General features: G+C 54.0%; 1 protein-coding gene across 1 annotated transcript; it reads left to right on the top strand.

Annotated features, from left to right (window-relative positions):
* The first annotated feature begins 9,253 nt into the window (after window positions 1-9,253).
* ZC3H3 (zinc finger CCCH-type containing 3) lies at window positions 9,254-113,506 on the top strand. The gene is made up of 12 exons (XM_064268151.1): window positions 9,254-9,358; window positions 12,061-13,345; window positions 14,544-14,737; window positions 40,199-40,352; window positions 76,651-76,838; window positions 83,565-83,607; window positions 83,675-83,836; window positions 83,912-83,981; window positions 85,758-85,889; window positions 109,467-109,645; window positions 110,048-110,448; window positions 112,051-113,506. The coding sequence occupies exons 1-12, from the start codon at window positions 9,271-9,273 to the stop codon at window positions 112,080-112,082; spliced, it is 2,928 nt and encodes a 975-aa protein (XP_064124221.1). The 5' UTR covers window positions 9,254-9,270; the 3' UTR covers window positions 112,083-113,506.
* The last annotated feature ends 9,119 nt before the right edge of the window (window positions 113,507-122,625 follow it).

Here is a 122,625-nt window from a genome sequence, read left to right as displayed (position 1 = left end):
CTTTATCTGTTTAGATTGAGAGATTGAAGCCCCTCCGTCTGGTTTTGGGGATAAGAGGTATATGGAGGATCGAACTGGAGATTCAGATATTCTTAGTAATGTGTTAGACCTCACTAAGATCATCCGTGTCACCCTTTTCCCTTTCTGGCTTGTCTGGTCTGAGCACTCTCTGTTTGTCTGTTCATCTTATGTGTGAATCTTATGTGTGACCGGGGCATCTCTGGGAGGTCGAGACTGCAAGATTATCTCAGTCACCTCTGTCTGAGTCTTATGTGTAATTTGTGTGTGAAGCATAGAAATTAATTGGTGAAAATTAGGGTTGAATTGGAACATACTTATAGAGACTCTTGAGAGTTTATTGATTGGGCTGAAGAAAGAGATGCATGGGGAGAGCAGATTTTCAGTCTAGACGGGGATTCAAATCAAAATACAGAGAACACACCAGGCAGAGTGTGAAGATAGGAAAAAAAAAGAGAGAAAAAGAAGTTCAATCCCAGGGGTTCACCCATTTCCAGGACCTTTAATAATTGGCTATAAGGTATTTAAACATGGGAGCCGGACCTAGCATCCCTAAAGATTCCTCTCTGGGATGCCTGCTTCAGAACTGGCCAAAGTTCAAACTAGATGAGCTAAAGAAAAAGAAGCTAATCTTCTGTAACATTGCTTGGCCCCAATACAAACTACAGAGTGGAGAACAATGGCCGAAGGATGGGTCACTCTCATATGACACCATTCCGCAACTTGATTTGTTTTTCAAGAGACAGAAAAAGTGGGGGGAAACTCCTATGTGCAGGCATTTATGTCTCTCTACCAAGACCCAGATTTAAGGAGAAAGTGTAGGGTGTGTGTGTTGGGGGGTTGGACAGCGGGACTAACTCCAAAAGATCCAGATCCTGACATACTAACTGACCCAGTGCTATGGCCTCCACCTAAGCCAATGGCCCCTCTTCAGGAGTTCAGGTGGAACGCAAACCTGATCCCTCACCCATGGGGTTAAGGTCTGGAGTGAAGTTGTATCCTCCCTTACCAACCTCACCACCCTCTCTTACTCCACACCCAGGCTCCACTGCTTCTCTAATTCTAGGTCAGGGTAAAATCCCCTCAGGACCTCAGATGCTTGGTTCTCCACATGTGGCTCCACAAGCCCTGACTTTTTCCTTAAGGCGAGTAGTGGATGGAGAGGGTAGGACAGCAAGAATACATATTCCCTTTTCAGTAGCAGATATTGTACAATGCAAGGAGAAGTTTGGATTTTTTCTGAAAACCCCGATAAGTTTAGAGGAGAGTTTGTAAAACTTAGTCTGACTTTTGATCTAACCTGGAAAGATGTGGTTGTAGTTCTAACAAATTTTTGTACACCAGATGAGAAGACTAGGATTTTGGCTAAGGCCAGAGAAGGTGCAGATGGCCTCATATTGGCTAACTCATGGCATGATATTCTCAGGGTAGGAGGGAAGGCTGTCTCTGATCAGGACCCAAAATGGAATTATGAGGATAGAATAGATCAGGGGAGGATGAGACATTTTATTACTTGCATTTCAGAACGGATGAAGAAATGCAGGTCTAAGCCTGTGAACTATGATAGAATAAGGAAAGTGATCCAAGAAAAAAGAAGAGAACCCAGCAGTGTTCCTCAACAGGTTGACTGAGGCCTTTAGGAAATACACTAACACTGACCCTGAGTCTGCTGAAAGAAGGCCCTTAGTGGCCATGTATTTTATAATTCAAGCCTCAGCAGGTAGAAGGAGGAAATTGCAGAAGTTAGAGGCAGGCCCACAGACCCTAACCTCATGACTAGTAGAAGAGGCATTTAAAGTGTTTAACAGTCGGGACAGTGCAGAGAAGGCAGAAAAGAAGGATGGAACGGAAGGCTCAATTGTTAGCTGCCATCATCCAACCCCCACCTCAAGGCAACCCCTGGGGAGCTCAACAACGACCCACATCTGGACCATCAAGAAGACCAAACCCTGCAGCTGGGCCTGAACCAGTGCACTAACAGCAAGAAGAAGGGCATTGGGTGAAGGAGTGTCCCAAATGTCCCAAAACAGGGCGTGCGGTTGACCACTACAGACTGAACCCTGGCGGTGATGCTGCCTGACTGACGGGACCTAGGGGACCACCTGGCTCCAGGACAACATCCTATGTTAACCATTTCCACTGCGGATCCTCAGGTTGCCATCGACATGAGAGATAGGAAAGTTGAATTCTTATTAGACGCTGGAGCTGCCTATTCTGTTCTGACCCACCATAGAAGGCCTCTCTCTACCCGTGACTGTGTAGTTATGGGGGTTGACAGGATGCCAAAGGTAAGGAACTTTACCTTTCCCCTCTGCTGTGCTGTGGGGTCTATCACTTTGCAACATTCCTTCCTGTATATCCTAGAATGCCCAACCCCTTTGTTGGGCTGTGACCTTTTGTCCCAGTTGGGAGCCACTGTCTCCCTCCAGCAGGCTCCAACCAACCAACCAACCAACCAACCAACCAACCAACCAACCAACCAAACAAACAAACAAACAAACCCTTTACCGTCAAGCCGATTCCTACTCATGGCAACCCTATAGGGCAGAGTAGAGCTGCCCTACAGAGTTTCCAAGGAGCACCTGGTGGATTCGAACTACCCACCTTTTGATTAGCAGCCGTAGCACTTAACCACTTCACCACCAGGATTTCCCCAGCAGGCTCAGGGAGGTCTAAATAATGAAGAAACTTTAGATATTAGTCTGCTAGCCACCTTAACCACATATTCCCCAGAGCAAAGGCTTCCACAGTCAATCCTAGCTCAGGTAAATCCAACAGTTTGGGACATTTCCAGCCCAGGATGTGCCAAGGATCTTTCCCTCATTGTCATTAAATTCAGGCCAGGAGTAGAGTACCGTGAAGACAGTACCCCCTGAGATCAGAAGTCCAAAAAGGAATTCTCCCGGTCCTGCAGAAACTCCTAAAACAAGGGCTTATATGTCCTTGCCAATCCCATTGCAATACCTCTATTTTACTGGCAAAGAAACCAAATGGAGGATACCGGTTCTGCCAAGATCTGCAAGCTGTGGATGAAGCAGTAGTCCTCATCCACCGAATAGTTCCAAATCCATACACCCTCCTGATGTTAGGGGCAGGGGATGCATAGTTCTTCATTGTTTTGTATTTAAAAGATTCTTTCTTCTGCATTCCTTACAGCCAGACTCCCAGTACTTATTTGCTTTTGAATGGAGAGATCCAAAATCCCAGGAGGCTACCCAGTATACACGGACAGTGCTTCCTCAAGGGCTTAGAGATAGCCCTAATTTGTTTGGAAATAGTTTAGCCTGAGATTCGAGTGAATTAACACTCCAAGATGGAGTCCTCCTCCAATATGTCGATGATCTCCTCATAGCTAGCAAAACCAAAGAAAGCTCAGATGCTAACTCAGTTACTGTCCTCAAATTCTTGGGTGAAAAAGGCTACAGAGTGTCACCCCAGAAGGACCAAGTATCACAACAGCAGGTTTAGTATCTGGGCTTCGTGCTAGTTCCAGGGGCCAGAGTGCCGAGCCCCAACAGAAAAAGAGTAATTGAGTCCCTTTCTACCCCCACCAACCGGAAACAGCTTAGAGGATTTTTAGGCATGGCTGGGTTCTGCCGGATATGGATACCAAACTTTGGCCTTATAGCCAGGCCCTTGTATGAGGCTCTAAAGGGAGAGGAGGAAGGGTCCCTGAAATTGAGGTCGGATCATCAATGGGCATTCCAGACCCTTAAAACTGAGTTGTGCCGAGCCCCTGCATTAGGGCTCCCTGATCTAGCCAAATCTTTCAAATTGTATCTCCATGAAAGATGAGGTCTTACACTGGGAGTCCTGACCCAACAGGTGGGCCCTGCAACTCGCCCTGTTGCCTACTTTTCAATGCAGCTAGAATCAGTTGCCCAAGGTGTCCCAGCTGCCTTAGGGCTATGGCAGCTACCGCCATATTGGTTAAAAAAAAAAAACAAACCTCTAAGCTTACATTAGGTCAACCCCTGGAAGTTCTTACCCCCCATCAAGGTCACACAGTACTAGAAATAGAAGGAAACCAATGGCTGTCCGGGCGTCAGATTACTCAATACCAGGCCATTTTGTTAGATACCCCTGAAGTCACTCTAAAAGTATGTCAGACTCTAAGCCGCACTTCCCTACTTCCCAACACCAAAACGTCGGAATTAGAACATAGCTGTGTAGAAACAATAGAGGAGGTCTATTCTAGTAGAGAAGACTTGCAAGAAACACCACTGGAAAACCTAGATGCAGAATGGTTCACTGATGGAAGTAGTCTTGTACAAGAAGAAAAATGGAACGCAGGGTATGCAATTGTTAGTACTTGTGAAGTCATAAAAATGAAGGGATTGCCACCTGGTACTTCAGCCCAAAAGGCAGAGGTTATAGCTCTGATTCGGGACTTACAGCTAGGACAAAATAAGGTCCTCAATCTGTATATAGATTCAAAGTATGGATTCCTTGTCCTCCATGCCCATGCAGCAATTTGGAGAGAAAGGGGGTTGTTGACAGCTCAAAATTCCCCTGTCAAACACAGGCAACTTATACTAGAACTATTGGAGGCACTACAGCTACCTAAGAGAGTGGCAGTAATACACTGTAAGGGACACCAAAAAGAAGATACTTGGATAGCCCAGAGAAACAGGAAGGCTGATCAAACAGCAAGGCAGGCAGCCATAACTATGACACCTGAACCAATGTTAGGGCTGTTTCCAAGCCAAGTTGTGACTGAGGGTCCAAAATAGGAGGTAGAGGAACAGAGCTGGGCAAAGGCCCAGGGCTACAAGACAAATTCTGAAGGATGGTTTGAAGATGAGGAAGGAAAAATATAAATCCCTACCTCAATGGTCTGGAAAGTTGTCAAGGGCCTACATGACTCCACCCACTATGGACAGGAAGCCCTAACTAATCTACTAAAAAGAGTAGCCAAGGGAAGAGGCCTAGAAAGAACAAACGAGTGGTAAAGGCCTGCGAAACTTGCCTACGTAACAATCCACTAAACCACTGCATTCCCCCTCCTTTGGCCTGACCAATCCAACACTGAGGCTCATACCCAGGAGAAGACTGGCAAATGGACTTCCCTGTAATGCCTCCTAAGCAAGGATATAAATATCTGCTTGTCTTCATAGATACGTTCACAAGGTGGGTTGAAGCCTTCCCCACCAGGTCAGAAAAAGCCACTGAGGTATGTAAGGCCCTCCTCAAAGAACTTATTCCCTGTTTCAGTCTGCCAAAATCGCTCCAAAGTGACAATGGCCCTACCTTTATAGCAAAGATTTTACCCGGGGCCTAGTATCATCTTTAAATATTAGATATAAATTACACACCGTTTGGCATCCTGAATCATCTGAAAAGGTAGAAAGAATGAACCAAATCCTTAAAAGGCACCTGGCAAAACTCTGCCAGGAAACTCAAGAGACCTGGCTACAGATGTTGCGTGTAGCCCTCTTAAGAATCAGAATGGCCCCCAAGAGTAAGTTAAAGCCCAGTCCTTTTGAAATGTTGTGTGGAAGGCCGTTCTCAAAGGCAGACCTTTTCTTTGATGCTGAGACAACCAATGCCCTGCAGTATGTTCTAAATCTAGGCCATGTGCAAGAAGCCCTCAGAGAATATGGAAACAAAATATTGCCTGCCCCCATTGGAGGTGACGACAACACCCTTAAACCTGGGGATTGGGTCTTGCTAAAATCCTGGAAGGAAGGGTCCCCGGCAGAACAACTTCAAGAAAAATGGGAAGGACCTCACCAGGTCATATTAGCTACTCTACTGGCTGTACAACTGAAGGGAATAAAACCATGGATTCATAACTCTCGGCTTAAACCTTATCTTCCTCAAGAAATCGGGGAGCCAGAAGAGGCCCTGCCTGAATATACCTGCAGCCCCATCGAAGACCTCTGGTTCTTGTTCAAAAGGACAGATAAGTAACCCTAAATGGCCAAGAAACTGATACTCTTCCTCCTGCTACTTCTCCTCTTGCACAGAGTAGTAGGACAGTGGGAAGACAACTCATTAGTCAGACTAGTCCGGGCATACAACTCAGGGTCAAACTTAACCAATTGTTGGATGTGTTCTCATGAACGACACTCCTCCACGACCAGCCACCCCTCTTTTGAGGTTTTTCCAGTTACAAATTTTTCTGACACTCCCAATGCCTATATCTCTACTACCCTACGTTACACACAGGTGCCAATCCTATTGGTAGAGAGGATATTTTCCAGCCATGCCTTATAATTCATGCCTTTGAATTGTGGTGTTGATGAAGAATATTGAATATACCATGGACTGCCAAAAGAATGAACAAATCTGTCTTAGAAGAAGTGCAGCCAGCATGCTCCTTAGAGGCAAGGATGGCGAGACTGCATCTTACACACTTCGGACATGTTGTCAGGAGGGATCTGTCCCTGGAGAAGGACATCATGCTTGGCAGAGTACAGGGTCAGCGGAAAAGAAGAAGACCCTCAATGAGGTGGATTGACACAGTGGCTGCAACAATGAGCTCAAGCATAACAACGATTGTAAGGATGGCTCAGGCCCGGGCAGTGTTTCGTTCTGTTGTGCATGGGGTCGCTGTGAGTCGGAACTGACTTGACGGCACCTAACAACAACAACAACTTATGGTTCAACCCAATGAACCTTTCCCTATCCTATGACCAAAACAATAGAACCTTTAAAACTAACTAGGCACCCCAAAATTCTAATTTTCCTTAATTACACTCATGAACAGAGTTGTGTTCTAACTGATGGATTGCAAGGTGACCCACACCAGTGGCTCCACACAAAGCTCCCTTTTAATATGGGCATCCGATTAAGCTGTTACCAACTCAACTCCACCACATTCCAAGTACTGTACTTTAATAGAACAAATTCTACCACTGACTACTCCACAAATGACCATCTATATTTTCCCTTCAACTACTTCCCAGGTCTGGCTCTTAACAACCCTTTAAGAGCCCTGGAATATGAAGACCTTTCAGTGCAAACCCAATTATTTATGCTGTAGTACACACTCAACATAACAGCTCCCTATTTTCTTGGATGCTTAATGCCAATACCTCTATAAACCTACAAAACACTGACCATAGCCCACTCCTATGCACCCCTAAGGGGTTCTGGTTTGTCTGCCTAGAAAAAAATAATTATACCTGGGCATCAGGATGCCTTGACCTGGCCATGGTGAATGCTAGCTGCTTCCTGGGCATTGTAACACCTAACAACAAAACAGTTACAATCTTCCAAGACTCTTAGACTCCAAATGAAGGTTCTTCAAGAGTTCTTACTTGAAGAAAAAGGGAGCCTATTAGCACTAGAGATCACTGCGTTAGTTGGAGCCCTCACCGGTCTCTCGGTAGGTGTTGTTTATAATAATGCCCAGGTCAAAAAGTGTCTAGGATCCTTCAAGAAGTCAGTACTGACTCCGGGCAGAGTCTGTTAGCACTGCAGAAGTCCCTGGATTTGCTAGCCAACATGGTCATGGACCACTGGATTGCCTTAGATTTCCTCCTGGCCGAACAAGGGGGCGTCTGCGCAGTTATAAACACTCCTGCTGTATGTATGTTAATACCTCCGGGGAGGTAGAGCTTCGGGCTCAGAGAATCCTCCAACATGCTGAATGGTTAAAGACAGCCCATACCCAAATGAGTAACAATATCTGGAACCAGATTAAGGGGTACCTGCCTTCCCTGACTTGGTTCCTTCCCCTTCCGGGACCTACAGTAACAATCTTCCTGTTGTTTTGTTTGGCCCGTGTTTGTTCAAACTACTGGTCAAATTGGTGACTTCCAGGCTTAAACAATTCCAAATAAAGCTCATGATGCTACAGGGATACCAGCCAGTGTCGGCTGTAGATAACTCTAGTTCCTATAAATCTCTAGAACAGGCAGAGAGAGATTTCTACTATATTAGGCAGAACAGCACCCATTTGCCAACATGAAGAAGTTACAGAAGAGACCTTCACCCATGTTTCTTTTAAGAATGAAGAGTATGAAATCTCTCAGGGGGGACTGAGATAGACACGGTTAACTGTGCCAGTGGCTGAAAAAAAGAGCTGTTAAAAGATTATTATCTAGAAATTATGTAAACAGGAACCACACCCTGTTGTGAGACAGATAGGGTTAACTGTGCTGGTGGAACAAAAGAGCTTTTAAAAGATTACCATCTAGAAGCTGGGTAAACAGGAACCCACCCTGTCAACATAAGATTGAAACAACCCATGAATTACTATCTCCTTCTTAGTGTTCTAGTCCCCTCCTCCTTTACAGGCTCTGCATGCGCAGAAGAACAAAGTATGACCTCTATTTAACCTTCCTTAGCCCAAGGAGGATGGTGAAGTAGTGCTGAAGATCAAGTGCGCTTGCGCTATATCCCATAATAAGTGATGCCAAGGGCTGCCAAGAGGACTCCATCTTCAATATCAGCGGGTTCCATCTTAGATTCCAGATGGAATTAACATACATTAACATACACCGCCATTCTGAGAAGTACCCGCCCCTTGAAAGAAGCCCACTAAATATTTATTACTCTATTGTCTCCACCAACCCGTATAAGCCCTAGCCTTGCTTCCATTTTCCAGTCAGTCTTTTGGAGAGGCTTAGATCCTCGCTGACTCCTTTTGCTTGACTCAAACAAAACAAAGCTTGCTGAAGATAAAGTTTGTCTTCCACATGTATTCTTACTCAGGAAAAGACAAGGAACCTTTGTGTCAGATTGGCAATTGGTAACACAGGGAGCTGGGATTTGAACCCAGGCAAATCAGTCTCTCTCTAACTTTGGGGTCTGACATTCACGGCCTCCGTGAGCTGTCATCTCCCTTCGAGGTCTCTTTCCCACGAGGTTTCCCCTAGGGGCCCTCCACGTGGAGACCGTAGGGAAGGGACGGCGAAGTGGGCTGCACTGGGCAGGGGGCTCAGGCCTCAGCTCCTCGCCCACGACCCCGAGGGGAAGAGAGCTGGCGGCGGAGAAGAGGGCTCCGGCGGCCCCTCCCGGCAGGGAGCGGCCGCGGTACTGTCTCGCCTCCTCGCCAGTCCTGACAAGGCGACCCCACTACAGCTGTCAGCTCGTGGGCGCTCACTGGTGACGCCACCTCCGCCCTCCTCGCTCTGCGCGTGCGCGGCCCCGCCCCCAGGAGGCCTGGCGGGGGAGTGGGTGGGGCGTTGCTCCCGCGGCCCCGGCGCAGCACGCAGTCTCCGCGCTTCCCGGCGGCTCGCGCTTTTCCGGCTCCTCCCTGTCGCGGCCCCGCCCGGTCCGCAGGGAAACGGTCGCGGAGCGATGACGTCGCGGGGGCCAGGCCGGGCGTCGCGGTCTCCGGAGATGGAGGAAAAGGAGCAATTACGGCGACAGATCCGCCTCCTGCAGGGTAGATGGGGCCGGGGGCTGGGGTCGCGCGGCCTGTCTTTGCCCTCCCCTCACGGCCAGCTCCCGTCCTCCTCCCCGAAGGGGTCGCTCGCCTGCCGCCCCCGAGGGAGCGCTGTCCGTGGTGGGGAGCAGGGCCGGGCAGCGGATGGGGACCCAGAGGAGCTTCGGGAGGGCTGGTCAGTCCCCTGCTCGGTCTTCGTTCGGCCCACAGCCCTCGCCCTTCTGGTGCTGCGGCGGTGAGGGGGGCGCGTCGCTCGGTAACCGGGGCGGGCCCGCTTCGCCCCCAGGGCGGCCACCGTCGCACCCCGACAGGGAGGCGCCTGTCTCATCTCTGGCCCAGCCCGCCCCGTGTGTGTGTGTGTGTGCGTTCGTTGTCCCCTGACAGCGTGTTTTGACATCCCTTCCCTGCATAGCCACACCCCCCGCTCCCGTATTCGTGTGTCAGGCCCAGACTCCCCAGGCCTCAGGGGCAACATTTTCCAATTTTTAGACCCAAGCTGGACTTTTTAAACCTTTTTTTCCTAATTGTGCTTTAAGTGGAAGTTTACAATTGAAGTCAATTTCTCATACAAAGACTTATACACACATTGTTGTGTGACCCTAGTTGCTCTCCCTACAATGTGACAGCACACTCTCCACCCTGCATTTCCCGTGTTCATCCAACCAGCTCCCGTCCCCCTGTGCCTTCCCATCTCACCTCCAGACAGGAGCTGCCCGCGTAGTCTCATGTGTCTACTTGAGCTAAGAAGCACACTCCTCACCAGTATCGTTTTATGTTTTATAGTCCAGCCTAATCTTTGTCTGAAGAGCTGGCTTCAGGAATGGTTTAGTTTTGAGCTAACAGTCTGGGGCCATGACCTTTGGGGTCCCTCCAGTCTCAGATCATTAAGTCTCTGGTCTTTTTACCAGAATTTGACGTCTGCGTCCCACTTTTTTCTTGTGCCACCAGGGATTCTCTGTTTGTTCCCTGTCAGGGCAGCCATTGGTGGTAGCTGGGCACCATCTAGTTCTTCTGAGCTCAAGCTGATGGAGTCTCTGGTTTATGTGGCCCTTTCTGTCTCTTGGGCTCATATTTTCCTTGTGTCCTTGGTGTTCTTCATTCTCCTTTGCTCCAGGTGGGTTGAGACCAATTGATGCATCTTAGATGGCCTCTTGCCAGCTTTTAACTAACAGAGTCTCCAGACACAACTCACCAAAGTGGGATCTAAACCTTTTTCAAAAATCCCTTTTTAAGGTTATTTCCACAAAGGCTGTTTCCACAAAGAGAAGACTTAGGGATTTGGAAAATGTGTTTGAGTCCAGGTGGGCTGGCACCCGCTTTGGCTTCTTGGGCTTCGTCATACCTGCCCTAAGGTGTCACCAGGTCTGGACGAGGGCTCTCTGTGGTAGGGGATGCTGATAACTGGGGGGCTGGACACTGACCTGTAGGTTGAGTTGTGATGCCCCAGGTTGTTCAGCTGGAGGACTTTTGGGGGTCCTTCTGCACTATGACAGCCATCCAGGGGTCATTTGGCTCCATGTAATCAGGTCTCTCCTCTCTCGCAGGGAGGACAGTGTGTGACATTTGGCAGCTGAATGGTCTATGCTCCTTGTACTTGATTTTGCTGGTGTCCAGTGCTGAGCACCCCGGGTGTCAGTTCTGTGACATTCATTGTGCTGTGTGCTGGGCAGTGGAGATTACTAAGACGCAGTCCTGCCCCCAGGGGGCTGCCTTCTTATTGCCTATGGCTGACTGTTTCCCTACTTGTCAAGCCATTACAGCATAAGGTCTTGTTGATCTCTTCATACTGAGTGACACTTCCTCTCAAAGAGTTGGGGACACAGTAGACTGGCAAATAGGGAATATCATACCATAGGGTTGCCACGAGTCAACGTCGACTCAGCAGCAGCTAATAACACCAGCATGATAGGGTGACCATTGAATGTGCCTTGGATGCCAGAAGAATAAGCCAGTCTTGGAAGACATACAGAGGAGCCCGGTGGTACAGTGGTTAAAGCACTTGGTTGGTAACCGAAAGGTTGGCAGTTTGAACCCAGCAGCTGCCCCTCAGGAGCGAGATGTGGCAATCAAAGATTACAGCCTTGGAAACCCTATAGGGTAGTTCTACTCTGTCCTATAGAGTGGCTATGAGTCGGAATCAGCTTGATGGTAGTGGGTTTTTTTTTCTTGTTGTTGTTTAGAAGAAATACAAACAATGCTCCTTAGAAGCAAGAATAGTGAGACTTTGACCCACTTATTTTGGGCGCTTTGGTGATCACGAAAGGCTAATTGCTGGAAAAGGACATCATGTTTGGCAAAGTAGAGGGTCAGTGAAAACAAGAAAACCTGCAGTGAGATGGATTGACACCACAGTCACAAAAATGGACTCAAACATACCAACGATCGTGAAGATGGTACAGGACCGGGCAAGATTTCGTTCTGTTATACGCAGGGTTACCATGAGTCGGAGCTGACTCAGCGACAACTAACAAGATACCATGAGAGAGTTGTTTCAGGATAAGCAGCCAGAAAAAGCACAGAAGCAGAACTGGTGGGGGAAGGGATCATGGGACTCGGGGCACAGTCAGTGCAGCCCCAGGGACCGGCACTGCCGCTCCTCAGAGTAAGATGATGCCTGTGGGGTGTCTGCCGGCCGATGTCCCCCTGGGCGGCTGTGATTATTGTGGATTTCACTTGATTGTGCTGTGATTCTGTTTTCTCAGGTCTGATTGATGACTACAAAACCCTTCATGGCAACGCCTCTGCCCCGTGCACCTCTGCTGCCTCCCGGTGGCAGCCGCCTGTGTACCCTAGCAGCAGGTCCTTCACTGCCCGCTACCCTCGTCCAAGCCGCAGGGGGTTTGCCCCCCACCACGGGCCTGCATGGCGTAAGAAGTACTCCCTGGTGAACCGGCCTCCAGGAGCCACGGACCTACCTGGTGACCAGGCTGCACAGCCTGCCCTGGGTGCTGGGACCAGCCCGGGGCCTGACCCACAGCCCTGTGTCCTTGAAAGGCAGGTCCAGCTCAGCCCAGATCAGAACATGGTCATCAAAATTAAACCACCACCAAAACCAGACTCAACCAGTGGCTTGGGGGCCCAGCGGCATCCTTTGGAGGAGTGTGAGGGCACTCCCTGGAGTGACCAGAGACCCCAGGAGGGCGAAGGAGAGCCCCCTGGTGGGAAGCTGCAGCCCTCAAGGCCAGGCAGAGTCAAGGATCTATGCAGTGGGGAGGACCCCCTGCTGGTCTGCCAGAAGGAGCCAGGCAAGCCGCGTGTGGTGAGGTCCGTAAGCAGTGTGAACGGGAGCCCCCCGGAGCCCCGGCGGACAGTCAGCGAGGGCACGATTGAAGTCAAGACCCGCATCCCGTCCACCCTGCCCCAGCGCAGTGGTGGGGCCCCAGGCCGGAAGGTGGGTTTGCACTCGGCAGCCAGCTGTGCCACGCAGCTCCTTGGAGACGGAAGAGTGGATGCTGGCCGTCCAGATCAGCCAGCCCTCTTGGGCTTGGCAGTGGTTCCAGCCCGAGCAACCCCAGGGCCTAGGCAGGCCCGGGAGGCCTCGAGACTTGTGTCCTGTCGAACCAGCAAGTTCCGGAAGAGCAACTACAAATGGGTGGCTGCCTCGACCAAGAGTCCCCGGGCCACCCGGAGGGCCCTCAGCCCCAGAGCAGCTGTGGAGAACACGTGCAAAGCCTCCGTCAGCGTGGCAGAGAGGGCGGGGAAGCCACAGCTCAGAGCCAACCTGGATGCCAAGCCTGGGGCCTCCCCGAGCAAGTACAAGTGGAAGGCCTGCAGCCCCTCAGGCTCCTCTTCCTCCTTCCACTGGCAACCAGAGGCTGGCCCTGGGGACCCTGCTGCCCCGCTCTCCCCAGTCCTGTCACAGTCACCCCCCGAGGACAGACTGGCGGCGGGGCCCAGTGGCTCGAAGCCACTCCTTGGGGAGACCCCACTCTTGGGGTACAAGGTGAAGAGCCGCACCAAGATCATCCGGCGGCGGGGTGGTGCCAGGTATGGGTCTGGGTGGGTGGGGCAGGGCAGGGTGGGCATGCAGGCCATTGGGCCCCTGGGTTGTGGAGCTTTGGGCAAGTGGCCTCACCTCTGGGAGGCTGCCTGCTCCTTGATGTGTAGAACTAATTGTAGGGCCCACCCCAGGGTTGTGGGAAGAGAAAGCGAAGGATGGCAGCTGTGCTTACTGAGTTCCTGCTGTGCGCTAGGCCTGAGCCTGGAGCTTTGCGTGCAGGCGTGTTCAACTTTTCCAGTAATGACAGGATGCAGGAGTTACTGTTGTCCCTTAACAATGAGAAAGATGGGGCTCAGAATGGTTCAGGGGCTTGCCTGGGGCCCTGGCAAGGCAGGGAAAGAGGTGGAGGCAGGTACCCCAGCCCTGGTGGGTGCTGGTGGGCCTCCACCCCCCTGTGGTGAGAGACCAGTGGGCTGCTGGAGGTAGCTTCCACAGGAAGGTCTCTAGGGCTGATGGGCATCACGTGGGGCCGGGCCAGGTGCCGGGGTGGGGAGATGCAGATACCCCAAGTCTGCCCAGAGTATGGCATGTCTGTGTTGGGGGTGGGCATGCCTCCTCAAGGGGTGGCAGCCGGGTGAGCTCACAGCTCAGGTGGGACCCTGGGAGAAGCCATCTGTTTCCCCCGCATCTGCACCTGGGGCACCAGGCCCCAGCTGGGCGGCGGGTACAGCTGTCTGTGTGCATCCTGGTTTGGGCCCTCATCCTCTGTGTACCCCCCAGGAGGAGGGCAGAGTCTTTGGATGGCCTTGGCCAGAGGAGGCGGAGTGGTGTGAAGCCCCCATGCCCACATGTTGGCCAGGCTCCGAGTCACCTTCCCAGCACCCTGTCCTAATGGATCTGTGATGGGCGCATGCCAGGCCTGTGGCCAGGAGTGCTGGCTCAGACTCAGGGCATCCTTTTGCCCACTGAGTCCTAGTGACACACCCCTGCTCTGAGTGGCCGGGGCCTGGCTGGGCCTTGGACAGAGACCTTCCTCTCATCAGAAATGCTGGCCCAAGCCTGGTTGCAGTGGGGAGGGGAGCCCTGTGAGTGTCACTGCTTGGCCTTGGCCTTCTTGGTTGCTGGCCAGGGAAGGACCTGCCTCCTGGGGCCATTTCCATGTTTGTTTGGACTTGGGTGAGTTCAGGTGGGTGGGGAGAGCCACTCGGGAGCCTGTTGAGAGCTTCCTGCTTGTTGTCTCTTCAGCCTGTCTGGGGACAAGAAGACCAGCCCACCTGCTACCACTGCAAAAAGCCACTTCAGCCTCCGGCGGAGACAGCCCCTGCGGGGGAAGGGCAGCCCTGTTTTGAAGAAGACCCCCAATAAGGGCCTGCTGCAGGTCACCAGGCACCGGCTGTGCCGCCTGCCACCAGGCCGGGCCCACCTCCCTACAAAGGAAGGTATGAGCTGGGAACGGGGATCTGGGAGGCCTTGGTCTGTGCACATGGGGGGCCAAAGTAGAGCCCTGGAGCTGAGCCATGTCACTCCCTGGGCCCTGTCTTGCTTCTGTTTTCCATTATGAGCCATGTCCGTGTCCATTTGTCTACCACGCACTGTCCACAGGCTGGCTGAGAGGGCCCAGCCTGGCAGGCCGTGGTGCTGTGCTCTGCTTTGGGGGGGTACTGCTGGGCTGGTGGGCGGCTTGCCCAGCGCACTTCTGGTGCAGACCACTTGGGGCCTGTGTGTCCCTAATGGTAGCAGGGCTGGGAAGGGGTGTGAGGGGGTGCTGCCCGGGTCCCGCCAGGCTCTGCCTCGTGTGAGGCCCCCCTGTGCTCAGTCCATCCGTGGCCAGCCTGGCACAGGCCCCAGGCCGTGGGCCATGTGCTTGGGGCTCTAGGGGAGGGGTGTGGAGCTAGGGCTGGGGCCAGGGATGGGAACAGCAACCTGTGACACCGAGCGGTTTGAGGGGACTGATGTGAGCGCAGGAGGTCTGCAGTGCCCTGTGGAGCAGCTGGCCATGTGGGAGCCTCAATCCTTGGGTAACAGGTTGTCGGGATCTGCCAAGCTGCCGCAGGTGGGATCTTGAGAAGGGATGTTTGGGTATAGCAGGCTCTGAGTGATGTATGGGCTGGACATGCAGGGTGGGTAGGCGCTCTGGGAACCAGCAAGGCTCTAGCGGTGGGAGGAGGTGTCCAGAGGAGCCAGTGCCTAAGCAGAGCTGAGCCCCTATGTGGGAACTGGTGGGTGGGGAATGTGGGGTCCCAGGCCCCTGCCCCAGAAGAGTGGATGGCAAGGGGAATATTGTGGGGGAAGGCTGGGGCCCAGCCCTGCTGTTCGGCCCCGCTGGTTTGTCCTGGGCCTGTGTGGCTCTCCAGCTGCCTGCTTCTCCCTCCCAGCGCCGGAGCTCTTGCCCGGGAGCTGGTTCTGGATGCAGGGCCAGGGGCCCCGGGGCTGCTGCAGGAGGTCGCCGTCCATCTGGTGAGTCTTTCCTCAACAGTGTTTGTTGGCAACGTAGGCCAGGTCTCAGGTCACACAGGGATGCACCCGGCAGAGCCCCTGGCCTCGTGCACCCTCTTTGTCTCCCCAGGGTGTTGGGTCAGCAGCCCCTCACCTGGTACTTGCTGGGTGGAGGAGCTTGTGGGGTGCCCCCAGTGGGCACAGCCGGACCACTCCACCTCTGTACCTGCTGTACTCTGCTGCTCTCCCAGTAGTGCAGCTGGGCTGACCTCGAGTCTAGCTGCGCCAAGCCCTGGTGAGCTGCTTCTGCCCCCACAGAGCTGAGAGTCCAGTGGGGCAGACAGGCCCAAGACAGGTGCCACCCCTTTACCCAGTCATGAGGCCCTCACCCAAGCCTGCAGGCCCAGAGGGCTTCCCAGAGGAGGGGCAGCTGGGGAGCCCATGTTGGTGTGTGGGAGGAGGGCCCCCTGGCCAGATTCCTGGCCTCCTTCCAGACGGGTTGAGAGGCAGGCAGTGCTAGGGGGGCCACTGCAAGAAGCTGGCCAGCAGCTGGGCAGCACAGCTGGGGCCCTTCTCTCTTGCTCCTGCAGGGAGGACCAGCTGCGCAGCCACTGGCGGGGACCTCTGGGGGCTCTGGGGCGATCAGGCCAGAGGGGGGCAGCAGGCAGTAGCTGGTTGTGTGCTCTTGCTCCCTGGCTGTGGTCGGCACGTGGCTGCCCTCATTCCCCTCCCTCATTCACTCATTCATCGTCACCCTCATTCATTCACTCTCTCCCTGGTTCTGCACACATGGCCGAGTCCCTGCTGCAGGTCAGCCTGCTGAGGCACCGGCCTTAGGTGGGCCCCATAGCCCCCAGGAAGTGCACAGGGCCTGGGTGATGCCTCCAAATGCCCCCGCTCGTGGGGCGGGGGCTGACAGGTACACTGGGGGGACCGGCATGGGCCCTTACTAGATTTGGGGATTGAGAGCCCCGTGGGTGGCACCTTGGGCTCCCAGGCAGAGTGGAGCCAGGAGAAGTGTGCCCCAGGCATGGGCAGTGGGCCACGGCTGCAGGAACCTCCAGTAGGAGGGCTGAGCTGGCAGCGTCCTGAGGCTGAGGCACTGGGCTAGCGTTCTTGAGGATGAAGCAGTGACAGGCTGGGGTCTGTTTTACGTAGAGGCCACCCCGGAGAGCGGAGGGCATGGATGGGCAGTGGCTGAGGGAAAAGCAGGTGTCCTGGAAGGGTGCTGGGCCTGACCTGCCTCCACCCAGAGCGAGAGCATAGGGGACATCAGGCCCTGGCCAGGGACACCCCTGTTGAGGGCAGGAGTTTGGCCCATAGATGGCTGGGCCCGCCTGGGGAGAGTCACCACTCTTGGCTTTGAGCTGGCACCATATGCGTGTGTGTGCCTGTGTGTGTGTGCGTGGTTTTGTGCATATGTGTGCATGTGTGCACGTGTATGCATGCTTGTGTGTGCCCATGTATATGTGTGTATGTGTGCATACATGTGTGTGCTCTTGCATGCCTGAAGGAGAAGACATAGTCCCTGTCTCTAGTGTTCACTCTACTCCAAAGGGAGCAATTAACCTGGTCATTACATACAGGTGTGATGGCCACAGTGTGAGCACTGCCATGGGGGGGTGGGACTTCCCACTCACTCACCTGCTCACCCACCCACCCATTATCCAACTGCCCATTCTCTCACCCGCCCACTTATTCACCTAACTATCTATCATCTATTCATCCCCCCACCCCCATCCACCTATCATCCACCTATCCATCCATCTACCCACCCATCCTTCTACCCACCCACCTATCATCCACTCACCTACCTGTTCACCCACCCACCTACCCCCCTATCATCCACAAACTTACCCATTCACCCACCTTCCTATGCACCTGTCATCTACTCATCCTCCCCCCAGACCCACCCACCTATCATCCACCCACCGATCCTTCCACCCACCTACCTAGCATCCACACACCACCTACCCATCCACCCATTCACCCACCCACCCAGCCACCTACCTACTCACCCTACACCCCCACCCATTGCTTCACTCAACAAATGCGTGCTAATCCCCTTTGTGATGGGAACGTGCCAGGTCCAGGGACACTGTGGTGAAAAGTCAGAGGCGGCACTGGTGTTGCCAAGGCACAGATAGGCAGCTGCTTTGGTGCCCGTCAGAAGGTGCGTCCAGGTGGGGGTGTGTGCTGAGGAAAGGAAATAGGACAACATACTGGAGTTGTAGGAGGGTCGGCATTAGCAGGTGGCCAGGGAGGGCTTCTCTGTGGAGGTGACACTCAAACCAGGAACTGCAGGAGGGAGAGGGGAAGACGGCATGGCTCCAGGGGGCATGCTGAGGGGCAGGGAACAGAAAGGGCCTGCATGGTGAGGTCAGGAGCGCAGGGTGGAGGGGACCAGGCAGGACCGAGGAAGGGCCCTGGGTTTGTGGCAGTGAGTCAGAGATGGAAGAAGCAGTGGACAGCCCCAGTGTCACACAGGCCTGGAGGGTGAGCGGATGAGCAGGTATGGGGTCCACGCTCAGAGTGGGTTGGGCTGTAAAGGTGCTCGGGCAGTGGCGTGGGTGCTGAACTTGTGTTCTTGTGTAGCCGCTGGGCAGGTGGCAGGCGGGCAGTGTGGCACAGGGACCGCCCCCGGGAGACTTCCCCCCAAGTCAGCATACGGTTTCCTGAGGCCCCCTGTTGTCTGGGACCCCCAGGGTGGCCGTGGGGATAGCTCCCAGGCCAGCCACCTAGCACACGCTCATTAAGGCTGCGAATGTTCCTGGTGAGTGAATGAGCCCCCCCAGCTCCTGCCTTACAGTGAGGCTGTGCTACTGCAAGGAGATGTAGACCCCCAGCGAGCGTAGTCACGGACAACAGGGCCACCTCGTGGACAGGGCGAGCGTGGTCACGGATAGCAGGGCCAGTGTGTGGACGGGGCGAGCAGGCTATCGGACAGTGGGGCAGGTCCACCGTGGGATCGGGTGAGCAGACTGAGGCTACCTTGCGGTTTCTCCTCCCCTGTGTCCTCACAGCAGGCGTTGAGCCTCAAGGCCAGCTTTCCTTATTGAGTGGTAGGTGGCCACTTCCCAGGTGCCTGCGGAAGAACCTGCCCCCCCACTGTTGGCTTCTGGCCAGGAGGCTGGGGAACAGGCTCTGGCACCTTCCCCAGCTCCCAGCCTCATGGTCCCCAGCTCTGACCCAGCCCTGTGGAGCTGCCTGGCGGCCAGAAGAGGGCGTGCGTGCCCCTCCCGTGCCCGAAGTCCACCTTTTTCTGGTAATTGATTGCCTAATTTCCTCTTGCTGTGAAAGAAAGCAGATATCAAGTAATTTGCAGCAATAACCTGCTAATGCCGGACCAGTATTGAAACTCCCCTGTTCGTTTCAAGTGGCGGATAAAACACTAACACATAATTATCCTTGCAAATTGGATTGTTTTAAATAACCAAAAGGCTACGGCCAGGAGAGCCGATCCCATTTCCCTTGAGTTACTATTGCAGTGTAATTGCTGCGTTCAATCAATTTCCCTGGCATTAGAAATTCCATCACAATCAACATTAAGCTTTATTCATTGTGATGGCTAAGAGCCGGGCCATTTCTCCTCCTTTTCTTAACTGGCAAAATTAATCAGGGAAGAGATTTTAAACATTTACCCGTGCGAAAGAGGTCAGCTCTGCCACTATATTGCTCCGCAGATAAGGGGGCTAATAAAAAGAAAATTGAATTACTAATGAGCACCAGGAACCTAGTATATAAAACCTGGCAATCGCCCAGTTCAGGAGAAGAGAGAATCAGTTTTCCTCGGACAAGGTGCCTCATTTTTTATTTTGGTGCATATCATCAGCAGTTTAATCTGAGAGCGCATAAACGGGGAAACAGGAATAATGAGCCTGAAGGTGTAAAGTGCCGCAGGATAGATGCTGTACACAATTTATGTGGCACAACAGATAATCGCTTTAATTGAATTCAAAACTGCACTGTTCAGCAGCCGCGTGGCCTCTCACCGCCCGCAGGGACTGCAGCTCGCGGAGACACCTCTTCTGCTTGCCCCTCTCCTCTTCCCCTGCCTGCCCTGCCCTCCCACCCACTGTGTCATCTCCTGGGCTGCCGGGTGGTCAGCCAGAGCTGGACTTTAGCTGGAGTAGGGGTGGGGCATGTGACCCTAGGCGTCACCACAGGTGGGGAGAGCCCGAATGTGTCTCCACCCTCCATTTCTGGCCTCTCTTTTCTCCTGTGGACGCCCTGTTGGCAGCTGGGGGAGTGGAGATGAGGCACCCAGAAAAGGGCTTCCTGGCCCAGGGGACCCAGGCACAGCTGCGTTTGCTGAGGGCTGTTCCAGCCTCAGCTGTGGCGGAACGTGGGCCCTGGCCCCCTGTGCGTCCTGCTCCGGGCTCACAGATGCTGGGAAGGCATTTGGGCAGAAAAGATGAAAACATTTATAGACCTCAGAAACCGATTTACCACCCATGTAATGATGGCAATTAGCTCCCAAGCCTGCAGAGTTTATGGTACATGGTAGACAGCTGTCCTGCCATCGGCCCTCACTTCAGGTGGACTCTCTTTTCTCTAGCTGCCACTAGGCTGCCCTGAAGTGCTAGCCTTGACTGGGCCACTGAGCTGGCTCCTGGGGAGCTGCCGGGCCTGTCTGCAGAAACCAACGTGCACCCAGGCCGGGCAGGGGCCAGCTCTCCTGTCACCCTGGCCCCTAAGCGTCCTCAGGCCTAAGGGGTTCTTGGTGGCAACAGGGCATGGATTCCTATCAGCTGGCTGGAGATGTCTGCTGCCATCTGCCAGGGGAAGCCACCCAGTAGGCAGTGCTGACATTGCCCTGAAACCCTGCTGGGGTCTGTGGACACTGGGCTGCAGAGAGGGGTGGAGTGGGAGGACTGTGGGGCTGGGGACCCCCTTCACTTCACATGCCCAGGACAATGGATGTGCTGCTGACAGCCCTGCCCTCATCTCCCTTCCTGCAGCACTCACCTCCACGTGCCTGGTACCAGGTGAGGGTCGGGCACAGGGCGCCACCTGAACCTGGCTCCCTGTGTGTGCTGGAGTGGCCGGGCTGGGCTTTTCTTGGTGAGCTGTAGGTGATGGGAAAAGGGTCTTCACCACGCGGCCCCCAGGCTCTGCCCCAGGTGGCGGTGGCAGCCGAGGCACTCCTTTGGCTGGTGTCACTGCACTGGGCCATGTCCAGCCCTCACTCTGCCTGAGCAAGGGCGTCTGCCAGAACCACACCTGTGCCGGCCGGCTTCAGTGCTCCTCCTCCGAGGTGCGAGGAGCCATGGGTGAGCACCGTCGCCCTTCACTGCTCAGGCACACTGAGCTCCCTCAGGGCGGGCGCCAACCTCTAGGAGCTCTGGCCGGGCACCTCCAGGTCCCTGGGTTAGGGTCCGTGGGCTGTGGCCTGCCTGGCTTGGTGGTCTGCACAGGACAGACCTCTAGAAGCTGGTCCTCGTGCGCCCCCTCCTGGCTCCTCAGGCAAGTGCACCTGGCCCGCTGTCGAGGCTGCTCCTTTGGCTTCGGTTCTGAAGGGCCTGTTTGGGGCCGCGCCCGAGGAGTCCTGTGTCCTGGCGCTTTCCTACGCCTGCAACGTGCCAGAGTAGGCCTTGCGGGGCAGACCGGGTGCTTTCTGCACCGCCCTCCTTGCAGCCCTGGGCATCAGGCATCGGGCACCCCTTGAGCCTCTGTCCCTCCCTGCCTCCCTGGACTCAGGGACGTGTACAGGGCTCCCTGAGTGGGTGGCAGCTTGTAGGGACTCGTGCTTCCCCTACAGGAAGGCCGCTGCCCCCCACTGCACCCCGAGCAGCTCCTCCGCGCAGCCATCCATGGAGCTTTTCAAGCGTTTGTCACATCCCACCCACTGTCGTCGAGTCGATTCGGGCTCACCACGTTCCCTAAAATCCTCCTGTGGGCTGTTGGTGCTCTTGGTCCTGGTGTTCCAGCTCTGGCTCCGTCCCTTTCTGATTGGGGCCGTCATGACGACCCCGCCTCCACTCCTGATGGCCCTGCCCCCTCTAGCAATCCCACCCTCTCTAGCAGCCCCGCCCCCCGACACCCGCCCTTTCTCTGATACACCCATCCCCTCTGACGTCCTGCCCCTCTGACGGCCCCGCCCTCTGGCCGGCGCACCGACCTGATCATGTGGGGTGCCGCCTCACCCCGAGCGCCTGGCCTGCAGGGGCAGGACTGTGTACCCGTTACCTCATCCCAGGCAAGGAAGACGGCTCGGTCTGCCAGAGAGGCTTGGGAGGCAGGCAGGGCTGCACTGGGGCTGAGTGGGTGGAGGGTCCCCCAGGGCCCCAACTACCATGTGGGGCCAGTGGTCCCAGGGGGACAGAGCCATGCTGGGCGAGGGTCCACCCGTGCAGTCTTTTCTCTCCGGTTCTGCCCCAAGCCTACTGAAAGCCACTTGTCACCTGCCCCTGCAGGGCTTGGCCCCAGAACCCCTGCTGCGCACCCCGTGGCTGACATCTCGGTGTGGGGGGGAGTGCTCACCTTGGCATTTGGGGATGGTCAGGAGCAGGGGGCTACCAGCAGAGAGAGCAGCCGGCTTGGAGATTGTGTTGGCCACTAGCCTCGGTGCCCTGGGTCCGGCGCCCTCCCAGGAGGCTGTCTAGGGGATTCAGATGCCCAGGGCGCGGTCGCCCGCTTGCCAGCATGCAGCGGCCTGTCAGCCTTTACGACAGCAAACACCGTGAAAGGCCAGGAGAGTCGTTAAATCTGGAGTCCTGCTTTCATCAGGGAAAAGAAAATGCTGAATTAGGCACGAGAAAGGCAGCCGTGGCTCCTGTGATTCTGGCATAAATTACTGGGCGCGGAGGCCTTGATTTCACGCTCCTCACGGTCGTGCCAGTTAGTTATTCTGTGGGAGTTGGCGTGGGATACCCGGGTGTGGCCACGTGTGCGCTGGCATCTCTCCTGCCGGGGTTCCGTCCTCCCAGTGAGCCAACACCCCACAGCGCTGCAAAGCCAGTGACCAGGCAGCAGAGCACACGGCCCCAGAGCGGTCCCCTGCCCTCATGTGTCTTTCTTGCCCCAGAGCCTGGTTGGCCTGGGAATCCTAGTGGACAGTCACCGCTTATGGGATGAAACTGCTGTGACCTTTCTGCCTGTGGCTGCCGCCAGGGTGGGCTCTCAAACTGCCTGCCAGTTTCCCAGGCGGAGCACGCAGGACACGTGGCTGCTTGCACTATCCAGGAGGCATCCCATGACTCCAGGCCTGTCCTCTCCTGGCATCTTTTTCTGGGACGTGCTCCGGAGAAGGTTCTCTGTGAGGGGTGACCTGCCTTGTACAGGCCCAAGCTGACAGCTGTGTCTCTGCCCTGGACCCCGGGATCACAGGGGCAGCCTTGGGGAGGAGAGGGAGGACTTTGGGGAGCAGCTGCTGTCCAGGTGCTGCACATGGAGTGGCCCATTCTCCGGGGGACACTGAGGTTGGGGAGCACGAGGAGCTGGTCCTGTGTCTCCACGGGGACGGGTGGACAGCCTTGGAGTCAAGCTCACTGCCTTCCCTCCCTCTGCCCCACCAGGGTCCACACATGCTGTCCTTGGGCCCCACCGCCTTCCTAGCAGTTGTTGACTGGCCCAAGGAGCTGGCCGGAGCCTGTGGCCCTTGCTGTTTGTCCCTGAGGCCCTACTGCCTCAGCCACCCCTCTGGCTCCGGTGGACCCTTCGTCTACCCTTTGCTGTTCTCCACGGTGCTATGGCAGGACAGTCTCCTTAGCCTGCCTGTGCTGTGGGAGCCGGCCCTGGCCCCGCTTCACTCTTCTTCCTGCGCTCGGCCTTCCCCGCCCAGTGTTGGCCAGCGGCTTAGCATCACTTGTGGAGCTCATGCTGGGCTTGACAGCCAAAGTGAGGACAGGGCTGGCATGCGCTGGGTGGGCCTGCAGCCCGTTGGGGTGCAGATGGAGTGGGGAGGCAGGCCTGGAGGGGCAGCCTGCCCCCATTGCCCCGCTTACCTGGTTCCATGAGGCACTCTGCATGAGATCGCCCCAGGCCCAGAGGAGCTGCCCATGCCTACTCCTTGAAGATAGCAGCACGTGGCCAGCTCAGTGCTGGGGCCAGCATTCACCCTGGGTGCCTGTGGCCTGTGGCCTTGTTCAGCTTAGCCCCCTCCTCCTCTGTAAGATGGGCAGGTGACAGGCTCCACAAGGAGGGGAAGGATGCAGCTGGCGGGTGAGGACCCAGGTGAGGACTGGCAGGAGCTGCATGTTGCCGCCTTGCCCCCACCGGGTCTCTGGGAGCCTCATCCTCCTCTGCAGGGCCGGGTTCTGTGCTGCCCTCCTGTGGCACTCGGGGTGGCACCAGTGACCCTGTGTGGGGCACAGCTGACACCTGTGTGTCTCCCAGCGGAGCACTTTGCATGCTGGAGCGGGGCTGGACTCTGGGGGCACTTCCCTGCTGCTGTGCCCATGTACTGAGCAAGTGTGGTCCCTGAGGGGAAGTGGTCCCGAGGGGTCGCGTGGTGGGATATGGTGTTGGCCAGGGCAGGCTTTCTGGTGGGAGGCCGGGTAGACTGGGGCAGAACCTGTGGAGACTCTCTTGGTCTGGGATATGGGATGGAAGATGCCCTGGTATGGAGGGACAGCGGGGCTCTGGGAGCGGTCAGGCAAGAACAGCCATCAGCGCAGGAGGGTGGCCACCTTACCGGCCTCTGTGGCCCAAGGAGCCCTCAGCCTAGCCCCTCCCTGCCCCTCTGCTCGGCATCTGGAACTGAGGGCTCGGAAAACGAGGGGCAGCCGGCCGGGCCTGCAGAGGCAGAGCGCAGGGTCCCCAGAGACCAGCATCTCATGGAGATGGACGGTGGCGTGTCTTCTTCAGTGCTCCCCTTGTCAACCCTGGTTTGCTCCTTCTCTTTTAGAGGGTGGAGGGCTTGTTGTCTGGATCTGGCTCAGGCTGCCGCTCCCCCCACCACCTTGGCAGCCCACCCAGCTGTGTGTCCCCTAGCATCGGGGCTGTGGTTGAAGCTGGGCTGTGTCTGGGGGCCAGGGGCAGTCAGGCTGTGACGGGCAGAGTGTCCCACCCCTCTGCACAGGGCCCTCGGGGCTGCCGTGGGGTCAGCATTCTTTGGGCATATGTATGTTCTTGACTTTGGGCCCCAGACAGTGCCAGACAGGTGGCCAGGGAGCAAGAGGCCAAGAGAGGGGGGCTCTTGCTGAGGTCAGAGTGCCCAGGCAGGCCAATCAGCCTAGACTTCAGAGAAGGGGCCAGACCAGATGGTCGGTGATTGGTTTTCAGTCCTGAGGGGCTGAAGTTCCTTAGGTGCCCGCTGGGGGTGAGCGCTTGGCCAGAGCTGAGCAGAGTGACGTGGCTGTGCCATGGTGCTCCAGGCTGTTGATGGGGGCAGTTTCTGACGGTCCCCAAGGAAGCAGCTTCAGTGAGTGGGACTAACTGTCCTCTGAGAGGGAGGTGAGGGGACAGCCATGGACAGGAGCCTAGCTGGGACTCCCAGGTGGGCTGGGCTGTGGGGTAGATGCTGCCCTTGGACTGGGGAGATGGGCCAGTGAGCAGTCTGGGTCTCTGCCTAGTGCTGGGTGGGCTTGCTGCGTGGTGATGGCAGCCCCGGGACCCCAGGAGGAGAGCCTTGTACTTCCAGGAATAGCCTCAGGGCAGTGGGCATTGGTGTCCAGACCCAGGGGAGGGAGTCGGGGCGGGGTTCTCCCAGACTCTGGATAAGAGCTGGCTGCTTGAGGACTGTCCCGGGGGTGGGGGGTGAGTGCAGGCCTGGAGGTCTCTGGCCGAGCAGGCCCCCAGGGGCAGCAAGGAAGAGGGGCGGCCACCCCAGAACCTGTCCCATGTCCTCCTCAAGCTTTATGTGCACCCAGGCTCCAGAAAGCAGACTGGAGCCTAGCCAGGGGTCCCGCAGGGCAGGAGGACCTGAGAAGGCCTAGCTGTGGCCATCCATATCGCTGCCCCCGCCCCCATTGTAAGGTTGGGGCTCAGGGCCTAGCTGTGGGCGTCCACATCACTGCCCCCCGTTGTAAGTCTGGGGCTCAGGGCCTAGCTGTGGGCGTCCACATTGCTGCCCCCCGTTGTAAGGTTGGGGCTCAGGGCCTCGCTGTGGGCGTCCACATCGCTGCCTCCCATTGTAAGTTTGGGGCTCAGGGCCTAGCTGTATGGTGTCCACATCGCTGCCCCCTGTTGTAAGGTTGGGGCTCAGGGCCTAGCTCTGGGTGTCCACATCGCTGCCCCGCGTTGTAAGGTTGGGGTCAGGGCCTAGCTGTGGGCATCCACATCGCTGCCTCCCCGTCGTAAGGTTGGGGCTTGGGGCCTAGAGATGATGGGATTCGCAAAGGAATCAGCTAGATTGGGGGCATAAGTGAGGAGGCACCTACCTGTGACTGGCTCCATGTCTGTCCCCCTCAGGGCCCTCACTGAAGCTTTCTCTGCCCCCAGGCTTTCCTTGACACCCACCCTCACTGTGCCCCTAGTCCACTCGGGGCTGAACTGCAGGGCCCTCTGCCTAGAGGTCCTGCCGCATGGAGGTTTGTGCCAAGAACCCTGCGGAGCCCCCTCGAGGGGGCTGGAACCCAGTGCCTGGTCCCCCTGCTGAGCCCTTCCCCCGGTCTGTGTGCCCCGTTCCTGTCTGCATCACCACCCAAGCTTTGTGCTTCTTTGGCTCGACGGGTCCATGCCCCATGGAGCTGTGACAGGATCTGGCAACTTTCCTCTAATTGCCCTCCTTGCTCGGCAGTGGAGCTATCAAACGTGCGGCTTGAATGAGGCGCGTGGCATGGCATCCCCCAGAGTGACTGGGCCCTGCGGGGACGTCGTAGCCGTGCGGGAAGGGAAACCCAGCCATGGTTGTGCTGAGGCCTCTCTGAGCCAAGGGGCCTCTGTCAGACGGCCGTGTTGCCTCGGTGGCTAGGAAGGGAGGGGTCCCCGTGCCAGCCCTCCTGTGGCTGGGGAAAGGACTGCCTGTCCCTGTGCTGGGCACCAGGCCTCTGTCCCTCGGGCCAGGGGTCGGGGAGGTGCATGATGGTCCTGGCGCCACCGGTGCCACCAGTGTCTCTGCTGTGCACCTCAGCTACCTCACCAAGAAGATGGAGGACAAGCTGTGAGCACTTTGTGACGGGGTTGTTATGAAGGTGAGTGAGCTGTGTTAGCCAAGGTGCCCAGGGTGGCCCGTCCCTGCAGTGGTCCTCCAGGGATGCTGGCCGCATTCCCCTATCCATCGTCACCCCATCCCCACTGTGGTCCTCCTGACATCGGCCCCCTCCATCGTCACCCCATTCCTACCATGGTCTTCTATGACATTGGCCCCCTCCTGCCTCCCTCCTCACCCTGACCCTGCTGTGGTCCTCCGTGGATGCTTGGCCCCTCTTCCCTGTCATCGCCCGTCCCTGCCTGGGCCATACCTGATTTGTCACTCCCGTCTCTGCACTGTGTCCTCATGCTGCTCCCCTCCAGTGCCCTGTGGGCAGGGTGGGGGGGCCTATGCCATTTTACTTCCCCAAGCCCCACCCTGGGCCCCGCCCTGCACTTTCCCAGCCCCCTGTAGGTTCCTGTGTGGGCCTTCCACCCCTGCTCCCTTTGTGGGAAGGGTCTCCTGGGAGGAGCCCAGGTAGCCAAGCAGTTGGATCCTTGTTGAGAACCTTCTGGGTGGGTCGGCACTGTGGCCCTGTGGCCAGCAGCCAGTTAGAGTGGAGTGGCTGGCGCTGCCAGTCCATCTGCCAGCCACCTGCCACTTCCCCACCCAGGGCCTGTCCCCAGGTCCCCCGAACACTGCCACAACTGCTCTGTCCCTCCCCCAGGCCAGCTGCCCTACCCTTCCTTGAAGCACTAACCTCGTTCCTTCATGGGCAGGGGCCTGGGGCTGTCTATCCATTAGGAGTCAGTGGTGCACGTGGGGGTGACCAAGTGGAGAGAGAGCTGGCGGCTTGTAGAGTTCCCTGCTCCTCCTGTAACTGTGGGCCATTATTGTCCAGGGAGGCCTAGCATGGCTGGCTTCATGTTACCTGGAGGGTGGGCCTGCCCTGGTCACTCCAAGTGGCCTTCTCTCTCACCTGTGACGTGTCAGGGAGCTGGCATGTAGGTGAGGGGAACAGGCAGTGGACAGGGCGAGATGGAGGGGTTGTCTGAGCTCGGGTACCGGCATGGCACAGGACCTGCTCCAGAATAGTTACACACAGGCAGGAGGGGGCAGCTGACCCAGCCAGGGGAGACAGGTCAGGTGTGAGAGATCTCCCTGAGGTGCTGCCACAGCCAGGCCACTAGAGGGCACCCTGAGGGCCCCTGGAGCTCTGACCGGAAGCCCAGGGTCAGCGTGCTCAGGCAGGGCCAGAGCTTCGAATTGGTTCTTCCTGGTTCAGTCATGCCCCAGGAAGCGACACCAAAACAGACCTGAATCTTTAAAATTTGGGTGAACCAGAACCATAACCAGAATGGGAAAAGTTATGGGTCGAAGCCCTGATAGAAATTTAATCTGCTTGTTAGAAAACAAGGGCAGCGTAGGTGTTGCCTAGCAACCAAATTTCTTGCCCATAGCATTTTGTGCAGAGTTGGAAACAGTGGTGCCCTGCTCAAAGATGGTGGCCAACCACGCAGCTTTGAACGTGTGTCGCCTTCCTCAGTCCTGCCAATAATTCGGTCTCCTGCGTCAGGCTCCTGAAAGGCTCACTATGCCTCTCCTAAGTCTCCCAGTCCAGGGCTTTGACCTGTAACTTTTCATGTTCTAGTTATCATTCCAGATCACCCAATTTTTTTAATTTTTGAGTCTCTTCTGGTTTCACTTCTTTGGCCATGACTGAACTGGTTCAAATTGGTTTGAAGCCCTGCTCAGGGCCATCTTGGAACCGCTGCCAAGGGACCTCCTCTTCGCAGGGCCGTGCCCAGTGCTTGGAGTGGTCTCCGTGCGATGTGAGCTTGCCACGTATTTGTTGAGCGAGTGGAGTGCTGTTACTTGGTGGTGGCGTCCAGCTGCCCCTTGCCCCACGTCAGGGCAGGCAGCAGCCCCAAGCGGCCTTTCTTGGGCTGCAGTGTAGGCCTTCCCTGCCTCCCGGGGTTTCCAGTTGCTGTAAAAACTGTCCTTAAGTTTTCAAATGCTAAATTGTAGTAATCCCATGAAACACTGTTATCTTTATATATATATATATATATATATATATAGTAATTGCAAAAATGTAGATAACGAAATATTTGCCAGCTCAACGTTTTTCACATGTATTTTTTCATTTTTAATGTCCTGGTCGCTTGGTTCTGGTGAAGAAGTCCATGGACAGAAGCTAAGAGGGAGCAGAGTCTGTGGAGCCACCCCACGGGACAAGCATTCAGGACCCTCGGGTGTGGCTCCAGCCTGGAGACAGGAGTGTGGCTCTTAAGGCAGGCAGACCCTCTGTGAGCACGGACACGCTGTCCCCGGCCCCAGCCCCCTGCGTCACCAGCACATCCTGCACCCTCCTGCACAGGAAGCCCAGCAGCAAGCCTCAGCAATGTGGGCGCCTCGGGCCCCTCTTCAGCTGAGTGGCGGCTCTGGCACGGCCCCCAGCCCTGGGCTTCTGCCTGTCTTCAGTCCTCTGCCCGAACCCCCTTGTGGAGAGGGTGAGGAGGGTCAGGCTCAACACCTGGCTCTGCAGGTATGGGCCTCGGCGCTGTGCGGGGTGCAGGCACCAGGCAGGGAGCAGAGCCACCCTGTGTGTGTCGTGCTCCCACACCTAGCCTTCTCCCGCCCTGCCAGCCTCTCCTGTCCATCCATCCCTGTTGCTGTTGCTGCCTGAGAGGGCAGGGGTGCCACCACCAGGGGCGGGCTGCTGGCCGTGCTCACCTGTCCTGGGCTGGGAGGGTCCTGTGGGCCTGACCAAGCCTTTGGGGACATGCTAGTGGAGGCCCTGTCCTCTCAGGAGCCCAGTGGAGCACAGTGGTCCAGAGGCCCTGTCCCCAGGTGCATCCCCCCACCTCGCTTTGCGCTGGAGGTGGGAAGGCGCCTACCCTCCCTAATCCCTTTCCTGCTTTTAGGCAGGAGGAGCGGTGGTTAAAAGTGGTGGGGAAGACCCGCCTCCCATAATCTACAGCACCTGTCAGGGAGCACACCCCCATGTCATGCAGACGGGTTAGGTGTCAGCGCGGATCGATGGTTGGTGTGCAGTAATTACGAGGACTTGCGGCGCGCCTTGCTCGAGTGAGTCTGAGGAGAGGAGGGTCTCAATCTCTCCTCTAACAGGGCTGTGATGGGCCGCAGCGGCGGCAGCTGCGTGTCTCGACTGACAGTGCTGTCATTAAGCACCAGGTAGTGGGATGTGGGGGACTTGGGGCCTGCAGGGGGAAGGCGCTGACAGCGTGATTTGTCATTGCTGCGCCTGGACCCTCACACTGCAGCGCACGACTGCTCGGCAACTTGCTGGCCTGTCGGCTGCAGCTGGGATTGGATGATCGGTGAACGTTTGTCAGAGACAGGCCCCTCTCCCCACTTGGCGTCGCCAAGCAGGCCAGTGACCGTCAGTGCACCAGGCGTGGGGCGAGGGTGGGAAACTGTCAGTGGGTGGTACCCGTGCCACCTTGGGGACATTGAGGGGTTGCTTCCCTGTCCCACCGGCCCACATATGCATGGGAGACCTTGGTCAGCCTATACACCCTCCCTCGGGGTCTGGTGGTTTGGATACTACCTGGTCTCCGCGTAGAGGGCTGTGTGTGTGCATGTTTGTGCCTAAGTGTGTGCGCATGCAGGTGTGCAGTGTGTGCGCACATGTGCGTGCATGTGTGAATGCACGTGTGTATGCCCGTGTGTGCAAGCGTACATGTATGTGCACATGTGCCCACACCCTACAGCTGACTTGTTTTGGACACCAGCCTCCCGTGTTGTTTCTGAGTGGGAGAAGGAGGGGCATCCCTGTGGCCACCTGTGGGGTAACCTAACCTCCTTCCACTCCAGCAGGGCCCTGCACACGCATATCTGCTGATGCGGGCAGTGGGGGACAGCAGGAGGAACCCTCCGCTGCTCATCCTCCCAAGGGGCTGTCCTAGGCGGAGAGCTGGGGACTCCAGGCGCCTGGGGGAGCTGTGTGGTGAGGGCAGCTCCTGGTCTCTGGCTGCCTGCTTGCCACCCCTCTGGTCATGGCAGCCACGGCCCCGAGCCGTCGACGCAGGCGGGCCTCTGCCTCTGAGGTGCTGGAAGCGATCAAGAGGAGGAAAAGGGAAGTGATTTATGAGGCTCATATGAATTCAGACGTTGTGACTCCAGTCATCCCGCCTCTGAAGCTTGTTAGAGCGCGTGCCCTGGCAGCTCCTGCTGCTCAAGGTGTTCGTCAGGGCCCCCCCATCTCACTGCTATCCTGGCCCTGGGGCTTTGTTATGATAATGCGGGCCCAGTCAGAGGGTCCTTGCCAGGGCAGCGGGCGAGGTGGTGGGGCAGTGGTCCCGGCCAGGGAGGGCCGCCTGGGGTTACCCTGGGCTGCAGCACCGTTGGCACGTGCAGATTGGGTCTGCAGCCTGTCTCCCAGCACCCTTCACGGGTGGAGCGATGCACTCACTGCCTCCTGTAACTGCCATCCAGGCCGACGTCCTCCCTGTACACCCGTCCTGGGACCCCAGCCTGTCCCATCTCACCCTGCTCCACTCGTGCCCTGTCTCCCTGTCTGATTAGGGGCCGGTGTCCCTGCAGCTTGGCTGTGCATCTGATGCTAGGGACTCTGTCATGGAAGGAGGGCTCAGTGGCCCTCGATTGCTGTGACAAGGTTGTACCACTGGACCCTTCCCCTCCAGTGGGAGCTGAAGGTAGGGGGCTGGCCTGTGTAAGTGGGCTGGGTGGCAGGCCAGCCTCTTGTAGGGGTGGTGCCATGAGCCCAGCATCTTCTACATTGTCTGGAATAGCAGAAGGGCAGGCAGACCCTTGGTGCGCCCGGTGTCCGGGGACGTGAGCATGTTGGCACCTGGTGGGCAGGGGCCCTGGGTGGCACGTGCCTTGTCCCATGGCAACAGAGACTGCATCAGGCCCTACAAATAGGGAGGGTGGCCAGGAGGCCCGAGACATTAAACGGTGATCTGCAAAAGGGGCTTTGGTGGGAGCAGGTAGGCAGGTGCCTGGCTAGAGCCCAGGTAGGGGGGCTGGCTCCCGTGGGCGAGTTCAGGTGATTTTCTGCCGCCACGGAGACGCTGTAGATCCTTGGGATCTGCCCATCAGGGAGGCCCCAGCCACTGTCTCGTAGCCGCTGGCCAGCCCTCCAGAGCACTTCATGCCAATAGTGAGAGAGTAGACCTAAACCCAAAGATGTCACTGATTTCACTAAATGTAAGCGAGCTAGATGCCTTCATTAACAGAGATTGTCAGGCTGAAGAGAAAAACTGAACTGGAGTATGTGGTGCTTTCAAACAGAAGGATACGGGAGGGTTGAAAGTAAAAGTCTGCAAGGGCTACACTGTGCGAACACTACCCACGCTGAGAACAGGCCAAGTGGATTAAGGCAAGAAGAGGCAGAGAAGACATCGTGGTCATGAGGGGCTCTGTCTCCCAGGAGGAGAGGGACGTCCATGCTCCTGGTAGCATGGCCCTGTGTGGTAGAATGCCCTGGAGCCAGCTGCCGGGCTTGAATCCTGGCTCCTGGCTCAAGGGCTGTGTGATCTTGGGCAAGTTACTCATTCTCTCTGAGCCCGTTTTCTCACCTGTATGCTGGGGATGCTAATATAGCTCGCCTCTGGGGTGAAGAGGGGTTACACGGGGTGTGTGTGCAGCAGGTGCCTGGCATGGCAGCTGCAGTTGTTGTCCTGGCGGGGCCCTGGGAGGCACGTGTGAGGGCCAGCCCCAGAGCTTGTCAGCAGAGCGGTGCTTGTTAGGTCTTCGTTCTCTGATCCCTCAGGGCTCCACTCACTCAGAGACAGGCCTGATGGGGGAGGGGTCCTCTCTGTGGTGCAGCCTGAGTTGGAGGCTGGAGGCTGTGGTTGGGGACCGGTCTGGGCGCCCAGAGGGGGTCAGCAGTGAGCAGGGTGGGCGGCGGTGCAGTGAGTGCCTGGGCTACGGCTCTGAGTGGGCTCTCCCGCAGGTGGGTGGTGTGTCTGGGACGGGGGCTTGAAGGGGCTGCAGGGGTTGGAGGAAGGGGGCGAGGACTCGGGCTGGGTGGTGGGCTTATGGCCCCTGGGCAGCAGTTGGTTCCAGTGCCCCTAGCATAAGATGAGGCAGTATTGCGGTGGAACACGCCATGGTTGACTCGGCAGCCTGGAGAGCCCGTGCATATCCTGGGCTCTGTTCCATCACAGGGAAGTCCTGACCCCAAGGACTTTCCAGATGGCCACTGAGGTCCGCCATCTCCTCCGAGCCTGAAGCCCTTCTCTTCCAAAGGGCAACCCTGGCTTCTCTGCCTGGGACCTGCGTGGTGGGCGCCCGGGTGGGCTGAGCTGGGCTGAGCTTGTGGGCAGGTGTGAGCTCAGGCTCTTGGTAGTGGCCTTGGGGTGGTCACCCTGGTCAGGGCCTGAGTCAGGCCAGCTGGGCTGAGCACACCTCGCCCTGGGCAGCCCTTCAGCCTGGGAGCAGTACTGGTTGCACCACCTTTAGTGAGAGACAGCTGACACTGTCTGCTCAAGGCCACAGCAGTGGGCAGACAGCCTGCCCCCGGCCCTGGAGCTGCTCAGGTGCGCATCAGGGTTCAAAACGCAAGAGCAGCTCGAGCTCTTAAAGCCTGCCCGGAAACGCACACTGCACATCCGCTTGTGCGTCTGGCCGTTTTTCTGAGTGTGATTTAGCCATTGCCCGCTGTGGCCCCGTGTGAGCCGGCCAGGGCAGGGTGGTGGCAGACCCCCGGGCTTGTGTGGGGCCTCCAGCACAGTGGTGTCCATACGCCTACCTCAAGCCTGCCAGCCTCCCTTAGGTGGCCTGCTGCAGCCTCCCAGGCAAGCCCTCAGGAAGGGCAGGTGTCTGGGTGGACACTGGGTTGTGACCCCTGGTCCCCTCCCCACACAGCAGCGAGGTGCCTCAGGGCCAACCTGCACCCTGCCTCGCTCTCTCGCCGCCCCTCCACAGCGGTAAGGGCCCAGAGCCTCCGTGCTGACCCACACCCCACCCTTCTCTCCCACCTGCTCCCTAGCACCCTTGTCTGAGGACTGCGCTGGTGCCCTGGCACCTGCCATTCATGGATTCACAGAGCTGGACTTGGCCTGTCCTGCCAGCTAAGTGCCTCTGTGGCTGGTTCCGGCTTTCCCACTGGGACGTGGCCTGGTGGCTCTGTGAGAAGGGCCCATGCACCTCGTGTGGTGTCCCCTCCGGCCTGCGTAGGCCAGGAGGGACTGTCAGTGTCGAGGACACATCACTAAGCCTGGCAGAGGCCCCTGCACCCCTCTGCTCCTTTCTGCTGGGCCCTGCGTGCCCCTGGACAGAGGTACCGGCATCCCTGAGGCCTGGGATGCAGTTGAACTCTGTCTGGGGACCGCTGGCTTCTCTGCCCTTGTTGTAGGTCAGGCCCTCCTACGGAGCTAAGCCTGCTTCCCTCTGCACCCTGGGCCCAGACAAACTGCAGGACGGGGCCGGGGCAGGACTGTGAAGGGACCTTCCATGCCATTTCTGAAGCAGCCTTCTTGCGCTTCCGGCAGTTCTTTGCACAAAGTAGCAATTCCAGTTTCATCTTCTCATTACTCATTAACCAATTGTGAAATGAGCAACTCGTTTTCTCCCTAGTTATTTCCCTTTGAAGTTCCATAAAAACCTGAACTCCTTCTCAACTCGCTGTCTGCTGTGGAGCCGGGCGAGCACACGCGTGACCTCTGCTTGACTCATGCTGCCGTCTGTGGTGGGATTGTGGGCCCAGGTGGGTGGTGAGCCCCTCAGGCTGGCCTGTGGGGGGGCCATCTCCCACCAGCCACCGGAGTCTGCCAGCCCTGCGGTTGGCCGGCCCCGAGAGGGCCTGCTACTGGAGCCATCCCTGGAGCTCCTGCCTGGGCACGTTGGGCAGTGAGGTGCTGGGTCAGGGCTGGTACACTAGACTGCTGGTTCGCTTTCATCCAGCCCAAGCTGCGGGGCTTACATCGTGAACCTATGGGGCACACTTGTGTGTGGCACAGACAGGAAGGCTTCCTGGAGACTTTGTGACTGTTGTGCCACCAGGCTACCCACCGCAGCTGCCTGCTGAGTGTGTGCCGGGCAGGCCAGCCGAGCGGAAGGGGCTGAGGTGGGAACACCCAGGAGAACCGGGCCCGACCCAGCACCGTGCTGTGGGCAGGAGGCGAGCTGGCCTGATGGATGGGGCTCATATCCATTCACATATGATGCCAGCAGTTTTTTGTAGTTTGTCTTCCGTTGCGGCAGTAAAGTTTTTAATTAGGAAAGCTAATGAGATCGATTAGTCATTAGCAGTGACCTCGGGATGGCGGGGTGCGGCTGTGTGTGTGGGCCTGATAACGGGGACGCAGGGGCATCGTTTGCAATAAAGGCACGAGGGCTTGATGTGAGTGAAATGTGCCACGGGGAGTACGTCCCACGGAGGGAGAATCACAGCCGAGGAGGCTGTAATAAAGGGAATTAAACGAGCGTCCTATCTAAATAACAGGATTATCTACACAAAACCCCTCAGCCGGCAGGAGTGAAGGGGGTGCGCTGTGGTGGGGTGGCCTGGGCTGGCCGCAGGTCATGCGGGGGCAAGGGCTTGGCACCTGCCTGTGGCTCTGGGAGCAACTCCCCCGGGAGCCGATGGCACCTGTGTAGGCCTGTTTGCAGCTCAGGTGGCTGGCTGCACGTAGGAGGCCCCGGGGCTTAGCTGGGCCTGGCAGCCGCCGTTGCCGGCTACTCTGTAACCCTTGTCGTCTGCCACCCTGACTCCAGGCCGCTGGGTGCCAGGACATGGTCCTGGAGGACGCTCCTCACCCATCCTGTTTAACACATTCACCGTGCCCAGCACTCGGGCACTTGACGCAGGCGTCCGGACAAGTCCCCGTCCACAGGCCTGAGCTCAGTGGTTACTGCGAAAGGCGGGCGTGTGGGTGCTGTGGGCCCTGTGGACAGCGTGGGAGTGTGCCGGCCCCACACTCAGTCACGGGACTGCCGGTCTCACAGGGAGCCTGGATTATCACCACCTGAGGCCTGTGTTGACTTAGACCTGGTAGTTGGGTTGTCGTCAGGTGCCGTAGAGTCCGGTCTGACTCATAGCAACCCCACGTACTACAGAACGAAACACTGGCCAGCCCCACGCTAGCCTCACCACCGTCGCTACGTTCGAGCCCAGTGTTGCAGCTACTGTGTCAGCCCGTCTCATTGAAGGTCTTCCTCCTCTTTGCGGACCCTCTGCCTGACTGACGATGAAGTCCTTCTCCAGAGCCTGGTCCCTCCTGCCAACATGTCCAAAGTTCGTGAGGTGAAGTCTCGCCATCCTCACTTCTAAGGAGCATTCTGGCTGCACTTCTTCCAGGACAGATGTGGTGTTCTCCTAGCAGTCTATGGGATATTCAGTATTCTCTACCAACACCATGATTCAAAGGCGTCAGTTCTTCGGTTTTCCTTATTCTTTGTCTAGCTTTCGCCTGCATATGAGACGATTGAAGATATCATGGCTTGCATCAGGTACACTTTAGTCCTCAAAGTGATGTCTTTGCTTTAAAGAGGTTTTTTGCAGCAGATTTGCCCACTGCGCTACGTTGTTTGATTTGTTGACTGCTGCCTCCATGGGTGTTGATCATGGAACCAAGTCAAATGAAATCCTTGACAGCTTCAGTATTTTTTCCATTTACCATGATGTTGTTTATTGGTCCAGTTGTGAGGATTTTTGTTTTGTTTATGTTGAGGTGTAATCCGGACTGAAGGCTGTGGTCTTTGATCTTCATCAGTAAGTGCTTCACGTCCTCTTTGCTTCCAGCAAACAAGGTTGTGTCATCTGCAGATTGCAGGTTGTTAATGAGTCTTCCTTCAATCTTGATGCCATGTTCTTCTTTATATAGTCTAGTTTCTCGAATTATTGGGTACTGATAAGTAAAACACAGTAAGTTAATGAAAAAATATGGCTTCACAATGGGCCCGCATGGCATGGTAATGTGTTGTAAATACTGATGCCTGTTAACATGCAGGTACGTGCGTCAGGCCCAGAGGCACTCGCTGCTCCTGCTCTGGGTTCATTGTGGGCCCAGCCCTGGCACGAGCTTTGCTGTGACTTTCTGGAATGCAGTGACCGTCCTGTGGGCAGTGGGGGCCTGGCAGGTGGTGGCTTTGGGCCCGCAGAGGGCAGGAGAAGGGATATTGGCATCAGGTGAGGGCAGCGGGCCCAGTCAGACACCACTGTGGGCCCGGTGAGCTGAGGTGGGTGAGGCTGGGCCACGTGGCCCTTGTCTGCACCCTGAGTGGCTGGCTGCTACCCACGGGGCAGTCTGGAGCCCAGACACCTCATGGGTCTGGGGATGTGCGTCACCCCTGCCCCTGGGTCAGCCATGTGGGGGAGGGGAGGCCAGTGCATCCGAGGGGCTGAGCTCAGGCCGTGGCTGCTGGAAGCTGGGGGCAGACTCGGGTGTGGTCAACAAGGGGCTTCAGACCAGAGGCGGGGAAACCCCATGGCCTCTGAGCACTGGAGAGACCGGCCCTCGCCTGAGCCCATCCTGGTGACCCCCCAGTGCGCCACACAGCCCCTGGGCCCGCACGGGGCGTACCGAAGAGCTGTGGGGGTGAGCGCGTCCAGGGGCCGCGCTGGCAGAGGCTGGTGGCCCCGCTGTGAGGCCAGTGTGGGTTTACTGGTAACTTAAAGAATTTCCACGTTCTTCGGTTCTTTGTTGGGAACAAGCACTTGATGCCTTATAACCATCTCTCTTTGCTCGTAAGACCTTGAGAACTCATCGTGATAAATGCTCACTGGCGCCCTGTGCCTGGCTCCCCTGTCCCAGTGTCAGGCATCTGGTCCTCAGTGGGGGGGGTCTCACTAGGGGCTGCACTCAGCTTTGCTGAGCTCTGTTTTCGCCCGGACGGGCTCACCCAGGCCACTGCCCGTGAGGCTCAGAGAGGCGGGAGGCCCCCCTGGGATGTAGCGCGGCCCGACGGAGCCAGGGGACAGGGCTGGCGTCTGGAGCCCCACCATGATCTCGGCTCTGATGTCGGGACAAAGCCCTTATCTGCATCCGCACCCTGACCAGCCGTCGCCTGCACCGTGCACTCCAGGGCCCTGTGGCATGGGCAGGCACATTGCTGGGCCTGTGGGAGCTCCTAGGGGGCTCTTGGTGAGTGCTTGAGTGGGCTCCAAGCCAGACTCCATGCTGGCGGGGTCTGGCTCCCTCAGCTGCCTTTGTCTGTGGCTGGGTGGGAGCCCTGGGTGGGGCGGGGCAGCAACACTGGGCCTAGCCCTGAACCCTGGTGGGGTTCCTCAGGGGCATTTGGACACGCGGTGGGGTGACGGCTCTGGGTCCTGGGCCTGCCTCTCCGGCTCCCTGGCAGGTGGGGGAGCCTGGAGGAAGTGTTGGCCAGTCTGGCCTGGAGGAGGCATCCAGGGCAGTGGGCAGGTAGGCCCAAGAGGCTTCATGGCCAGGAGTTAATGCACACCAACCTCAGCCTTGTGGCCCAGGCAGCTCCTCAGGGCAGCCTGCAGCACAAGAGGCTCCCAGGTTGGGCAGTGAGCTCTCCCGCTGCAGCCTTGCTGTGGGTGTCTTGCTGGTCAGCCCAGCTTCCCTGGGGGCCAGGGCAGCTGGTTTATGGCCTTGAAAGACAATTTCCAGCCACGAGCCAAGGAATAGCTCCAGAGCTGGCAAGGGCAGGGAGTGTCTGCATCTGGGTGGTTGTGAGGTGCTGGGGGACCGTGGTAGTCTGCTCAGCTGGGTGTGGCGTGCTGGGGGCCCGTGGTAGCCTGCTCAGGTGGTTGTGAGGTGCTGGGGGCCCGTGGTAGTCTGCTCAGGTGGGCGTGAGGTGCTGGGGGCCCGTGGTAGCCTGCTCAGGTGGGCGTGAGGTGCTGGGGGCCTGTGGTAGACTGCTCAGGTGTGTGTGAGGTGCTGGGGGCCTGTGGTAGTCTGCTCAGCTGGGTGTGAGGTGCTGGGGGCCCGTGGTAGCCTGTTCAGGTGGTTGTGAGGTGCTGGGGGCCCGTGGTAGCTTGCTCAGCTGAGCATGACGTGCTGAGGGCCCCTGGTACGCCTGATCAGGGCAGGGCCTTGCCTGGCGAGGGTAGCTGTGTTTCAGGCAGTCCTGGGTCAGCAGACAGGGCCATAGTGAGGGTCGCACCCCTTCCAGCTATCCACCTGGGCCATCCTGAGCCCACGGCCCTCAGCTGAGTGGCAGCTGGTTCTGTCTGGGCCACAGATGGCCCTCAACCTGGGCCTGCATCCCCACTTGCCTCTGCCCGATCAGGCTGCTTGCCCAGGACTAAAACCACCTGGCCACTCAGTGTTTCCCGTCAGCCTGTGATTTAGGAGGTCCTGGTGGGGGTGGACAGAGAGGAGGGTCTTCTATGCCTTGTTCCCGCCTACCCTGAGTGCCTGGGGCCTCACCTCCCCTCTGCTGTTGTCCCCTCTGGCAGGTTAGACCGGATCCTGTGCAGGATTCTGGGGTCCCAGAGGAGCCATGGGTCTGCCCAGGGCCAAGGCACGCAGGAGCCGAGGGCCCGGAGGGGCTGCAGGCTGAGGCCTCCCAGTTTGGGGTCCTGTATGTGAGGTGTACTCAGGACCCTGAGAGCTTCCTGACCCGGGCGCCTCTCCAGGGTCAGCGATTCGAGGCAGTGCCCATCCATGAGCGTTAGCTTTAATTATCTGGGCAGTTAGAGCTGTGTGTGATGAAAGCTGGGCAATTAGACGTGTTCCTCGAAGCTGCGGAGAAATTTCCGCTCTCAAGTGAAGGAGCTCGGGCAAAACGGATCTCTGCTAATTGTGTGAAACACTCAGCAAGGAAGAGCTGCTGTGTATATCACCCTGCAAGGCATTATGAAAACAGAAATGATTAAATACGTAAATCTACTGGGCAGGGCCATGCCAGGGGCCGGAAGGGACAGGTAGGGGCGTAGGTCAGGAGCGCTAGCCAATGGGGCAAGTGGGGGCGTGGGCCAGGACCGGCCAGCTGGGTTCACTTGGCATCTGTAGTCCCCAAGTGGAGTGGCCAAGCAGTCTCCCTGCTCCTTCCTGCACAGCTGAGCAGGTGAGGGCCGAGCACAGAGCCCCACTCCTGACATCACTGGCGTCCAGGGCCACGTCTCCTGAACTAGTTTCTGAAGCTTGATGCCAGGGCCAGGATCTGAGTGGGTCCCTGTGCTGGTTGGGCCCTCTGGGTGCCCTGCCTTTGATCTTGGGCTCTGGATGCCCCTCCGCCATGGACCCTGGGCTCTGGGTGTCCCCCCATCACTGCCTCTGGATGCACACCCCGCTCTGATCCTTGTCTGTGTGCCCCGCCAGCTGACTTGGGGCTCTGGGTGCTCTCCCTGCTGACTCAGGCTCTGGGTGCCCCTCCCCCGCTGACTCAGGCTTTGGGTGCCCCCCCGCTGACTCTGGGCTCTGGATGTCCCCCCATGGACCCAGGGTACCCCCCCACTGACTCAGACCCTGGTTGCCGCCTCCCCGCCCCGCTGACTCAGGCTCTGGGTGTCCCCCAGCTGACCTTGGACTCGATCTCTTTGCAGCGTGCAGCCTGTACACCCTGCGCTCGCCCCCCCCCAGCAAAGTGATCAAGACACGCTACCGCATCATCAAGAAGAGCCCGGCCTCCCCCCTCAGCACCCCACCCATCCACCTGGCTCTGCCCACCTGGCGCACCCGGCGGCTCTCACTGCCCAGGTAAGGGGACACTGACGGCAACTTGGGTAGGAGGGGGGCCTGTCTGGGTGGCTGATGGCTGAGGGGAGGAACCTGAGGGCCAGGTGGGCTGAACACACCACAGGGGCCATGCCTGCGCCACAGCTCATTAGCTAGGAAATTGCTTGATTTTTCTGTTTGTTTAGCAATTTGTGCCCCAGAGACTGCCAGCCTGTGCGCCCTGCACGCCCACGCATGCGTGCACACACACGTGCACAACATACTTAACGCACATGCTGCCATGTGCGCACATGTACACACACGTACACACACACTGATTCACACGCACACACATACCCTCACCCTGCACACCCCACAGGGTATCAGCCAGGCTCATAGCTGGTTTGGCCCACACACTGCCCAGACAGTCCAGACCTGCACCCAAGCTTGTGGGGCGTTGGCGTCCTGGCAGCAGCTTCAGTGAGACCAAGCTCCGGGGCCCCGTCATAGGCTCCGTACCTCAGGGCTCCGCAAAGACTCAGTGGCACAGAGACTGGGGCAGTGTGACCCCGGTGCCCTGTGAGAGCTGGTCCACAGGCAGGGCAGTCAGGGCCCGGGGTTGGGGGCAGCCCTCCCAGCCTCTGGGATTCTGCCACCCTCCACTGTGCTGCCGGGCGGGGTGCCTGTTGCTGCCAGACCTGCTGTTTGGAGGTTTATGTGGCCTGTGGTGGCCCAGGAGTTGGCCGGGTCCTGTGGCAGAGGCGGCCTGAGAGATGTGGGCAGGCAGTGCCTGGCACGCAGCACCTCCATCCTCACCACTGGGCTGTGTCCTGCCACGGACTTCTCTGGAGGCAAGAGCTGGAAGTATATTTTAAATTAATTTTACTGCACTTTTTGTAATATTTTTGTTTTAAATAGATTTATAAGCATCTTGGGGGCTATTTCTACAAATTTATGAAGATAATTCTCACTCTCTCAATAAGGTTAAATTTACAGCTGCTATTTCCGTATTAATCCACGTTGCTAAGTGGATCTAATTTTCTTCCGTTCTTCTATCTGGTGAGCATGGCCTTTCCTAATGCAATTTCCCCCTCACTAAATCACTGTGATCGGGAGTCGTGATCGAGCTAAATTAACTTAAATTAATTTACTTACTAAGAGCCCCAGATCGCCGGGAATGAGGTTCAGATTTACGGATTCTTCCCTTCTGCCTCCCCTCCTCTTTCGGCACTTGGCCCCTCTGCAGCCCTGCCTGGGCCAGTGCTCCCCAAGGTGGGGGACGGGCCACAGGTGCAGGCTGCCCATGGTGGGTGAAGGGGTGAGGAGCAGAAACGAGATGCCAGGCCCAGTGGTCCCAGAAGTCTCAGTGGCTCCATGCAGTGCTGCTCTGTCAGGCATGGCAGGCACCATCAGGCACCTCTCCAGAGCCTCCTGCTGAAAGGCTTCATCCTGGGCCTCCTCTCTCCTGACCTCCCACCCTGTCCTGTCTGCCCCTGTCAGGTGCAGGGGATGTGCCCTGGGCTCGAAGGCTCCATTCCTGACCCTTGGTGGCTCTCTCTGCTGGTTGTCGGGAGTGGGGAGAGGGCAATGGGGGCAGGGGCAGTGGGAAAGCCCTGAGCACCCCTTCCTTGGTGGGCGAGGGCCTGAGGGCCCTGGAGGAGAGGCCTCTGCCCAAGGTCACCTAGGCCTGCCCTGCCTTCTCAGCAGAGTGGCTGCTCGCTGGCTGCCTGGTCCTGCAGTTCTCACACTTGGGCTTGTGGCTGAGGCAGCAGAAAGGGCCGTCTCTGGAGTCAGGGCTGATCTGGTGCCTGCCCACCTGCCTGCTATGGTTGGCATCCATCCGAGTGGGGATGCTGCCTGTGTGGTCCCCAGGCCTGTGGGTGGGGCTGGCTGGGACAACGGGCTTCGACTTGCAGTGATCTCTGACCTGCCTGGGCTGCAGTTTCTGCCTCTGTCCCTGGGCAGAGGGAGGGTGGGCAGGGGTGGTGCTGGGGGGTGCAGAGCTGTCCAGCCAGGCAGGCCTGGGCCCTGGCACAGCTATTGAAGGCTGGGCATGGGGTGAGGGACTCTCCTTGGGTGCTGTGTGTCTGCCTTTCTGGAAGGAGATTGTGACCTTCACCTGGAGGGGCCACCCTAGAGAGGCTGGCTGTGGCCCCAGCAGTCTGAAGCCTTTGTGGGGGCCAGGTGAGCAGCTCAGGGGCAAACACTCAGCCGGGGGGTGGGGGGTGGGGGAGATGCCTGCACTGCAGAGAGAGGCACTGTAGGTGTGCTGCCACCCTGGAGGGAGAGCTGGTGGACTTAGAGGGGGCTGGTCCAGACAGTGCGTGACCCCAGGCAGGCCTCTCCCCTGGAACCTTGCTTCCTTGATTGCAGAATGGGGAAAGCAGCTCCCTCCCAGGGGCATACGGCTAGACCGAACCTGCTCCAACTCAGAGCACCTTCACTGAGCACCTGCGCTGCGCCAGGCTAGTCCCAGACACAGCCCCGCTGGAGGAGGACAGGTGGACATGGGAACAGATGCATGTGGTAGGGAGGATGAGGAAGGAGCCGGCCCAGGTCTGGGTTTTTATAGAGTGTCCTAGCAGGGCTCGGAGGGTGTCTGGGCCAGGCCGCAGTGTGGTGGGTACCAGGCTGTGTGACTGATGTCACAGGAGCCACCCCAGAGCAGAGGCTGGAAGGATTTAGGGAGTGAGGGGGAGCACCTGTGAGCATGTGTGTGAGGGATGTGAACGCGTGTAAGCATGTGAGCATGAGAATATGTATGAGTACCTGTGAATATATGAGCATGTGTGAGCGCATGTGGGCATGTGAGTAAGCATGTATGTGAGCACATGTGGATGTGCGTGTATACGTGTGAGCATGTGTGTACAGGCATGTGTAAGCATGTGAGCGTGTAAGCATTGGGAGTGTGTGTGGGTGGGTGTGTGTAAACACGTATGTGAGCACGTGTGAACATATGCAAGCAGATGTGAATGCATGTAAGCATGTGTGAAGGTGTGATCGTGTATGTGTGAGCACATGTGAGCATGTGTGAGTGTGAGCATTGAGAACATGTGAGCGTGTGTGACCATTGTGAACATGTGTGAGCATATGTGAATGCATGTGGGCATGTGTGGACCTATGAGCGTGTGTGAGTGAGCGTGTGTATGAACATGCAAGCAGGTGTGAATGCATTGAGCACATGTGAACATGTGTGTGAGGATGTGTGAACACGTGATCATGTGTATGTGTGAGCACTGTGAAAGAACATGTGAACACACGAGCATGTGTGAACATTTGTGAACACACATGAGTATGTGTGTGAGCATATGTGAACATGGTGTGAACACGTGAGCATATGCGTGAGCATGTGAAGACATATGAGTGTGTATGTGAGCAGGTATGAATGTAAGCATGTGTGAGCATTGTGAACACATGTGAGCATGTGTGAATGCATGTGTAATCATGTGTGAATGCATGTGAGGATGTGTGAACACGTGAGCATGTGAGCACGTGTTAGCATGTGAGTGTATGTATGAGCGTGTAAGCATGTGTGTGAGCATTGTGAACACATGTGAGCATGTGTGTGTGTGAGCATTGTGAATGCATGTGAGCAAATCTGTGTGTGAGCATGTGTGAGTATGGGTGTGTGGGTGTGAGCATATGGAGATGCCACTCCTGCAGCTTCTGAGCCTTGAGAGGTTTGATTTATTCTTGCCTGATAGAAGTTTTCTCTCAGGCGGATCAGCCCTGGCCTGGCATGTGGACACACGCAGACAGTTGGGCCATCTGTGTTCATATTTATGGGGCATGGCAGGAGGCAGAGACATGGACCCCAGAGACTTTTGTGAGGAGCACCAGCTGGAAGTAAATCATGGAGCTGCCGGGTGTTGTTGCTGGTTGGCATTTCCCTGTCTGGCCACACAGGTGGCTCAGAGGCAGCTGGCAGCCACATCTCAGATGTGTGGGTGCTGTCAGTGTGTCCTCGGGAGCCATCCCCTGCTGGAACGTCTCTCCCAACAGACGCCGGGGCCCTGGGGAGTTGTGGGCTCTGGAGAGGTCCACGCTGGTACCGTCAGACCCAGCGAGTGATGGTCTACTGGCATCACCTGTGCCCCCCTCCTTTTGGCTTGTGGAGACCGGGTTGGGTGGTGGACGGGCAGGGAGATGCCGGAATCTGGGCCTCAGTGCTGAGGCAGCGCTGATGGCCCCTTGGTTGCAGTGCCTGGCCCAGGGCTGCGGTCTGAGCTCGGGGCCCAGCCCCGCCTCCACCAAGGCCCTCCCCTTGTGGGCTCCCTGCAGCCCTGCCTTTGGACGACCTCACACCCTCCTGCCTGGGGAGGGCCGTTCCCACCAGGGTCCCCGCAGAGTGTGCCTGGGGCTGGGGTGTCATTCAGCAAGGGTTTAATCTTTCTGTTGTTCTGAGATTTGTGGATTTGCCTGTTTTCTCGCCTGGCTTCCAGCAAGTTCGTTAATCCGGACTGAGGCTGAAACGTGACTTATACCCCTAAACTGCCTGTCACTTTTTTCCTCTTTCTGAATTCATTTGACCGAAAGTGCGGAATAAACAGAAGCTGTGTGCTTAAGCAGATGGATGGGCCTCTTCTCCTGACGACAAATGGGCCGTCACCGAGCCTGACGCTTGCCGGCCGTTTTTGTTTTACTTTATTTTTGTGTCTGTGTGGTAAATCTTCAGTAACCTCTGTGCACGTGTCGCGGTTCAGCCGCGATCTGAAGACTGAAGTGCGTCTCCAAAGTGACATTTCATTAAAGAGGCGCTCAGCACGAGGACAGAGGTGCCCCAGCCTGGGAGCCACGGGGTCTCCTGATGAGTGGGGGCGCCTGCTCGCCCGTGCTCCAGCTCAGGGAGTGTCCTGTTCTTCCCAGCCCTTCCCTGAGCGTGGCCTCAACAGGCGTCCACAGATGCATGGGAGCAGTAGCCTCCGGAGAGGCCCCAGTGGTGGGTGTGAAGGAGCTCGCAGATGAGCCCTCAGGTGAGACCAGGCAGGGGAAAGCGGGCTTGGCCCAGGCCGGGCCTCCGCTGAGGGGCTGGCTGACAGGTGGGCTAGTGCTGACCATGGGCTGGGTAGCTGGGCGTGGCAGTTCCTGGACTTCCTTGGTGCAGCCCATACAGCGCCTTGCTGGGGCGGATGCTGGCTTGAGACGTGTGTGCAGCCTAGCTGGCTGCCGGCCTCGCGGGCCCTGCTGACTGCAGCACAGTTTCTGCCAGCCAGGCCTCGGCTGCAGATGTTGCCGGCAGGTCTGCGAGGTCACAGCTGCTGGAGCGGGGTGTAGCCTGGCCCCAGGCAGACCTGCCCTGCGCCCGAGGCCAGGAGACCTCATCGGATGTCAGCACATCTAGGCCCCGGCACTGTGGTGGGTGAGAGGAGGGCCACTGAGTAGTTCCTGGGCTCACTCACGTTTCTTCTTCTAATTGGTTTCTTATATTTAAATTTGGGGGTGGCTTTTAAAGTGATGTACTTTTGCACTTATAGGAAAGTTGTCAAATGGCACATGTCCCTCACCCCGACTTGTTGCATTTGCTCTGTGACCACCTGCTCGGTGCTCTCACGTCCCCTCTCCATATTGATGGGACCATTTGTGAGGAAATTGGGGGCCCCCGCCTCGTCCCCTAAATACTCTTGTGCGTTTCCCAGGAAGGAGGACCTTGTGCTTCATAGCTGCGGGGGGAGTCTCAGGCCAGCCCAGCCACACTAGGCTGTGTCACTGCCTGCGGCGGGTGCCCACAGCCTGTCCCTGCCAGGGAGCGAGTGCTGGGTGGTCCTGGTCTCTGCCATTGGGAGCAACTCTTCGACCTTTCTGGTCCTTTAGGACTCAGCATTGGTGGAGAGCCCTGCCACCAGGTGCCTGTCCTTGTGGCATGCTCCAGGGTGCATGGGGTGCCAGGTCCTTCACAGCGATGTCAGCTCTGCTCAGTGGTCACCAAGAATCCCCAATCTGGTCACCCACAGGCTGCTGGTTTTCCTTTTGTAGCAGTCATGTGTGAGAGGGGCTCTGAGGCAGCGTGGATACCTACTCCCCAGTTCTAGATCCTTGCGATCTCCCTGCCCTGTCATCCCCCCATGCCCACCATCAGTGCCCACTGCTGGGAGTCCACACCCCTCCACTACAGCAGCATGCATCGAGGCTTGTCTTGCTTGGGAGGCTGGAGCCTGGGGTTGTTGTTCACTGTGCTCCTCAGTGTGTCTAGACTTGGCCATGGAAGTCCCCTCAAGCTGACTCCTGCGTACCAGCCACACTCCAGGCTCACTGTGGACATCCCGGCCTGGCCCCCGCCATTTCTCTAGAGGGCCCTGGTTTCTTTAGTGCGACGGGCCGTAACCATTCTCATCGCTGCACAGGATAGTCTCCAACAGGGTCACCTGGCCCCAAACGCTAGTGGTGCTGAGGTGACGAGCCCGCTCCAGGCCCTGGGGTGTCGTTGCTTCCGGCCTCTCAGGGCATAAAAGGGAACTCTGTGTGCATGCGTGCACATGCACATGGGCAGACACACACACCCCCACATACGTATATTCACACACATGCTTACACACACATTTACACAATACATTCTTACACACACAGGCATCTGCTTTCATTACCATATTAGTCTGTCTCTGTCGCAAACCACACACTCATACTGCGTGCCTGAATCTCCTTGGGCTGCCATGACAGGAATACCACAGAGTGGCTTTAAAGAACAGGGATTTATTGTCTCGTAGTCTGGAAGCTAGAAGTCCAGATCAGGGTCTCAGCCATGTTGATTCCTTCTGAGGCCTCTCTCCTAGTTTCTGGTGTCTGAGGGATCCTGGACATTCCTTGGCTTGTAGATGACCATCACGTGATGTCTGTCTTCCCCTGTATGTCTCTGTGTCTAGTTCCCTCTTTTCGTAACTCAGAAGAGATTAGGTTTAGGACTCCCGCAACTCTGGTATGACCTCATTAGCATAACAGAAGAAAACCCTATTTCCAAACAAGGTCATAGGTACAGGGGCCAGCACCGCAGCACATATTTTGGGGGTCACAGTTCAGGCCTCAGTGCTGACAGGTGCAGCTCCTGTCTAGCACAGGTAGGCCCCGGCCCCTCCTTTCCATGTCTGTGCCCCTACCCAGCAGGGGACACCTGGCCAGTTGTCCTCAGCACAGTGCTCATCTGCAAGAGCCAGAATACAAGCTTCTGAATTCACCCAACATCGCTGCAAAGCTGGAAGACTCACGTCCGATGTGTGTGTGGAATGCGCAAGTCCTATGTACAGTTCGAAAACCCTGGTGGCGTAGTGGTTAAGTGCTATGGCTGGTAGACAAAAGGTCAGCAGTTTGAATCTTCCAGGCGCTCCTTGGGAACTCTACGGGGCAGTTCTGCTCTGTTCTATAGGGTCACTATGAGTCACAATCAACTCAGCGGCAATGGGTTTTTTATGGGTTTATATACAGTCCTGCAAGCTTTGGTGGATGTGCCCATGTGTGATGGTTAAGGTTGTGTCAGCTTGGCTGGGCCATGATTCTCAGTGATTTGGCAGTTATGTAATGATATAGTCGCCCTTCCATGATGTGATCTGATGTGATCAGCCAATCAGTTGTAAGGGCAGTTTCCTCGGGGGCATGGCCTCCATCCTATATATATATATATATGTATATACATATGTACGTATATACGTATGTGGTCGTTCTGGCAAAGCTTGCTTGCTTTCTCTCGATCCTGCACCTAGCTTGTCATCATCTGACCTCCAATTCATGGGACTTGAGCCAGCTGCCTGCTGTATTGCCTGCTAATCATGGGACTTCTTAGCTTCCCCAGCCTGTGAGTCAGCAGCCTGCCGTCTGACCTGCTGATCTTAGGTTCATCAGTCCCTGCAGCTACGTGAGTCAGGAGAAGCCTCCATCCTGACATCTGACCCATGGACATGGGACCTGCTAGTCTCTACAGCTGTGTGAGCCATTTCCTTGATATAACCCCTCCTCCCCCATATTTTTTTTTTCCCCCATATATATATATATGCTTCGCTAGTTCTCTGGAGAACCTAGCCTAAGATATTTGGCCCCAAGAGTGGTTCTAGGGAAACAAAAGGATGAATTCTCTAAATTTGTTCTTAAGTGTGACTAGTCTTAAAAGCACTGATGACTCTGTCTCCAGTAGTGAAGAGGGTGCTCCTGATCCATGGTGTAAGCTAGCAGTGTTAACATGTAACATACCACCAGTAGATCAAGTATTGGTGAGAAGCAAGGCTCTAGGTGATTATATGTTTGACACTTTTTTACAATTTTGTCAGAATGTAAAGTGTAGGGAAGCTGATTGGTTGGTCCTCCATTCACTAGACAAAGTGGTGAAAGAAAGACATGAATTGAGGCTTCAGAGTCACAGCTCAAGTGCTGCATAAAAGACCTGAAAGTTGCTATTGTGCTCTGAGAGAAAGCCTCATTTCTTATGTGATTTTTCCTCAAATATGTTGGTGCCAAGTGCATTATCTTCAATCTCACTAATTCTGATTTCCATTGCCTCAATTCTGCTCTTATGACTTTCTATTGAATTGTCTAATTCTGAAATTTTATGGTTAATCTTCTGGATTTCTGTTTGATGTCTGTCTGTGGAAACCCTGGTGGCATAGTGGTTAAGTGCTATGGCTGCTAACCAAAGGGTTGGCAGTTCAAATTCACCAGGCGCTCCTTGGAAACTCTATGGGGCAGTTACTATTCTGTTCTATAGGGTCACTATGAGTCGGGATTGACTCGACGGCACTGGGCTGGGTCTCTCTATGGATTCTTGCAGCGTAGTAAATTTGTCATTATGCTCTTGTCTAATCTGCTTAAGTTCCTCTAATACTTTGTGTGCTGCTTGGCTTGTTCTGTGTTTTGTCTGATCTCCTTCCTGATCTTTTGAACTACGCTGGGAATGACAACTCGAAGAGGAATGGTGTTGCATTCATTGTCAAAAAGAACGTTTCAAGATCTATCCTGAAGTACACTGCTGTCAGTGATAGGATAATATCCATACGCCTACAAGAAAGACCAGTTAATATGACTATTATTCAAATTTATGCACCAACCACTAGGGCCAAAGATGAAGAAATAGAAGATTTTTATCAGCTGCTGCAGTCTGAAATTGATCGAACATGCAATCAAGATGCATTGATAATTACTGGTGATTGGAATGCAAAAGTTGGAAACAAAGAAGGACCAGTAGTTTGAAAATAAGGCCTTGGTGATAGAAACAATGCCGGAGATGGAATGATAGAATTTTGCAAGACCAACGACTTCTTCACTGTAAATACCTTCTTTCACCGACATAAACAGCGACTGTGTACATGGACCTCGCCAGATGGAACACACAGAAATCAAATTGACTGCATCTGTGGAAAGAGATGATGGAAAAGCTCAACATCATCAGTCAGAACAAGGCCAGGGGCCGACTGTGGAACAGACCATCAATTGCTCATATGCAAGTTCAAGCTGAAACTGAAGAAAATCAGAGCAAGTCCACGAAACCCAAAATATGACCTTGAGTATATCCCACCTGAATTTAGAGACCGTCTCAAAAATAGATTTGATGCATTGAACACTAGTGACTGCAGACCAGATGAGTTGTGGAATGACATCAAGGACATCATCCATGAAGAAAACAAGAGGTCATTGAAAAGACAGGAAAGAAAGAAAAGACCAGGACGTCTGTCAGAGGAGACTCTGAAACTTGCTCTTGAGCGTCGAGCGGCTAAAGCAAAAGGAAGAATTGATGAAGTAAAAGAACTGAACAGAAGATTCCAAAGGGCTTCTTGAGAAGACAAAGTAAAGTATTATAATGACATGTGCAAAGAGCTGGAGATGGAAAACCAAAAGGGAAGAACACGCTCGGCATTTCTCAAGCTGAAAGAACTGAAGAAAAAATTCAAGCCTCGAGTTGCAATAGTGAAGGATTCCATGGGGAAAATATTAAACGACGCAGGAAGCATCAAAAGAAGATGGAAGGAATACACAGAGTCATTATACCAAAAGGAATTAGTCAATATTCAACCATTTCAAGAGGTGGCATATGATCAGGAACCAATGATATTGAAGGAAGAAGTCCAAGCTGCTCCGAAGGCATTGGTGAAAAAACAAGGCTCCAGGAACTGATGGAATATCAATTGAGATGTTTCAACAAACACATGCAGTGCTGGAGGTGCTCACTCGTCTATGCCAAGAAATGTGGAAGACAGCTTTCTGGTCAACTGACTGGAAGAGATCCATATTTATGCCGATTCCCAAGAAAGGTGATCTAACTGAATGTGGAAATTACAGAACAATATCATTAATATCACACACAAGCAAAATTTTGCTGAAGATTATTCAAAAGCAGCTGGAGCCGTATATTGACAGGGAACTGCCAGAAATTCAGGCTGGTTTCAGAAGAGGACATGGAACCAGGGATATCACTGCTGATGTCAGATGGATCCTGGCTGAAAGCAGAGAGTACCAGAAGGATGTTCACCTGTGTTTTATTGACTATGCAAAGGCATTCGACTGTGTGGATCATAAACTGTGGATAACACTTTGAAGAATGGGAATTCCAGAACACTTAATTGTGCTCATGAGGAACCTTTACATAGATCAAGAGGCAGTTGTTCGGACAGAACAAGGGGATACTGATTGGTTTAAAGTCAGGAAAGGTGTACCATCAGGATTGTATTCTTTCACCATACCTATTCAATCTGTATGCTGAACAAATAATCTGAGAAGCTGGACTATATGAAGAAGAACGGGGCATCAGGATTGGAGGAAGACTCGTTAACAACCTGCGTTATGCAGATGACACAACCTTGCTTGCTGAAAGTGAAGAGGACTTGAAGCACTTACTAATGAAGATCAAAGACCACAGCCTTCACTATGGATTACGCCTCAACATAAAGAAAACAAAAATCCTCACAACTGGACCAATGAGCAGCATCATGATAAACGGAGAAAAGACTGAAGTTGTCAAGGATTTCATTGTACTTGGATCCACAATCAACAGCCATGGAAGCAGCAGTCAAGAAATCAAAAGACGTATTGCATTGGGTAAATCTGCTGCAAAGGACCTCTTCAAAGTGTTGAAGAGCAAAGATGTCACCCTGAAGACTAAGGTGTGCCTGACCCAAGCCATGGTATTTTCAATCCCATCATATGCGTGTGAAAGCTGGACAATGAATCAGGAAGACCGAAGAAGAAATGACGCCTTCGAATTGTGGTGTTGGTGAAGAATATTGAATATACCATGGACTGCCGAAAGAACGAACAAATCTGTCTTGAAAGAAGTGTGGCCAGAATGCTCCTTAGAGGCAAGGATGGCAAGACTGCGTGCGTCTTTCATACTTTGGACATGTTGTCAGGAGGGATCAGTCCCTGGAGAAGGACATCATGCTTGGCAGAGTACAGGGTCAGTGGAAAAGAGGAAGACCCTCAACGAGGTGGACTGACACAGTGGCTGCAACAATGGGCTCAAGCATAACAACGATTGTAAGAATGGCTCAGGCCTGGGCAGTGTTTCGTTCTGTTTTGCATAGGGTCGCTATGAGTCGGAACGAACTCAACAGCACCTAACAACAACAACAATTCCGGAAAGTTCTCTTCATCTGGAAGATTTCTTGATACTTTATTTTGGGAGCTTGCTGAAGCCATTGTCGTCTGCCTCTTTATCTGATTTGACATTGACTCTTGTCTCTGAGCCATCAGTAAGTTATTGTATTTATTTATTTTATGTTTCCTTACTGTGTCCTAGCTTCTTGTTTGTTTTGGTATGCCCAAATAGGCTGCTCAAGTGAGCTAATTTGATTATTAGCACCTTAGAAGCTCTAACAACCTATCATCAGGTGGTTAGAGCTGTTCCTAGCTATGTGAGCCCAGGAGTCCGTTCACTTTTCTTGTATGGATTCAGCTCAGGTGTCCAGATAGTCAGTCAGCGAGTGTGTGGTGCAGGCTCTCACCTACAGTCCTAAACAAGCAGAGGAGATTGGTGTAGGCACGGGTATCTGGGTGCAGTAGGGGGTCACTTGCTGAGCAAGGCAGGGGGCTGTCTGTGAGGCTGTCTGTGAGGAAAGCATGTCCCTGTTCCCTAGAGTGTGTAGGTGGATGGGTTTTGCAGCTGGACTATGGGCAGTGTTGGCTGTAAGGACTGGGAGGCACTACTTATTCTTGGACCCCTGTTTTGGGTGGCTAGGTGTCATGGGTAGAGACACCAGTCATCAGGCCCCTGATGTGGGTTAAAAAAAAAAAAAAAAAAGGTAAGGACCCTGCTTAATAGGCAGAGTAGTGTCAAATGACACAAACTTGCCCCTCCACCATGTAGCTGAAACAGTTGAATTTAGGCTTCAGGTACATACCCTGTTGTACTATGCTAATGAGGGCCTAGGCTGTTGAAATGGGCCCACACAGGTCTATGAAGGGGTGAAAGACATGCAAAGTTTGTGGACCCCTTTTTATGCCTGTGCCTAGGCAAAGGAGCTGTTTCTGCCCTGAGTTCCTGGCTTAGGGGAACGGGCAGATTATTTTTTCCCTGTTTGTTAGTTTGTTCCCTCTCCAAGTCCAGGAGAATGGCTCAGGGGGAGTGCAGGGTCCTTCTACCAGCCCAGGGGATGCAGTTAGCTGGGACACGGTTCAGAGCGGGAAGGGAGCAGGTAAGTGGGTGAGAGGTTTTTCTCTCGGGAAGTTAAACATAGGTACTTATTGTTTGCCGATTGTGGGCCAGTTCTGGCTTTTTCTGGAGGGTTGAACAGACTCTCCACTGTTAAGCGATGTGAAAAACGCATCCCGAATGCCTCTGCTTACCTCACCGTGCTCGTGGCAGTAGCGGAATCGGCCTGCAGGGTGCCAGTTCCCTCCAGGTCAGGTCTAATAACTCCTTGCTGCTTCTGAGCCGTTTCTCCTTCCCCCTGCCACTCAGTCCGATTCCTCAACTTTGCCTTTGATGTTCAGGGCTCCTAGATTATCATATATAATCAGTTCACTTGTTTTTTTGGGTCTTTGTTGTAAGAGGGACCACAGGAAACGTCTGACTACTCTGCCTTCTTGGCCCCACCTCTTGAAAGCCTCATTTCTTGTAGTAACAGAGCTGATATTGCTGAAAACCAAACCCAGAGTTTTATTGTAAAAGTGACTGAATTACAATGCCAGTTGAATTCCCAACTTCAAATAGTGTCTGAAGTTAAAGTGAGGGCATTGTTTGGGAAGAAATGAGATCCTGAAACTTGGGGCAGGGACATATGGGCAGATAATCAGGAAACTAGGGACACTGAGTCCCTAAATTCCATTAAATCACTCCTGCCAGCAGAACCAGTCTTCTGACTGCCATCTAAAGAGATCTCACTGCATCTGTGTCTGCTGAGCCACCCTCCCTGGTAAAACCATTATCTCTTCCACCCCAGTCTGGCGAGATTAACCCAGCTGTGTCCGAAGAGCTGCTAAGCAAAAGGTCAGCAGTTTGAATCCACCAGGTGCTCCTTGGAAACCATATGGGGCAGTTCTCCTCTGTCCTGTGGGTCGCTATGAGTCAGAATTGACTTGACAGAAATGGGTTTGGTTTTTTTGGTGTCTAATAGGGTCGCTAGGAGTCAGAATTGGCTCAATGGCAGTGGGTTTGATTTTGGGTTTTTTTTGGAAGGGTCTTTGTGATACTGCCTGGGGTGGTGCCTTGGGCGTTGCCTGGAGCATGGCCTGAGGTAGATGCCTTACAGGACATTGCTGAATATTCCCAGGACCCATTCCCACCATCTGGTTTTGCTTCTAGACCTATAAGCAGACTTGTGTCCCAGCAAGCCCCAAAAGGTAAAGTATAAAGTGTGACCCAGGAGGAGATATGCTATACTCCAAAAGAACTGCTTGACTTTCCTAATACATACAAACAGAATCCTGGGGAATATGTGTGGGAATGGCTACTAAGGGTGTGGGATAATGGTGCAAGGAACATAAAGATGGATCAGTCTTGGTTTATTGATATGGGCCCAATATGCACAGATCCTTCATGCAGTGTTTCAGCTCGAGAGGTTAGGAAAGGACCTAATAGTTTATTTGGCTGGGTCACTGAAGCATGGATTACACGGTGGCCTACACTAAATCAAGTTGAAGTACCAGACCTGCCTTGGTGTACTGTAGAAGAAGGTATCCACAGGCTTAGGGAAGAGTGGATTTATCAGGTTAGACCCATAGACCCATACATGGAGTGCCCGGAGGACACACCTTTAGCACAACTGTGAGGAACAAATTTGTGAAGGGAGCCCCAGCATCCTCGAAGACTGCTGTGATTGCTATTTTATGTAAGCCAAATTTGATAGTGGGAACTGTCCTAACTGAATTAAGACACCTAACTACAGTGGGGCTGATTGGAGCCCATAGTGGTAGGGGCCAAGTGGTGGCACTCAGTTGCCAAAGACAAGGCAGGCATGGTTACCATAATGGACGGTAGAGCCAAAGCAGTAATCAGAGTAGTCGGACTCATATGGACTTAACGGCATTGGCTACTTTGTCATGGTGTCCCTAGGAGTGAAATAGAGGGGAAATAGACTAAATAGTTACTTTATCTGTACAAATTGGTGAATTCTAGGTCAAATGAACAGCAGTCTAACTTGAATTGCTAGAATAGAGAGTCACAGTCCCTCAATCAGTTCCCAGACTTGAGCCAGTTTATAGACCCACAACCCCTTGAATGAAGGGGAGGCCGGGTCCCCTTGAGGAGGAACCCTACTTTACTGCCAAAAATTTATACTGTTATTCTTTCTCCCAGCCTTCTGCAAAGGGATCTACATTCTTTTATAAAAATGACTGTTCACTGGGGAAAAGGAAATAGTGAGACTTTTTAGGGGATTACTGCATACTGGCTCTGAACTAACACTAATACCAGGAGACACAAAATGTCATTGTTGCCCACCAGTCAGAGTAGGGGCATATGGAGGTCAGGTTATTAATGGAGTCTTAGCTCAGGTTCAGCTCACAGTGGGTCCAGTGGGTTTCCAAACCCATCTTGCAATGATTTCCCCAGTTCTAGAATACATAATTGGAATAAATATATTCAGCAACTGGCAGAACCCCTGCGTTGGATTCCCAACAAGTGGGGCAAGGGCATTTATGGTAGGAAAAGCCAAGTGGAAGCCATTAGAACTGCCCCTACCTAGGAAAATAGTAAACCAAAAGCAATACCACATTCCTGGAGGGACTGCAGAGATTACTGCCACCATCTAGGACTTGAAGGAAGCAGGGCTGGTGATTCCCACCACATCCCCATTCAGCTCGCCAATTTGGCCTGTGCAGAAAACAGATGGACCTTGGAGAATGACGGTGGATTGTTGTAAACTTCACCAGGTGGTGACTCCAACTGCAGCTGCTGTACCAGGTGTGGCTTCATTGCTTGAGCGAGTTAATCCATGTCCTGGTACCTGGTGTGCAGCTGTCGCCCTGGCCAGCGCCCTTTTCTTGATTCTGGTTTCAAAGGACCACCAGAAGCAGTTTGCCTTCAGCTGGCCTTCACAGTCTGTTTCGGCCATCTAGTGCTGCTATAACAGAAATACCACAAGTGGATGGCTTTCACAAAGGGAAATTTATTCTCTCACAGTCTAACAGGTTACAAGTCCAAATTCAGGGTGTCAGCTCCAGGTTGGCTTTCTACCCCTGTCGGCTCTGGAGGAAGGTCCTTGTCATCAATCTTCCCCGGTCAAGGAGCTTCTCAGGCTCAGGGACCCCAGGTCCAGAGGATGTGCTCTGCTCCTGGTGCTGCTTTCTGGGTAGCGAGGAGCTCGTCAGGCGCAGGGACCCTGGGTCCACAGGACACACTCTGCTCCCGGTGCTGCTTTCTTGTTGGTATGAGGTTCCCAACTCTCTGCTTGCTTCTCTTTCCTTTTATCTCTTTAGAGATAAAAGGTGGTGCAGGCCACATGCCAAGGAAACTCCCTTTACATTGGCTCAGGGATGTGACCTGGTAAGGGTGTTACAATCCCACCCTAATCTTCTCTAACATAAAATTACAATTCTACCCTAATCCTCTCTAACATAAAATTACAATCACAAAATAGAGGACAGCCACACAGTATGGGGAATCATGGCCCAGCCAAATTGATACATAAATTTTTTGGGGGACATAATTCAGTCCATGACACACCCCTGCCTCAGCGGTATATCAACTCTCAAGCCCTATGTCATAATTTAGTCCGCTGAGACCTCGATTGCCTTTCTCTTCCATAAGACATCGCACTGGTCCATTATGTTTATGACGTGCTGATTGGACCTAGTAGGAAGTATCAGTAACCCTGGACTTATTGGTAAAACATTTATTTGCATGCTAGAGGGTGGGAAATTAACCTGGCAAAAATTCAGGTTTCTTTCACCTCAGTGAAATCTCTGGGAGTATGGTGGTGTGGGACATGTTAAGATATCCCTTCTAACGTGAAGGATAAGTTATTACATCCGGCCCCTCCTCCAGCTAAAAAGGAGGCAGAATGCTGGGCCTCTTTGGATTTTGGAGGCAACATATTCCTCATTTGGGTGTGCTACTCCAGCCTATTTATCAAGTATCTTGAAAAGCTGCTGGTTTTGAGTGGGGCCCAGAACAAGAGAAGGCTCTGCAACAGGTTCAGGCTGCCGCGCAAGCTGCTCTGCCACTTGGGCCACATGATTCAGTGGATCATATTCAGCTCGAAGGGGCAGTGGCAGATAGAGATGCTGTTTGGAGTTGTTGGCAGACCCCTATTAATGAATCACAGTGCAGACCCTTAGGATTTTGGAGCAAAGCCCTGCCATCCCCTGCAGATAACTACTGTCCTTTTGAGAAAGAGCTTTTGGCTAGTTACTGGGCCTTTGGAGAAACTAAACACCCAACCATAGGCCACCAAGTCACCATGTGGCCTGAGCTGCCCATAATGAACTGGGTGTCGTCTGACCCACAGTCATAAAGCTGGATGTGCACAGCATCACTCCATCATTAAATGGAAGTGGTATATACGAGATCGGGCTCGAGCAGGACCTGAAAGCATAAGTAAGTTGCGTGAGGAAGTGGCCTAAATGCCCATGGTCTCCACTCCTGTCATATTACCTGCCCTCTCCCAGTCTGCACCTTTGGCCTCATGGGGAGTTCCTTGTGATTAATCGACTGAGGAAGAGAATACTCATGCCTGGTTTACAGATGGTTGTGTATGAAATGCAGGCACCACTCGAAAGTGGATAGTGGCAGCACTACAGCCCTTTCTGGGACCTCCCTGAAGGCCAGTGGTGAAGGGAAATCCTCCCTAGGGACAGAACTTCAAGCAGAGCACCTGGTTATTCACTTTGCCTTGGTTGGAAGGAGAAATGGTCAGATGTGCGATTGTATACTGATTCATGGGCTGTGGCCAATGGTTTGCCTGGATGGTCAGGGACTTGGAAGGAATTTGATTGGAAAATCGGAGACGAGGTATGAGGAAGAGGTATGTGGATAGATCTCTCTGAATGGGCCAGAGAAGTAAACATATTTGTGTCTCATGTGAATGGTTACCAAAGAGTGACCTAGGCAGAGGAGGATTTTAACAATCACATGGATAGGGTGACGTGTTCTGTGGAAACCAATCATCCACTTTGCCCGGCCTCTCCCGTCATTGCCCAATGTTTATGAACAAAGTGGCCATGGTGGCAGGGATGGAGGTTATACATGGGCTCAGCAACATGGACTTAAACACTCACCAAGGCTGGCTACAGCTACTGCTGATTGCCGAGCCTACCAGAGACCAACACTGAGTCTCTGATATGGTACCATTCCTCAAGGCTGTCAGTCAGCAACCTGGTGGCAGGCTGATTACATTGGACCGCTTCCATCATGGAAGGCCGGTGGCAGGCTGATTACATTGGACCGCTTCCATCATGGAAGGCCGGTGGCAGGCTGATTACATTGGACCGCTTCCATCATGGAAGGCCGGTGTTTCATTCTTGCTGTGATAGACACTTTCTCTGGATGTAGATTCGCTTTCCTTGCGCGCAACATCTCTGCCAAAATTACCATCTGTGGACTCACAGAATGCCTTATCCACCGTCATGGTATCCCACACAGCATTGCCTCGGATCAGGGGACTCACTTCACAGCAAATGAAGTGTGGCAGTGGCCAGTCCTCATGGAACTCACTGGTCTTACTGTGTTTCCCATCATCCTGAAGAAGCTGGCTTGATAGAATGGGCTTCTAAAGACACAATTGTGGTGCCAGCTAAGTGGCAACACTTTGCAGGGTTGGGGCATTGCTCTCCAGGAGGCTGTATGTGCTCTAAAGCGGTGTCCCATATATGGTGCTGTTTCTCCCAAAGCCAGATGTTATGGATTGAATTGTGTCTCCCCAAAAATGTGTGTATCAATTTGGCTGGGTGGTGATTCGCGATACTGTGTGATTTTCCTATATGTTGTAAATCCTGCCTCTATGATGTTAATGATGGAGGATGGGTGGCAGTTGTGTTAGTGAGGCAGGACTCAATCTACAAGATTAAATTGTGTCTTGAGGCAATCTCTTGAGATATAAAAGAGCAGAGAGATGGGGAACCTCATACTTCCAAGAAAGCAGTACCAGAGCAGAGGGCGTCTTTTGGACCTGAAGTTCCTGTGCAGAGAAGCTCCTAGTCCTGGGGAAGACTGATGAGAAGGCCAGCGGAGAGAAAAAGACTTCCCATGGAGCTGACACCTGAGTTTGGACTTTTAGCCTACTTTACTGTGAGAAAATAAACTTTTCTTTGTTAAAGCCATCTGTGGTATGTCTGTTACAGCAGCAATAGATAACTCAGACACCAGGATTCATGGCTCCAGGAATCAAAGGGTGGAAGTGGGAGTGGCACCACTCACCATTACCCCCAGTGACCCACTCGCGTAATTTTTGCTTCCTGTCCCCATGATGCCATGCGCTGCAGCTGTAGAGGTCTTGGTTCCAAAGGGAGGAATGCTCGCACCTGGAGACACAGCACTGATTCCATTGAACTGGAACTTAAGAATGCTACCCTGCCACTTTGGGCTCCTCATGCCTCTGGACCTGTGGTTGACCCTGACTACCAAGGGGAAGTCGGACTGATGTTGCATGGTGGGGGTAAAGAAGAGTATGCCTGGAATGCAGGAGATCCCTTAGGGCGTCTCTTAGTACAACCATGCCCTGTGATGAAAGTCAATGGAAAACTACAGCAACCCGATTCTGAGATGACTCCTAATGGCCCAGACGCTCCAGAAATGAAGATTTGGGTCACCTCCCCCGTACAGAGAACCGTGACCAGCTGAGGTGGCTGTACCTGTGTGACCCACAACCCTGGCAGGAGGGCAACAGCCTGTACCTCCTCTCCTGCGGCAGCTGCCCTTCTGGATTTCCCTTGTATCAATTTTGCTGGTTCTGGGCCTCTGCACGAGTGGTATCCCACATGTGGGTTTTGTCCCCGCGTCACACCCTGCTCCCCCTGTGGGCGCGTGTGTGTGTGACAGGGCACTGCTGTGCACTGGCCCTCCTCCTGTTCTCAGTCCCCCTGTGGGGATTCTGGCTGAGCCCATGTTGGCAATTTTGAGCCCTCTTTGCAGACCTGTGCTTGTGAGTCTACGGTGAGCACCTGGGGTGGCATTGCTGGGACACGGGGGGCGGTGCCAGCCTTGTGTCCCAGCCAGGCCCCTCCCACATGTATGCCCTTTCTGTCCCCGAGACACTGGTGTCGCCGGCTTGGATTTCAGCTTCTCTTGGGTGTGTGATGGCGCCCGGTGCCGTCTCAGCGGGCATGTCCCTGAGGACATGTTGTCTGTACGTGCAGGCCTTTCTCGTCTTCCCTTCGGCAGCTCTCATTGGCCGTCTGTCCTTGTCCTCTTGGGAGAGATGGGGGGTATATCCAGGGCCGAGGACTGTGCCCTCCCTGCCCTGCTATACCAGCCTCACTGGCTTGGAGGTGGGCTGTTCCTGTCTGGGCATCAGGGGTGGCGGTGCAGGGGGCTGTCAGCCTCCAGGTGGGCTGTGCCCTGGTGGCTGTGGTGCCCCATGGCCCTGTCTCTGTGCCTGTCACCCCTCTCCAGCACCCTCTGGGGGCACACTCATGTCTGGCTGACACTGGGTCTGGTTGCCGTCAGTGCTCCTGTCCCTCCAGGAGCCCAGCAGATCCAGAGGTGGCCAGGCGGTATCTGCTGGCGCCTTGTCCTCCGCCTGAGTGCACGCCTTCCTTTGCGGCCCAGGCCCAGGGAACTGGAAAGAGAGTGCCATTCTTCTGCCTGCACACCCTGGTGGAGCCAGAGCCGTCCACTGAGGAAGGTCCACTGAGGACCGCCCCACCCCCACGAGGGCCCTGTTTCTCTCTCCATGCTGGTGGCCGGGGTTGCAGCCTCTGGAGCTGGGGCACCCACCCAGTTGGCGTGGCCCTCCTAACTCTAGTTCAGCCCCTAAACCCATTAGCTGGGCCTGAGCAGGAGGTGGTGGCAGGAGGCTCCAGGAGACCAAGTAGGATGAGTGCCTGTGTGTATGTGTGTGTCAGCCTGTGTATGCGTGTGTATATGTGTGCACGTCTGTGTATGTGTGTAGGTATGTGTGTATGTGATCTGTAGATGAGTGTATACGTGTGCATGCATGTATGTATATGCGGCTGTATATGTACATGCATGTGCATCTGTGTACATGCATGTACGTGCTTGCGTGCATGTGTTGTGTGTTTTGTGCATATGTGTGATCTGCAGTGGGTTGTGCACTGGAGTCCACCTGGGCACTGTCCCCTGAAGCTCAGCCTGTGTCTCTGCTGTCCTGTCCCACAAAACTCCTCAAAGCCTCTGGTGCCCCTTTTCTCCGCCTGGGGCAGCCGGGCTGCAGGCTGCGGTGGGAGGTGGGCCTCTGAGGTGCATCGTGAGCGTCGATGGCTCTGAGCAGGGGCGCGGTGGCCCAGGTTGACTCTCCAAGAAGACTACGGCTGCTGTGTGGGAGGGGCGAGGTGGTGGCAGCAGGCGCAGCAGCAGCCGCATGTGGGCTCAGGTTGAAGTGGGCAGGCAGGCGGGCAGCTGGTGCCAGTCAGGTGCCGTCCCCGGGCAGGACACGCAGAGCACTGGCTGGGGGAGCCGAGGAAGGCAGGGCACACCTTGCCGCCTGCTGGGGCAGGGACACCCAGGGCTGGCCTGTGGGGCATCTACGGGGCGTTGCTGCTGCAGCCCTTGGTTACATTTTGGTTCTTTGGTAATGACTCAAAACAAGAAGTGCTGGCTGGGCGGGTGAGGGTGCCACAGGGCTCTGACTCCAGACAGGGACTGAGGATCCAGGGCAGCCTGAGAGGCTGGAAGTGAGCTGCTCTCCCAGGCCTGTGCACATACCCCTCTGTGCCCCCACTTTAAGACTGGCCTATGGGGGGAGCACGGGGACCTCTGGGGAACCAAGACTGCAGGCACTATTACCCCAGCCCCAGGGCAGAGGAGGAGGCCTGCCTGGGGGCCACGCATGTGTCTCTGCTGGTGCGCCCACATGGTGGGACCGGGACTGGTCCGGGTGCCTACACCTAGGCTTCTAGGCTGCAAAGGGCCCCGCGTAGCCCTGGGCTGCTGCAGGAGTGGTGATCAGCGGGCAGGGGCCAGCAGGATCCCCTGGCCTGGCTCTAGCCTGGGAGCTGGAGGGCACCGCAGGAGTGACGCCCTTGCCTACCAGCGCCTGGCCGCCCGCTCCCACCATCTCCCCAGCGCATTGCTGAACCAGGTCTCCACGGCAGGTTTTTTAGAATTTTATTTTATGAGAACAGTCGGTTACGGCTCCCCAAGTGCTGTAAAAGTTAATGTGATGGCCTCTCTGCGCCTGTGCTCATTTTTATAATTTTTTATTTTATGAAACAGGACAGGGAGCTTAGTGACTTATTACTATTCATTTCGTTTCAATGCAGTAAATATTGATTCAGTTGGGGGTTTTCAATTTAAACCACTCGGCGATTATATAAAATATTACTGGCCTCTGAAATTATGCTTACCGATCCCTTCGGCTGCTCATTAAGGAAGGAGTGCGGTTCTGAGATCCCTTTGCCTTCATCATTCTAATGGATGGCTGAGACGCGTTTTTGCACAGAAGGTGCTACGGAAGCTGCTGGCAGGGCTGACAGCATGGGTGCAGCTCTTGATTTGGAAGTCAGTTCAAAGCGCTTACAGATTTATTTCCTTCTGCGTTTGTCTGAGGCAGGCAGGCCTCTCAGCGCCATGTTCCACAGCAGTGCCGGTGTCAGCTGCTGCTGCTTCCGCCGGCCGGGCCCTTCGGGGCCGGAGGTCCTGCCCGGATGGGCTGGTGGCCTGGGCCCTCTGGGCAGGATGTAGCCTTGGCCCTCCCAGCCCCACCCTCGATGGTTTTGGGAGATTGAGGGGAGAAGAACTGCCCTGCCAGGCCATCAGCTGGCCCTGATGGGCACGGAGCTATAGCCACTGCTGCTGAGGGTTGCTCCTCATCTTCCTCTGGGACCTCCTCCAGAAGGGGCCGGGCTTTTTGCTTGAGTTCTTAGAATCCTGCCCTTCAGTGACCTGGGGCAGAGGCTGGCGGGGTCAGCAGTGACCTCTTGCCTAAGGTCACAAAGCAGGCTGGCAGAGTGGGCCCGGGATGTGGACCCCTGGGTGCGGGGACCAAGGCAGGCTCACCTTCTCCTTGCTGCTTTCTGTGTGAGCAGTGCATGTGAACCGTGTGTGTGAGCTGTATATGTACGGGCCATGTATGTGAGCTGTGTGTGAGAGGTGTGCGTGTGAGGTGTGTGTGAGCTGTGTGTGTGGGCCGTGTGTGTGTGAGCCTTGTACATGTGAGCTGTGTGCGAGCCTTGTGCGTGTGAGATGTGTGTGTGTGAGCCTTGTACATGTGAGCTGTGTGTGAGCCTTGTGCGTGTGAGCTGTATGTGTGGGCCGTGTGTGAGCCTTGTGTGTGTGAGCCGTGTGTGTGGGCTGTGTGTGTGAGTTGTGTGTATGTGGGCCGTGTGTGTGGGTCATGTGAGCTGTGTGTGTGGGCCGTGTGTGTGAGCCTTGTACATGTGAGCTATGTGTGAGCCTTGTGCGTGTGAGCCGTGTGTGTGGGCTGTGTGAGCCGTGTGTGTGGGCTGTGTGTGTGAGTTGTGTGTGGGGGCTGTGTGTGTGTGAGCTGTGTGTATGTGGGCCATGTGTGTGGGTCGTGTGAGCTGTGTGTGTGGGCCGTGTGTGTGTGAGCTGTCTGTAGGGGCTGTGTGTGGGCTACATGTGTGTGAGCTGTGCGTGTGAGCTGTGTGTGTGAGAGCTGTGTGTATGGGCCATTTGTGTGTGAGCTGTGTGGGGGCTGTGCGTGTGGGCCGTGTGTGTGTGAGCTGTGTGTGGGGTCCGTGTGTGTGTGGGCCGTGTGTGTGTGAGCTGTGTGTGTGAGTCGCGTGTGGGGGTTGCTTGTGTGTGAGCTGTGTGTAGAGGCCGTGTGTGTGGGCCGTGTGTGTGTGAGCTGTGTGCGTGAGTCGCGTGTGGGGGTTGCTTGTGTGTGAGCTGTGTGTAGAGGCCGTGTGTGTGGGCCGTGTGTGTGTGAGCTGTGTGAGCTGTGTATGAGCTGTGTGTGTGGACCATTTGTGTGGGCCGTGTGTGTGTGAGCCATGTGTAGGGGCCGTGTGTTTGGGCCGTGTGTGTGTGAGCTGTGTGTCGGGGCTGTGTGTGGGGGCCGTGTGTGTGTGAGCTGTGTGTAGGGGCCGCTTGTGGGGCCGCGTGTGTGCTGACCGCGTATGCAGGCCGTGTATAGGGGCCGTGTGTGGGGCCGCATGTATGTTGACCGCATATGCAGACCGTGTACAGGGGCCATGTGTGGGGCCGCATGTGTGCTGACCGCATATGCAGGCCGTGTATAGGGGCCGTGTGTGGGGCCGCGTGTGTGCAGACCGCATATGCAGGCGGTGCGTGCACTTTGCCAGTCTCCAGGTAGTGTCAGTGGCAGGTTGGGGTCCTGCACGCCCCTGAGCAGGAGCTTTCCTACCACTCTGTCGCTGCCCACCTCCGTGCGTCAGTGCCTGGCACCAGCCCTGGGATGGTCCTGCCCAGTGCTGGGGAGACAGTGGCCTGCGTGAACAGGCTGGCTCAGCCCTGGTGGTCAGTGCCGGAGGGTGCAGGAGGAGGAGCATCTGCCCAGTGTGCCCTGCTGATGTCCCTTTTCTGCTCTGGATGCCTTTACATCCAGAGGCCGCCACCTTCTAGAGCGGGATGTGGGTGGAGAGGGGCCGCCCCATGGCTCAGCTCTGCCCCTGGTTTCCTCTTCTCAGTGTCCCTCGGCAGAATGGCCTGCGTGCCCCTCTACCCCCACGTCATTGTGGAGGTGCACGCACCCACCCCTCAGGTGTTAGCGGAGCCTGACCATGCCCAGGTGTGCCGTAGGTTCAGGGCTACGGCAAGATGCAAACGGGATGTCACAGGGAGCCAGGTGCAGAGTGCTGTGAGGAGCCTGCAGGGTAGGGGGTGCAGGGGCACAGATGGGGGTAGGGCTTCCGGGGAGTGACATGGAAATAGAACCTAGAGAGGTGAGGGGACAAGAGTGTGACCGCGGAGAGCAGGGAGCGTGGGCGGCCACGAGGGCCTGCTGGGTAGGGGCCTCGTCCCCGCTGCCTGCCCACGTGTCTCATGTCCACATGTGTTGTGTCCGTGTCCTGGCCCAATGGCCATCCTCCCTCCCTCCAGCCTCTCCTCTCCCTCCTGCCTTTCCCCGTCTTCCCTGCCCAGCCCTTCCTCGGCCTGTGTACCGTCTTCCTCTGTCTCCCCCTCCTCCGTGGGGTCTCTGTTCCTCTATGCGGGGTGCTCTGTCCTCGTTGGCTCTGCTGGCCGGTGCCCTGGTGGTGAGGAGCATGCTGAGTGGACGCTGGGGTGGGAGGTGCGGGCTCAGAGGGAGTGGCGGTGTCGGGCAGCGCTTCAGCCATGGTCCTGAGGGTGAAGGAGCATGGGAGCTGCACATCCTGGGCGACTCAGGACAGGACAGGCCAGGCGACCTCTTACCTCTGCTATGACTCAGGACCACATCCCACCTCCTCTGCTGCAACGCTGTGGCAGGGTGGCCCGCCTCCGCCCTCATGCAGCCTCCCCACTGGCCCTACCCCCCAACCTCTGCCCTCATGCAGCTCCCTCACCAGCTCTGTCCCCCTGCCTCTGCCCTCATGCAGAGCCCCCCCGCCAGCTTCGTCCCCCCTCCTCTGCCCCAGGCAGCATCCCCACCAGCTCTGCCCCCCGCCTCCACCCTCATGCAGCGCCTCCGCCGCCAGCTTTGTCCCCCTCTTCTGCCCCAGGCAGCATCCCCCTTCCTGCGCCAGCTCCTGCCCACTGCCCTGCGCCTGCGCGTGGAGCCTGAGCCCTGGCCTCTCCGTCCTTGGGACAGGATGGTGGCAGAGGGATGGGGTCACCCTGCAGTGTCGGTGTGGCCCCACACATGGGATGAGCACTGTGGGCTGCCCAGCTTCTGGTTGCCTTTGGGGGCACGGGGGAGCAAATCATGCAGGGCCTGTCCCCGTCGTGGTGGTGCCCTGAGGGACAGGACTTGCCTGACCCTGGTAGGACGCTGCCTTGCTGCTGAAGCCACAAAACCACAGGCCACGGGGTGACTCCCTGCAGCCCGCTCCCTGCAGCCCGCTAGCGCCATCACGGAGGGGACCACGGCTCCGCTGTGCGGGTGTTTCCTGGCTGATTCGGAGTCTAGACGCTGCTTCGTGAGGACTTCAGGGCTCAGGAAGGACACTCTTCCGTGGGTGGGGGAGGGAGCCACCATGGGGCTGTGTGTGGGGGCTGCAGGGCGGCCCTGGCAGCCCTGGAATGAGGCTCAGAGGAAGCTGAAGTACAGTGCGGACAGGAAAAACAACCCCTCCCTGCGTCTCCGGCATTTTTACCACCACTTTGACGTGGGCAGCAAAGCACCATTCAAGCCCTCCCACATATCAAGCCCTCCTGTCCTGCCGGTCTCACCCCAAAACCCAATGGGCATTTGCATGTGGGGATCTAAGGCAACCTCTCTGGTGTTTGTCGGTGCTCGGGCCACAGGGCGGTCAGTGGTCATCAGTGGTCAGTCTGTGTAGCTGCACGGGGCGGGAGGGAGGAGGCGGGAAGGGTGCGGTGCCTGGGAGGCAGTGGACCCAAGAAGTCCTGCCCCACTCCCCACTGTGCCTGAGCTGCCTGGGCCTGGGACTTTGGGCGAGCCCTCTCCAGGCCCTACAGGGTGTAGGCCCTGGGTGGGAGGGGCTGGGCCCTTTCCTGCCCTCCTTCCAAGGACCAGGGAGCTGAGCAGAAATGTGCTCAGGCCTGTGGGCCGGTTTTGTTCCCAGCGTTAGTTCCTGGGGGAGGGATGCAATCGCAGAGATTCGTGTGTGGTTGGGACAGCGCCGGTAACCCGTGCCCTTCCTGCAGACCTGGTTCAGTGCACCCCAACTCCCCTCGCCCAGGACATAAGGGCACAACCAGGCACAGGACTGCCGCCCTGTTTGATTTTCCTTCTGACTTTCCTCGAAGTCAGCAAGGTCTCCCGCGGCCCGCCCACTCCCCAGGGCCCGAGCAGTGTAATTTGCGGTGAGATGTCTGTTCAGATTGCCTCCACTCCCCAAGTCAGCACTTAATTGGCAAGGCGCTTGATTTAACAGCGTGGGAGCCTACACCGGAAGAATGGCTGGGATAAATCACCGCCCGACGCCAGAAAATAGATATCATCTCAACATTAACTACATTAATGGTAGCAGGAGCCGAATTAAGAAAGCCATAAAGTATCGGCAGGGGAGCGTGAATTAGCGCTGTGGCCCATCCCCTTGGTGTGCTCCCAGACCGGCGGAGGCGGGGTGGAGAGCGGGGCGGGCAGGGTGGGCACCCCCAATAGGGTGGCCACGCCCACCGGCTCCTTGTCCACCTTCCTGGGTCGCTAGAGACTGGGGGTTGGGGCGGCCCGCGCCCACATCAGAGCCTCACCTTGTTTGGGGGGCGGTGCGGCGCCTCCGCGGGTGAGGCGCACGAAAGCGCATCCTGGTCCCAGCCAAGCTGAGGTCGCCCCCAGTGTCCTGGCCAGGGCTGGTTCCTTTTTCAAGCAGCCTTGGTTCTATTGTTCTGAGCTGTAACAGGTGAAAGTGCCACAGCGTCAGCGTCCCGTACGTGGGCTTGTCTGTGGCACCCCCTCCGCCACGGTGTTCTGTGCTGGAAGGCCCCTGGTGCTCCCTCCAGCCGTCTCCACCCCAGGGGTCCCCACTCTCGGTTTACCCATGTTGCTGTTGACAGACTCATGGAGCTGCCCTGGGCTTGCTGGACATGCCCTGAGTGACGTGGAGCAGCTGTGTCAGCGGGCAGAGGGGCGTGTCATCCTGTGGGCAGCACCCAGCAGGCTTCCAGAGTGGCTGTGCTGCCCGTGCTCCTGGACTGGGTGGGATCCCCGGTCTAGTCCAGTGCACTGGTAGTGGTGTGGCGGCACCCCGTTGTGCTGTCGTTAATCAGTGTCCACTGAGTGACCCCTGGGATGTGCACTTTTGTCAGGGACCCCTTGCAGTCTTTTACCCATGTTTGGTTGCCGGTCTTTTTCTTACCGATTGCTGGGGTTCTTTACATATTCTGGTTACATTCCTTTGTCAGATGTTTTCTAGCAATCTGCGCCTTCCTTTTTAAAAAATCATACAACACGACATTTGCCAATTCAACATTTTTTATATATACAATTCAGTGACGCCAGTTACATTCATCACGTTGTGAAACCATTACCAGTGTCTATGGCCATGCTTTCCATCACCAAAAACAGAAACTCGATGCTTTCTAAATGACCCTTTTTCTGCCTCCCTCCTGCCCGTAGTAACCACTAATAAACCTTGGTCTGTATGTGTTTGCTTATTCTAGATATTTCGTATAAGTGGACCATATAGTATTTGTGCTTTTGTGACTGACTGATTTCACTCAGGATAATGTCTTCAAGGGCCATCCATGTGATAGCATGTGTCAGGACTTCTTTTCTCTTTATGGCTGAGCCGTGTTCTATTGTGTGTATGTACCACCTGTTCCTCCATTCATCTGTTGGTGGACACTTGTGTGGTTATTGTGACTAGTGCTGCAATGAACATTGGTGTACAGGTCTCTGTTGGAGTCCCTGCTTTACAGTCTCTTGGGTAAGGAAGGGGAAGAGTTGGGAAACTCTGTGCTCAGCTGTTTGAGGACCTGCTAGACTGTTGTCCACGGTGCTGTGGCAGAATGCTTTCCCACGGCAGTACCCAAGGATGCTGGTGTCTCCACGTGCTGCTGTCTTCTGTTCCTTGCCTTTCAGCCACGTCTGATCTGCCCATCTTTTCTTTCGTGGTGAGCGCTCATGGTGTCCTGTTTAAGAGATGCTTGCCTCTCCCAAGATCTGGTCTTCCTCAGACTGTTTTAGCCTTTCCGTGTCACCCGTGAGTGTCTGTCTGTGGTCTGAGGGGGGGACCACAGTCCCTGTGTCTCTGTGCGGAGGTGCGTGTGCTGACAGTCCTTGCCTGCAGAGCGTTGGTGCCTTCATCCTCCTTCAGGTGACTGGGTTTGTGTGGACCATTTCCAGATGCTCCACCCGGTACCGCTGGCCTGTTCCTTCATCTTCTTGGTTATTCTGAATATTCTTCCACATGAAAACGTGGGTCAGGCTCTCAGCCTCCCCCAACCAACCTCACCATTGGGCCACTGAGGCCCGCTGTGGCCTCCAGACCTGGGCTCTGCCCCCCTACTGCCCGGTAGTCCCCCCACCTCCAGGGGCTGAGCCCCATGCTCCTGGGGCCACTAGGGGTCCCAGTAGCCCCTCCACCTCCAGGGGCTGAGCCCCAGCGCCTGGAGCCACTAGGGGTCCTGGTAGTCCCCTCACCCCCAGGGGCTGAGCCCCACGCTTCTGGAGCCACTAGGGCCCAGGATGCCTGTTTTCTGTGGGAACATAGAAAACACAGATAGCTTCAGCTGAAATGGATTTTTAAAAGTGTCATCTTATGGAGAATTTTACTTTCCATCTTGTTGTTTATTAGGCTCTTAAAGGGAAAGCTTGTAATGCGTCCATCGACCGAAATACCAATGGGATAGATGTTCGCGCATAAAATAGCCCACTCCGTGGGAGGGCAGGAGCCTGTTTGGAGAAGAGGCAGGACAATTTGTATCGCCCAGTGCTCCTGGCTGTCGGCAAGATGCTGTGAGCCTTTTTATTCACTGCAGGAGTGAGTTCTGTCCGGGAAGGGGCAGTGCCCTTGCCATCAAGTTCCTGCTGAGCCTCTGGGGAGGGGGGTGTCGGTCTGAGGGGCTTGGACAAGCTTCCTCCCCCAAGCCACCAAGCCACTCCCTCAGGCCTCTCCCTCAGCACCCAGCCCGTACCCAGCTCCTTGCCTGCCAGGCTCAGCCTCTCACAGCCCCTGGCTGGGGTTGTCTCTGTCCTTGCTGCAGCTGCCAGGGCCATGCTGCTCCCCGCCCCGGCCCGCCCCCCCCCGCCCACCATATGCAGGTGATGCCTTGAGGCCAGAGGCCGCAGGTCCACTGCCCATGGTCGCACAGCTCTCTTCCTGCTTGGGACCTTCAGACCTTCAGTGTTGAGGCCTCAGCCCTGACCCAGGCCTGTAAGGTGGGCCGCTGCCCGCCCACCCGCCTGCCTGCCCATCCCCACCTGCCCCTGACCACCTTGGCCTAGGAGGCAGGAGGAGCAGGCCGTCGGCCAGGAGGCACTGCACGCCAGTCACTGTGTGTGGGGGAAGGCTGAGGAGCTGGCCGAGTGGACACCTGGCCACCAAGTCTCCTCCCCCGGGTGGTCACAGGACCTCAGGCTGGTCGTGGACAGCTGCAGCCAGGACAGCGCACAGAGTACACGTGCCCTTCTCAGCCCCCCAGTGGCCTGCCACACCCGTTTCCTCAGATGGGCTCTGCATGAGCAATAGAAGGCAGGAAGCTCGGCCAGGGCCATAGGAGCAGGGTGGGGACACGCACTTGTGGGCCACGGCCCGCCCTCCAGGCCAGGGTCAAGGGGCAGGTGGGGGAGACCTCTCACTCTTCCTGGCTGCAGCTCCTGGGCTTAGGCAGGTGATGGGGGGTGCTTACTGACCAGCTGCGCAGTCCTGTGCCCAGCACATCGGTTCACTGGGCCTCAGTTCGTGCTTGTGGACCCAAAAGTTTCTCCTGGAGGTGTTTGCGGCTCCCCTCGGGCTGGGGACTTGGCAGGGCTGTGCCAGCCTGTGCCAAGGAGGTACCCTGAAGCCCCAAAGCCCTGGCCGAACCGTACAGGATGTGTGTCTGGGAGGGGAGAAGTCTCCGCTCTGGGGACTGGTCAGACTTCTCACTTAGCAGGGTGGCCTGGGCCCTGCAGGCAGAGCGGGGCACAGGGCTGCACTGGGCTGGAGGCTGGCAGGGTGGGTGTTGCCGAGAAACCTCTGGGCAGCTTGACTGAATCCAGTGAGCAATGGAGAATGGCTGGGCATGGATTGTGTACACATGCATGCCCACGCATGTACACACGCCTGCATGCACACGTATCTCAACACACGTACACGTACCACACACAAGCTCATAAACATGCACCTGCAAACACCCCACACGTGTACCTGTACGCACACACACCCCCACATGTGTACCTGTGTGCACACACATGTGCACAGACCACACACACGTGCTTATGCATGGGAATGCACACACATGGATCTGCACGTACACACACGCCTGCGCTCCTCCTGAGCTGAGCTGCTGGCTCGGGCTGCGAGCTCAGCGGCCCGTCAGCGTTTCCGGTGGAAAGCCCCACTTAAGCAGTTTTGAGGGCCGCTGTCACGGTGAGGCGGCTTGGCGCCTGACCTACTTGGGGATTCGCTGTGCTGAGCCGCCTCCCTCGGGCCCGGGCCTCTTCTGCTGACTACGCACTCCCTGCCTGGGCTCTGAGCTCTGCAAAATCTGCTCCATTTCCTGAAAAATGCTTCCCCGGTTATTTCTACTGTTCCCGCTGGCCTGACCATCTCCTGCCTGGGTTCCACTGGCTGGGTGGCCTGTTTGGGGTGCAGAGTGCCTGCCCCACACACTGCCCCTGCCCTGCCAGCTGTGTTTAGAGGCCACATCTGTGTCTTCCCATGCCTTCCACCTTCAGAACCAGCCAGGCACCAAGCTGTCGGAGTCGGTGCTAGGACCCACTCAGACCCGCTCCCTCCCTCTGGCCTTGGCCTCGCCCTGTCCCACCTCTACCTGTCCACTCAGGTGATGCCCTCTTCCCCTCCACCCAATTGATGTGGCAGCCTCTGCCTGTCCCCCAGCCCCTTCCTATCCCTGCCCCTGCCCCTGGCTCTCCCTGCCGGTGTGGCGTATAGCTGTGTTCTCACACCCCCAGCTCACGCTCCTCCGTCAGGCATTGGCTTAGGAACAGCTAGCAGGACAGACCTGGCCCTGCTTCTCCCTCTGGACTCAAGCTTTTCCCACCCTGTGTGACCCTCAGACCTTCTGCCGACCCTGTCCTGCTGCCTGTGTCCCTGCCCCCACACTCCCCTGCCCCACACTCCCCTGCCTGTCCCTCAGGCCTCCTGCTGACCCTGCACCTGCCCCACACTCCCCTGCCTGTCCCTCAGGCCTTTCACTGACCCTGCGTCTGCCCCATGCTCCCTGCCTGCCCCCTCTGGCTCTCTCTGCTCTGTCACCTGAGCCAGGGTGAAACGGCCCCACCTCCTAGATCTCTTGGGGCCAGGCGCTCCTAGGGGTGACACTGTGCTGAGCCAACGCCAAGAGGGAGAGCTTGGGCACTCAGAGCAAGCTGTTGGGGTCCAGGAGGACTTCCCCCAGGACGTGACATATGAGCTTGTCTCGGGCAACTGGGGTGGCAGGCAGGGGGACCAGCACGTGTCAAGGCTTCCAGGAGCTGGGAGATGCCAGCGTGGCTGGAGCTGCAGCCAGAGGAGGGTGGCTCTGGGCCTCGACCTGGTCATCATTGTAGGAGCTGAGGGGACTGCTGTGGGATGTCAAGTGGGGGTGGGAAGACTCAATCAAAGCTGGTTTACAAACAAACCCACTGGCAGGGCAGTGTGGGTGTGGGCTCCAGCCTGGGGAGACCAGGCATGCCCTGGAGGGCTGCACAGGGAGGACAGGACCATCAGGGACCTGGGTCTGGCCTGCAAAGCTGGTGGGTGCAGGAGTACCTGGGCTCTGTGGGGGGGCAGTGTCATCTGGGGGGGCTGAGCGTGCAGATGTCCCTTCGGTGGGGTAGACGTTGCCCAGAGCCCCTAGGGAGAGAGTGGAGCGTGGGCAGAGGAAGGAGGCCTGCACGGGACCCCAGGGTGGGGGCAGCCGTAGGCCGGGGGAGACGAGGCCTGGCCTGCGGTGCTGGATATGGAGCTGGGCGGGGGGCCGGGCGGTGAGGGGGGCAGTGTGTGTCGATGGCTTCCTGGGCCTTGGCTGGGAAGGGGGGGGGGCGGTAAGGATGGTTTCCGGTTTTTAATGGATGAGACTCTGGTGCTGGTGTTGCCAGTGTTGATGCTGTCACCTGGAGAGGTGCAAGCGTGCACTGCGTGTGTGCGTGGTACGTGCACATGTGTGCATGTGGTATGTGTGCATGTGCAGGGTATGCGTGTGCGTGTGCAATATATGTGCATGCGTGCATGACGTGTGCACGTGAGTGTGTGTACAGTCAGTGTATTGCGTGTGTGCACGTGTTCATGGTGTATGTGTATGCGCCTGTATGTGCGTGTGTGGTATACCTGTGCGCACGCACACATGGGAGTCTGTTTGCCTGTCATGTGTGCTCATGCACACCTAGGACTCAGGAATGAGTGGAACCCCGGAGGCCTTGGGGAGGCCTTGGCAGCAGTGATGTAGGCTGAGAAGCCCCCTGACAGGCAGACCTGGCGGGACACCCAGGTGTAGCGTGTTGGGGCTCTCAGGACAGGCAGAGCGTGGGGCCCAGGGGCACCTCTTTACTCCTGGCTCTGGCCAGGCTGTGGTGGACTGGGGTACTCTTGACCCCTGCCAATGGGCACCTTCTGGATAAAGCCCCCTGATGGCTGAGGAAACCCAGAAAGGCCTTGGGGAAGGTCTCTATTCCCTGGGCCTTCAACTCAACCTCCTGACCTCGTGAGGAAGCGGTCCAAGTGCATGTCCCTGCCTGGCACCTGGCCTCAGCTCCTTCCCCTGCTGTGTCTCACCTGCTGGGTGCAGCTGGGAGGCCGGCAGGCCGGGCAATCAGGCCGGGCAGTCGTCTCCACCAAGTGTGCGGGTGTGCCTGAGGGTGGGTGACAGGTGGCTTGTTTTTTCCTTTAAACATACTTCGTGGTTGTTGTGTCTTTCTGCGCTACCACTCCTGTTCATTTAAAGTGTCGTCGCCCCCGCCCCGTCCTTGGTGCCCCCACAGGGCCGAGGGGAGGACCAGCCCTCACCCTGTGTAGTCAAGGTTAGGGTGATAAATCCTGGTGCATTGTCACTTCTATTCGGAGTAAATTGGCTGGCCGCTTTCGGGCTGAAGGAGAGATAATTTGCTGTAGTATTTCAAATGGATTAGAAATGGATTTGAAGGGAGAGTTCATGCCTCCCATTACAAAGGCGAGAAAGAAGACCGTCTTCAGGCGCTGCTCCCGCCCTGGCCTTCATTATCCACGCTTAATACCTTTCCTATTTTCCAGCGTTAATGAAATTTCCCAGCGGCGTGGGCCTGCGGCCGGGTGGGAGAAGTCTTTAGATCTGAGACCCCATTGTAGAAAAGGAATTACAGGTCCGTGCCGGGAGGGCAGGCCTGCTCTCTGGGTCCTTGGCCCAGCTATTATCTCATTCATTTCATCCTCTCTTCTCAATACAGTTCGTTTCCAAAGGCCATCCTTTCTATTAGTTGACAATTTACTGGAGTACTGTGACACCCGAGGCTGTGGGAATCTACAAGGCATCTGGGGAGGGCGGCCCCTATGGATTGGTGTCCTCCTGGCCAAAGGTGGAGCGGTGGAGGGGACGGGATGGAGAAGCGGAGGGGACGGAGCAGAGGAGCAGAGGAGGGGATAGGGCAGTGGAGGGGACGGAGCAGCGGAGGGGACAGAGGCGTCGTATAGTACCTGCAGTCTTCCTCTGACCCCAGTCTTAATCTGCTCGACTGCATGTGGGTCTGGCCACCCCCACCCCCAGGTTCTCGGGCACGCCCACGTCCGCCTAGTGCTCCAGGCTCCTGGGTGTGCTGAGCAGTGGGTGGCACTCACCCCGCCCCCAGTGCGTGTGCCTGGCCATCGTTTGCCCCAGTGGACTTGTAGTAGCTGACTGCCGTCCAAGTCCAGGGGGGCAGTTCAGAAGGTATAAGTGTCCCAGGGTGACTCAGACAACAGACATTCATTATCTCAGTCTTGGAGCCCGGAAGTCCAGAACCAAGGTATCGGCAGGGTTGGTTCCTTCTGGAAGCCAAAGGGGAGGATCCTTCCCTGTCTCCCAGCTTCTGGTGTTACCAGCATTCCTGGGCTTGTGGCTGCATCCTCTTATCTCTGCCTGGGTTGTCATATGGCCTTCTCCCTGTGTGTCTGTCCAAATGCCCCTCTTATGAGCACACCAGTCCTTGGGTTTAGGGCTCACCCTACTCCAGTGTGGCTTTCTCCTAACTTGGTTACATCTGCAAAGACTCTGGTTTCCAACCAGGCCACATTCATAGGTTTGGGAGTCAGGACTTCAGCACATCTTTCTGGGGACACAGGTCAGCCCACAGCAGAAAAGGGAATGGGACACAGTTATTGCAAGTATTTGTCAATAAGCATAAGCATGCAAGAATAACTGAGGCCGGCTCTGGAGAGACGTGTTCCCTGAGATGTGCCTCGCAGCCTTCAGAGCAGCCCGTGAAGAGGAGGGGTTCACGGTGTGCCCCTGCAGCCTGGGGCCAGACAGAGGGGGTGGGGTGGGCAGGTGGGTGGGGGCAGTGGGGGCAGGGCTCATGGGTAGATGGGGTGGCTGGGCAGGAGGAGCCACTGGACCTTCCTGCCCAGGGTGGGCCCTTCACAGACCCAGGCTGAGGGTGCTGGGCCAAGGGGGCGGCCTTCAGAGTTCCTTGCCCTCTCGGACCACATGGGCTAGTGGCTTGGTGCCAGGTGTCACAGCATCTCAGCCTTTGTCACCAGGGACCTGTTGGCCTCAGATTGGTGAGCTGTGAGTCCACTGTCCTGGGCTAGTGCACGGTGTGGTGACATGCTCAGGCTGAGCCTGTGTCTCCGGGCAGTACAGTCTGGACTGCCAGGCCTGACAGCTCTTCGGAAAGGGGCTAGGGACACACTACTGCCCTCCTGGGCAGGAAGACCCAGCCGGCCTCACCCGCCCCTCCTCACGCCCTGGCATTGCCAGGCAGGGCAGCTAGAGCTGGGGTCCCTCAGGACTGTGAATACTCCTTCCCCACCCAGCCCTCTTGCCCAGAGCGGTGGGCTGGGAGCACTGGAGCCCACGGGACCCCCTAGCCGTGGTGAGGCCCTTGGCAGGCTCATTCCTCCCAAGTTAAGTGTCTGCACTTGAATTTTAATTAAGGGAAACTGGGTTAAGTGCCTCTGAGGCTTTCTGATGGCCTCTGCTTCTCAGCTTTGCCCCCGCCGTGCCTCCCACATCCTCTCGCTTGTGGGCCCTTGGAGGCTTGGCCAGCTCGCAGACGGACAGACCAAGCCCTGAAGGGCCATGACCCCCTGCCCCGTTCCTGACACCCACTGCAGGTGGCCACTGCTGCCCGATGCCCACCCTCCTCACACTGCGTCCCTCCATACACAGGTGTGCTGCCCCTGTGGGCAGAGTTGGGGGTCTGTGTGCCCCCTGGAGGGAAACTCATGTTCTGGCCTCGTGCTCTTTGGAGCTGGACTTGTGGTGGGCTGCAGGGCCCTGGGGGTCTCAGTGTGTGAGCACAGGGACCTGGAGGAGGTTGCCAGGATAGGTGCAGACCCATTCGCCTGCCTGATATTCAGTGGCTCAGCTCAGATACCATGGGACGGTGCACGTACCGTTCTGCTAGGGTGCACCCCACGGGGCCGCAGGACCCGGGCCTCCTCTTGGGGATAAGGTCACCTTCAGCAAAGTGTGGGGACCGTCTCTAGGGTCCTCTGTGGGTGACGACCCTCCTGAGTGCCCCACCCTTGGGCTTCGCTGAGGGCGTGGGGGTTTCCCTGGAGTGTGGGCTCCTTGGCAGGGCCAGTGAGGGTATCGGGAGGAGGGTCCTAGCCCAGCTCCCTGACCCTGGGCTTTTTGCCAACGTACAGTACCCCTGCAGCCCCCCTCAGCCCTGCAGCATTTGCCCAGGGACCCTTACCCAGCAGTGCCCCCCCCAGGTGGTCAGGGTAGTGCCGCCCACCAGCCCAGGGTGATGTCCCTCCCAGGGTGTGTGCGTGGCTCTTTAGGCGGTCACAAGCACCCAGCCTGGCAGGCAGTCAAGGGGCACCTCCTAGGACCACAAAACTGTCAGGCAGGTGGTGCCAATGGTGGCGGGGCATGTCTGTCGGGGGCTGTGGTGCATCTGCTCCCGGGCCTGGGCCTCTGGTGCTGACAGCCACCAAGTCTGACGGGCCTTCCCCATCTCTGCAGGTCCCTGGTGTTGAATCGCCTCCGTCCAGCCACCACTGGATCTGGGAAAGCCCTGCCGAGTGCCCCCCGGTGGCGGAACAAGGGTTACCGCTGCATCGGAGGGGTCCTCTACAGGGTGTCAGCCAACAAGCTCTCCAGGACCTCGGGCCGGCCCAGTGATGGGGGCAGCAGGCTGCTCCCCCGCACAGGTGAGGGTTCAGGGCTGGGTAGGGGGACGTGGGGTGGGGGGTATGGGGTAGGGCGGGGGACAGAGTTCTGGGTGGGGATGTTAGGGATGCCTGGCAGGGCAGGAACACTGAGCAGTGTAGGGGCACAGGGCTTGGGGTGGGCACGCTAGGTGGGGCAGGAGGCATGCCAGGTGGGGTGGGGGGAGCCTGGGCGGGTTGAGGGTCAGGTCACAGAGCTTGGGGGGGTGCCAGGTAGGGTGGGGGGCAGTGGTGGGAGGGTCATGCCCTCAGCAGGGCACTGTGGCCCTGCAGGTGTCTGTGTGGGCGCTCCTGCTTCCTCTGGGCCCAACTCCCTAAAAGGGAGTTGGTTGTGGTTCAGTCGTGTGGGGATAAAGTCCAAGGCTGGGGGGCCTGGCGCTGTAGTGAGCCATCCTAGGGGTTTTCCCAGATGGGCCTCATCCCAGCCAAGGGTTAGTTTTACTCCTGACCACACATGTGGCACCGGTGGCCAACGCTGTGAGATGGGGGCTGGTTGGCCGGGCCGCGTTGGGTGCACGTTCTCCTCTGCTGGCCCTGGGGAGGCCTGCAGGGCTGGGGGGCTCAGGCAGCCTGGAGGGCCCCCCTCCTGCCGACGGGGCCTCGACTCTCTGTGGCCGTGTGCAAGTGCGTGTCTTTTGGACAAAGGCAACAAGCGAGTATGGTAACCAGGCCCAGCTCATGAACACCTGGGCCCGCATCCGGTAATTGCGTTGGCAACGCCTCACCAACTGTGTCTGGAGGTGGCTGCGTGTGCTCCAGCAGCTCAGGAGACAGGCTTAGGAGGAGGGGATTCTTCAGACTCGGTTATTGTACAAATTAACTAGAAAAATATCTTGGTTTCAGTCCAATTTTACCCTCCTCCTTGTCCATCACAAAAACAAAGGTGCGATCCCGGCAGTGTGCTGGGTGGCAAAGGCCCCAGGGCTCCAGGGAGCTCCTGGGGGAGGAGGGGCTGTGAGGCTGGTGCCCGCCCCGGCCTGACCCCTCTCGGGATCCAGGCCATCTTTCCCAGGCAGGCACAGCTCCAGGGAGAGGGCGGCAGGCCGGCCTTCACTGCACAGCCACACCCCACCAGGGTGGTCTTCGGAATCAGGGTGGTCAGTGTGGGTGGTGGGGAGGTCGCTGTGCACTGGGTTAGAGCACGGGGCTGGCATCCCATGTAGCATGGGGGATTTGGACTTGGAGTGGGGCCGTGACGACTGGTGCTGAGCTGACTGAGAGTCAGGGAAAGCCGGTGATGTGTGCAGAGTAACGCTCTTGGGCCAGAATGACACTGAGGCACCAGCAAGGGGTGCAGGTGAAGGGGCAATGCTGGGCCGAGGGCTTGGACCACAGGGGGCAGCAGCGCTGGGCCCAAATGCCAGGCAGAGGCACTCTGACAGGCCCTTGAGGCTGAGTGTGGCCCCTCCCTGGGCACAGAGGTGTGGGGTGCTGAGCACCTGCAGGAAGAACAAGCCTGGGCTCCACAGGATGGGCCATTCTCATCCAAGGCCTGGTCGTTGGAGAGTCAGACCTAGCGCTATCTGCTCGTGCATCTCTCAGCTCTGCTGTGTGATGTAACTCCCCAGAACTTAGAGACTCAGACCAATAACTGCTGATTGTTTTTCCAGGTGGGGAGGTGACTTGGTTGGGCCTGACCCCATAGAATGGCCTTTCACTTGTCTGGCATTGGGCATGGCATCAGCTGGGCTCTGCACAGGCGAGAGGGGGTGGGCCCCAGCGAGCATATGTGAACCCACCAGCCGGGCCAGAGTTGGGGGAATGGGGCTGTGGAGGGGCCAGCTGTATAAACAGTCCTCTACAGGGTCGTCTGGGTGCCCGGCAGTGCCCACAGGTAATAAAAAACCCAACTGTGTCAGGTGGCGATGGGCTGCCCCACATCTGTCCCTGCTTGGGCAGCAGGACCCCTCGAGGGAGGGTCACCAGGAGAGTAGTGGGACACAGGGGTCACTCCAGGCAGGTGGGTGGTCGGGGGGTGCTTTCCGAGGGGCACATCTGCGTGGAGGTGGAAGGAATTAAAGGAACAGGGCCAGGGTAGGTTTGGAGGAATAGCATTCCAGATGGGCGGCAGCTGTGCGAAGGCCCTGGGGCAGAGCAGCAGACTGGGTGTGCGTGGGGACTGGCACTCTGGGGTTCAGCAAGGAGGGAGAGTGCACGAGAAGATGAGGTTTGGAGTGCCGATTGCATGGGCCTCAGGCTCCGGTAAGAACGGTGAATTTTTATACACACCACGACGGCCGTGTTCACAGCCCCCAGTTGTTACAAAGCTGTGCTCACAGACGTTGCAGCTGAGCATCCAGGATGACAGCCGTCAAGTCAGCGCCCAGCTCGGCGGCACCGCCGGCCAGTGTATCAGCCTGGCGGCGAGGTTCTGCTGCAGGGACAGCCTTGGGTGTAAGGAGCGGAGGCCTGTGGCAGGCTCTCCTCTGGCTGCAGATCGGAGCTCACCTGGCCGCAGGGGCCCGGCTACTCAGCCAGCACTGCATTGGCCAGAGCAGGTCACAAGGCCACACGCCTTGGGGGGCCACCAAGTTCAGTGATGCCCTCACCGCTGCCGTGCCCCTCACCTACTCTTGTGGGAGGCAGCCTGGCTTCTCGTGTCCCTGTCAGGAGGCCCCGACTTCATCCGAAACCGAAGCCGTTGGGCCAAGCCCCTCAAGGGATTCAGTGCCCAAGTGAGGCCAGATGTGGGGCCTCCACCCAAAATGGGTGTAAGTGCAGATGGTGGCGCCAGGGCGGTGGGCTGATCCTGTGAGGAAGGGGGATCCTGGGAGGAGCCGCTGAGGCTGAAGGGATGCTACCTCCTTAGAGCTGCCCCAGGGGCCACATGGCTGTGCTTGCAGCCTCTGGACATCGAGACAGCCTGAGTCTGAGCCTAGGCTAGCTGGCTGCCCCTGGGCGATGGTGATCGGAGCCCCAGGGGGAGCACACTGGGGGCTCTGGAGGGAGCCATGAGGGTAAGGGGGCGCCTCGGGGCCCAGGTGCAGGCCTGGCTGCAGCTGCCCCAGCCCAGCACCCTGCGGCCCGCCCTTCCCAGCATGCTGCCACACTCCTCACTACCCGGTTCCCAAGTGCTGAGCTCTGCAGAACCCTCCGCTACACACGTACACACATGACAAAAGGCTTGGCTGGCAGCAGAGCCGGTGACGTCACCAAGGCTGTCATGGTGTGAACAGGCTATCCCGGTCCACACCCACTGTCTCCCGCCTCTGCCTGTCCCCCTCGAGTTCTCCTGACGTGTCCCGGCCCTGACGAGGCCTCTGGCCTGCCACTAAGCCAGCTGGCTGCACAGGGACAGGCTTTGCCTCCTGGGTGTGGGGGGGGGACTTGGATGGCTTTCCTGCCCCCCCGACCCCATTGTGTGGGCCAGCCCTGATCACCGTTAGGACAGTAGATGGTTCCGCCGGTAGGGCCTTCTGCTGACCAGTGGATCCCACTTCTATGAATGATAATTAAAGAAATAAATTTCTTAGTCTGCTGTCAGCAAAACTTGGACGTCAGAAGGAAAGTGCCGGCCTTCTTGGAGGGGCGGCCTGACTCCTTCACCTGCCTTTCTAGGACAGCCTCCCTGCCTGGCTTGATGCCTGGGGCAGCCTGGTCCTTGGCCTCCCTAGGGCTCCTGGAACCAAGGCCCCCTGTCCACCAGGCTGACACCAGGACCCTCCCTGGAGCTCTGGCGTGGACCCCTCTGGGCCTGTGTGCGGCACCAGGTGCCTGTGGTCCTCCAGTGGAACACTGGCCCCACGTCATCTGTGAGCCCCTGAACGCCACCTCTGGCCCAGACCTGGTTCCCACATATGCTTGGCGACGCAGGGCAGTGGGAGTCCCCAGCGAGGCGTGGGTCTGTCCTCAGCTGTGGGGTGCTGCCAGGGCCACACAGGATGGTCCCCTGAGCCCTACCCTGCTGTGCTTCCTCCCAGGCTCCAACCTGCTGTCTCTCTCCCACCCTGCAGCTCCCTGCCACCCTGCAGCTCTCCCTCCCCCACCCTGAAGCCCCCACCCTGCAGCTCCCCCCGACCCTGCAGCTCCCCCGCACCCTGCAGCTCCCCCGCACCCTGCAGCTCCCTCCCACCCTGCAGCTCTCCCTCCACCACCCTGCAGCTCCGCGCTATCCTGCAACTCTCCCTCCGCCATCCCGCTGCTCTACCCCCCAGGCCCCACCCTGCTACTCCCCACTCAACAGACTCACTGTCAGATCTCCACAGCAGGGAACCAAGGGCCATCCTGACCAGAGGGCCCCAAGAAAAAGCCATGCCTGGGACCTCAGGTCAAGGACCAGCTGTCCCCAAGGGGCGGGGGCCAGGCAGAGGGGCGACCTGGGATCCCCATGGTTGGTGGTCGTCTGGCAGCACATGAGGTGGTTGCTCCCAGCAGGCTCTGGCCAGAGGGCCCGGTTCTGCTGGCCCTGGTCGGCCTCCTGCCCCAGCTTGTACTCGCACCGGCCAGCGCTGTCTGCTGAGTCCCCAGCCTGCCCTCGCGCCTGGACGCTCCCCAGCAAGGAAGCCAGCTCTTCCTTCCCAGCTGGGGGTGGGGCCATCTATTTTGAGGCTCCTGGGGTGAGAGTTCTCTAGAAGGCTCAGCACCTTCTGCTCTCCAGGCCGCCCAGGTCAGGAGTGACAGGTGTTAGCACCTCTCTTGGCTGCCTTTTTTCAAGCCAGCTATTTTATATGTGTTTTTAACACTGCGAAGCCTTTGAAAAGCTGTGTCCCGTTCCTGTCAAAACTCCCGCTGAGCTGAACAGAGCGCAGACGTTTTTTTAAGAATAGAGAGTGGGGAGGGCCGCTGTCTCCGGGCCCCCCAGTGCTGCAGTCCGACAGGCAGGCAGGCAGGCAGGCAGGCAGGCAGGCAGGTGGCGCGTGGCCCCCGGGCTGGAGCAGATGGCACTGTGGTGTCCCTGCACCCGGTGACAGCCTGGTGACAACCCAGGAAAGCCGTGCCATTGACAGGCTCTCAGATTGCACCCGGTCATCGCCCACATGCAGGCTGGTGGGGTAGCGGGTTCTGGTGCCACCTAGAGCCATTGGACGGGTGTCCCCAGCCCGGAACAGGGGACTCAACCACAGCCAGGTGTGCCTGCTTCTGCTGTCACCCCCCCCCCCCACACCAGGAGCCTATGACCAGCTCCCCCTACCCCTGCTGCAGAGCCCCACTCTGCTCCGGAGGTGGTTGACCCTCAGCCCTGGGGGGATGGAGCTCAAAGTAGCTCCAGGTGGGGTGGTGGTCAGTCTCCCCCACCAGCTTGCCCAGAGGGCCCCTCCCCACAGGGTCCCCCACCATCCCCAAGGCTGTGAGGACGCGTGTAGACACCACCCACGCCCTGTCACAGGGGAGGGCTGCAGAAGGGTCCAGGGCCTCAGGGCTCAGAGTTGGGCTGAGTGCGTGGGGAGCCCTGGAGCCTCCAAGTGTGCAGGTGGTGGACCCCCGGGCTGGCTAGTGTGAGGGGAGAGCCCTCTGGCGTGACTGTCACACGTCACTCTGTGTAGTGGGCTGGGCTTCAGGGAGTGGGTGGAGCCAGACTAGGCCCCTTGGCTCTGAGGTACCAGCACCTTTGATTTGGGCATGGAGGGAGGGGGCGCTGAAAGGAGCTAAGGAAATGCCAGGGGGGCGGCAGTGAGAGCCCCTGAGGCTGCCTGCTGGGACAGACCCTCCCCGCCTCTCTAAGCGGAGCTGCAGGAGGTGGGGGGCTTTGGTACAGTGTCCACCAGGCTCAGTGCTGGATGGGGCACAGCTCGAGGCAGAGGAGCAGGACCAGCCACTCAGATGGTTCTCACCGCCGGGTCCGTTTCAGCAGTTGCCCGCAGGAAATCTGGTCTGGTTTGTGACTGGTAATGCGAGTCTTTGAGGAAAGGGGAGCCTGTCCCCCCCCACCCACTTGGCCCTTGGGGCCCTCACCGCAGCCTGCCCAGCGGCCACCCAGAGCCCTGGAGGCGTCTGCACCCTCCTGTACCTGCCCTGCTCACCCCTCACCCACCGAGCGCTCCTTTAGACAAGCTGGGAAGGTGGAACCTCGGGGTGTGGGCTCTGCGGGGCTGAGTAGGGTGGCCCCTGCTTTAGGCTCTGCTGCTCTCATGCTTCTCAGTGGAACAGGCGTCCTTTTGTTTTTGGGTTTTTTACAACCTTTAAAAACGTAAAAGCCGCTCCAGGCTCCCTTACCAGCTGGCCGTGACCTCGGTGGCTGCCTGGCAGGTGGCTCTGCTGCAGGAACTGACCTCTCAGTCTGAGTGTCTGGGCCTCCACTGTGCTCCGGGAGGGGAGCTCAGGGCCGAGGGGGGGCAGCTGCATGTTTGCACAGTTGGCCCCCCGGGGGGCCAGGAAGATCAGGGACCTGCAGAGTGCATGGGCTCGTCACTGCTCAGCCTCAGGGATAGCCATCCTGCCACCCTGCCACATGGCAGCCTGACCACAAGGATGGGACCCAGGGGAACAGGACTGCCATGAGGCCGAGCCCACTGGGGCCCTGAGAGTGGCCTGAGGGCCAGGCCTAGGAGGGCCGCCTGCCCCCACAGTGCTCATCATGCCTCTCCCGTGGGCGTGGTGGTGCCAGCCCAGCCGTTCTTCCTCAAGACAGCTCAGGGTGGCTTCCTGGAGGAGGCAGCCTGCCTGAGATGAGTGTGGGGTCCCTCTCGAAAGCCTTAGCCAAGTGGGGCTGAGGAGGCAGGGCAGTGACCTGGCTGTAGGCTTGGTGTGACCGGGCCCTTCCCTCCACAGGCCGCCTGGACCCAGCCAGCAGCTGCAGCCGCTCCCTGGCCAGGTATGCACCTGGGGCTGGGTTGGGGGTGCCCTACCGCCCGGGCTCACACGCCGGTCCCTCTCCGCAGCCGGGCCGTGCAGCGCAGCCTGGCCATCATCCGCCAGGCGAGGCAGAAGAGGCAAGGGCGGAGGGACGAGTACTGCATGTACTACAACCGCTTTGGCCGCTGCAACCGCGGTGAGCGCTGCCCCTACATCCACGACCCTGAGAAGGTGGCCGTGTGCACCAGGTACCTGCCCCCCCGCCCCACTCCTGTCCTCCCCTGCCCCCCCCCCCCGCCCCCTGCTCACCTTCCCGCCCGCAGGTTCCTCCGGGGCACCTGTAAGAAGACAGATGGGACCTGCCCCTTCTCCCACCACGTCTCCAAGGACAAGGTCAGTGCCACCTTCCGGGCCCTATACCTTTCTCTTCTCCCTGCCCCACCCCCGTTGCCATGCTCACCCTGCACCTGAGACACAGCTCCAGGGGGCCCAGGGCTGAGGCCTTACCTGCCTCTTCATGTTAGGGTCAGCAGCTCCCCTGAAACTGCTGGAGGTGGGAGGGAAGATCTGGAGAGCTGTGCTGTGGAGCTGGGGTGCTCTGTGAGGGGGCCCTGAGGACCTTGGGAGTGGGCAAGGTAGGTGGGGAGGGGGTCTGTGGTTCAGGTGCCCCCATGGTTCCACCCCTGGACCAGCCCTGAGAGGAGGAAGGTCCCTCTGCAGGCAAGGACCCAGGGACCTCTGGGCTCAGGTGGGTGCTGGCTGGGGAGACGCAGGAGCCAGGGAGGCAGCCTGGCCATCTGATGACCCTCGGCCCCCATCACCCGGCACCCAAGGCTTGTGGTGGCCGCAGCACCCGGGGCAGGTAGGGGTTCAGGGACAGCAGCTGAGGGGCCACTGGAGGGGCAGAGCAAGGCTCCCCGAGCAGAGGCGGCTGCTGCTACCAACAGCTTTTCCTCTTGAGGGACTTGAAAAGAATCAGCGTTTTCCTCCCTAATGGAGCTCCGAAGCTCTGCTGTGAGCAGTTTGGAGGTTCACGTCGGGTTTCGGCTTCATTAGCTGCCGGCTCTGAGCCTGCACACTGAGCTATCTGCGGCCGCCGCACCAGCGCCCTGAATTAATGTTATTGTTATTTGTGTGGACGTGGTGGGGTGCAAACAAGGTTAATTGAAATGAGAACGCAGTTTCCTCTTGATAATGGCCCCGATCTGACAGCTAGGAGGGGTTTCGTTTGGTGTAAGAGTTGGCTTTATTATCCCTTTTTATTAGAGCTAATTTGGGCTCTATATCAAAAACTGCATTAAGGGAGTCGTCGGCAGCCGCTCCACCGCCAGCCCCGGAGAGCCCCCAGCCCCTCTTCCCCTCTGCGGCTGCAGTTAAGAGACAATTAAAAACACAGGCGTCCACGGGAAATCACCCTTTGTCTCTTTGCTTTCCCCCTCCCGCCCCCCTGGCCTTGCCCCTGCCCGTTCCTTACCCCAGAAAAGTGGCTTTTTAAAACCTCTGTGTGCCATCTCCTGGCAGGGACCAGGGTCTCGGGCCACTGCCCAGCACCTCCCTGTTGGGGCCCTGGGGGCCTCGAGCAGCCCACAGCACCTGGAGTTCATTCTGAATCACAGCAGGTGCTGAGCGGGGCTCGAGCCTGGAGGGGCTTGGTGCAGAGGCCCTCCTTACCGCTGGGATTGATGGGGTGGGGGTACCACAGCAGGGTCAGGGTCCTGGGGGTGCAGGGGTCTGACAGAGGCGGGACACTGATGCCCCACAGAGGGGAAGGAACCTGGTAGAGGCTGTGGGTGGGAGAGGTGGGCCGGGCAGCAGCAGGGCACTCCCCCTCCACTGCCTGGCCTGTCGGGTGGGGCCCTGGGGGAGCCTGGGTCAATTGCTGAGCAGGCTGCCCGGCCTTTCGGTGCCCCGCTGTGTGTTGGCAGAGGGTGGGGCGAGGGGCCCCTGTGGGGACTCTGGGGCCCCCTCTGGGCTCACCAGCCACCAGCTGCACCAGCTGCCTGAGGCCTGATTTTCCATCTGTGAAATGGGGCGAGTGCCTAGTTCCAGGGTTGGAGGTGGGGTGCAGGCAGGCACTTGTGGGATGTGTCAGGTCTGGGCCTTACCCTCCCATGTGGGCGTCTGGCCCTCACCCCTTTGCCCCCATGTCGGGGTCTGGCCCCCCCACAGATGCCCGTGTGCTCCTACTTCCTGAAGGGAATCTGCAGCAACAGCGACTGTCCCTACAGCCACGTCTACGTGTCCCGAAAGGCAGAGGTCTGCAAGGACTTCCTCAAAGGTTACTGCCCGCTGGGTGCCAAGGTGAGGGGCGGTGAAGGGGCACGGGGTCCGGTGGCATCCGGGGCCCAGGCCCCCAGCCTGGCGATTTCCCCTGGCCTGTTGTGTTTCCTACACACTCCCGGCCCCCGACCTGCACTCTGAGGGTCACCCGGTCACAGAGAGGTCATGCTTCGGGGAATGGTGGTAGACGGGCTTTGAACTTGGTCTTCAGCCACTCCCATTGGGCAGACAGACAGAGTGTGAGGCCTGGAGGGAAAGTTTCACGGGAAGGGTCACATGGGGGGCGCAGGAGGGGGACCCCCAGGAGGGGAGCCACTGGGGAGGCCGAGAGGAGGGGACGTGAAGAGCCCTTGTTGACAACAGTGTGGCTGGGGAGGCTTGGGACAGGGCATAGAGAGGGTGACGAGTGCCCAGGGGTGCCTTTAAGTTGTGGGTCCCCAGTTCCAAGATGGATAGACGCTGATCGTGATGATGCGTTTCCAGAAATGCCTTCCCCTGTCTTGTGTAGCTGGCTCAGTCAGGTGTCTTTCATGTTTGTGGTGCCCTGGAATCTCACTCTGCACCTCGGCGGGCGCTCCTTTGGACTTCTGCCTGGGGGCAGGTGCCCCCTTCTGCTCCTCTCTCACCCCCTATGCCTCTGACTGGGGTGGAGGTGAGAGGAGGCAGGTGGCCACTGTTTGGGGGAGGTGTGCACTGTAGGGAGGGCTAAGGGGCTGCCAGGGTGCAGGTGGACTTGGGGTAGAGCCTTGAGGCCCACGCCCTTCCCCAGGAGCGTTGGCACGGCCACGTAAGGGGCCTGCAAGGGGCCATGGACAAGGCAGCCTCTGGGAGTTGCGAGCTGGCCAGCCCTGGCTCCCTCCCAGGGACTCTGATCTGCCTCGAGGAGGCAGTGGCCATGCTGTGATTGCACCCGCAGTTGTCACCTTCCCTGCCAGCCGGGAAGGCCTGTTGTGAGCAATTCCTGACAGCTTAGCTGGCTCCTTCCCCTTCTTAATTACCAGTTCTGTGGCTGCATGCGAGGTTCCGGCCCACCGAAGCCACTCCCTCCCCCCCCACCCCCAGTTGTCAGGCAGGGGTTCCCCGGGCCACAGCGTCCCCAGCTGCGTGGCCCAGATGGACGGACACCACTTTCCTCCCTGAGTTCTCCCGACTCCAGGCTGGAGGAAGCACCAGGGCTCCCCTGTACCTGGGCGGCGGGGGGACGGCAAGGGGTCCCAGGGCCTGGGGTGGGACAAGGCAGGCAGAGACTGCTGGGGTCCTGCTGGCTGACCCAGCCCGGGAGGCCCTTGCTCACCACCTGGGGTCTGTGGCAGGGCCAGGTCCCTGTCCCTTAGACCCCCTCCCTGCCTTGAGGACTCAAATACTAGAGGGCAAGGCTGGGGGCCTTGTCAAGCCCCTGCTGTGTATGTGGCAGGCCTGGGCTGGCCAGGAGCCCCAAGAAGTTCAGGGAATCCTGCACCTCAGGACTAAGCCCCCACTGCCGGTGGAAAAGGAGAGGGTTGGGCCCTGAGCCAGGGCCTCTTCTGTGGAGGGCCAGTTTCCCCCTCCAGAGCTCTTTTCTAACCGACGTGGGACCTGGGACCCCACCTCCTGAGCCCAGACTGCACAGAAGCTACCCCCCCCCGCCCCCGCACAGCCCTCCGCATGCACGCTTTCCCCGATCCTACCCTCTAGCTGTGAGGTGGCCCCACCAGCTGCCTCCAGGGGACCCTGAGGCCAGTCTGGCCCAGCCATCACGCACCTGCTCCCTGGAGGCGGCTCTTCCTGCCAAAAGGTCAGGGGCTGGGCCACCAGGGACCCTGGCGGGTGACCTTGGAGAACACCATTGCTGTGGCTGCTGGAAGCAGGCTGGGCCCTCCCACTGGGCCTCCCTTAAGTGGGCGGGGCTGATGGGAGGCCTCCCAAACCCTGACCCAGGTGAGGGGGACCTAGGACTCCCACGGAGGCCCCAGACAATTATTGTAAAATATTACAATATAAATGAAAATATCCAGGCGGTGTTTGGGCCCTGATTCTATTAGTGGAAGTGCTTACTGTGTCCCTTTCAGCGTGTCAGCGTGGCGTCCTCCCCCGCATGATGGATAGCAGCTTGTAATTATATGTGGGGAAAGCGCTGAGCACACCCGATCCTGCCTGGGCCTGCGAGGGTTAACTGTATTCTCTAAATAAGATAAAAAGTGCTGAGTCGTCACCTTGCTTCTGAAGTAGAAGTCCTCAAATGGGCCCCAGAGATTTTATAATATTCCACTGAATCAAGTGAAATTGTTAACCCTGCTCCATAAAGTGGGGCCCTGTTAAAGAGCCCGGCCCTGTTCTGTGAATAATTTAGGCCGGAGTGAATCTGCCCTCCCCTCTGGGGGGCCTTCTGGCCCTCTTGTTCCACCCCACCTACTGCCCAGGACTGGCCCTTGGGTGCTGCGAACGCTGCGGAGGCTGCCTGGGGGTTTCTTGGAATTCCTGGGCAGCCAGCTGTCTTGATGTTAATCTAAAAGGAACAGGGGGGTCAGGGTGAGCGGGAAAGACCCCATTGAGGTATCTCCAGTTGTCCTTGTGTCCTCTACACGTGAGGACCCAGCCCAGGGTGGCCAATCCCCCCCTCCCGGAACACGGGGACCCAGCCCAGGGTGACCAGCCCCCTCTAGAACACAGGGACTGGGCCCAGTGTGGCCAGTCCCCCCCAGAACACAGGGACCTGGCCCACGGTAGCCAGTCCCCCTGCAACCCCTGCAGCACATGGAGACCTGCTGTATGTCTGCACCGACACCTCTGACCATTGGTGTCCCCATTTCCTCGACACGCACATGGCCAGTCTGTGGCCTGTGGCCTGTGGGCTGGGCTGCCTCATGTGCTTCCTGCCCACCTGCGGCTCTGGCTGACGGAGTGAGAGCCGTGAGGCTCAGTTTCCACTCCCAGATGCATGCTGTCACTAGGGAGTCCCTTTGTGCTTTGTTGCTCTGCCCCAACCACATCTGACTCCACCTCGGAGTCCCTGTGTTCCCTAGGCATTGCCTTCATGGCTTTGGAGTTCCAGGTGCCATTTCCCTGCTGTCACCGCTGCTGGCTTTGCCTGCGGGTCCTTCATGGTGGAATTGCTTCCCCTCTTCATGGGACAGAGTCCTCTGCTTCTCACCCTGTGGAGTGTGTGCTTTGAGCATCTTGTTCAGGAGTCTTTCCCACTCTAGGCCACAGATGCTCTCCTGTGCCTTCTCTGCCAGCCTGGGGGCTCTACATGTCACTGTTGGTCCCCGGCCATGGTAAGACCAGCTTGGCCTGCCGGGACCCTGCACAAGTTACTTCATCTCTGGGCCTCAGTTTCCTTTTAACGTAAAATTGGAGTCATGGTGGAGCCCACCTCGCAGGTGGCTGTGGTGATTCACAGGACTGGTAGAAGTCAGCTAAAGCCCTTTGAACAGGCACAGAGCTGTGCGTTAGCTGTTTGTGTGTGGTGTGAGGTAGGGCCTCACTTAATTTTTCTCATTACTGAACCGTTTTCCCCCAAACTACGTATTAAACCAGCCATTCTTCTCCACCGACTTGTTTTGCAACTTAAAAATAAAAGCTTTCTTGGGGTTCACTTTGCACATCATACATCTCGCCACAGTTAGTGGGTTTAGTAAACCTGGAGTCATGCAGCCATCACCACTATAGGGTTTCAAAGTGCTTCCATCACCCCAAAACTCTCCTCAGGCCTCCTTGCAGTCAGTCCTCATCCCTGCCCTCAGCCCCCAGCAACCACTGGTCTGCTTTCTGTGTCTATTGACTTGTCTTTTCTGGACATTTCATGTAAATTAAATCATACAATATGTAGTCTTCTGTGTGTGGCTTGTCTCACTTTGCGTGACGTTCCGGAGGTTCATCCATGTTGTGGCGTGTGTCTGTGCTTCACTCTTTTTATGGCTGAACGATATCCCATTGTATGGATGGACCACACTTTGTTTACCTATCATCTGCCAGTTCAGGCCGGTTTCAGAAGAGGACGTGGAACCAGGGATGTCACTGCTGATGTCAGATGGATCCTGGCTGAAAGCAGAGAATACCAGAAGGATGTTTACCTGTGTTTTATTGACTGTGCAAAGGCATTTGACTGTGTGGATCATAACACACTAGGGATAACACCGGGAAGAATGGGAATTCCGGAACACTTAATTGTGCTCATGAGGAACCTTTACATAGATCAAGAGGCAGTTGTTCAGACAGAACAAGGGGGTGCTGATTGGTTTAAGGTCAGGAAAGGTGTGCGTCAGGGTTGTATCCTTTCACCATACCTATTCAGTCTGTATGCTGAGCAAATAATACAAGAAGCTCGACTATATGAAGAAGAACAGGGCACCAGGATTGGAGGAAGACTGATTAACAACCTGCGTTACGCAGATGACACAACTTTGCTTGCTGAAAGTGAGGAGGACTTGAAGCACTTACTGATGAAGATCAAAGACCACAGCCTTCAGTATGGATTACACCTCAACATAAAGAAAACAAAAATCCTCACAACTGGACCAATGAGCAACATCGTGATAAATGGCGAAAAGACTGAAGTTGTCAAGGATTTCATTTTACTTGGATCCACAATCAACAACCATGGAAGCAGCAGTCAAGAAATCAAAAGATGCATTGCACTGGGCAAATCTGCCGCAAAGGACCTCTTCAAAGTGTTGAAGAACAAAGATGTCACCTTGAAGACTAAGGTGCGCCTGACCCAAGCCATGGTATTTTCAATCACATCATATGCATGTGAAAGCTGGACAATGAATAAGGAAGACCGAAGAAGAATTGATGCCTTTAAATTGTGGTGTTGGCGAAGAATGTTAAGTATCCCATGGACTGCCAGAAGAACGAACAAATCTGTCTTGGAAGAAGTACAGCCAGAATGCTCCTTAGAAGCGGGGATGGAGAGACTGCATCTTACATACTTTGGACATGTTGTCCGGAGGGATCAGTCCCTGGAGAAGGACATCATGCTTGGCAGAGTACAGGGTCAGCAGAAAAGAGGAAGCCCCTCAACGAAGTGGATTGACACAGTGGCTGCAACAATGGGCTCGAGCATAACGAGGATTGTAAGGATGATGCAGAACCGGGCAGTGTTTTGTTCTGTTGTGCATAGGGTCACGATGAGTCGGAACCGACTCGACGGCACATAACAACAATGACAGTGTCATCTACTGATGGACACTTGGGTATTTCCAGCTTTTGGTTATTGTGAGTAATGCTGCTGTTGACGTTTATGTACAAGTGGACTAGGTTTTCATTTCTCTTGGGCAGATACCTCGGAGTGGAATTGGGGATCATGTGGCAACTCTGTATTTAGCCATCTGAAAAGATGTCAAATTGACGTTCTCACCAGCAATGAATGAGGATTTCATTTTGTCCTCATTCTCATCAGCACTCATTATCATCTGCCTTTTTGACAGTAGCCTTTGTAGTGGGTGTGAAGTGGTCTTTCTGATTTTATTTTGCATTTCTCTAATGGCTAAAATGTTGAGCATCTTATGTGCTTATTGACTATTTCTGTGTTTTCTTTTGTACAAAGTCTATTCAAATCTCTTGTCCATTTTAAAATTGGAATATTTGTCTTCTTATTGAGTTATAAGAGTTCTTTATATATTCTAAATATGAGCCATTTATCAGATATAAGTTTTGCAAGAAATTGTCTTTTTATTTTTTTTAGTAGTGTATTTTGAAGTGGAGAAGTTTTTAATCATAACTGTCTCGGTTATCTGGTGCTGCTATAACAGAAATACCACAAGTGAATGGCTTTAACAACAGGAATTTGTTTTCTCACAGTTTAGGAGGCTAGAAGTCCCAATTCAGGGCACCAGCTCTGCGGGAAGGCCTTCTCTCTCTGTCGGCCCGGGGGAAGGTCCTTGTCTCTCCAGCTTCTGTTTTCTGGTTCCTTGGCAATCTTCATGTGGCTTGGCATCTGTGTTCCCCCATCTCTGCTTTGTTCCTTGCTTATTTAATCTCCTTTGTATCCAAAAGAGATGGACTCAAGACACACTCTACACTAATCCTTCCTTATTAACGTAACAAAGATTTACAACACGTTTTTGGGGGGATACAATTCAACCCATAACAATAATGAAGTTCAGTTAATCATTTTATTATTACTGTTATTAATTTATGGTTCATGCTTATAGGATTGTGTCTAAGAACTCTTGGCCTGACCCAAAGTCATGCAATATTTTCTTTTAAAAGTTTTATAGTTTTAGCACTTGTGTTTAAGTCTGTGATCCATTTTGGGTTAATTTTTGTGTGTGGTGCGAGGTCATCTTTTTGCATGTGGATATCTAATTGTCACAACATCTTTTACTGAAAAAGCTACCCTTTTGTCGTTGACTTGTCTTACACCCCTTTTGAAATTATACTCTTATTGAATTTTTGGTTTGCTCATTGCTATTGTATAGAAAAACAATTGATTTTTGTCTGTTGCTCCTGTGTCTTGCAACCTCCCTGACCTTTTTATTAGCTCTGATAGTGTTTTAGCGTACTTCTTAGGATTTTCTGTATTCATGGTCATGTCATCTGCATGCAGAGATAGTTTTACTTCTTCCTTTCTGATCGGGGTACACTTTTTTGTTTTCCTTGCCTAATTGTTGTGACTGGGAACCCTGGTGGCGTAGTGGTTAAGAGTTTGACTGCTAACCAAAAGGTCAGCAGTTTGAATCTACCAGGAACTCCTTGGCAACCCCATAGGGTAATACTACTCAGTCTGTAGGGTCGCTATGAGTCAGAATCAAGTTGATAGCAACCAGTCTGGCTTTTTTTAAAATTACCCTGCCTAGAACCTCCAGTACAATATTGAACAGAAGTGGCGAGAGCAGACATCTTTGTCTTGTTCTTGATCTTAGGGGCAAAATATTCAGCTTTTAAGGAGCCCTGGTAGTGCAGTGATTAAAGTGATTGGCTGCTAACTGAAATAGAAAAGAGAATAATGGAAGCAAAAATCAACAAAAACAAAAGTTGGGTCTTCAAAAAACATCAACAAAACTGACAGATCTTTTGCAAAATTGACCAAGATTGGTGGGTGGGGAGAAGACTCAAATTGCTGAAATTGGAAAAGGAAAAGGGAGACATTACTACCAACCTTACAGAAAACATAAGGAAACACTATGAACGATTGTATGCCAAAAAATTGGTGGTTTGAACCCACCAGCTGCTCCATGGGAGAAAGATGTGGCAGTCTGCTTCTGTAAAAGATTTACAGCCTTGGAAACCCTATGGAGCAGTTCTGCTTTCTCCTATAGTGTTGCTGTAGGTTGGAATTGACACGATGGCGGTGGGTTTGGTTTGGTTTTTGGTATTCAATCTTTCACCATTAAGTATGACATCAACTGTGGGTTTTTCATAAATACCCTGTATCAGGTTGAGGAAGTTCCCTTCTATTCCTAGTTTGTTGAATGTTTTTATCATGAAGGAGTGTTGAATTTTGTTGTATGCTTTTTTGCATTTATTGAAATGATTGTGTAGTTTTTGTTCTTTATTCTTGTGCACTGATGTGGTATATTATACTAGTTGATTTTTTTATATTAAGCCAAATTTGCATTCCTGGAATAAATCCCACTTGGTCATGGTATATAATCCTTTTTATTATTGCTGGATTCAGTTTGCTAGATTTTTTTGAGAATTTTTGCATCTATATTTATAAGAGGTATCGGTTTGTAGTTTCCCTTACTTATATCTTTGCCTGGTTTTAGCCTCAAAGAATGAGTTTGGAAGTGTTTCTTCATTTTCTATTTTTTAGAAGAGTTTATGAAAACTGGGTATTAATTCTTCTTTAAATGTTTGGTAGAATTCACCAGTGAAGCCACCTAGTCCTAGACTTGTCTTTGTGATAAGTTTTTTGATTACTGATCCAATATCTTTGTTATAAGTCTCTTGAGATTGTCTATTTCTTCTTGAGTCAGTTTCAGTAGTATGTGTCTTTCTAGGAAATTGTGCATTTTATCTAAGTCATCTAATTTTTTGGCATACAGTTGTTCATATTGTTTCCTTATGTTTTCTGTAAGGTTGGTAGTAATGTCTCCCTTTTCATTTCTGGTTTTAGTAATTTGAGTCTTCTCCCCACCCCCCAACCTTGGTCAATCTTGCAAAAGATTTGTCAGTTTTGTTGATCTTTTTTAAGACCCAACTTTTGTTTTTGTTAATTTTTGCTTCTGTTATTCTCTTTTCTATTTCATTTTTTTCTGCTCTAATCCTTATTGTTTCCTTCCTTCTTGCTTTGGGTTTAGTTTGCTATTCTTTTTCCAGTGTCTTTAGATAGAAGGTTAGGTTGTTGATTTGAGGTCTTCTTCTTTTTTAATGTAGGCATTTATAGCATTTTCCTCTAGACACTGCTTTAGCTGCATCCCATGTTTTTTTTGTTTAATAATTTTTATTGTGCTTTAAGTGAATGTTTATAAATCAAGTCAGTCTCTCACACGAAAACTCATATACACCTTGCTACACACTCCCAGTTACTCCCCCCTAATGAGACAGCCCACTCTCTCCCTCCACTCTCTCTTTTCATGTCCATTTCGCCAGCTTCTAACCCCCTCCACCCTCTCATCTCCCCTCCAGGCAGGAGATGGCAACATAGTCTCAAGTGTCCACCTGATCCAAGAAGCTCACTCGTCACCAGCATCCCTCTCCAACCCATTGTCCAGTCTAATCCATGTCTGAAGAGTTGGCTTCAGGAATGGTTCCTGTCCTAGGCCAACAGAAGGCCTGGGGGCCATGACCACCGGCATCCTTCTAATCTCAGTCAGACCATTAAGTCTGGTCTTATGAGAATTTGGGGTCTGCATCCCACTGCTCTCCTGCTCCCTCAGGGATTCTCTGTTGTGTTCCCTGTCGGGGAAGTCATCGGTTGTAGCCGGGCACCATCTAGTTCTTCTGGTCTCAGGATGATGTAGTCTCTGGTTCATGTGGCCCTTTCTGTCTCTTGGGCTTGTAATCACCTTGTGTCCTTGGTGTTCTCCATTCTCCTTTCCTCCAGGTGGGTTGAGCCAATTGATGCATCTTAGATGGCTGCTTGCTAGCGTTTAAGAGCCCAGATGCCACTCTTCAAAGTGAGATGCAGAATGTTTTCTTAATAGATTTTATTATGCCAATTAACTTATATGTCCCCTGAAACAACGGTCCCCAGACCCCTGCCTCTGCTACACTGGCCTTCGAAGCATTCAGATTATTCAGGAAACTTCTTTGCTTTTGGTTTAGTCCAATTGTGCTGACCTCCCCTGTATTGTGTGCTGTCTTTCCCGTCACCTAAAGTAGTTCTTATCTATTATCTGATAAGTGAATGCCCCTCTCCCACTCTCCCTCCCTCCCCCCTCTAGTAACCACAAAAGAATGTTTTCTTCTCAGTATAAACTATTTCTCAAGTTCTTGTTATAGTGGTCTTACACAATATTTGTCCTTTTGCAACTGACTAATTTCACTCAGCATAATGCCTTCCAGTTTCCTCCATGTTATGAAATGTTTCACAGATTCGTCACTGTTCTTTATCGATGCGTAGTATTCCATTGTGTGAATATACCATAATTTATTTATCCATTCATCCGTTGATGGACACCTTGGTTGCTTCCAGCTTTTTGCTATTGTAAACAGTGCTGCAATAAACATGGGTGTGCGTATATCTGTTCGTGTAAAGGCTCTTATTTCTCTAGGATATATTCCAAGGAGTGGGATTGTTAGAGCATATGGTAGTTCTACTTCTAGCTTTTTAAAAAAAGAAAAATTTTTTTAAGGAAGCGCCAAATTGATTTCCAAGGTGGTTGTACCATTTGTCATTCCCACCAGCAGTGTATAAGTGTTCTAGTCTCTCCACAGCCTCTCCAACATTTATTATTTTGTGCTTTTTGGATTAATGCCAGCCTCATTTTAGTTTTGATCTGCATTTCTCTAATGGCTAATGATCGTGAACATTTCCTCATATATCTGTTAGCTACCTGAATGTCTTCTTTAGTGAAGTATCTATTCATATCTTTTGCCCATTTTTTAATTGGGTTATTTGTCTTTTTGCAGTTGAGTTTTTGCAGTATCATGTAGATTTTAGAGATCAGGCGCTGATCAGAAACGTCATAGCTAAAAACTTTTTCCCAGCCTGTAGATAGTCTTTTTCCTCTTTTGGTGAAGTCTTTGGATGAGCATAGGTGCTTGATTTTTAGCAGCTCGCAGTTATCTAGTTTTTCTTCTACATTCTTTATAATGTTTTGTATATTGTTTATGCCATGTATTAGGGCTCCTAACATTGTCCCTATTTTTTCTTCCATGATCTTTATTGTTTTAGATTTTGTATTTAGGTCTTTGATGTATTTTTAGTTAGTTTTTGTGCGTGGAGTGAGGTATGGGTCTTGTTTCATATTTTTGCAGATGGATATCCAGTTACACCAGCACCATTTGTTAAAAAGACTATCTTTTCCCCATTTAACTGTTTTGGGGACTTTGTCAAATATCAGCTGCTCATATGTGGATGGATTTATGTCTGGATTCTCAATTCTGTTCCATTGGTCCATGTATCTGTTGTTGTACCAGTACCAGGCTGTTTTGACTACTGTGGCGGTATAATACATTCAAAAATCAGGTAAAGTAAGGCCTCCCACTTTGTTCTTCTTTTTCAGTAATGCCTTATTTGTCTGGGGCCACTTTTTCTTCCATATGAAATTGGTGATTTTTTTCTCCATCTCATTAAAGAATGTCCTTAGGACTTGGATCGAAATTGCATTAAATGTATAGATCGCTTTTGGTAGAATAGACATTTTTATAATGTTAAGTCTCCCTATCCATCAGCAAGGTATGTTTTTCCACTTACATAAGTCTCTTTTGGTTTCTTGCAGAAGTGTACTGTAGTTTTCTTTGTATAAGTCTTTTACAACTCTGGTAAGATGTATTCCTAAGTATTTTATCTTCTTGGGGGCTGCTGTAAATGGCATTGATTTGGTGATTTCCTCTTCGATGTTCTTTTTGTTGGTATAGAGGAATCCAGCTGATTTTTGTATGTTTATCTTGTATCCCGATACTCTGCTGAACTCTTCTATTAGTTTCAGTAGTTTTCTGGAGGATTCCTTAGGGTTTTCTGTGTATAAGATCATGTCATCTGCAAATAGAGATACTTTTTACTTCTTCCTTGCTGATCTGGATGCCCTCTATTTCTTTATCTAGCCTAATTGCTCTGGCTAGGACCTCCTGCACAATGTTCAATAAGAGTGGTGATAAAGGGCATCCTTGTCTGGTTCCCAATCTCAATGGGAATGTTTTCAGGCTCTCTCCATTTAGGGTGATGTTGGCTGTTGGCTTTGTACAAATGCCCTTTATTATGTTGAGGAATTTTCCTTTTATTCCTATTTTTCCTAGAGTTTTTATTGTGAATGAGTGTTGAACTTTGTCAAATGCCTTTTCTGCATCAATTGATAAAGTCATGTGATTCTTGTCTTTTGTTTTATTTATGTGGTGGATTACATTAATTGTTTTTCTAATGTTGAGCCATCCCTGCATACCTGGTATGAATCTCGCTTGGTCATGGTGAATTATTTTTTTGATATGTTGTTGAATTCTATTGGCTATAATTTTGTTGAGGATTTTCGCATCTACATTCATGAGGGATATAGGTCTGTAATTTTCTTTTCTTGTGAAGTCTTTACCTGGTTTTGGTATCAGGGATATGGTGGCTTCACAGAATGAGTTTGGTAGTATTCTGCCCTTTTCTATGCTCTGAAATACCTTTAGTAGTAGTGGTGCTAACTCTTCTCTGAAAGTTTGGTAGAACTCTGCAGTGAAGCTGCCTGGACCAGGGCTTTTTTTTTTGTTGGGAGTTTTTTGATTACCTTTTCAATCTCTTCTTTTGTTATGGGTCTATTTAGTTGCTCTACCTCTGTTTGTGTTAGTTTAGGTAGGTAGTGTGTTTCTAGAAATTCATCCATTTCTTCTAGGTTTTCAAATTTGTTCGAGTATAGTTTTTCATAGTAATCTGAAATGATTCTTTTAATTTCAGTTGGGTCTGTTGTGATATCGCCCATCTCATTTCTTATTCGGGTTATTTGCCTCCTCTTCTGTTTTTCTTTTGTCAGTTTGGCCAATGGTTTATCAATTTTGTTGAGTTTTTCAAAAAATCAGCTTTTGGTCTTGTTAATTCTTTCGATTGTTTTTCTGTTTTCTATTTCATTTAGTTCAGCTCTGATTTTTATTATTTTTTTCTTCTGGTGCCTGTGGGTTTCTTTTGTTGCTCTCTTTCTATGTGTTCAAGTTGTAGGGATAATTCTTTGATTTTGGCCTTTTCTTCTTTTTGGATGTGTGCATTTATTGATATAAATTGGCCTCTGAGCACTGCTTTTGCTGTGTCCCAAAGGTTCTGATAGGAAGTGTTTTCGTTCTCATTGGATTCTATGAATTTCTTTATTCCATCCTTAACGTCTTCTCTAATCCAGTCTTTTGTGAGCAGGGTATTGTTCGGTTTCAAAGTGTTTGATTTCTTTTCCCTGCTTTTCCTGTTATTGATTTCCACTTTTATGGCCTTATGGTCAGAGAAGATGCTTTGTAATATTTCAGTGTTTTGGATTCTGCTAAGGCTTGCTTTATGACCTAATATATGGTCTATTCTGGAGAATGTTCCATGTGCACTAGAAAAGAAAGTATAGTCGGTTGCTGTTGGGTGGAGTGTTCTGTATATGTCTGTGAGGTCAAGTTGGTTGATTGTGGCATTTAGATCTTCCATGTCTTTATTGAGCTTCTTTCTGGATGTCCTGTCCTTCACCGAAAGCGGTGCGTTGAAGTCTCCTACTATTATTGTGGAGCTGTCTATCTCACTTTTCAGTGCTGATAGAGTTTGTTTTATGTATCTTGCAGCCCTGTCATTGGGTGCATAAATATTTAATATGGTTATATCTTCTTGGTGTATTGTCCCTTTAATCATAATATATAGTGTCCTTCCTTATCCTTTCTGATGGATTTAACTTTAAAGTCTATTTTGTCAGAAATTAATATTGCCACTGCTGCTCTTTTTTGATTGTTGTTTGCTTGATATATATTTTTTCCATCCTTTGAGTTTTAGTTTATTTGTGTCTCTAAGTCTAAATTGTGTCTCTTGTAGGCAGCATATAGACGGATCTTGTTTTTTAATCCATTCTGCCACTCTCTGTCTCTTTATTGGTGCGTTTAGTCCATTTACATTCAGGGTAATTATGGATAGGTATGAATTTAGTGCTATCATTTTGATGTCTTTTTTTGTGTGTTGACAGTTTCTTTTTCCCACTTAATTTTATGTGCTGAGTAGATTTTCTTTATATATTGTCCTTTCCTGATATTTGTTGTTGTTGATTTTGTTTCTGCTGAGTCTGTATTTTCCCTTGTATTTTATTTTGATGAGTAGGATAGTTTGTCTGCTTTGTGGTTACCTTATTGTTTACCCCTATTTTTCTAAATTTAAAACTGACTTTTATGTCTTTGTATTGCCGTATCTTCCTCTCTATATGGAGTGTGTATGATTACATTTCTTAGTCCCTCTTTATTATTTTAATGTTGTCTTCTTTTATATAATAACATTGCCGTTACCCTGTGTTGGGCTTTTTTTTTTTTTAATCTTGCTTTGTTTTTTTGGATTTCCCTGTCTGGGTGGACTTCTGGTTGCTCTGCCCAGTGTTTTAGTCTTGGGTCGATACCTGATGTTATTGATTTTCTAACCAAAGAACTCCCTTTAGTATTTCTTGTAGTTTTGGTTTGGTTTTTACGAATTCCCTCAACTTGTATTTATCGGAAATGTCTTAATTTCACCTTCATATTTAAGAGACAGTTTTGATGGATATATGATTCTTGGCAGGCAATTTTTTTCCTTCAATTTTTTGGATATGTCATCCCGTTGCCTTCTTGCCTGCATGGTTTCTGCCGAGTAGTCTGACTTTATTCTTATTGGCTCTCCTTTGTAGGTGACTTTTCATTTATCCCTCGCTGCTCTTATGATTGTTTCTTCATCTTTGGTTTTGGCAAGCTTGATTGTAATATGTCTTGGTGACTTTCTTTTAAGATCTACCTTATTTGGAGTTCGATGAGCGTCTTGGATAGATATCTTCTCATCTTTCACAATATCAGGGAAGTTTTCTGCCAACAAATCTTCGACAATTTTCTCTGCATTTTCTGTTATCCCTCCCTGTTCTGGTACTCCAATCACTTGTAGGTTATTTCTCTTGATAGAGTCCCACATGATTCTTAAGGTTTCTTCATTTTTTTTTTAATTCTTTTATCTGATTTTTCTTCAAATATATTAGTGTCAAATGATTTGTCTTAGAGTTCAGAAATTCTAGCTTCTACTTGCTCAATTCTGTTCCTTTGACTTTCTATTGAGTTGTCTAATTCTGTAATTTTATTGTTAATCTTCTGAATTTCTGATTGCTGTCTGTGTATAGATTTTTCCAGCTTATTAAACTTTTCATTATGTTCCTGAATAATCTTTCTGATTTCTTCAGTTGCTTTATCTGTGTGTTCCTTGGCTTGTTCTGTGTATTGCCTCATTTCCTTCCTGATGTCTTGAAGTGTTCTGTATGTTAAACTTTTGTATTCTGCATCTGGTAATTCCAGGAATGCACTTTCATCTAAAAGATCCCTGGATTCTTTGTTCTGAGAGCCTGTTGAGGTGATCATGGTCTGTTTCTTTATGTGACTTGATATTGACTGTTGTCTCCGAGCCATCTGTCAGTTATTGTATTAGTTTATGCTTGCTTACTGTGTCATAACTGCTTGCTTTGTTTTGTTTTGGTATACCCCTATGGGTTGCTTGAGTGAGCTAGCTTGATTATTTTCACCTTTGGAGCTCTGGTGTCCTGTCACCAGCTGGCTAGAGCTGTTATCAGGTATATCAGTCAAGGAGTCCATTCAGTTTTCTTGTATGAATTCAGCTTAGGTTTCAAGGTAGCTGATACCAAGTGTGTGGTACAGGCTCTGTCCTACAGTTTTAGAGGGGCAGGGTGATTGGCGTATATACCGGTATCTGATTGCAGCAGGGGGTCATGCTCTGAACAAGGCAGAGGGCTGAGAACCGACTCCCAAGTGTCTCTGAGGAAAACGCGTCTCTGTTCCCTAGAGCGTGCTGATGGTTGGGTTCTGCAGAGGGATCATGGGCACCCAAAGTTTTTGGTTGTAAGGACTGGGAGGTACCAGTTATCTTTGGACCCCTGTCGTGGGTGGCTGGGTGACCTGAGTGGAGCTACCAGTCTTTAGGTCCCTGACGTGGGTAGGTGAGGACCTTGTTTAATAGGCAAAGCAATGTCAAACGTCAAACACCCACCTCTCCGCTGCACAGCTGAAATGGTTGGAGTTTGCCAACAAGGGCCTGTTCTCCTGAAATAGGCCCACACAGGTCCATGCAGAAGGGAAAGGTACTCAAGGTCCACAGACGGTTTGTGCCTGAACAGGAGCTGCTTCTGTCCTGAGCTCCCCCAGTTAATGGAGCTAGCAAATTATGTTTTCCCCCCAGTTGCAAATTTTTTCCTTCCCCAAAGCCGGGAGGATGGCTCTAGGTGCTCACCAGGGTCTATCTCAGGCCCAGGGATTCAGCTGCTGAAGCTGACTTGGGGTGGGTGGGGGGCGCAGTAAAACATACACAAGTACTTAGCTTTTGCCGGGAGCACCATTCTCCTCAGGTTCCAGAGGTGTGAGTGGGCTGTGTGGCTGCTGCTTCTCCCTGAGGAAACTGCCACTGAATGCTAGGACCCTCCCGCCGCGGCTGCTCCTGGGATGCTGCCTGAGGGCTCCCCGCAATTCAGGTCCGGTAACTCCTCTCCACTTCTGAACGGCCTCTTCCTCCCCCTGCCCCTCTGTTCGTTGTCTAAGCTTGCCTTTGATGCTCAGGGCTCCCGGCTTGTCACAAATATACTCATTTCACTTGTTTTTTCGGGTCTTTGTTGTAAAGAGGGCTCGACGGAAGAGTCTGTGTATTCTACCATCTTGGCTCCCTTGCTGCATCCCGTAAGTTTTGATGTGCTGTGTCTTCATCTTCATTCATCTTAAAATATTTGCTAATTTTCTTTGTGATTTCTTTTTTGGCCCATTAGTTGTTTACTAGTGTGTTGTTTAATTTCCACATATTTTTAAATTTCTCACTTTTATTCTGCTTATTAATATCTTCTTTCACTTTATTGTGATTTGAGAACACTTGTATGATTTCAGTCCTGTTAAATTTTTTCAGACTTGGTTCATAATAAAGCCTCGCATACAGTCTTTTCAGCACCTGAGAAGAATCTGTGCATCCTGCTGTCCTACAGGTTAGGTCTAGCTCGTGTGTAGGGTTGTGCTTCTGTTTCCTTATTGATCTTCTGCCTTGTTGTTCTACCTGTTATTGTAAGTAAGATAGTGAAGTCTTTGACTGTTATTGTAGAATTGTTTGTTTGTCCCTTCAGTTCTGTCTACCTTCTGTTTCACATATTTTGAGGCTCTCTTGTTTTTGTTTTTTTTTAAAAAAAAGAAAAAAAAAATTTTTTTTTTTCTTGTTAGGTGTTAGATGCATATATACTTACAGTTGTTGTAACTGCCCAGTAGATCAGCCCTTTTATCATTATAAAAAGTCCCTCTTTATCTCTAGTAGTGTATTTTATTTTAAAGCCTATTTTGTCTGATGTTAATATAGTCACTTCAGCTTAGTTATTGCTGTTTGTATCTCTTTTTCCAATCTTTTTACTTCCGGCATATTTGTATCTTTAAGGTATTTCTCCTATAGACAGCATATAGTTGGATATTTTCTTTTTTAAATATCCAGTCCGACAATCTCTGCCTTTTGATTGGATTGTTTAATCCATTCACGCTTAGTATTATTGATATAGTTCAGTTTACATCTGCTATTTTACTTTGCTTTTAAATACGTCTCCTGTCTTCTTTGTTCCTCAGATCTTCCCTTACTGCTTTATTTTGCATTAACAGAATATTTCCTAGTATAATATTTTAATTGCTTTAATGATTTTTTCACTATATATATTGTTGTATAGTGAATTGTGTTCCCCAAAAATATGTTATAAATCCTAACCTCTCTGCTTATGATTATAACCCCATTTGGGAATGAGTTATGCAAATAAGACTAGATTAGTGTAGGGTGTGTCTTAAATAAATCTCTTTTGAGATGTAAAAGAGATTAAGCAAGCAAGTAAAAGAAGCAGAGATGGGGAAGAGAGATACTAAGCCACATGAAGATCACCCAAGAGCAGAAGCTAAAAGAGACAAGGACCTTCCTTCAGAGCCGACAGAGAGAGAAAGCCTTCCCCTAGAGCCGGCACCCTGAATTTGGACTTCTAGCCTCCTAAACTGTGAGGAAATAAATTTCTGTTTGTTAAAGCTGCACATTTGTGGTTATTTCTGTTACAGTGGCACTAGATAGCTAAGATCAGAAGAGGACGTGGAACCAGAGATATCACTGCTGATGTCAGATGGATCCTGGCTGAAAGCAGAGGATACCAGAAGGATGTTTACCTGTGTTTTATTTAGCATGCAAAGGCATTTGACTGTGTGGATCATAACAAATTATGGATAACATTGCAAAGAATGGGAATTCCAGAACACTTAATTGTGCTCATGAGGAAACTTTACATAGATCAAGAGGCAGTTGTTCAGACAGAACAAGGGGATACTGATTGGTTTAAAGTCAGGAAAGGTGTGTGTCAGGGTTGTACACTTTCACCATACCTATTCAGTCTGTATGCTGAACAAATAATCCAAGAAGGTGGACTATATGAAGAAGAACGGGGCATCGGGATTGGAGGAAGACTCATTAAGAACCTGTGTTATGCAGATGACACAACCTTGCTTGCTGAAAGTGAAGAGGACTTGAAGCACTTACTAATGAAGATCAAAGACCACAGCCTTCAGTACGGATTACACCTCAACATAAAGAAAACAAAAATCCTCACAGCTGGACCAGTGAGCAACATCATGATAAACGGAGAAAAGATTGAAGTTGTCAAGGATTTCATTTTACTTGGATCCACAATCAACAGCCATGGAAGCAGCAGTCAAGAAATCAAAAGACACATTGCATTGGGCAAATCTGCTGCAAAGGACCTCTTCAAAGTGTTGAAGAACAAAGGTGTCACCTTGAAGACTAAGGTGTGTCTTACCCAAGCCATGGTATTTTCAATCCCATCATATGCATGTGAAAGCTGGACAATGAATCAGGAAGACTGAAGAAGAATTGACGCCTTTGAATTGTGGTGTTGGCGAAGAATATTGAATACACCATGGACTGCCAAAAGAATGAACAAATCTGTCTTGGAGGAAGTACAACCAGAATGCTCCTTAGAGGCAAGGATGGCGAGACTGCGTCTTACATACTTTGGACATGTTGTCCGGAGAGATCAGTCCCTGGAGAAGGACATCATGCTTGGCAGAGCACAGGGTCAGCGGAAAAGAGGAAGACCCTCAACGAGGTGGATTGACACAGTGGCTGCAACAATGAACTCAAGCATAACAGCGATTGTAAGGATGGCGCAGGACCGGGCAGTGTTTCGTTCTGTTATGCATAGGGTTGCTATCTGTCGCAACCGACTCGACGGCACCTGACAACAACAACAGATAGCTAAGATATATATAATATATATATATATTTTTAGTTATTTTCTTAGCGGTTGCTATATGGCCAGTGAGATACAAAAACATTACTCCTACAGAGCTCTATTCCTGCTCAACCTTTTTGTTATTATTGTGATCAATATATATATATTGAGTCTATATGTTACAAACCCAACAATACATGTTATGATCATCTGTATATTTATATGTCTATAAAAGAAGCTAAGAGAAGAAAAGCAAGTATATATTTGTAGACTTTATTATATTTACCTACTTATTTACCGTTTCTGGTTATCCTCATTTGTTCTTGCGGGTCTAAATTACCTGGTGTCATTTCCTCACTCCAATACAACTCTGTTCCCACTCACCTCTTTTATGCTGCTATTGTCAAATATATATATATGTATGTGTGTGTGTATATATATATAATCAAATTATATGCTCTAAAGGCCCAACATTATATACATATTGTTTTATATAATTGCTTTTTAAATCAGTTAGGAGAAGAAAGGAGAAAAATGTGTTTATAGTGCCTTTTATAATTACATAATTACCTTTACTACTGTTCCTTGTTTTTTCATCTGAATTTGAATTAGTCTCTCGGGTCACTTGCCTTCAGCCTGAAGAACTTTCTTTAGTATTTCTTGTAAGGTGGGTCTTCTAACAGCATATTCTGTTTTTGTTTATGTAGGAATGTCTTTATTTCACCTTCTTTTGAAAGATAGTTTTGCTACATGTTAAATTTTTTATTGACATTTTTTTCTTTCAGCGCCTTATACATGTCATACTACTGTTTTCTGGCTGCCATTTTTTATGAGAAATCAGCTGTTAATCTTATTAGAGTTCCCTTGTACCTGATGAATCATTTTTCTCTGACTACTTTCAAGATTTTCTCTTTGTCTTTGGAATTCAGCATTTTTACTACAATGTGTCATGGTATAGATTTTTGCATTTATCCTGCTTGAAGTTCATTAAACTTCTTGGATGTGTAGATTCATGTTTTTCAGAGAATTTAGGAACTTTTCAGCTATTATACCTTTGAATATTTTTCTGCTCTTTTCTCTTTCTTCTTTTTTTCTGGTATTCCCATTACATGTATATTAGTGTACTTAAAGGTGTCCCACATTTTTCTGAGGCTCTTATCATTTTTTATCATTGTATTTTCTCCCTGTTTTTCAGACAGATTGTATAATCTCTCTCGATCTTGAAGTTCACTGATTATTTCTTCTGCCACTTCAAATCTGTTGTCAAGTCCCTCTAATGAACTTTTCATTTTAGTTACTGTACTTTCACCCTCAGAATTTCCGTTTGGTTCTTTTTAATAATTTATATCTCTGTATTAATATTCTCTGTTTGATGAGACATTGTCTTCATACTTCTTTAAACATGAATTTTTCTACATAAACAATCATATCATTTGCAAATAATGATAGCTTCATTTTCTTCCTTTTGATCTGAATGCTTTTTATTTCCTTCCTGTACTGACTGGAACCCCAGTAAAGTGCTGAGTAGTAATCAAAGTAGGCAGCCATGCTTCCAACCTTTCCTCTTTACATGTGATGCTTTCTGGAAGATTCTTTTAAGAAACTCTTTATGTCAGGCTAAGGAAGTTCATTTCTAACACTATTTGCTAAGTGGTTTTGTTGTTGTTGTCTTTAAACTTTGAATGGATGTTGAATTTTATTAAGCACTTCTTTCACTTCTATTGAGGTGATCATATAGGTCCTCTCTTTTAGCCTGTTAATGTGCTAATTTCTGTTCCGTGATTTTATAAAGTTAAGCCAACCTTGCATTCCTGAAATAAACCCAACACAATCCTTATATATTAGTGTTTTTATACATTGCAGAACTCAGTTTGCTTATAATCTGTATAGGACTTTTGCATCTTGTTTATCAGTAAAATTGGCTTGAATATTCTTTTCTCATACAGTTTGGGTGAGATTTTGGTTTCAAGATTATTCTGGCCTCATAAACTAAGTTGAGAAGTGTTCTCTGAATTTCTATTCTGTAAAACGATTGGAGTAAAATTGGAATGATGCATTTCTTGACTGTTTGGTGGAACTCCCAGTAAGACCCTTGGAGCTGGAACCTTATTTTTTCAACACCGATTCAGACTCCATTATGGTTACAGGAACTTTCAAATTTTATTTTTCTTCTTGTCAGTTTTTCTAGAATTTGTCAGTTTCATCTGTGTTTTCACATTTACTGACATAAAGTTTGTTCATTCTATCGTCTCGATATCTTTTTACTATCTACAGCTATGGCCCTTTGTCACTCCTTACATTACATACGTTCCTTCTCTCTTTAGTTTTCGACTACAATCTTATTGGATACATTTATTAACATTTTCAAAGAACCAACATTTGAATCTCTTGATTTTTGTCGTCTCATTAATTTCTGTTCTGATATTTATTATTTTCTTCTCTCCGCTTTTTTGGGGCTCATTTTGCAGTTTTTCCCCCTAAGTTCTTGAGATAGGTCTTTTCTTCTAATGTAAGCAGTAAAGGCTATATATTTCCCTCTAAGTACTGCTTTAGCTACTTCTCAAATTTTGATATGCCATTTTGTTGTTATCATGTGATTTTAAATATTATCTAATTTCCATCATTTCTTCTTTGACCCATGAATTATTGATTTTTTTGATTGGTTGGTTTTGTTTTTTCTTCACTGAATATTTTAATCAGTGTTACACAGGTGCTTGAGGGAACTTGTGCTGCAGCTGTTAGGTGAAGCATGAGCAGTAACCCAGCCTGTTAATTTAATGCTGCTGGGCAGTTTGCTTACACATGTTGTCTAAGCATTCTGTGCCCATGCTGCTATTTAGTGGCCTCAATTCATCAGTTGCTGAAAGAGGTGGGTCAGAATTTCCACTGTGACTGTTGATTTGTCTGTTTCTCTGTGAGGTTCTGTAGTTTTTATTTTGCATACTCAGAGGTTGTGTTCTTGTCACACAAGTTTAGAAGTATTGTTCTTTATCATTTCATCACAGTGACGTACACTCCACGTGCTTGTGGCTGGAAGTCAGTTCTCTGTAGCATCAATTCACCGTACCACCTTTCTCTTGGTCTGGTATTTCTTGGTGCATTTTCTTCTATCATTTTACTTTCTCAAGTACTCTTGGGTGGTTTGAGGAAGTGCTGCTTTATATCCCATCCTAGATCTTGGGTGGTTTTCTGGAGAAGGGTTAGTCTAGTAGAAAGGTTAACCACAGATGCAAACCACACGTGTGCTTCTATACTTTCTAGAAGCCACATTAAAAAGTGTATTGAATTTTAACAACATATTCATTAACCCAGTGTATGAAGAAAAACGTATATTAATGTGGAATTTGAGTTCTTTTTTGCACTGAGCCTTTGAACCCGTGTGTGCTATGCCATCTCCACCAGATCTGTGTGTTTTGGGTGTTCAGTGACCCGTGTGGCTCATGGCACCTCTGGGACGGCGCAGGTCCAGACTGCCCTCATGGCCCCATCTGGGGTGGTGCAGGTCCGCACTGCCCTCATGGCCCCATCTGGGACGGCGCAGGTCCAGACTGCCCTCATGGCCCTATCTGGGAAGGCGCAGGTCCAGACTGCCCTCATGGCCCTATCTGGGAAGGCGCAGGTCCAGACTGCCCTGTCGTCTCTCAGATGGGCACTCTGCACCCACTCCTGCCCCCGTCCTGGTGTCCAGGCTGCAGGGGGTACTGATGGACTCAAGTGGAGGCCCTGCTGAGCAGCTGGGTGCGTTTATGAGCCACGCATGCCACGCAGACACCCACACACAGGCTGCGCTCCCACTTATGCCCTGAGGGGGCTCCCACATCCTCCACACTGCGGATGTCCTTCCTGACCTCCCTACTGGCCCAGCGTCACTCATCCCCATGGCTGTACCCACAGCCGGCCCTACCATATGCCACGAGTCTCCACACGTCTAGTCTCTGGGTGATGGGTTCCCCGAGGACAGGCTGGATGGGGCTTCAGGGCCCTGCATCCGTGGGCCAGGCCAGCTCCATCTGGAATAGATGATGAGTGAGTGGGTGAGCACTACCTGGGCAAAGAGGCTTAAGCTGGCGCACATTCCCAGCGGCTCCTCCTGCGGCCCCTGGGGCTGCAGGGCTGGGATCAGAGCCACTGAAGGCAGCCCTGGGAGGGAGGCCCAGGCTGGAGGGCGTGTGTGAGGTGCCTGCAGCATTTCCTGGGAGTTATGTGCTCCGAAGAACCCTGGTGGCGCAGTGGTTGAGCACTTGGCTGCAACTGAAAGGTCAGTGGTTGGAATCCATCAGCCCCCACGTGGGAGAAAAGACCTGGCGATCTGCTTCCGCAAAGATTACGGCCTTGGAAACCCTATGGGGCGGTTCTGCTCTGTCCTGTAGGGTTGCTATGAGTTGGAATCGACTCAGCGCTAATGTTTTTTTTTTTTTTTTTTTTGGTATGTGCTCGTGGCCTTGGCTCTGGCCTTGGACGGGCTGGTGGGATCCGTCGTGGCACACTCAGTGTTGTCTGTCTTCGCAAGTCCCCAGCTGCCTCTTGTGGGTGTTTGTGAGAGCGGCCTAGGTGCTTCGGCAGGCTTGGGTACAGGCTTGCCCCCCATCATGCTGGTGCAGGGGAAGTGGGCAGAGTGGACGCCCCTCCCTGACGGGGTAGTGCTCCTGGGAGGCACGAGGGCAGTGTGTTCTCCGAAGCTGCACCATTTCTTGGAGCACCTGCCACAGGCAGCCTGTTGGGTATAATTAGCTGCCTGACAGGTGCTGCGGATCGGGTGACCAGGCGGCCTCCCCAGGGCCCAGGGCTGTGCTGGCCTTGGCCGACCCGCCTGCACCCAGCCTGAGTGGAACCCCGCCCCGGGGAGACCTTCAGCCACACCCACCTTCCTCCGGGCCCTGTGCCTGCCGGGAGAGGCGGCCAGGGGTGGAAGCAGCTGGAGGGATGAGTGGCTCTGGGGCTCCCCAGCCAGCCTATCCGCTCGGTCCATGCCCAGCCAAGGGCATAGCAAGGGTACCGCCTGGAGGGTGAAAGGATGGTGGGGCTGCAGTGGCCTGGGGTGTGGAGGCCTCCTGCCTAGGGGCACTGGCCTGAGCTGGGGTGCCCATGCTTCTCCCCACAGTGCAAGAAGAAGCACACGCTGCTGTGCCCTGATTTCTCCCGCCGTGGTGTCTGCCCCCGTGGCGCCCAATGCCAGCTGCTCCACCGCAGCCAGAAGCGCCCTGGCAGGAAGGCCCTCCCAGCCCCCACAACCAGTGACATGCACCCCCGGAGCAGGGTCTGCACTGGCCACGGGCCCAGGTGACGGGCAGCAAGTGTGGGTGATGTGAGCCCCGGGCCAAGGCGTCTGTCCCTGCACACAGCCCCCAACCTCCCAGCTCTGGTTCTTGAACCGGAAAGACATCTCCGTCCAAGGCTGAGGGCTGTGACCTTGGGACCCCTCCCTGCCCCTTGTGGCGAAGAGAGCCAAGGACAGCCCTGGCCCAGCCTGGAGCGAGGTGGAGAGTGTGCTGGGCCAGTGGGAGGGGTGACCCCAGGTGGCCTGGAGTGGGATTTGTGGGTAGTGAGGCCAGTAGTCAGTGCCAAGTGGGACCCTCAGGCCAGGCTGGCACATGACCTGACTTTCCTGGGCTGTGGGCTCTGCCCGTGACGGTGGGGTGGGCTGGGCTCCCTCTCACACACACCCTTGTCCTTCACATACAGGAAGTCCTCGGCCACCCAGCGCCCTACCAGGCTGACACCCAGCTCCCCCAACTCCGCAGCAGCTGCCCCAGCCCCGGCCCTCTCCCACTCCATCCCTGCAGGCTTAGCCTCTGCCTCCACCTCCCACATGTCATCCACGGCCTCCTCCTCCTCCTCCTCCTCCTCCTCCTCCTCCCCATCCCCCTCCTCCTCCCCCTCCCCCTCCCCCTCCTCGTCCTCGCCCTCCCTGTCCCCAGCCTCCCGGGGCCCTCAGGCAGCCTCTGTCCAGGAGACAGCGTCGGCTGTGACGGGTTCCAGCACCCTCTCCAAGCTGCCCTCCTTTATCTCTCTGCGGTCCTCGCCCAGCCCAGCCCACCAACCCAGCGCCCGTGCCCACAGGAGCCCCCCAACCAAGGACTCAGGTAGGTGACCAGGCCCCCAGAGCCACAGTCCGAGCCCCTGGGTGGGGCCGGCAGGTGTGCACCTGCCCCAGGTTGGCAAGCAGCCCTCACCCACCGGCTGCCCACCGCCCACACGGGCCATCCCAGCCAAGGGCTGATTTAATTAGAAAGCACCCATTTTTGTTAATTTGTTGGAGAAGATCGCTGTGTGCTCCTGGAGAGAACAGATGTTGCCCTCCCCCGGTGAACATTTGGGGCTTGGTAAATGGCTCCACTCAGCCTTGTTTAGGAGAGAAAGGAGGATTTTATGGCTGCAAACGACCCTTTCTGTAAACATTTTACAGCTCTCCGCGCTTTTGAGTGACGATAAACCCCAAGCAGCTCTGCGGGCTGCAAATTTGCGACCATACGGCTATCATTTTATTGTCATATTTCACGGTCGTAACGTTAATGGAAGATGCTTGCTACAGCCTTCTTTAACAGCTCCGCTGAGCTCGCTCAACGCCTGCCGCGGAGGGTGCAGGAGGGGTGGGCCGTGAGCTCACACCTTCCCCCTACCCACCCAGCCAGGACCAGCACCCTCTGGCTGGGTGGTCCAGGTGCAGTGGGTGGGGGTGCTGATGGGAACCTGGTCAGGAGCTCAGCAGCTGGCTGGCCCCAGGGAGGCAGGTGTGGTGTCATGCCTGGGGTGGCGGGTGGGAGAGGCCCTGCACCTCCCTGGCCCTGCTGCCCCTCAGTCCTCCTTCTCGACCTGAGGCCTCAGCCTGGCCCGGCTGGAGCTGGGAGCTGCGGAGGAGGCAGAGGTGGGCCTGGGACAGTCCCGGGCAGGAAGCCAGCTGCAACTGCCAAAACGGCCACCCCAGGGCTGGGCCTGGCTCTGGCTCCAGGGGCCCAGGAGGGAGACGGGGTTGCAGGTGGCATGTGGACTGCCACGCCTGTGGGCCACTGTCATGGAGGGATCTGTAGGGTGGCCTTGAGCATGCACAGGGCGGGGCATGTGCTGTCCTCTGACCCCTCCTGGGTGAAGCCTCCCCCCACCCACCCACAGCCCTGCCTCCCACCTCTAGGCCGCCAGTGTCACCTGCACGGGAGCCTCCATCCTGCCCCCACCCAGCTGAGACAGTCTGATGCATGCGTGTGTGCACGTGTGTGCCCGTGTCTGTGTGCATGCATGCATGCGTGTGTCTGACGGCCTGGCTGCAGGTGAGCGAGGAGGGCCTGTGCTCCAGGCGTTTATAGCTTAGCGGAAGACTTTGGTGGCCCCGCTGTGAGTGCTGGCGCCCACTGTGACCCCTGCCCTCCTTGGGAGGGGCCGCCCAGGCAGGAGCTGAGACCCAGAGGGCTGGGCTCCTGCTTCGTGTCTGCAAGCGCAGCTCTGTGCCCTGCTCCCCACACTGGGCTACCCAGGACTGGATGGCTGTGAGCGGGCTCCACCTGGACCTCGGGGCAGGTGTTGACAGCCGACCCCTCTAATCCTGCTCTGATTCAGGGATACCTTTTTGGCCCACCATGCAGGCAGGCTTGGTCTGATAGGGCCCCAGACCCAGGAGCCTCTGGGGGCGTTCCCCCTGGCTGGGCCCCAGACCCTGGGCCCTGCGTCTGACTGCTGCTTCTCGGCCACAGGGAAGTCTCTGCACATCAAACCCCGCCTCTGAGGCCCTGGGCCAGCCCACTACCTCAGCCGTCCTGGAAGGAAGGAAACCAACTCCATGCACACTGCCAGGGGTGCCCACTGAGCCCTGGGCAGCAGCACGACTTGGGCCCCCAGCCTCCCGGGACCAGCATGTGCCAGCCGCGCCCAGCCGGTCCCCAAGACTCCTCCCTGCCCCTGGGTCTGCGGCAGGTCGCCCAGGCCCCCCGCCCGGCCTGTGGGGCACTAGGTAGAGTTCACCCCGGCCTGTCCCATAGTACCCTGCCTGGAGGACTCCTTGCCAGGCCACCGGGCGGCGTTTTATTTTCAGCAATAAAGGTCATGTCCCACATCTGTGTGCCCTCCTGCCTGCCACCCGCCGCACCTCTTGGTGCCACCCCAGAAGGTCTTTGAGGCTGAGGTCGAGGGGCTCGAGGGGAAGCGCGGGCAGGCACCAGCCTGGGAGCAACAGGGCCTTCAGGGGGCCTGCTTCATGCCTCCCACCTTCCCTCTTGGCCCTGGGCCCACATGGGCGGCTGACGTGGGGCAGCTGGCCCAGCTCCTCCCCTGCCTCTGAGCAGGAATGTTGGGGTCACTTGGGCCCCACTTCCCTGCCCGTTGGGGTGGTTGAGAGGCCGACCCCGCCTGCTGTTTGGTGGGAGGCTAGGCCTCTGGGACAAGCCGGATAGGACAAACTCTGGGTACCACAAAGCCAGCAGCCTGTGGAAGCAGCTGGTCCAGGCCCCTACCTCCTGCCCTGTATGGCTCTAGGTCGTGCCTGGAGGCCAGGTATGGGGACGCTATGGGGACAGGGCCCCAGTTCATGGGTTTTTGGGAAGGGCAGAACCCAGCCCCGGACTCCTGGACTCCAGAGGCAGCATGGAAGAGGCTGAGGGTGAGGTGTTGAAGACCCCTGTGTCCCACCTCCCCCACGCCCCTGTGAAAATGAGGAATGGCCCTTAAGGACTCCCAGGCCCTGCCAGCAGCCCCGTCCTGGGCTGGCCCTGCACCGCCGCCCGTCACTGGCCTGGCAGCGAAGGGCAGCTCTGCCCAGTGGGAACAGGCTAATCACATAAGGATGTGGCAGGTGGTCTGCCCAGGCCTTGGCCATCTGCTGCGCCTGAGACTGACTGCCTCAGGCCTAGCCCCTCGCTCAGCCTGCCCAGGGCCCTTTGGTGCTGAGGTGGGAGGCACCACAAACAAGCTTTGTGGGGACGGGGCTGCAGGCTAGTCCTCCCTCCCTCCATGGACTCATGGCTTCTCAAGGCTATCTAGTGGTTCCACTGTGCCACATGCCCTCCCGTTGGCCCCTCCTGCTGCGTCCCTGGAGGGGGTCAGGACAGGGAAGGCCACCATGGAGTTGACGTTTACACTGAGGCCTGAAGCTGCGTGAGCAGCAGCGAGTGTGGGCTGGTGGGACCCCCAGACCAAGACCCTGAGGCCAGAGGCTAATGGGAGGGTGGGGGGATCGGGACCTGAGCCAGGCCACCCTGCAGGCCTGGCAGGCCTTGGGGGCAGGGTCCTGACCGGGGGAAATGTCGGTGCTGTCGAGGTCCCAGTGTGGAGAGTCTGAGCTGAGCTGCCAGGAGACAGGTCATGGGGCCACTGGATGCCAGAGCAGGTATGGTGGCCATGGAGGGGCAGGAGGGCACAGATCTGGGAGAGTAAATGGCCCTGGGGGTGGGCAGGGTAAGGGCACAGTCGTGACTCTGAGCGTGGGTCTAAGTAACCCATGTTTGGTGAGGCGGAGCAGGTGGGCAGCCCATGCAGTGCCTGAACTCATGGAAGGGGACGTCCAGGAAGGAGATGGAGGAGCCACAGAGGGTGGCACCAGAGCCCGGAACCCTCTGCCCCTTCCTGTCTGGCTCAAGCACCTCCTTCTTGCGGCGTCTACCCGGCCACCCCCTCCCTGCCCCACTGTGTCTCTGCCACGCCTGTACTGGCTTGCAGACCTGCCATTTCTGCTCACTGTCTGTGCCCACCACGAGCACACACTGCAGGAGGAGCTGGGGGCTGGGACATCTCGAGGCTGAGTGCTGTCCCTGGGCTGGTGTCCAGCATACAGCAAGTGCTCCACAAATTCTCAGGGGACCGAGAGATACTTGAAAAGATGCTCCCTGCCATTAGCCATGAGGGAGACGCAAATCAAAACCACAATGAAACCGTCTTCTCTACAGAAATAAAAAACCAGCCCTCAACTTCGTGTGGAATGGTAAGAGGCCTCAAACAGCTAAAGCAATGTTGACAGAGAAGGTAGGGGGACCCAATAACACTTCCCTGACTTTAAAGCACAATGTCCTGGTGGCACAGTGGTTAAGAATGCAGCTGCTAACCAAAAGGTCAACAGTTCAAATCCACCAGTCGCTCCTTAGAAACCCTACGAGGCAGTTCTACTCTGTCCTAGAGAGTTGCTATGAGCTGAATCGACTTGATGGCAATTTTTTTTTACACAACTACAGAAGGAGCCCTGGTGGCGCAGTGGTTAAGCGCTCGGCTGCTAATCCAGAGGTCTGCGGTTCGAACCCATCAGCCACTCCATAGCAGAAAGATGTGGCAGTCTGCATCCATAAAGATTTAAAGCCTTGGAAGTCCTATGGGGCTGTTCTACTCTGCCCTTTTAGGGTCACTGTGAGTCAAAATAGACTCGATGGCAATGGGTTTAGCTTTTTTTATACAGCTACAGTAATCAAAACAGCCTGGTACTGGTATAACAATAGACACATAGACCAATGGAATAGAATTGAGAGCCCAGAAATAAACCCACACATCTATGGCCAACTGATTTTTGATGAGGGCGCTAAGTCCATTCAGTGGGAAAGGAAGAGTCTCCTCCGTAAATGGTGCTGGGAAAACTGGATTTCCACAGGCAAAAAATGAAACAAGATCCATGCCTCACACCATACATACAAGGAAATTCAAAATGGATTAAAGACCTAAATGTGCAAACTAAAACCATGAAATTCTTAGAAAAACAAGCGAGGGCAACGCTGTCAGGCCTAGTTTTAACATGACCAAAAGGTCAGCAGTTTCAATCTACCAGGTGCTCCTTGGAAACTCTGTGGGGCGGTTGTACTCTGTCCTATAGCATCGCTTATGAGTCAGAATCGACTTGACGGCGCTGGGTTTGGTTTGGTTTTGGTTTATCTAATATAAAAGCACAAACAGCAAAAGACAAATAAATGGAACCTCATAAAAATTAAAACTTTTGTTCATCAAAAGACTTTACCAAAAAAATGAAAAGATAAGCCACCAACTGGGAGAATATTTTCAGAAACCATAAATCTGACAAGAACCTAATAACCAAAATATATATAAAACTTTGAGAACAAAAGAACAACCCAATCATAAAATGGACAAATGACTTGAATAGACATTTCCCCAAAGAGGACATTCAAATGGCTACCCACCAAACACATGAAAAGGTGCTCGGCGTCATTAGCCATCAGAGAGAGAAAAATCAAAAGCACAATGAGATACAATTTCACTCCCAGTCGAATGGCTAAGATTAAAAAAAAAAAACAGAAAATAACAAATGTTGGAGAGGACGTAGGGAAATTGGAACCCTTACCCATTGCTGGTGAGAATGCAAAATGGTACAGCCGTTGTGGAAAACAGTGTGGCGCGTCCTCAGAAAACTAAAATTAGAACTACTATATGATTCAGCAATTCCAGCCCGAGGCATATAGCCAAAAGAAAGCAGAGACTCAAACAGAGACTTGTACGCCACTGTTGACTGCAGCACTATTCATAATACCCAAGAGGTGGGAACAACATAAATGCCCATCAGCAGATAATGGATCCACAAAACGTACGTTCATACAACAGCATACTACTCAGCCAGTGGGAGAAGCCAAGTCTTGATACATGCTACAAATATGGATGGAGCTAGGAGACACTATGCTGAGGGAGACAAGTCAGTCACAAAAGGACAAGTGCATGACCTCACTTATATAAAGAGTCAAGAAAGGCAAATGTATGGAGACTAAAGTTTATTAACAGTTATGGAAGGGGGAAGGAGGGAGGCTTATGTGATGGCAATATTGAGTTGATTAAGGATAAGGTCACACAGCCAAGTATTTTAATTCCTGTCAGTAAGTTGTACACCTGTAAAAAGTTGAATTGGTAAAAGTTGTGTGATAGATATATTTACAAGAAAGCCAAAAAAATAAAGCTGCTGAGGCTGCTGTGTACAACCAAAAACCTCATGGGATTTAGTTTCTTGGTTTGGAGGTTTAGGGTCACGGTTTTATGGAACATCCTAATTAATTGGTCTAATAACGTGTTTAGTGCCTCTGTTCTTAAATGCTTGCAAGCGACCATCCAAGGCACAACAATGGGTCTCTAACTGCCTCCATGGACAACCGCCTTCTTTGTCATGAGACCAGAAGAACTGGCAGGGGTAGAGACGGAGCGTCAGACTCCAGTTGTTGACAGGGGCAGTAGAGTCGGTTCCGACTCAGTACAACAGCACAGCACGGCCCAGTCCTGCACCATTGTCACAATCGTTGTTGGGTTAGCCCATTGTTGTAGCCACTGTGTCCATCCATTTTGTCGAGGGTCTTCCTCTTTTTCTCTGATCCATGGCTGTGTACCCCTCCTCCAGCCCTTCTGCCCCCTCCACCCCCCCATTCCCTTCATCCCCTCCATCCCAGCCTCATTCCAGCCATCGCCAGCCATGTACCCTCCGTCCCTTCTGTACCTGGACATTCCTGGGCCTCCAACCTTGCTCTGAATCACTTTGGCTGTGTCTTATCAAGGTTCTGGGCTCTGGAGTGAGCACATGGCCCTCAGGGATACTCTGGCCAACTGCACGTGGGCTTCCTGTGGTGGGTGGCACAGGCAGCGGCTGCCCCAAACTCCAGGTCCCTCCTCACAGGCTCCCAGCCCGGGAGGCACTCCCATCCTGCCGGTAGCCCATCCAAACTTAGGAGTCCTGGCTCCCCACTTCTCACCCTGCACCCAACCCCATGGGACGGGGGCTCTCCTCCAGCCCCCTTCAAGTCCACCTCCCCCTAGAGGGATCTACGGCCAGGGTGGCAGTGCATAGGGGATTCCGGGACACTGCTCTGAACTGACACTAGTTCTAGGAGAGCCCACATGTCGCTGTGGGGCAGCAGGCAGCAATGGGCGGATGGAGGTCAGGTCACCCATCTCACAGGGGCCCAATGGGCCCCTGAGCCCACCCTGGGATTATTTCCCAGGTACAGATTGCAAAACTGGGGCAGACACACTCAGAACCTGGCTGAATCTTCCCCTAAACTCCCCCTTCCGCCCCCTCCCGCGTCCACTGGGCCCACCCCAACTGCAGCTGGCAGCCCCTCAAGACCCATGTAGGACCAAGGCCCCCTGGACTGGAGCCCCCCAGTGGCTCTCACCTCACTGAAGCAAACCCAGAGCCCCACAATGGCCCCAGGCTGGCCCCTTCCCCAACGACCACCCCGGCACCTCACCCGACCAGGCCGGCTCTCCTCTTTGACAACCGCACATCCCCCCAACCACCCCAGCACCCTAGTCAACACCCCGCTCCAACCACTCAGGAACCCTGGCAGTCTGGCCTGGGCGGCCCCTCGAAGGCAGTCATAGGCTCCCCACTCCTGGGCCTGAGTCTGTCCCCAGACATGAAGGCCACAGGGCTCGAGATAGGTTCCCTTCACCTGCTCACACCCCACTCCTCAGCAAGGCCCACCTTGGCCACTCTCTTTAACCCTGCCAGCCCCTACCACACAGCGCTGCCCCCACCCTGCCTGACCACTCACTGTCTAGCACCGTGTACTGGACAGAAAAGCCTCCTGGTGTTCATGGCCACGTGGTCCCTTCCTGTCTTAGTCAACTAGTGCTGCTATAACAGAAATTCCACAGTGGGTGAATTTAACAAACAGAAATTTATTCTCTCACAGTTAGGAAGCCACAAGTCCGAATTCCGGACTTCCCCAGCTCTAGGGGAAGGTTTTTTCTCTCTGTCAGCTCTGGAGGGAGATCCTGTGTCAGCTTCTCGACCGTTCTTGGCGATGCCTGGACATCTCCACGTGGCGTCTCTCTTCCCCGTTCATGTTTGCTTCTGTGTCCATTCTGCTCTTTCTGTATCTGAGAAATGACGGGCTTAAGACACACCCTACATTGATAACAAAGAAACCCTGTTCCTAAATGGGCCATCTGCAAGTATAAAACACCCGGTGCTGTCGATTCCAACTCAAAGCAACCCTATAGGACAGAGTAGAACTGCCCCATAGGGTTTCCAAGGAGTGGCTGGTAGATTTGAACTGCCCACCTTTTGGTTAGCAGCTGAGCTCTTAGCCACTGCACCACCAGGGCTCCTCCACAAATATAGGGGTTAGGATTTACAACACATATTTTGGGGGGACACAATTCAATCCATAACACCTCCGCTTGAGTGGGGAACAGCACCTGTGATCATGCTGACGGGCTGTTGCTCTGTGGCCACGTTAGGTTATATTAGACTCCGTCTTGCTGGTAGACTCACCTGAAAGCCTCTTCTTGTTGGCCTGATGGGGTGCGTGGCCAGGTGGAGGCCAAGAACTGTGGGCACCTCTGGGACCCAAGGGCGGCCTCCAGACAACGGCCCCCAAGAAGCTGGGGCCCTCGGTCACACCAAAGTGAATGGAAGGAACTGAATTCTGCCAGCAGCCTGAGTGAGCGTGGAAGCAGGTACTTCCCCAGTCAAGCTCCAGATGAGACTGCCACTGTGGAGACCCTGAGCAGGGGCCTGGCGAAGCCTGACCGTGGAAACTGCCACCTTAAATGTGCCCTGAGTTAACTTGCTAAATTTGTGGCAGCTTGTCACACAGCAGTAGAAACCCGATATACCATATTTACTGCTTTGATGGTTTGTTTTCTGTTCTCTGACCCTAAAAAAAGACCCTGGCTCTGGCCAATCACCTTTTCCAAAGATGGCTGCAACAATGTTCCCCAGCCCACATGCTCCCCCTACAGCATGACCTTCCTCATGAACGTGGTGACCTTCAGGAGTGCCTTGGGTAGTAGTGTATGGTGGGAGTGACTTCGAGGCTAGGTCATAAAAGCACCACGCCTGTCTGCCTTGCTCTCTTGGGATGCTCACGCTCAGAACCCAGCTGCCATGTTGTGAGGAAGCCCACGCCAGCCCTTGTGAGAGACCATATGGAGACACCACAAGCAGCTGTCAGCCGACAGCCAGCCGATACCACCTGGCAGATGACTCCATCGTCCACTTCCCTGCCTTCGAGTCTTCCCAGACATCAGGATCGGAGATGAGCCATCCACACTGAGCCCAGTCCCAATTCCTGACCCATAGAATCCGTGAGCACAATGAAATGCTGTTTTGTGCTGCAAACTTCACAGTGCTGGGCCGTGTCCCTCATGGGGCCTGCAGTGCCCACCAAGGTTGGTGGGTGCACGCCATAATGACGAAGCCTCATGGGTGGCTCCTGTGGAGCTCTGTGAGGACTGGAGGCTAGGTGGAATTTATTTAGGGTGTGTGAGGGGGAGAAGCCACCCTCGGGGGTGTGGTGGTTTGGGATGGAGTGAAAAGGAGACTTTTCTAGGGAGGACTGTGATGGCACGTTCCTCTCTGTTTGGATTAGGGGGTACGGCTGCCAGGCCTTGGGCTCGTTGGACTCCTGTTTACTTTTCTGTAGCAATTCTACCGCTACTCCTGGCCTTGCCAACCCCCGCCCCCCGCCACCGCAGGCCCTGAGTGCCCCCTCCTGGTGTCCACGTGGGATGCTCACATCCCCTGGTGCCAGGCGGAGACAGGGCCCTATGTACCTGGAGCCCAGGACACAAGGGAGCCCAGGACGCTGTCGCCTGAGCCAGAGTAGGCTAGAATGCCCCTTGGGTTGGGAGGACCCATCATGCCTGCCCTGCTGGATAGGTGCACTTCTGGCTCCACAGACCACTTGTACAGGGACCCAGGGACCCCTGCCCACCTGGTCTGGCTGGGAGTAACAAGCAAGAAGTGGCTCAGTTACATACGCATTGAATTGTGTCCCCAAAAAATATGTGTTGTAAATCCTAATCTCTATGCTTATGCCCACAGAGTCACCATGAGTCAGAATCCACTGGAGAGCAATGGGTTTCGGTTTTATGCCTGTGGTTAGAATCCCACTTGGGAATAGGTTGTCTTTGTTATGTTAATGAGGAAGAATTAGGGTAGGGTGTGTCTTGAGTCCATCTCTTTTGGATATAAAGGAGATTAAACAAGGAAGGAAGGAAGCAGAGATGGGGAAGACAGATGCCAACCCACATGGAGATCCCGGAGGAACCAGGAAACAGAAGCTGGAGAGACAAGGACCTTCCCCCTCAGCCAACAGAGAGAGAAAGCCTTCCCGCAGAGCTGGTGCCCTGAATTGGGACTTCTAGCCTCCTAAACTGTGAGAAAATAAATTTCTGTTTGTTAAAGCCACCCACTTGTGGTATTTCTGTTATGTTGTTGCTTTTGTTGTTAGGCGCCGTCGAGTTGGTTCTGACTCATAGCGACCCTATGCACAACAGAACGAGACACTGCCCGGTCCTGTGCCATCCTTACAATCGTTGTTATGCTTGAGCCCATTGTTGCAGCCACTGTGTCAGTCCACCTCGTTGAGGGTCTTCCTTTTTTCCGCTGACCCTGTACTCTGCCAAGCATGATGTCCTTCTCCAGGGACTGATCCCTCCGGACAACATGTCCAAAGTATGTAAGACGCAGTCTCGCCATCCTTGCCTCTAAGGAGCATTCTGGCCGCACTTCTTCCAAGACAGATTTGTTCGTTCTTTCGGCAGTCCACGGTGTTTTCAATATTCTTTGCCAACACCACAATTCAAAGGCGTCAACTCTTCTTCGGTCTTCCTGATTCATTGTCCAGCTTTCACATGCATATGATGGGATTGAAAATACCATGGCTTGGGTCAGGCGCACCTTAGTCTTCAGGGTGACATCTTTGCTCTTCAACACTTTGAAGAGGTCCTTTGCAGCACATGTGCCCAACGCAATGCGTCTTTTGATTTCTTGACTGCTGCTTCCATGGCTGTTGATTGTGGATCCAAGTAAAATGAAATCCTTGACAACTTCAATCTTTTCTCCGTTTATCATGATGTTGCTCACTGGTCCACTTGTGAGGATTTTTGTTTTCATTATGTTGAGGTACAATCCATACTGAAGGCTGTGGTCTTTGATCTTCATTAGTAAGTGCTTCAAGTCCTCTTCACTTTCAGCAAGCAAGGTTGTGTCATCTGCATAACGCAGGTTCTTAATGAGTCTTCCTCCAATCCCGATGCCCGGTTCTTCTTCATAGTCCAGCTTCTCGGATTACTTGCTCAGCATACAGATTGAATAGGTATGGTGAAAGAATACAACCCTGATGGCACACCTTTCCTGACTTTAAACCAATCAGTATCCCCTTGTTCCGTCTGAACAACTGCCTCTTGATCTACGTGAAGGTTCCTCATGAGCACAATTAAGTGTTCTGGAATTCCCATTCTTCGAAGTGTTATCCATAGTTTGTTATAATCCACACAGTCGAATGCCTTTGCATAGTCAATAAAACACAGGTAAACATCCTTCTGGTATTCTCTGCTTTCAGCCAGGATCCATCTGACATCAGCAATGATATCCCTGGTTCCACGTCCTCTTCTGAAACTGGCCTGAATTTCTGGCAGTTCCCTGATGATACACTGCTGCAGCTGTTTTTGAATGATCTTCAGGAGAATTTTGCTTATGTGTGATATTAATGATATTGTTCTATAATTTCCACACTTGGTTGGATCACCTTTCTTGGAAATAGGCATAAATATGGATCTCTTCCAGTCAGTTGGCCAAGAAGCTGCCTTCCATATTTCTTGGCATAGACGAGTGAGCACCTCCAATGCTGCATCTGTTTGTTGAAACATCTCAATTGATTTTCCATCAATTCCTGGAGCCTTGTTTTTCGCCGATGCCTTCAGAGCAGCTTGGACTTCTTCCTTCAGTACCATTGGTTCCTGATCATATGCCACCTCTTGAAATGGTTGAATATCGACTAATTCTTTTTGGTATAATGACTCTGTGTATTTCTTCCATCTTCTTTTGATGTCTCCTGCGTCGTTTAATATTTTCCCCATGGAATCCTTCCCTATTGCAACTCAAGGCTTGAATTTATTCTTCAGTTCTTTCAGCTTGAGAAATGCCGAGCGTGTTCTTCCCTTTTGGTTTTCCATCTCCAGCTCTTTGCACATGTCATTGTAATACTTTACTTTGTCTTCTCAAGAGGCCCTTTGAAATCTCTGTTCAGTTCCTTTACCTCATCAATTTCTCCTTTTGCTTTAGGTGCTCGACGCTCAAGAGCAAGTTTCAGAGTCTCCTCTGACATCCATCTTGGTCTTTTCTTTCTTTCCTGTCTTTTCAGTGACCTCTTGCTTTCTTCATGGATGATGTCCTTGATGTCATTCCACAACTCGTCTGGTCTTCGGTTACTAGTGTTCAATGCATCAAGTCTATTCTTCAGATGGTCTCTAAATTCAGGTGGGGTATACTCAAGGTCATATTTTGGCTTTCATGGACTTGCTCTGATTTTCTTCAGTTTCAGCTTGAACTTGCATATGAGCAATTGATGGTC

This window comes from Loxodonta africana, chromosome 14, assembly GCF_030014295.1.
Source record: "Loxodonta africana isolate mLoxAfr1 chromosome 14, mLoxAfr1.hap2, whole genome shotgun sequence".
In the NCBI taxonomy this organism is placed as follows: Eukaryota; Metazoa; Chordata; class Mammalia; order Proboscidea; family Elephantidae; genus Loxodonta; species Loxodonta africana.
This window is presented reverse-complemented; position numbering and strand designations above follow the sequence as displayed.

What these genes read in the sequence shown, in the direction of transcription:
- ZC3H3 (XM_064268151.1), top strand. Translation starts at nt 9,271, where the DNA reads ATGACGTCGCGGGGGCCAGGCCGGGCGTCGCGGTCTCCGGAGATGGAG. An exon ending in CCACCTCCCTACAAAGGAAG is followed by an intron (nt 14,738 to 40,198) that starts GTATGAGCTGGG and finishes ATCTCTTTGCAG; the next exon opens with CGTGCAGCCTGTACACCCTG. An exon ending in CGGCGGCTCTCACTGCCCAG is followed by an intron (nt 40,353 to 76,650) that starts GTAAGGGGACAC and finishes CCATCTCTGCAG; the next exon opens with GTCCCTGGTGTTGAATCGCC.